General features: G+C 46.4%; 5 protein-coding genes and 1 long non-coding RNA gene across 14 annotated transcripts; 3 read left to right on the top strand and 3 right to left on the bottom strand.

The window, feature by feature from the left end:
* Window positions 1-12,593: 12,593 nt before the first annotated feature.
* Window positions 12,594-21,308, bottom strand: LOC119141862. Its single transcript, XR_005102065.1, has 3 exons — window positions 21,189-21,308; window positions 13,791-13,927; window positions 12,594-13,122 (listed from the first exon to the last, which is right to left on the bottom strand). It is a non-coding gene; the product is annotated as an uncharacterized LOC119141862 (long non-coding RNA).
* A 3,206-nt stretch (window positions 21,309-24,514) lies between these two features.
* On the top strand, window positions 24,515-37,081 carry SMU1 (SMU1 DNA replication regulator and spliceosomal factor). 2 transcript variants are annotated; one of them, XM_037372965.1, is made up of 12 exons: window positions 24,515-24,643; window positions 24,968-25,178; window positions 25,286-25,438; window positions 25,971-26,081; window positions 26,985-27,113; window positions 28,145-28,264; window positions 28,382-28,498; window positions 28,698-28,825; window positions 32,981-33,107; window positions 34,315-34,482; window positions 34,771-34,923; window positions 35,575-37,081. In XM_037372965.1, the coding sequence occupies exons 1-12, from the start codon at window positions 24,618-24,620 to the stop codon at window positions 35,671-35,673; spliced, it is 1,542 nt and encodes a 513-aa protein (XP_037228862.1). In that variant the 5' UTR covers window positions 24,515-24,617; the 3' UTR covers window positions 35,674-37,081. The 2 variants fall into 2 exon arrangements, with proteins under 2 accessions (XP_037228862.1, XP_037228861.1); XM_037372964.1 differs by having other exon boundaries at window positions 24,515-24,647.
* Window positions 37,082-43,683: 6,602 nt separating this feature from the next.
* DNAJA1 (DnaJ heat shock protein family (Hsp40) member A1) lies at window positions 43,684-52,037 on the bottom strand. 2 transcript variants are annotated; one of them, XM_037372966.1, is made up of 8 exons: window positions 51,784-52,037; window positions 51,461-51,638; window positions 50,229-50,333; window positions 49,904-50,131; window positions 48,381-48,495; window positions 46,398-46,513; window positions 45,710-45,810; window positions 43,684-44,959 (listed from the first exon to the last, which is right to left on the bottom strand). In XM_037372966.1, the coding sequence occupies exons 1-8, from the start codon at window positions 51,913-51,915 to the stop codon at window positions 44,741-44,743; spliced, it is 1,194 nt and encodes a 397-aa protein (XP_037228863.1). In that variant the 5' UTR covers window positions 51,916-52,037; the 3' UTR covers window positions 43,684-44,740. The 2 variants fall into 2 exon arrangements, with proteins under 2 accessions (XP_037228863.1, XP_037228864.1); XM_037372967.1 differs by lacking the exons at window positions 51,461-51,638; window positions 51,784-52,037 and adding an exon at window positions 50,955-51,018.
* Window positions 52,038-52,219: 182 nt separating this feature from the next.
* Window positions 52,220-65,225, top strand: APTX (aprataxin). 4 transcript variants are annotated; one of them, XM_037372831.1, is made up of 8 exons: window positions 52,220-52,363; window positions 53,505-53,641; window positions 54,604-54,650; window positions 57,108-57,443; window positions 60,019-60,078; window positions 62,883-63,109; window positions 63,962-64,065; window positions 64,369-65,225. In XM_037372831.1, the coding sequence occupies exons 2-8, from the start codon at window positions 53,512-53,514 to the stop codon at window positions 64,521-64,523; spliced, it is 1,059 nt and encodes a 352-aa protein (XP_037228728.1). In that variant the 5' UTR covers window positions 52,220-52,363; window positions 53,505-53,511; the 3' UTR covers window positions 64,524-65,225. The 4 variants fall into 4 exon arrangements, with proteins under 4 accessions (XP_037228728.1, XP_037228731.1, XP_037228730.1 ...); XM_037372834.1 differs by lacking the exon at window positions 52,220-52,363 and adding an exon at window positions 52,529-52,598; XM_037372833.1 differs by lacking the exon at window positions 52,220-52,363 and adding an exon at window positions 52,673-52,795.
* A 3,436-nt stretch (window positions 65,226-68,661) lies between these two features.
* ELP1 (elongator acetyltransferase complex subunit 1) lies at window positions 68,662-101,026 on the bottom strand. 2 transcript variants are annotated; one of them, XM_037372829.1, is made up of 36 exons: window positions 100,806-101,026; window positions 99,219-99,371; window positions 97,413-97,494; window positions 95,358-95,438; window positions 94,930-95,015; window positions 93,640-93,739; window positions 92,657-92,747; window positions 92,053-92,176; window positions 91,304-91,394; window positions 90,598-90,828; window positions 90,124-90,294; window positions 89,443-89,542; window positions 88,612-88,794; window positions 87,712-87,818; window positions 87,105-87,208; window positions 86,224-86,277; window positions 86,034-86,139; window positions 85,278-85,390; window positions 84,477-84,550; window positions 83,777-83,855; window positions 83,432-83,511; window positions 82,398-82,538; window positions 81,240-81,325; window positions 80,534-80,682; window positions 79,566-79,689; window positions 79,001-79,098; window positions 77,603-77,804; window positions 76,187-76,248; window positions 75,643-75,705; window positions 75,465-75,525; window positions 74,554-74,667; window positions 73,778-73,889; window positions 72,492-72,619; window positions 71,937-72,091; window positions 70,858-70,936; window positions 68,662-69,916 (listed from the first exon to the last, which is right to left on the bottom strand). In XM_037372829.1, the coding sequence occupies exons 1-36, from the start codon at window positions 100,953-100,955 to the stop codon at window positions 69,849-69,851; spliced, it is 4,002 nt and encodes a 1,333-aa protein (XP_037228726.1). In that variant the 5' UTR covers window positions 100,956-101,026; the 3' UTR covers window positions 68,662-69,848. The 2 variants fall into 2 exon arrangements, with proteins under 2 accessions (XP_037228726.1, XP_037228727.1); XM_037372830.1 differs by having other exon boundaries at window positions 90,124-90,189.
* Window positions 101,027-101,204: 178 nt separating this feature from the next.
* On the top strand, window positions 101,205-124,020 carry TBC1D2 (TBC1 domain family member 2). Of its 3 annotated transcripts, none has more exons than XM_037373895.1 (16): window positions 101,205-101,458; window positions 101,704-101,904; window positions 103,349-103,527; window positions 105,190-105,692; window positions 106,354-106,486; window positions 107,370-107,508; window positions 109,599-109,735; window positions 110,337-110,524; window positions 111,606-111,992; window positions 112,808-112,918; window positions 113,796-113,983; window positions 115,179-115,649; window positions 116,784-116,904; window positions 119,795-119,980; window positions 120,621-120,742; window positions 121,453-124,020. In XM_037373895.1, exons 4-16 carry the CDS (start codon window positions 105,285-105,287, stop codon window positions 121,652-121,654), a joined length of 2,793 nt encoding a protein of 930 aa, XP_037229792.1. In that variant the 5' UTR covers window positions 101,205-101,458; window positions 101,704-101,904; window positions 103,349-103,527; window positions 105,190-105,284; the 3' UTR covers window positions 121,655-124,020. The 3 variants fall into 3 exon arrangements, with proteins under 3 accessions (XP_037229792.1, XP_037229791.1, XP_037229793.1); XM_037373894.1 differs by having other exon boundaries at window positions 101,205-101,552; XM_037373896.1 differs by lacking the exon at window positions 101,704-101,904.
* Window positions 124,021-128,155: the final 4,135 nt, after the last annotated feature.

The raw sequence follows: 128,155 nt of genomic DNA, 5'->3' as shown, positions 1-128,155 counted from the left end.
AATTTCTTTGCCTTTCCAGCTGCATATGACTGGGGCAGATGTGTTCTTACAGAAGCAGCAGTGCTGAGCTCAGCCCAGGCACTGAGGTCTGCTTGCAGTTGATGCATCCACTCACTAAGCATCAACACCTGAGGACATATGCTTGAGACAAGGAAGTGCAAAGGCTATGTGAGGACATCAACAGCACAAGTCAGATGGGGTCTGGAGCTGAAACAAGTCCACGGATACAGTTGTCTGAGAGTGTCTGAGCCCATTTCAGGTAGAAAACACTGACTTTCCACCGATGGCTGTAAACTCACTTTTTCACCCAGCTGCTAAAAGTTTGCACCACATGTTTTCCAGGTCTGGCCGGTTTTCCAAAGCTTGTTCTAAGCAGGAGTCTGACTACAGAGCACAGAGCTGAGGGGATGGGTCAGGTGTCTCTGGAGCAATAGGAAAGGGAAGACTACAGCTTCCAACTCACCTGTACAAACCCCTGGGTGACCTAATGTGAATTCAGATTTACCTCAGCTTTGAGCAAAGGCATTGAGCAAAAGCTCTTCAGAGATCCTTCCCTGCCTAAACCATTCTAAAACACCATCATTCCCTTAGAAAACACAGCTGCTGAGGCAGCAGTTGGCTGTGGTTTGGTTACCTCTAACCTGCATGAACACTGCGGTTCCTCTCACCAGGAATCCTACAGAAACAAGGTCCCAGCATGTCTTGTTGATATAATAATATATGGGCAGATAACATGGACAGTATGAGTGGAAACTGGGATTACTCAGGGAGGCCCACCTAGCAGCCCTCCAAGCTGTGATCTCACTGAAATGAGAATTTTTGGTGGACAAGAAGCCGGTTGATTGCAGAGGTGGTGTGAAATCGGTGAGAATACAAACCTGTAATATGTAAAGGGCAGCTGAACATCAGTGTCAGGGATGGCATCGGCAAACTGCAGGGCTGTGCCCAGCTGATGCAGCACTCTGCCTGGGAGTTTGCCCTCTGCAAAAGTAGCTGCTTTGAAAATCAGCACATCTAAGAAACACTGCCACTGGCCTGCCATTGAAGCGTTTTGCTAAGAAGTGCTCTGTCCCACAGGTGCTACATTATAATGCAGCCCAAAGTCATGGTTAGACACATGGAGTTGATACATAATAAAACTTCACTGAGGACTGGAGTATTAGATTGGAGAAATATCCACAAAACCTCTTGGTCAGATGCACTCACAGCACCATGCTCCATCCTGGGTGACACTGGCATCTCAACAGGGTTTTGTCAGTGCTTGCAACCACACAGATGGTAAGAATCTCCATCCTTGGAGATGTTCAAATGCCATCTGGACATGGACCTTGGTGACTGGCTCTGTGTGGCCTTGCTGGAGCAGGGGGGTTGGACCAGATGACTCTGCGGAGGTCCCTTCCAACCTCAGCTGCTCTGTGGCCATGTGTGGTCCCCAGGAGAGCAAGGCTGCATGGAGCAGACGCACTCATAGCCTGGAGTTGTCCTGCAGGAGTGGTTCTGGGGACAGCACCCTGCAGAAACACAACACATTCAGCATCCTGGCACTTCATAAAGGTGTCTTAGTTGCTAGACAGCTTTTAGCCCTTGTCCTCCACCCCCTTCACCGCGCAGCACAGCGGGTGTTGCTTTCCCACGCCACAGCAGACGCCTGACCCTGTTGCTCAGATGTGTTTCCCATTGCACAGCTGCTGCTCCTTTTCTTTGGTACACTTAACACAGGTTTTTCCCAGCTTTTGAGGCTGCACACCTAATCGACTGCCAGCAAGTTATTTATAGTCCCGTACCCTCTGCTTTTGACCTGTTCCAAAACGTCCAAGGCCTCTACTCCTCTACCGTTATCACACTTATATTGCACATTAATAATGAGACACCTGGTACTGCCAGCCAGTTCACACACCAGGCAGCCAGGACAAGCTGGCAACAAGCATGACAGGCCAGGCCAGGGTCCTGGTGTGGTGAGCATCCACTGTTTTAGTGTACTGCTCCCCTTCTGGGAACCATTAAGATGCATTTGCTGCTTTTTGTTCCCTTATCAGGATGCTTTTTGTTTCCAATCCTGTTCTCTGCCTTCTGAACACTATGTTTAATGGCTTCAGTATAGCCTGCTTTACGCTGGTGTATATCTGAGACCATCTGTGGTTTTGGGGTGGTCTGGAAAGCAGTATGACCCCTGTAACGAGCTAATGCAGGCGCTGTCCATGGCTGCCTGCCCTGTGGCTGCTCCTGACACTTGCTCCTGCAGGTGATATGGAGAAATAGTGTGAAATAGGGACAGTGGACATCGATTGTGACTGTATATGTCTGCCCAGGAATGTGTGTATGGTGACTGGTCATGGGTGTGGTGTCTGGTCACATAGCCACACAGCTTTGAGGAGACAACTACCCTTCTTCCTCTAACAAAGGGGCTATTTATAAAAAGGATGAGAAAAGGATGAGAGACATTCCAATGTTCTCTAGAGGAAGAGAGTGCTAAGTCTCCTTGCTGGAGAAGATCAGATGGTCACAAGGACATGAATCACCTACAAACCTGCAAGACCACCACATTCCAGGCAAAGGACTGATAAGCTAATTAACATACGAAGCGAGAGGAAGTGGGTTTAGGTGACGAATATGTAGAATATGTATAGGCGTTCATTGAATATTCATTTGTATTATTGTATAATTGTGAGATGGTTGGTCACTTCGGGCATGCACGCTTGTGGAGGAGCGATCCCCGGTGCATCTGCGCGCAATAAACATACCTACTTTATAACTTTTGAGTTATAGAGTTTAATTCCGTACGTCACAGGTGCTCCTGTACCCATGCATTCTCCATCCATACTAGTCAATATTTTCATTGCAGTCCCTTACAGAAAAAGAAAACTGTGGCACAGTATTTCCATGAAGGTAAAACAAGTAAAGGCAAGGGAACAGCTGGCCACTTATCCAAACGGCAGTTTGGTGCTTGGGATCAACAAAGAGGCTGCAAACTGCTATTGCAGTCAGCCATGAGGCACAACACTGTCAAACAAATTTTGGTTTCTTCTATTTTTCTGCCTTTAAAAAAATAAAACAGAACCCAAAACAGCACAGGACCATTGCTTCAGTCCAATGAAGGGAACCGTGTTTCTGTTAGGTAACTGGATTTCCTCAAAACATTTTTGACCTAGTATCACCCGATGCTTTGGTAAGATTGATGCCTCATGCAAAAGAGATAGAGCTTAAAAAGTAGTTTGGTGACTTCTCAAAGAGTAGCTGTCAGAAAACCTTTATGAAGTTTGCAGATGGCAGAAACATGGTGGCATAGCAAATAATTGCTCTCTGTTACAGGAGGCTCTGGATCTAAATAAATCATTACGGTCTGGTGAAATTAACTTTAATAAATAAATTACAGGAACACAACTTGAGGCCAGTAATGCCAGATGTGAGATCTGCCTTGCAAAGGACTGTTATAGAGACTGAAGTGTATCTGTGCGTAACACCATGAGCTCTTTGTGCTGCAGTTAATAGGGATGATGCAACCTCCAGCTGTAAGCAAGTGGGTAATGGCATTACAGAGGGACCTTGCTTCTGCGCAGAGACCTGGTAGGAAAAGCACTCAGTTTCTGCCTGTCCTTCTAGGGGAACAAGGAAACATGCATATTCAAAGAGGCTGCAGAAATGAGCAAGCAGTGATACAGCAGGAAGATTACCTTGTGCCACACATCTGAGAGGGAGAGAGCGTCTCTGAGCCCTGTCCAGAGGCACAGCGCAGCAAAAGGGAAGGCTCTGTCAGTCCCCTCTGGCCTTCAGTCTTTCCATCAATAAAGTTTCTGCTTTGCTCCTTTTTATTTTTTCCCCCTGACACTAGGTATGTCACTGGGGAGGAGGCATTGTCAACTCTGCAGGTAATGTCGGTGGCTCTGTGTTGCGACAGAGACTATAAACTAGGGCTCAGGCTGCAGAGGCGGTTACTTGCAGGGGTCTGGAAGAACATCCCCTTCCCTGGCTAGCTGCATTTCCATTTTAAATCCTCACAATTGTTTTTACCAGAGATTAAAACACTGAGCAAGCTTGGCACAGCAGTGAGTTTAAATAACCAGCCTGTGCAGGATGCTTAAACGGCACAGAGTGGATGAGCAACGCCGCACACACCTGCGAGCTGGGACAGATCTGCACAGCTGAAGCCTCTGAGCAGACAATTTCACCTTGAAGGGCTGAAATGTTTAATTTGTAATCTTGTCTGCACCGGCTCTTGCCAGATCTCAACACTCAGGGCATCCCCTTCGTTTCTGGGTACACAGCATGAGCCCTGTGACTTCAGTGTGCCAGGGACAGTGACATGCAGAATCGAACTCTACAACTCGAGGAGAGTTATAAAGCAGGTATGTTTATTGCGGCGCCGGGTGCAAGGGGGATCGCTCCTCCTCACTTGCACACCGTTTCAACAAGCAGCTGGGTATTTGTTATACAAAGTCATGCATATACATAAGGTTTCCAAAAATTCAGAATCTCGTCCCTCTGCCACGTCTTCAAGATGTACTTTTCACCTTCTTGGGCAGTTACCTAAAGTTCCTGTTTACCTTTGCATACATTAGCAGTCTTTGTTGTTTAGTTTCAGTTATCTACTAGAGTTCTTTATACGTCATCCATTATCTAACTTTTGTTCAAGTATATAACATCTGCTAGCTAATGACTAGCCCTTCCTTATTGTCCACTCTAAACATGTCAAGCTAATACGTGCCCACTGGGCTGGTTTTAATCTACGTCAGCATGATCCCCGGGCAGGGAAACCACCCTTTTCTGGGTGGGGTCCATTTGAGTAGGAAGTCCCTGATCTCCTGCTACCACAATTATTTTACCCTAGTTTGTTTTCTTCTGTATTTTTACAAAATTCTTCTGTATTATTACAAAAATGTAAATATGGAGCCTTCTGACCAGGACATGCAGCAGTTAGCACATCCTGGTCAGAAGGCTCCTTATTTACATTTTTGTTGAGTTTATGTACATCAGTACTAACCGTCCCTTCTCAAAGTGCTAAGCGCTACGCTCCAACCCTTCTCCTTCGCTCTTTCTGGGGTGTTAATGTTTCTGTTATCTATGCAGCTTCTGTCTGCAGCAAGAGTTTTAGGTTTTTCATGGTTATTGACAGCTAGGTGAAAGCCTTGCACCCACCTGCCCAAGTACTGCCTGTCCATCTTCTCTTCTGCAGCCTGTCCAGCCAGTGATCCTATTTTCTCTTACCATTTATTTGTCAAGCCACAGACCTGCACAGTCCTGGGAGAGCAACCATGGCTGTAGCAAATTCCTTACCACCTGTCAGTGACAGAATAGACTCTCTGCAAGCATCAGGTGTGAAAGCCGCAGCGTGAGGTCAGCGAAAGTGGATGCAGACATCGTTTTTTAGCAAACCAGTTTGTCCTGAACCCTGAGCCAAAAGCAATGCAGCTTTTTCTCTGTCCCTGGGAGGAGGGGACTAGACCCCGGACCTCAGATGTTTTCCAGCAGAACATTTATGCATGGCTTTCAGCAGTCTGCCAGAGAAGTGCCACGTGGCCAGAGAGATGTTAAACAGAGCTGATCCCGAGGGGACCAGTGGTGAGGATGGGGGAATCTCGGCAGCCAAGTGCCACACAGCCCAGGAGAGGCAAGAAAGCAGATAAACCCCCAAAAATCCTGCCGGGAGGACAGGCCAGGACAGCTGCACGGTGCTGTGAGGAGATGCTGAAAGCCGCATGTGCCAGTAGTGAAACGGATCACAAAGCCAGAGGGAAGTCCAGTAGACAGCTGCCGAGGAGAGGAGCTGGGGTGGCTCAACACACAGAGGGAAGTGGGGATGGATGCCACCCTACCGCCCCAACCCCTCCAGTCTATTTCTTTTTTCCCTCCATCTGCCCCAGGGCTGCCTCCCCAGCCCCCACCGCCAGAGCTGATGTTAATGCTACACCGGCTGCCCGGGGCAAGGGGAGGAGGGCTGCAGGGCCCCATCCTGACCCAGCTGGAGCCAGAGGAGCTGGCTTGGTGCAGCTGTCAAGTCGACTGACTTCTCCTTATCTCTGTTGTGATTATTTCCTCCCCCCTGCTGCATTCCTGAAATAGCAACATTCGTTTTGGAAATTCCTCTCCAGAGTGTTTCAGGCTGGAAATCTAGGGGGATGCAGGAGCAGGATGGGGACAGAGGTTGCACTTGCCCTGGTCGTGTGTGGCAGGCTGCCTGTGTTTACTCACGTTGGACCCACTGAGGCAGCGGGGGGGAGGGGGGGGGAAGCAATGCCCCCAGTCCCGCAGCTGCTAAGGATGTGGATTACGTTGTCCCATCACTTACAGTCCCTCTGTGGTTCAGCACTGCTGCAGTGCTGGCACAGCAGAGCAGCTAGCTCACTCCCGTCGCCCCTGCCCCCCCAAATCCCAGCCTCTGCCCTGGCTTCAGCACTGTGCAAGCCAAAGGGGACAGCTTCCTATAGCAGAAGGACCACAGCTCAGCAGAAGGTATCTGGTAACAGCACTGCCAAGCCCTTTGGCATGTTTTGCTCTGATGGCCAAGATATTCTCTTTCCTGTTATTGCCCACTAAGACATCCACAGCTGTGCTGTTCAACAAAAGTCATGCAATAACAGATGAGTGTAAGCATGGGTATTTTGGAGGGCTGCTAGTCCTGAAGGGGCTCTTGGCCTGTACTTGAGCACTCTGAGTGGGGCGGACCTGTCTTAGGGCTGAAAACTGCCTCCTGGGAAGTAAAAAATCAAGAGAGGGAAAGGGGATGTGGCATGGTTGTACACTTTTCACCCGCACAGCTGCTTGGAATTCTGGCCCCCTCAAGAACCGCAAATCAAGTACACCAGGAACATCCTGACCCAAGAGGATTCAGTGAAGGAAAGGGTTGTTGGCACCGAACTGAGCAGCTATGCTCTTAACCTTAGCCTGGTGCCAGCAGTAACTTCTGACTAGAGAGCAGATCACTGTCACAGATCAGGGGTTCATTGGCCATGTTTCTGGGAGCAAAAGACACTCAAATGTGCTTATGCACAGGACAGAGCAATGCCACAGAATATACAAAACATCTCCTCACCTCTGAAACCCTGGGCAGGCTGAAGGAGTGACATCCAGGTCTGTCACTCTGTGCATGCAATGAGTGCACACTTGTTGCCAGCAGTCTATATGCAGGTGTCTATATGTCAGGCAGCCTGGAAACACTGCTGTCGGGACCCCCAAAATCTGCCTGCTACAAAGCTGTGCTGCTTCCAGTGGGCTGTGGGCTTTTTCTTCAGCCACAGAGGGACTTCATGCACCAGGAAGGTCCTTAAAGTAAGGGCAAGTTCTTTTAACTGCAGATAGGCTCCGTTGAGTGAGCAAGAGAAGGGAAACAGCCTCTGCAGGATGCCTGAAAAGCCAGGCAGAATAGCAGTGGATCAGAGGCTGAAAACTCTTGGTCATGCCCACATGCTCACCTGCCTAAATATTGCATTATGCTGTGGGTCTGGAGTAATGTCTGTGTGCATCTCACCCTGGATCTACCCTACCTGGCAAAACATCACCCTGAGGATCATGTATGCCTCTGCTCATGTATGCATTTGTGCAAGGTCCTAGTATACAAAAGGGCAGCAGAGACATCTTGCACTAGATTACAGGGCAGAGAATAAAGCTGCTGAGCTAGGGAGCTGCCATTTTCATGGCTCCAGGCAAATCTGGGTAGTCGTGGAGGGTCAAACCCCCACATAGGAGGGCCAGTCCTGTGAGTCAACACATGGAAGAAAAGCAGCACCCTGCACAACACCAAAATCCTGTGGCAGAGAAAGCCTGAGTTGGAACGTTTTTTGAGCAGCCTCCAGGAAATTAGCCTCGCTTCACTGCAGAGATTTACAAACATACGGCGAGAGAGCTGATGAGGTCCTGGGACTGCGACTATGCTGGGGAGAGGAGCTCAGGCTGTCCTGGCCCCAGGGGCAGGCTCCGCTGTTGTGTGGGGGTCAGGGGTCCACTGCATCTGATGGTGAAAGGAGGCTGCTTGCAGGTTACAGGAGTTCGAAGCAGTTTGGCCACAGCCATGGACACAGGGAAGTGTGAAACCAGCAGTTTGAGGGCAATGGTCTCTCACAAGGGAGGTGTCAGCACGTTCATAGCAGAGAGGGACAGGGACGACACAGCCAAGAAGGCTGGCACGGGGTGGGGGGCAGCAGTGCCTTGGGGGATGGACGGGGGACAGGTTTTTCCACCTCACACTTAATTTGGGCTGGTGCTAGCAATCCTGCGATGCACCTGGAGGAAGCACACGACCTTTCTCAAAGGAGTTTCATGTTTCAAGCCCAGCTCTCTCCTGGCAGACCAGTATTTACACAGCACTTACTGGTCGCAAAACAGAGCACTTAAAGAAACACTGGGGGACTTCCCTACATCTTCACAGCACCATTTGTCACCCAGACCTGCTGTCTAGGTGGGGACAATGAACTGGTAATCTGAATCTGTTCACAGTGTCTGTGAGTGTGAATACTTCAGCTCTCTCCCAATCCTCATTCCCACCCCGAAGAAAACATACTTTGCCACACATCTAAGACTTAAGCCTGCCTTGAATGCCAGAAAGGTTGGCTGTGCTCCTATGACTAGTGATGCTATGCCTTTTCCTGGCCCAGGCAGGGGGAATACCCTCTCCATTTCTTATTGGCGTGGCTTTGGCTCTTTTCACATCCTGAACAGACACCCAATCTCTCCCGGCACACAAACCCCACACAGTAACCTCTGAGGATACTCGCTGGGTGCACAGCCTGGGCAGGGAGGTCCAGCATGGGTAAGTACATGTTGTGGTGAAGTCCTGCCTTTCCAGCCTTTTTCCTGACCTTCCTGTTCCCTCATTATACGCAGATGCTCACAGGCCAGGGCTGTGTGGTGAACCGCCTGGGAACTTTTATGCCCTCTGACTCCCAAGGATGCAGAAGGTAGTTTGCATTGCTGCTGCTAATGGTAACTGCAGCTCCCTCCCCTGTGCAGGGCTTCAGCTGCAGTGGGTCACATACAGAGCATGTAGTAGTGCTTGGCAATCCTTCTTCACACTGGTGGCTCCTGGTCTTGAGTTGCAGCTGCAAAGGGAAGGACCATGCTTCAGCTCTCTTGTTGCTTTTTTCCATGGGTCTGAGCCAGCGTGTTCCTGGACACAGCATTTTGTAGGCTTGCACAGCCCCAGCCAGCACATGGCAAGAGCACGAGCAGGCATGCTTGGAGGAAGCTAAGAGGAGCTTGGAAGCTAAGAGGAGCTTCAGGCTAAGCAGAGCATGCGTCCTTCAGGTGGGCATGGGCAATCCGCATTCTGCAAAAGGGATCCCCATACTTAGGTGGCAAAAAACCTGATTTGATCCTCTCTGACGGATTTCCTACTGGCAGGGTAGCTCAGGCCTTACACACACTCCCCTCCTCTGCCCCAGCACTGCCTGTTTGTACGCCATGCCCGGAGCGAAGCCGGGGAGAGGCAGCTCCGGGCGCTCCCGGCCACCGCGGCAGGGAGATGCTGACTCACGCCTGCGGGTTGCCATGGAAGCCGCAGCCATCACGCCTGCAATGCCGTCATGCTCCCTCCTGCCAAGCCAGCCCCTCCAGTCCCGGAAAAAGCCGGCCGTGGCCGCACCACCGCCCGGGGGGCACGGCTCCAGCCCGCCGCCCGCCGCCCGGACCGCGGGAGGGGGCTCAGCCGGCACTGCTGCCCCCCAGGGCTGCGGGCGACCCCCTGCTGCGCCGCCGGCCCCGCAGCAGCTGGGCAGTGCAGGGGGGCAAACGGGGCAGGTCTGGGCGCCAGGACCCCCTCCCCCCCCACACCCCCCTCCTCTTTCGTCCCCAGCATGTTGTCCCGTAGGCGGGCTGGTTGTCCGGGGCGCAGCGCCAGCTCACCACCCGCCCCACCCCGTTCCAGGCACTCCTTGGCTCTCCATGCCGGTTTGTGCAAAGTGGGGAGCGAGGCGGTGACCCACAAATGCCTCGCGCTCCCCGTGTCAGGACTGCACCATCTGCACGTGTCAGCAACGGCACCAGCCTCGCTGGCTGCGTTACCCAACTCTTTCATTAGCACCGTTTCCTACGTGTCAGGGAATTCGCTCGCGTCCGGTGTTAACTAGTCCCTGTGCTCAGTCTCCATCTTTTTGAGCCGGTGGTCAATGGGTCGGTGGTCGCGATCCCCCCCCCCCCCCCTTCCGGAGTGACCTTTCCCCTGGTTTTGCTGAGCTCATCGCTCGTGATGAGCTTTCTAACAGCTCATGGATCTTGGGGAGCCGCTTCCTTTGTGAAATCCCTTTTCTTAAACAAAGGGATTTGCTGGTGCTTAACGAGGCGCTCGGCAGGACACACGACGTGCGTGTAACCTGAATTAACCCTGAACCACTCCCTCCCTCGCTCCAACCGTCTGAAAGTCAAAATGCTAACAATGAATTAAATTTTATTAATGATTTGATACCGCCCACACACACACACATCCTCGGGGGCTGCGGGTCCTTGCCGCATCCCCGTGCAGTCAGACAGCACGTAGCTGCCTCCCCCTCCCCAAGGACCCTTCCCCAAGGACACCCCCACTCCCCACCCCCAAGGACCCAGTCCCACCGGGCACATGTTTTCGTGGCCTGGTGTCTCGGTGCTGTCCCTGCACGCCCAGAGAGGAGGATGCCCATGGGGAGGTGGATGTACACATTTACTTTACTGTCCTCTGGGCAAAGGGTTGCCGCAGGGGAAATGCTGTTTGGATGCAAGAAGCTGCTTGCTTCCCTGCGGGAGGAGCGTGTCCAAGGACCAGACAGCTGGTAGGGTCTCTGGTCCTGGGCATACCCCAAACCCAATTTGAGAAGTCTCAGAACAACCAGACCTGATGTTGGGGTTGGCGTGCTTTGAGCAGGGGATGTGTTAAGAGCACTTCAGACCTCCCTTCTGATTTAAGTGTTCCTCTGATTTCCTGCTAGTATCAGCCAGGTGGTTAAGTCTTGCAGGAACTCTGAAGAATGTGTCCTGTGGATGATCCACATTCTCTACATTCAGGACCATAGTTTGCACAACACCCAGCTGAATCCCTCCCACTGCGGTGACTAAACGTGTAGGCCACTTGTGCCACCTCACTACTGCCAAGATGCAGGATACATCCCACTGAGTGACTGCTCTCTGGTGGCTGCTGAAGGTGCCAGTCACAACAAACCTACCAGGAGAGAGGGCCCCGTGAGGGGCCATGATTTAGCCTGATGGCCTTCCCCAGAGAGACAAATGAGAGACAACAGCTAATGTCAGATGACATAACGTTTCACCACCCTATGCAGATGTGGCCAAGAAAGAAAAGTGGCTCACAGTGGCTGCAAAAGCCCAACATGCAGGTCCCCCTGCTTTAGGCCCTGAGGTGGATTGTTAATACCAGATCTATTTTGTCTTGGCTGCCTCTGGCAAGAACCCATGAATGATCTGCAAAGGCGAGCGCGCAGGAAGAGGCAAAAGGCCACAAAATATACTGCCAGGGGATGAGGCTGTGCAAAGGCAATGTAAGTACCTCCCACAGACAATTCATCTCAGATGTGGTCCCAGGGTAGATTGAAATCCCCACCCCCCCTGGCTTCTGGAGGAGCTGTTTCCTGCATGAGAACACAGGAGATGGGCAGAGGCAGCACTGGGTGAAGCCCTGTCCACGTTTCTCTGCCCTGTTTCCAGAACGGTGGTCAATGGAAAGTGGTCTGGCCCCAGCAGGGTCTGGCCCTTCATCTTGGTGTGGCTCCCATTGGTGTGTCCCAGGCTGAACCTGCAGCACCCCCCACCCCTCTACCCCACCACAGGTCCACCTCATGCATCAGACATGTCTGGGGCCAGAGACCCAGCCCAGCCTCTCCACCCATCCTCCAGACCTGCTCAGCCACTGTGTAATGTCTCCCTGAACCAGCATTTCTTCCTGCCGCATCTCCTACACTCCTGCTGTGCCCATGTGCCAGCCACTCTGCTCCAACTCACCAGAGCTTTATTCCCTGCTGGGAAGCTGATTTCTCCCTGGCCTGCCCCTGGTTCAGCCTTAGTCTCAGGAATCCTGACCCAGTCCAGCTCTGGGCTCCCAGGGATGCCCGAGCAGATGGAGGCACTGGGTGTTGTAATTCATTACTCATGTTGATCATGCATTCCTGTTTGACTGGCATCCCCAAAAACAAATGCCCGTCTGTGTTCACATTTAAACACAGAAATGTTCTTCAGACCTGGTGTTAATAAAGGTTACCGATTAGTGTTTGGGGGAACAAGAGAAAAACTGAAGAGGAGAAAAGGAGAGGCGGTTCTTGAAAAAGCAAATCTTTCTGTAATAAAAATGCCTGGATAGCTCTTGAGTCTTCTTGGATCCAAGTCCAGAGAGGAGACAGATGTTGCTGATGCTCTGCTGTATTAGCTGTTGGACCAAAATTTGTGCCTGGACCTGATGAAACCGAAATCCTTCCCTTATATCTTCTCCAAAGTATTCCATCTATGGTAATGTGAATGCACTAGACAAATGAGTTCAAAGAAGAAAAATCCTCCCCATTCTGACATGTCTGGACTAGGAATAATTACCTACAGGAAAAACTTCAGACCAAGGTCCTTATTCTAAGACAAAGTACCGTATCTTCCATCCCCCCACTGGGGCTGCTTGTAAGTGAGAGCAAACACAGAAGTCAGAACAAAGGGAGAAATTTAATTACTTTGTTTGGGGAATTTTGGTTGGGAAAATAAAAAAGAAAGGAGTTCCTTTGCTAGCAGAGGCTAGGGCTTCTTTTGTGAGCAGCTTCCATGTGGTTGTTGGTTGCACATGAGTAAGTGATTATCCTGTTTCAAGTAACGTCCAGGAAACTCTGAAAAAGCACCAGACATAATGACATTGCAATGTCTTAACAAATCAAATTTCTAACCCCTGCTGTCAGAGTTACAGTATTGCTGGGACTACAATACAGAGTAAGGGCAGAGCTATAAAGATCCTCCTTTAGGGGAAATAAGTAACTTCTGCTAATATTTAACTATGTGGGCTGCTGTTGCACCAACAGCTCAGGGTGGAGACTGCTCCAGCATTTCAGCAACCCCTGTTCCACCAACGTGAGATGGTACGATAGTCAGAAATCCACCCAGCAGAAACCACAGTGATATCGGCAAAAGCAGCACTGGAAACATGGTGTGGCTGAGGATCCCAGGGCTCCAAGAAAACAATGCCTAGCAGAAGGGAAACAAAAGAACAAGCTGAAGACCAGCAGACAATGCCAAAACCCCTCCCATTTTGTCTCAGAAAGGAATAGGCTGTGTCACAAGACTCATTCTCGCCCTTGCCTTTGCAGCATGCCAGGTGTGATGGCCCCAGGAGGAAGCGGAAGGGACAGTGTTGCTGGCACCCTGCACCCCAGCGTGGCTCTCAGGGCTGCCCCATCCAGGCAACAAGTTATTTAGGCCATGTCAGCAAGCTGTATAGTGTTCACTACAGTGCCTAACACACAGCAAAACATCTTACTTGCTGTCTTCTGGCAGCATGTCTGCCCCCTTTGGTGTCCCTGCCAAAACACTTGGGTTTCTGCTGGTCTGAGAATCTGTGACCTCAGCAGGTCCACAGAGGCTTGCAATCTTTCTTGCACTCACCCATTTCTCCTTACTATAATGCATCACCTTGAAGTGCTTTTACATAGCAACACGAGAGCCTCCAGCACTACTCCACTGGGCTGGCCATGGTCCTCCTCATACAGCCCAGTAAGCAGTTTGCATTATTCACAGTAAGAATTACTTTTGGCCCATGTTCAAGCTCATGTTCACAGTTACTTCTGAGTCCTATTAAGCAGCTCCACCAGTCACTTCCCAGCTTGGACTGATGCTCAGGGTTATCCTTCCCTCACCTTTGTGCAGCAGGCACCACTGGCACTTGCTGGGTTTTGTGAGCATTCTGGTGATCCAGTCCTCCCATTTAGAGACATCCCTCTAGACTGGGGCTCTGCCTTTCACCATGTCACCCTCATAATAATTACATCCAGTACTGTAAAAAGAAAAAAGGATATTAGTTTACATGGAGATACATGTGTCTGTATTGATATAGTGAAAAAACATAAAACTGCTGCAGACAGAAACTGCATAGGTAACAGAAACATTAACACCTGAGAAAGAGGGGAGGGCTGAGCCACTTCGAGAAGGGACAGTTAGTACTGATGTATATAAGCTCAACAGAAATGTAAATAAGGAGCCTTCTGACCAGGACGTGTTAACTGCTAGAAGAAAACGAAGATAAAATAATTGTGGTAGTAGTAGATCAGTGACTTCCTACTCAAATGGTCCCCACCCCAAAAAGTGTGGATTCCCCTGCCCGAGATGATTAAAACCAGCCCAGTGGGCATGTATTAGCTTGACATGTTTAGAGGGGGCAATAAGGAAGGACTCATGGTTAGCTAGCAGATGTTTTAAGATTACAGAAACTAAATAACAAAGACTGCTAATGTATGCAAGAACTTCAGGTAACTGCCCAAGAAGGTGAAAAGTACATCTTGAAGAGGCGGCAGAGGGACGAGATTCTGAATTTTTGGAAACCTTATGTATATGCATGACTTTGTATAATAAATACCCAGCTGCTTGTTGAAACGGTGTGCAAGTGAGGAGGAGCGATCCCCCTTGCACCCGGCACCGCAATAAACATACCTGCTTTATAACTCTCCTCGAGTTGTAGAGTTCGATTCTGCAAGTCAGTATATATATACACATACATAAACATGCAAAATTCTTGTTTTCTAAAACTTAATCTTTTGTCTGCAGATATGTGTTGTTGCACTTCTGTTTTTTAATATTCCCTGGCAAAGGAAGACTTTTATTAAAAGAAATAAAAATAGAATTATTAAATCTACAAAAGACAAGAACAACAGGAGCCGGAGTTTTCTTCAGGGTCTTGCCTGTAGGCCCCTTGTGACACAATAATTTCCCTGACTAGTCAAATGTTGAGTAGCAGGGTTTGTCCCAAGACATAATGCTGTTGGCAATTTATGTAAGCAACTGAAAGGCAATGAGGTTAATTATTTGTGAAATGGTTACCATAATAATTTTTGTAACGTTTGCTATCATGCACCCTGAAGCCAGCCTGTATCTGAGCAATGTCATCACTGGATGCACGCTAGGTGGTTGGTTGGTTTTTTTTCTAGTTTGTTTTCATTTTTACCCCACAAAGGTGTCCACAGAATTTCTCCAGATGAGGGATGGTTGCTTATCTGGGTCTTTTTGTTGCACTCATAAAGGCTCCAGTAAAAGCAAAGCAAACTGATGCCTGAAGCTGAAATGTGCCTTGAAAGAAGTCATACGCCTGTCACAGGGAAGCACAGCCAGCATAGGTTATTTGTTGTAACGTTTTTCTTGATTTAGGCATGTAAATGAGAGCACAGCACTGCCCTCGGAGAACAGTCAAGCATCTCAGTTGTGGAGAGGCCTTCTCTGATTCCTGGGGCACAGTTTTGGAGCGTGGGGTGCTCTGTCATAGTGGAGCTTACAAGAGGAACATTAGGGTGGAGATGGTCCAAGCCCAGTTTTCCACACTCCCCATGGCCCTGTGGGGCAGGGCGGGAAGACAGGCTCCCTTTCACACATGTACCACTGCAGAGGTACAAACCTCTTCATTAAATGCCAGTAACAATTCTCTAGGAGCATCTTTGGATACTCTGCCAAGTCCATGGCATCTGTGTGTTAGACTAGCGCCAGGACCTGGCCAACAAGTCCAAAAGACCCAAGATGGTGAAGGGTCTGACGCTGGGTGGCAACCTGCCCTTTTGGTATAAGCCTGGAGAAAGCTCTTCTGGGGCAGCAGTTAAAGGAAAAAAGCTCTGCACAGAAGAAGGTTGTCACCACAACAGTGCTCGAGCTACAGCAAATTTGTTTTCAACACATTCTTGTTTAGAGGAATGAGAACAAAAGCGAGGCAAACCTGCAAGAACAGCAGAATCATGGGAAAATTTATGTTGGGAGGGACCTCTGGAGGTGCCCAGCTCAAAACCCCTGCCAGCAAGGACAGCTTCAAGGCCTTGCACAGCCATGCTGGGAAATCACAAAGGTCTCCGATAGGTCTCCTTTCCTCATACTGTGATCACCAGACCCACAATCAGCACTCATTGCATGGTGTGCCTCTGCAGATACCCTCAGCACAGGCAAATACTGCGGGTGTGTTTATTGCCACTGTTACGAGCACAGGAATCCACCACTTGAGCCACCACAATTTGGATACAGGGTGAAGGTCTCCATCTTTGGGGGGCATCCTAGATATGGCTGCACAAAGCCACAGCTGTCCTGACCTTGTGCTGTGGAGAGACCTGCTGCACGCTGGGGCTGGAGACCTTCAGAGGGCCCTGTTGGCTCCTGTGCTGCTAGGTCCTGTGCAGCCCTGCATGTAGTCCTGGGCTCAGCCCTGTCCCCCAGCCATTCTGTGCACAGACCGGTAAGAGCACAAGGTGGTGTGCACACACCGCCTGAAACACAGCGGGAGCTGCCCCGGGGTGCTCTCCTCTACTACCCTAGGGCCATCTCCAGCCCTTGCCACCCATGAGCAGAGCTGCTTCAGCACACTCAGCCCTGGACTGAATGTGGGGTATGAACTGGAGACCCCAGAGTGTCCACCACCAGCACTGCTGGGGGTCCAAAACCAGTCAGGTGAGGCAAGTTAGTCATAAACTGCAGTGACTGAAGGCGCTTTAGTAAATTACTCAAGCGCAAAACATGGTCTGTACTACATAATTGCAATGAAATCACTAAGCCATGCCTATAGCTTCTCACATTGCAACAAATAAAAGGAAACCCTGATTAGGTGCAAATACCTGCTAAACTGTCTTTGTTACAAGACATGGGTACAAGCTGACCCACCCTGGCAGCTGTGGTGTTCCTGTCTTGGCTTAGAGGGTATTTTGCAGGCAAAGCCAACTCACGAGTTTTCCTTTTTCTGAATGTCCAGTAGCTCTCTTTTCTCTCTTCGCCAGGAGGAGCTGGGCTTCCCCTCACTCAACTTGGCGTCCCGGCTATAAAAACAGGAAGGGGGGGGGGGGGGGGGGATAGGGGGGGGTTCCTAGCAAGTATTTCCAAGACTCTCAAACTTTGCTTCAGCCCCTGTGAGCTGTGTGCTTCTCAGTGACAGGGACAGGATACTTGGGCATCTTATCCACCCACTCTGCTGCATGCTGGTATTACAGATATTAATTAACCCCTCCCCAAACAACTCAAACACAGTTTTAATGGGAAAATTCTGCTTATCTCCAAAGTGTGCCTTGTCCACGCTGTAGTTTGTTATGGTCAGGCTACACGCAGAGCAGCTCCCACAGTGCCATCCCCCCTGCACAAGCCCAGCAGCAGTACTGGCTGCTGGAGTGCTCTGTCGCAGTGGCAATCCCTCCTGTTAGCCCAGCGCTCCCTTGCCAGCTGGGGGAAAAGCCTGGCAGGTTTTCCCCCTGCCCAGGCTCCCACAGACGGGTGGGAGGAGTTGTGGCAGTCCTGCACCCACTTAACCTGGTAGAAAGCACCCTCCTCCAGCAGGATGCTGCCTCATTCAAAGGGACAGCAGCTGGTGCCCTGCACTGCATGCCCAAGGGACGTCCAGAGGCAGAGACACGCCAAACGAAGGGCAGGCAGCTCGGACATTTTGAGGCACTGAAACTGCTTTTGTTCAGTGTGTTAGGGAGGAACGGCCTGAAGAGAGAGCTCTTGCTCAGGCTGCTGGTGCCTGAAATCCCCGCCACCTGGATGCTTTCCTGCCATACTGCACAGGAAAGTACAGTGGCGAGCATGTAACATCAAATCCCAGCCCTCCGAGTCCACAACCTGGGCACAGATGAGCCTCGCCACACTGTCTGAGGGTTTGTTTTGCTCCAGAGCCAAGCCTCAGTCACAGGCAAAGGTGTTTCACACTGGTGACAGAGAAATGAGACTACTGCTCAGCAGAAAGCAGACAGTGTCTTGCTGGTGCTGACGATTCCCTGGCAGGGATTGGGAGACTAGGGCTAGCCCTGAAGAAAGGCTGCCACCTGCCAAGCCATAAGCATCATTCCCTGACCCTTCCTTACTCCTGCTGCTCATGTTATCACATCTCACCTCATTTGTAAAAGCATCCAAGAGCCCAGCCCAAGATTGCCACTTGGAAATACAACACAGCCTGCAAGTTAAATATACTCATTCCTATTCAACGTCACCAGGAAGTGTCGTTATTCATGATTAGTCTCCAATTACAGAGAAATTCTTCTCACAGTTCTCCCCTGCCTGCAGTCCTTGAAAGGCAAATGCCTTGAATCAATTTTTACCTGTGAATAACAGCCCTTTCAGCCTAATTTCACTTTAACCTTGAAGCAGTTTTGACATGAGTCACACATTAAAATCATTCCAACAGGCTGCACAAGGTACCAGTTTCAAAAATAAATCCATAATGTGGTCTCCCCCTCCAAGATAATACAGCCTAAGTACCCCATGCCATGTTTTGCTTTCAGGAGGCTGCCTCTGCTCTGTATGCACCCAAATAAATGCCAGGCTGTCCTCATAACACAATTTGTTTAGGACTTCAACAGCCATGCAGGTGAGAAGCATAGTGGGCACCTCCATGAAAACTGTGCAGCTCTGCCTTTGGCTCTGTTGGTTTGATGCACCCCTGTGCCCTGCATGAGTGCATAGTTGCATGTGTGGCTTCTGCAGACACTCTGTGCTAATTGCATGCCGAAACACTATAGGGCTGGAACCCAAAAGCTGGCCTTGGTGGGAACTCCAGCAATGCCTGGCTATCTGCAAGTTGTGTTGGATCTCCCCTTGCTCCTCAGCTACTGCCCCTCACTGCACATGGCAGAAAATTGCCCTGCACAAGCCAGTGCTAGCATTACCTTTCCTGGCCTCCTCCTTCCAGCGTGCTCCTTCCCTAACCAGCCTTAGGTCAGCCATACTTCGTAGCCTGAGGAAGGTGCCAGTGCTTCCAAGATGCCCAAGCCAGAAGTCAGAGGGCTGAGATGAAGCTGGTAGGCAGTCTGTTAATAGACCTTTCACATGTGACTGCAGACCCCTTTGGATCCCAGGCACACAGGGGGAGCACCAGGCAAGCAGACACTCCCCACCACTAGCTGTTCACCTAAAACAGAGCTCAGGCCCCGCTGTGGCCAGATTTGGTCCTCATCCCTGCAGCAGTGGGCTAGGCTTGTTCTGAAAGAAGCTCAGGGACTACAGGTGGCCTGACACTGAATGTAGGTGCAGAAAATCTCCAACCACACTTAGGCCATCCTTTTACCTCTCAAAAGGTAGAGTGGCTCCAGCTCTAACCATACTCTGTGCAAGTCACCTCTTGCAGCAAGGCCACCTTCCAGGGAAAGAGCAGTTCCCATGACTCACCCTGGACACCCAGCCAAGAGAGGAGGAAGCCCCAGGCAGCTCTCAGGGTGCTTGCTGACCCATTGCACACACATCTGGTGGAAATTTCAACCCATCCCAAGAAAAGTTGAGAAAAAGCCCGTAGCTAATATCAACTGTGGGAGCATTCACTATGTTTTAGGAGGAAGGCCTGCTACCTGCTGTGATCTCAACAGTCTGGAGGAATGGGCCAGAAGCAACCTCATGAAGTTCAACACAGGAGAGGTGATCCTTCCTCACCACTTAGCGCCACTGAACACTCATCTACGCACTATATCCAGTTCAGGGCTACGTAGTACAAGGAAGACACCGACAAACGAGACAGTCCAGCAGTGACCATGAAAGTGATGGTGAGGCTGCAGCACAGGCTGTATGAAGAGAAGCTGAGGGAACTAGGCTTCCCCAGCCTGGAGAAGAGACAGCTGAGGGGTCCTCAAAGGAGTCATCCACTGCCTGAATGGTGGTTATGGAAAAAAACGAGCCAGACTCTTCTCAGAAGTAGAGAAGAACAGGACATGGGGCAACAGGTACATGCTGCAGGATGAGATATTCCAGCTGGGCATGAGAAAATTCCTTCACATGAGGGTGGTGGTGCATCTCACAGACCAGATCCCTGTCCTTGGAGGTGCACAGAACTGAACATAACAAGGCCCAGCACTGCCTGACCTAGCTTTGGACCAGGGAGTTAGACTACAGACCTCCAGAAATGCCTTCCTAACAAGACCTCCTGGTGATTCTGCATTACAGCGGGACAGAGGTAATATGGCTGGCTTTCCTTTACGGTTTTTCAGCTACTCACTACTCTGAAACATTCCTAGTGGCCAGGACAGATCTGAGACTGATCCAACAGATCTGTGCCTCTCCCTCACCATGCCTGGGCTGTTTTCTTCCTTGTGAAATTAGGGAGGGAGGATGTTTCTCCATGTGTTTCTTCATGATCTGGCAAAGCCTGAAACCTGTGTGTCCTAGCAGGTTTGCCTGGAAGAAAGGTCTGAAAATGCAGGGCTGAGCAGTCACTGCTGTACTGCATGATGCTGTGTACTTCCAGCCAGCCCAGGAAATGACACAGCCGCTGCAACTCAGACCTCCTAACACGGTTTTGGAGATCTTTTGTGCGACCTCTTCAAGGAGTATTTCTGCCTGTGGATCTACAGTTTTACTGATGCAGAGCAGTGACTGAGCAGCCAGAGGAATGAGACAAGAGAGGAAAATGACTGCAGGCATGTATTAAAGTATTCAGCTTGTCCAGCTGAAAGAGATTTCTGCCAAACAATTTTATAAGGAATGAGGCATTTTACAGGAAAAGCAGGGCCTCTCCTCTCATTTCCTTTCCCCTCTTCTCCATGAACTTCAAAGAAAAGAGGGGTCAAAACAGAGGCCAGGCAACTGGAACTGAGCTCCTGAGCCCTAGAGCCTAATTAGTCAAAGATACATTTCATTGGATATCTCAGAGACAGGCCTAAATTACCAATCCTCCCTGCCGTGCTGCCGAGGGTTGGATAAAGCCAGAATGTGGTCTGCTGTTCACAGGGCCCCAGCAGCACCAGGGCTTTTGAGGGGGGTCTTGGCCTCACTGGTGGCAAGGCTCTCCTAGCCCTCCTGGTCTTCTGTGGCCAGAGCTAAAACCCCCTTTCCAGGGCAGGGACTGTCCCCACCTCCTTGGTGCCTTTGCCCCAAGGCTGCTGGTGAAGGAGTTGTGCCAACTAAAACCTCCCAGTGCCACGTGGCTCTTGCCCCTAACTGCATCAGCTAAGGCTACCAAAGAGCCTTCAGCCATTTGCAACTGCCCTTGCAGCAGTTCTAGGCTGAGTTAAACCCCTCTCCTGCCTCCCCTCAGTCAGGTGAGCCGAGCCCAGCTCCTGCAAGGTCTGCCTCCAGGCTACATCCCCCGTGCCCCTTCTCACCTTGGAGCTGTTTGCTGGCCTCCTTCCAGCTTATTCACATCCCTCCCTTGACCTGCATCTCCTTGCCTGGCCCAGCATGCAGCCTGGCCTCACCAGCAATGAGAAACAAAGCCTGGTTTTGCACAAGTCTCTGGAACCACATGCCTATGTAAAGTCACACGTCTCCCTGCAAGATGTGGGTATTGGGGTGTTTTTTTTTTTCTTTTTCAGGAACCTAAAAAAGTATTCTCAAGAACAGAGACAGACATGACACAGCCTGTTTCCGCTATGCAGCCTTTCTTAAGATGCTGGCCTCTGAGGGGTGCATCTTATTTTGAAACTACAGAACATGCACTTCGACGGAAGGACTAATTTCCGGCCTTGTGGTCTAAAAGCTGAGAAAAGCAAAACTAGAGCTGAGTCCGCAGCTCATGAGCAGAGAAAGGACATCAACACCATAAGCTTATGTGGCCTCCTTGTGCCGCAGCTCAGCTCTGGAGTGTAGGAAACTATGTCTTGCAGCTTGTGAGGCAGCAGACAAGTCACATATGAAGCCAGACAGCTGTCTGGCAGAAAAAGTGAGGTCCTCAATGGTGTACAGCTACCTTAAGCTGCGGGCTGTGATTCTGCACCCCGGCCAGCGCCTGGATCCAGCAGCTCCCCAGCAGCTGCAGATGGGTGACTTGGTCAGTGTAAGGCATGGCTCACTCCTGGCTTGGTGCTCAAGCTGTTCTCCCAGCAAAGAAGGAAGAGAGCAGGAAAGATGCAGGAGGGTAGTGCAGAAAACCGACTACTTCTGAATCAGGAGGGATCTAGAAATTATTTTGTTTAAATTTCTGCCAGGAAAAAAGGTAAACTTCTTCCCTTAAAATTTTTAATTCCAAGGCACTTGCTCAGCTCACTTAAAGAGCAAGTCTGGGACTGACAAGTAGTGGGTTCAGCTCTTTTTTATGGCAGTTATCTGTGCTGCCTATCTGCAGCAAGAGTGTTTACCTCCCTTTGCATCCATTTCCCAGTGGAGCCAAAATATAAAATGGAAACACTTCCTTCTGTAATGTAATGCTCTGCCAGAGTTGGCATCCTGCAGGTGTTGGATGGAAGGACCTCTGGAGGTCTTCAGATGCAGGTCTACTGCCAGCACCAGATCATGCTGGCCACAGCTGTGTCTACTCACAAAGCCAAAGTCTGCTTCTTATGTGCTTGCGCAGCATGTAGTGCGTTGGGACTATTTTCTCGGATGAAGTTCATGGAGAGCTCTGACTCACCGCACAAGGAAGTTTAGCTGGAGTGTCCGTCTCCCTGTGCAGCTATCAGGGAAGGAAGGTCCGATGGGGTATACAGCACCAACATCTGTCCAGTCTGTTAGCATGTTCCTGTGCCAGTTTCACCTTTCAGAAAAATGCCACCCTGACGACTGTTATGGTTCAGGACCAGGCAGCCTGCCTATTTGGATTTTCCTGCTAGAAAAGCAGGCAGGAGGGCACCAACTGCATTTATTGACCTATTGAGCCAGATTCCTGCATGCTGCCAGCACAAAAATAGCAGCCCTCTCTGGATTTTATGTCTTTGCTTTGTTACAGTCTGGATCACACTTGTTTTCAAAACAACCTTCAACAGACATAAATACACCTGTCATCGGAAACAAATACGCCTGGAATGATTAACTGATACTTCCCGGCAGTAACCCCCATACCTCTGTAATAGCACTTAAAAAAATGAGCAGGGATCACAGAGGGGAAACAACAGCATGCAAGACATTAGCTATGTGCCTCACTCACTATTTTTTCAACTTTACACTAGTGGATTACTTTCTTAAGCACTCTGGGGACAGAGACAGCAAAGAACAGCTTTTGTTGGCAAAGGCAGGCAGTTTCTCACACATGGTTCTATTTTCCATGGCTCATCCAGCAAATTGTATGCTAAGCCTAAAAAAACAGCAAGGAACAAGTCCATCCAAGGGGGGGCTGAGTAGAGCAGATTTCACATCCCTGTGTGCTGGCAGTCTAGCAATGGTGTTGGGAACTTGACTAGGAGCTGGTGGGAAGCGTCCCATGCCAGGGAGACATGAGCAGCAAGATCCTCAGTGCTGCCCAGGGAGTGAAGAGCCCCGTTCCCGGCCAGGCCACCTAGGCCTACACGCAGCCAGGAGAGACACAGTCAGCATTATTAATCTTCCAGCATGAACTGAAACGTCAAGACTTTTGGTCTCGGCCAGAGTCCAGGCAGCACAGATGAACTGCCACAGCTACCCTTTGTGTGTTTAAAGGACAGCTGTCTCACGTCCCCCCTCACCACTGGAGGGCTCTGCCTGCTTCGTATTTTTCCAATTCTTAGTCCGTAATTAAGGCAGTCAAGACATCTATTAATTCCCTTACCAATGAAATATTACTTTATGCAGTGTCATTCTTTCACACACAACGACACTGTTGAAATACAGGGCTCACAATAGCTTAAGGCTTGCAAACAGAAGGTAAGATCCCTGGTTTGCATCTGCAAACCTGCTCGTGCAAAGCAGGCCAGGGAACTGTTCCACATCCATGCCGGGCCAGACCAGCAGTCCAACCTGTCTGTGCCACTGCAGGGAATCTCCTGAGATCCCGATGAGTGAAGGACAGTAGGTGGACTGCAGCTTTGTGGGAAGGCAGCTGGAAAACTCTTGAGGTCTGTATTCAGACTGTGAAATGCTCAAACGAGGGTTACGCTGGAGGCACAGACCATATTTCTAAGACACTAGAAGCTCTTCATAGACTGAAAAGCCAGCTTGCAGAGTCACTATGCAGGTTAACATACATTAGTGTGCTTGCCTTGACGTTACACTTACTGAGGTGGCTGCCCTGTTTCAAGTGCGGCTATTTTGAAGGACACAACATCCCCTCACTCCCTTTAGTTCCCATAACTAACACCCTCTCCTGAGAGAATACTGGTCCCAATCTTTTTGATGCTTTCTCCCTCAAGCGTTCTCTCAGCCTTCCTGGCCAGGCCAGCACTGTATTTGGTCATCAGTAATTCTCCTTCCATAAAGACTGTGTGAGGCTTGTGCTACGTCACGGGCCGTAAGACCAGCACCCGCTCCAGCCCACCCGCCTAACGGGCACAGGCAGGCTGCCGGGCCTCCAGCACTGCCGAGGCCGCGCTCCCCGCGCCCGCCGCTCCGGGGGCACCAGCTCGGCCCCGGTGGCTCCGGCCGCCCCCCAGCCTGCCCCGGCCCCCCAGGCCGAGCCCCAGGCCGCAGCGCCCCCCCGCGGTGAGGGCCCGCCACGGCCGCGGCGCCCCAGTCCGCACGCGCGCCACCCGCTCCCGCCCCGCGGCCCGCCACGTTCCGTACGCCTGGGCCGGGAGGGCGGGGCGGCCCCGAGCCATGTGGCGTGGACCGGAAGCGGAAGCGCGCAAGGTCGGAAGTCGTATTAGAGGAGGCGGCGGGTTCTCCCTGAGCGGTAGCGGCGGATCAAGATGTCGATCGAAATCGAGTCCTCCGAGTGTGTATGGCGGCGCCGGGGAGGGGTGCCGGCCCTGGCCCCGGCCCCGGTGTCGGTCCTGGTGGCGGGGTGGTGGCGGGAGAGGACGGGGAGGCCAGGCCGCCGCGGGGGCCGCTGCGGGGGCCGCTGCGGGGCGGTGCCGCCGTGGGGAAATGTCTGTCCCTGAGGTGTTCTGGGGATTGGGGGCCGTCGCGGGGTTGGCGGGAGGGCCCGCTTCTCCACGGCTGGGCGCCTGGGCGGGAGGAGGCTGCGGCAGCCGTGGAGGAGGACGGGGAGCGGTAACCGGTGGGGCTGGTGCCGTGACTGCCTGCGGTTCCCCTGCAGTGTGATCCGGCTAATCATGCAGTATCTGAAAGAGAACAGCCTCCACCGAGCCCTCGCTACCCTTCAGGAGGAAACCACTGTATCCCTCAACACTGTGGACAGTATTGAGAGCTTTGTGGCTGACATCAACAGTGGGCATTGGGACACAGTGCTGCAGGCCATACAGTCGCTGAAGCTGCCCGACAAGACTCTTATTGATCTCTACGAGCAAGTGAGTGAGGGCAGGCTGTGTATGGACTTTTCTGATCTGGCTGGAAGCTCCCGTCTGGGGTTTTCCACTTACCCTTGGCTAATGCAGATGCTTATCTCTTGATGCAGGTTGTGCTGGAGTTGATTGAGCTCCGGGAACTAGGTGCTGCCAGGTCTCTCCTGAGACAAACAGATCCCATGATCATGCTAAAACAAACACAGCCAGAGCGGTACATCCACCTCGAAAACCTTCTGGCCAGATCTTACTTTGATCCTCGTGAGGTATGTTACGCTCTTGCTAGAGACTTTGCAATGCCGCCTTGCATGGCCCCGAGCATTGGTCCAGGTTGCTAATGGCTTGTGGCATCTTTTCTTTTCCATACTGGGAGTGAGACTGCAGCTTCCCAGTTTGATGATTTTACAGGCTTTATGAAGGGTTTGGCAAATGATGTGTAACACTTGATGACAAGGCAGCAGAGTAGTGGTTTTGAAGTATACTTCAGGTGGAAATTTGGGGATTTATACGTGTATCCTGCCACAGGATCTGTGCCTTGCTTTTCCTGTCTTGTATGTGGAACAAAATGTGCGTTTTGTAAATTAAATTGCTGTTGTGTAATAACAAGGCGTTATTTCTGGTTAGGTCATTTTTAGTGAAAGCATATCCCAAATGTTTCAAGCGTTCATGTTTAAAGAGAAGGGCAATTTTGAAGGCCTGATAAAACATTGATCTGGAAGGGGCTTCAGTTCAGAGCAAAGAATGTTTTAATGGAAAATAGTTTAGAAGAATCACTTAATAAAAATAATTTCTCTCTAGGCATACCCAGATGGAAGTAGCAAAGAGAAGCGGAGAGCTGCTATTGCACAAGCTTTAGCGGGAGAAGTCAGCGTGGTACCTCCATCTCGTCTTATGGCGTTGTTGGGACAGGTAATCATTGAAAAATGTTTTAGTAGCTATGTCAGTTTCTGTAGATCTTCGCTGTGTGAAACTGATTATGATGTAGTTCATTCTCATGGTCTATAAAAGTAAAGATTAGGTATTGCACATTTACATGTGATATAGTTAAAAACTGTATTTTCTCCATGTGGCATGGACTTAGCCATTGCAGGAAAAGTCAGCACTCCAGCAGTAGATTTTTTCCCATAGAATAAATACTTGGTGCATAGAGAAGGTTATTTTCAAAATACCTGCTAATATACACTGTTTCCATTGTTGTACTTACAACATCTTTGGTTCTGAAAGTGTAGTCATTGATACTTTCTGCAGACAGTGTTTCCTGTATTTTGCTGGTTTATGGTTTACATCTTACTTTTAAAGCTTTTAAGTACGCCAAGTAAATACTCTTGGCGTAACAGGTATGTCCTGTGACTGAAGACAGCTCTCTGATGAAGGGGTTGTATAACATTCCGTCTTTTGATTGAAGTTCACTTATGCCTTCCAAGAAAGCTTAGATGTCATTTTTAGTTTTAATGTATACAGTTCTAAGCAAATAGACAGTAGGTCAGCTAGTTTAAATCAACACGCAACTGAACCCACACTATGTATGTGCTGTATACTGCATACTGAAGGTAGAATGAGTAGGGTGGGCCTGAGTCATTCTCACTTTCAGAAAACATTTGGGGATAATGTTTTATTCTGTTTATGGTGATGAGTTAGGAAGAGTAATCTGCTAAGTCTTGTTTCAAGTAACTGCAGTCTATTTGTCTCAAACTGTACAGTTAGTAAGGGTACAAGAAACTGTTGCTGTATTGTGTTAATTAGAAGCAAGTTTTGATGAGGAGGATGTATGTTAACTGATACCTAATGATAAGGCTTTCAACTCCTCAAAAGGCACTGAAATGGCAGCAGCATCAGGGCCTGCTTCCTCCTGGTATGACGATTGACTTGTTCAGAGGCAAAGCAGCTGTGAAAGATGTGGAAGAAGAAAAGTTCCCCACACAGCTGAGCAGACATATTAAGGTGATGTTGTGTTTGCTTTTGTGTATTGCTGCAGCTTCTGCAGCTTGTTCCTTCCTGTGCTTTATGTTGGGAGAGAAGAGTAAACCTTCTGAATCCTGTTCTCTTTTTTTATAAATAATTTCCCTCTCTTTCCTGGCCTCCAAAACCGCTTAAGTTTTGATCATGAACTACTGCATACCAGGTCTACTACTGTGATCAGTATCTCCTTTTAAAGGATTTTCTTGTACATCTTTCAAAAGAGAAAGAAAACTGTGCTGTAGTGACATAGTTGTCCTGCAGAACTCACAATTTGCAATAGGCAGTTTCCTTCTGCGAAAGCTTTTCAACTTCACCAAGCAGTTCTGTAGAGTGAGAAGTGTTAGTTAGTTCACTGGCTCTACCAGTTCCCACAATGAACAGAAGATAATGTTTTTCAGAAGTCGTAATTAGAACTTGTGAAATCAGTTTGTTGCGTTCAGTAGCAGCTTTGTAAAAATGCTTTATTAGAAAATATTTTGTCTAGCAGCACTGATCTTTGGATTTTTTAGTTGATTAGTGAAAACTTTTCTATACTTAGTTGTCATGGTCACTTGTATTTAAAAAAATTTAAATAAAAAATTATATATAAAAATAGCAGATATTGTCTGTGAAAATTTTAGTGGAGAAACATCATTCCAAGTGAAGCAACTTGTACTACTTCAGAATTTTCTGATGTCTGCTAGGTGTATATGTTGGATGCTGGAAAAGAGTTTGTTAACATACACAACTCACTGCAAAATACAACAGTCCCAACTGTTTCTGTAAGCATGGAATGTTTGATGTAATTTGCACAGATATTATCAGATCAAAAAGAGTGGGGTTTTCTTCTTGTTTTTGGAGTGCTAGTATGTAGGTATTGACAGGTATTTTTATATCTTAACATTAAATTTGTGAATGCAGATCTCTAGAAAGTACTGTATTTTTGCCACCAGAATGAGACTACAGTTTTGTTTTAATGAGTTGCTGCTTTAAAATTGCTTATTAGGCTTATTTTATGTTCTTCTATAAAACAGTTTGGGCAGAAGTCACATGTGGAATGCGCTCGCTTTTCCCCAGATGGACAGTATTTGGTTACTGGCTCTGTTGATGGTTTCATTGAAGTATGGAACTTCACTACTGGAAAGATTAGGAAGGTAAGTTGCATCTAATTTCACACAGATAGCTCATTGGCTGCAGCATCTGGTTTTATTCCTTGAGATTATTTGTTTGCATTTCTCATTTTGACTGGTGGATCTTTTGCTTTCATTTAGGATCTGAAGTACCAGGCACAAGATAATTTTATGATGATGGATGATGCAGTGCTGTGCATGTGCTTCAGCAGAGATACAGAAATGCTGGCAACTGGAGCACAAGACGGCAAGATCAAGGTACCGATCTTCTTGTACATTATGTTGCTAAAGGTGTTGACCAGAGTCACTTGTGATTGCAATAACGTTGCAATTCCATATAAAACTAAATTAAATTTAGCATGGCTCAGAAACAGATACATATTATCTCTGTTTTTTAAGACTCTGTGATCTCATAACAAAGTAACCACCTCTGTTTCATTCGCTGTTTCCTCTCCAGGTGTGGAAAATCCAGAGCGGTCAGTGTCTGAGAAGATTTGAACGAGCACACAGTAAAGGTGTTACATGCCTCAGTTTCTCTAAAGACAGCAGCCAAATCCTTAGTGCTTCTTTTGATCAGACAATCAGGTAAATAAACTGGGAATGTGAGCTACAGTGTAGGAGAAAACAAAGTTTTCATATTAAGCAGTTAAAGTTTTGAGTACAGGTTCATTTGATGTTGGATTCAATCTTTTTGCGTTGAGTTTTAATCCTAATAGGGGAGCGTGACTGCTGAGGGTTGGAAAGGAACAGTTTGAAAGTTTGGCCTTTTCACCTTGCTTAACTTGCATTATGCCAGGGCTAGAGGCCAAGTTCTTCTTCTGCTTTATTGTCATTTATGTTGATCTTGCACATTTTCTTTATGGGAGACTCCTAGCTTAACAGTAATCTCAATCTTCGAATAACATTTTTTATAATAAGCTTAGGGTAGAAAAGATCTGAGATAACAGTTTGATGTAAATTTTTTTTAAACAGGCTGATCATACTGACTAGCTTTAATAGATGACATGGTAGTTGGTTCCATCCAGTTTATTTTCCTTGTGAAGCACTGTCGTGCGCTGCTCTTGTACTATCTGAAGAAATCTTCTGAGAGCAGCTTTAAGTATTTTGGTGTGTCTTCTCTCTTTCCTCCTGATAGTTGCTGAAGAGCACAAAATTTCCCAAAGTTCCCAAAGTGCACTTGAGAAGTTCCTACAAGGGACCTCCAGGAGCTGAAATTCTGAATGTATATAAGGAAAAACAACTTTTTTTCCCCTTGAGAAAGAAACAGTGCTTGGACAATGCTGAGAGAGTTGGGTCAGGCAGGGGGTGAATCTCAACCCTTGAAGACTTTCTTAGACCACGAGTGACTTGGAAGTTGATGCTGCTTTGAGGAGAGCGGTGGAACAGAGATCTTCTGAGGTCTCTTCCAGCCTATGTTATTCTGTGGTTCTCTGACATGTACCGCTGTTCTTGGAATCTGTTAGAGAAAAATCATGTGTCCAGATGGTTTATACATTTACGCTGGCGAAAGAAAAAAATTTTCAGTGATGAAAAACAGCCATAGAAATAGGATCATTTTTCTCTTCAGTCCCTAAAGGTAATTCCAGTTTCTCCACGCTGTCTCTGCGTTCTGCCTTTGGGCATGGGAATTCTTTCCCTTTTTTATGTGAATCATCCCTTGCTCTGTAGCACCAGCACCATGTCGGGCTATGAGCTGTGGGTTTTTTTTTAAACCAATATGTAGTTCAATTTCCCAGTGTCTGTGGCATTCCTTTTGGGCAGTGAAACTGTTCAGGATGATGAAGACCCACAAGCTGAGATCTTGGCAACCCAGGAAGGGGAGTTGAGTCCTTCTACAGGCTTTGAGTTGCTTTGGAGCACAGTCCAGTTACCCTACCAACTTGCTGAACTACAGTTTTTAGCTCAGTTACAGTGGTTGGATAGGAGGTCTGTCTGTGAAAATCCAAGGAAGTACATCCATCTTAATGTGGATGGGCTAAACTGAACAAACTTCGCATTACCCGACACTTCCCATGTGCTAAGACTTACATGCGTACAGTTGCTGCAGCTTTTCTGGTGTGCAGATCATCTGTTGAGCAACAGCATGATAAAGCAATGGATTGCTGTGGGAGTATGAAGGTGGTTAGGCTTGCATCTGTGCTTTGAGAAAGCTCAAGTGTCTGGGCAACCTGTGTAAGGCAGACTAAACATAAATTATAAAGTATTTTAGAATGTACCTCTAGGGTGTTGCGACGGAGGGAAGACACAGTCACTCAATATGAGTGAGCAGCAGACTTCGTTTATTGTACCTTACAGTCACCTTTTATGCCTTCTTATAATTAGCTCATACATATTACAAAAGTTAAGCTCATTATTGGTTAGTTGCCTAAATACCAAGCCCGCCCCTTGTTTCTCTTCTGTAGTTTTCTGTTCCCACCTGCAACATTCTTTTCCCACCAAAATCTTCCTGTTACTGTGTAACAAGGACAGCCAAAGACAGTGTATTTTGCTTTACTTCAGATAAGCTGAGAGCGATGTGCATTTTTGTCCAGCCAGCTGGACTATGTCTATGTGACCCTTTTCAGCTAGCCAGTTATCCACACTAGGGGTCTTTAGTCTAGTAATCTTTACAAAGCACAACCAACCTTTTGGCTAGGGCAGCTTGCTCACAACCTTGTCCAGATGAGCTCTCAACTTCTCTGGGTGAAGACTGCACTGCTGCTCTTGGCACCTGTCCTAAGCCTGTGCAAGCCTCTTGGAGAAAATCCTGTTTGGATTTGGAAAGACATTTTGGTTTTGTGTTTTTTTTACTTTACAACCTGTGCCCTTTGCCTCAAGTCCTTTAGCTGTGTACCTCTGAGAAGAATCTGATTCCACTTACTCTGTAAAAGCTAGCTAGGTGATGATGTTAACCCAAGAGTTAGAAGTTTTTCAGGTATTTAGTAAAGATTGAGATAGCCTCTTTTTTATTATTATTTTTTTTTTTTAAATTAAGGATCATTGCAGGGTGAATAAAAGCAAGAATGAAAGTTCATTGTAACTTTCAATACTGGTTAATAGTGACAAAAATACTCAAATTCCGTTCTAATCTAAGCTACCAGATGAGTGGCAACCTTGTCAAACCCTTGTTCCTGCAGTTCTTAGCATCTGGAAAGCATTGCTTAACATTTGTGTAGTGCAGTAATGACGCTGCACCTATTTGGTGTCTTGTTAACTGAGTGGAATTTGCTTAGTGCTGGGCAGGTTTGGTTTCAGACAAAGCTCTTCTGTTGCTATGCAGACACATTGGTGCAGTTGAAAGCAGCTTAGATCAGTTCTGACTAGTTTAGTTGGTTTTCTTCTTTGGCGTTACTGTAACTTAATAATAACTTGTTTTGTTTAACTTTTTTGTCTACAAGGAAGACAGCAGTTAGATGCTCCTGAACTTTCACTTTTCTGGGGTGAACACACCTGGTCCTTTCAGCCTCTCCTTCTGCATCATGTGGTCCAGCCCTCTGGCCATCTGTGTCCAAAACTAGACACAGCCCTCTAGAAGGGGCTACACCTCTGCCAAGTAGGGAAGAACCTTGATCTGCAGACTGTGCCTCTACTAATGCATCTGGTGTGTGGCTGGGTTTCTGCAATGCCACAGCACACTGCTGGCTTTCACTTCATTCTCCCCAGGGCCTGCCATGTTCTTTAGTGCAGATCTCTGCAGCTGGTCAGCCCCCAGATGATTCTGATGCCTGAGATGGTTCTGCAATCTGTTCTCAATATCATGAGGTTTCTCTCAGTCCATCAGTCCAGTCCATCAAGGTTTCCAGCTTTCTAATCTGTCTTTTCAAAACTTGAGTTGCAGTATATGGGACTTACATTGGGAATCAGTTTGATCCACTGCTTGATAACTGTATGCTTTATGTTTAATTGAATGTAATATGTTTAATAGCTCTAGGCTCTTGCCTGTACTGTAGACCTCAGTGGTGCTGCTTTAGATGATAAAGAAGAAATGTGTGGATCTGTAGGCAGCTGCACAGTTGAATAGGCATTACAAAACATCTTAATGAGAAATGTTAATCTGTTTAAATTATGTTATATATGAACTATAGCATAAGCATTTTAATTGAAATTATGTAAGGTTGGATGTTGAATCAAGGACAGCAAGCTTCAAATGGAATAAGGAATTTCATTCTCAAGGCTGCAGACATGCTTGAAAACCCTATTTCGGTAGCCAGTAGATACTACAGTTTAAGGCTGATACAGATTAGCAGTATAATTTCCTTTTAGATGACTGAGCAAGCTCTTTGCAGAATTGCACAGTAAGAGGCAATGGCAGCAGCTTGTAAAAGAGAAAAAAATCTGGCTGAGTGTAAGAGAATTTTTCTTAAGTCATCTGGACAAGGCCTTAGTTAAGGCCCTGAGCCAGCTGACCTCAAAGTTTAAGAGTCTGTTGGACCAGAGACTTTCAAACTTAAATCTGTAATTTTTGGTTTTTTTCAGCTTCATAGTTTCCCCTTTCGTAGTCCTATCTTTTAATATATACAGTGTGTACTACATACAGGTACTTGAGGCTGAGGATTAATGGTATTTCCTTAAGCTTTTCAGAGTAACACATAATGCCTTTGATGGAAGGGGCTTGTGATAAAGACTTACAGCTTGTGGTTTTTTTAGCATTTTATTTTGTTGCCTGTCAAAGAGTATCACAGATTTAAAATACAGTGAAGCCAGGGGGTGTTTCAGACTACCTCGGTTGCTTACTCGTTTGTGACCTCTGTTGTGTGACAGGATTCATGGTTTAAAATCTGGGAAGACTTTAAAGGAATTCCGTGGACATTCTTCATTTGTTAATGAAGCTACTTTTACTCAGGATGGCCACTACATTATCAGTGCATCCTCTGATGGCACAGTGAAGGTAAGATAGCATTTACCCTTTGTAAATAACACATTCAGACTCATTCAATGTCTTTCTGCTTGTGAACTTTGCTGTAGATTGGTGTAAAGGAGAACTGATTAAGTTTCATATTTTGCTTACAGACTGCTGCAGAGCCTGTTTCTGCTGTATTGATGAAAGGAGAGCATCAGTGCAGTACTTACCTGCCTGCTCCTGCTTTATTCTAGAAACAGAATTGACTGTGACACCTCTTGTTCTAGAGTGTGGGAATTCCCTTGTCTGAAGCAATGGCTTTTCTTGCTTATGGTGTATGGCACCTGTCTGTTTACTGGTGCATAGGAGTGCCTCACCATGTAAATTGGGTAATACAGCATTAATGATACTGGTTGTAGAAGTGATAGGTTTGGCTTCTAGTCTTGGCAAAGAGTGGAATTACTCCATGTATAGTAGTTAAGAGGAATAAATCGTTGTATACAGGGCATTTCTGAGTACTAATAAATAAATTAATATAGAGACAGCTACATGAAGCAGGGGATCGATACAGGGCATTGATGCAGTGCATGGGGAGTGGGTAAACAGATCTGGTTTATATACGTGGCCTAGGAGAGAGTGATAGATTTTGCTCATATTAAATGGGGCGTTACTTCAAACTTGCACTCTTTGTTAGACTGCCCCAGTCATAGGGATAGCATAAGAATGTGGTATATTTCTATTGTACTAGTACATAAACAGCAAAAGTATTCCACAGAAGGTGAGTTACATTTAATTTTAAATATTAATCGGGCAGTTCCATTTGCTGTTTCTAACAGCTAGAACAGCCTAGTGTTAAGCCTGAAGCAGCTGTGAGCTAGAATGTCTCTCCCACTAATACCAGTGAGGCTTGCTTTTTCAGCAATTTTTCTTTTTTGGTGTCTGTCTTGTGTAAGGCAAATAGCATGTTGCAGAGGCTGCACATATATTCATAGATGCCAGCTAAAACCAGAAAGCCAGTCTGGACTCACCCCTCAGGGAATATGCTTAATGAAAGGGAGCCAGGCTGAATTTGGATAATGGAAATTCACTTTCAGTTCAATTATAGTGAAATTGTTCATGGTGTCCACATGTGAAAACAGATGTGATAAGTAATTTTTCCCTTCAGGAGCCTTAAAAAATCTGAATCCTGTTACTCTGAATCAGCTAATTTTTGTTTGATTTTTTTAAAGCTAATTGGTTTTATTTTTCATACTAGGTTTGGAATGTGAAGACAACAGAGTGCTCAAACACCTTCAAATCTCTTGGCAGTACTGCTGGGACAGACATTACAGTGAACAGTGTCATTCTGCTGCCTAAAAACCCAGAACACTTCGTTGTGTGCAACAGATCGAATACAGTTGTCATTATGAATATGCAAGGACAAGTATGTGATCTTACTGGTGTCCTTTCAAGTCTCTTTCTGTCATTTTAAGAGTTCCAAAAATGTAGTTAATAACATACCATTGGGTTAAACCTAATTTTTCCAGTTTACTTGCATGACAAACTATCATAAACCCAGGTTATAGAACAGCTTGATTGCAGAAAGCAATTGCAGCTATGGAGAGATGCTGTGTTCTAAACATAGTTAGTACTGCCTAAATATTTGCCCTGATCATAGTAATGATGTACTGCAGTTTAATCATGCCAAATATTTTGGGGGGTATCTTTACAGATTGTAAGAAGTTTTAGCTCTGGTAAGAGAGAAGGTGGTGACTTCGTCTGCTGTGCACTTTCACCTCGTGGTGAATGGATCTACTGTGTTGGTGAAGACTTCGTGCTCTATTGCTTTAGCACAGTGACTGGCAAGCTGGAGAGAACTCTGACTGTAAGTTCTTGGCTTTAAAACTCTGCAAAAGCTAAACACAAGGATGGTCTAATTGTTATTTACAGAGTCCATAAGGATAAGTCTCGTACCAAGGATTTTCACCTCTAGCAGCCATGATTGGTAATGAATGCATTCCAGAACACTTGGCTGTAGCATGTCTCTAGGTTTTTTTAGAACCATTTAAATTTTAAAAGTTATGAAGATGTTAACCTGCCATGCCAAGAGTGAATTGGTTCAAACTTACTTGAAATAGAGCATGTCTTGACCTGGGCTCCACCTGATGTAGAATCTGACCAATTTAAATCAGATTTAAAGCTGTCAAGCTTAAATTTGCCTTGGATTAAACTAAGGAGGAATAGCAGCTTGAATGTCCACATTTAATGGGGAATACTTAGATCTCATGGATTTCAGTGGATGTCAACCTTCACTGAACCTTCCCTTGCCTAGCAAAAAGCAACTGCTACATCACAAAAATTGTTTGCAACTGGAACTTAACATTGTGTGTGTGGGTACCTTCCTCTGCTTTTGCTGTATACACAAAGCATGCTGAACCTCAGTCCACCTTTCCCCGGGTTCTTGTTTGAAGAGGATATTTGGCTTGAATCTGCTAAAAGAAGAATCTCCTGATGCATCTTTCTGCTTATTCGCTAGGTTCATGAAAAAGATGTCATTGGCATTGCTCATCACCCCCACCAGAACCTGATTGCCACTTACAGTGAAGATGGCCTCCTCAAGCTCTGGAAGCCATAGCTTGATTTTACAAGGACTGAAGAAATGTGCCTGTTAGTTGCAGGTTATTGGTGTTTGTGCTTTAACAAGGTCTGAATGCACAGAGTGTGATATTTGCTCCATTTTCTGTTCAGGTTTCCAGAGAATGAAATTTTTACTACTTGATCTAAGGTTAGGTAGATTTATGCTTAAATATAGCATCAGTTAAATAGTTGTATTTTTTCCAGAGTTGCTGAAGCAACTTCAGTGACAGTTTTTTAACTGTCTCCTGAAATCTGTTCTCTTCCAACAGTAGTGTTTATAAAAGTTGAACAAGCTGGGAACTATACGCACTTACAAGTGGTTGCTGACTTCCTAGAATACAGTAAAATGCTTTTTTTGAGTGAATTAGCTGAAATGGGAAAGCTTTCTCTTTTCCATTGCTGAAACAAAATCAGAGTTTTCCTGGAATGCAGATGAGGCTTTTCTGTCCTCAGCTTGAAGGTAGAGTGTTTTCTAGTCCTGTTGGTTTTGCTGTGTTCAGATTTCACTGTAATTATTCCGGTATTTTATGTATGTATTAATATACATACATAATACATGTCACATAGCTTCCTCAGAATGAAACTATTCTTCCCCATCTCCTAGTACTTCCTGCTGTAAACCTGCCTAACATGGCAGTGAGATGTAGGGTGGTTTTTTGGGAGGCAGGTTGTTTGTTTAATTCCTAGTTTTTTTACTTCCTTAGATATGGCAATAAAGTTGTTTTTTAGGTAGCAAAGGGGGATTATTTTTTAGGTAGCAAAGAGGGATTATTTTTCCTGCCTGAAAAGACACAGGTGTTTCAGAAACATTTGACAGTAATACATCTGACAAGCTCCACTGGCAGGTAGTTAGTACTTTTGATACAGGAGAAGATCTTGACAATTTTTTTTTAATATTATTCACATTGCTTTCGGATTACACATAACTACTAATCCTCAATGTAAACTGTATCTTACGTTGTTCTTTAGAAGAAGAGTAGTTGTAGCAAATAGAACTGTCAGAATCCTGAATGTTTAAAGATTGAAATAAATTCTGCAGCTTAAAACTGAGAAAATCTGTCATTTCTTATGCTTTTTATTCAAGAGTTTGAGTTCCTTGCATCAAGTACTCAAAACAAAAACGCAAAATGTGCTATTACTTACAAACAGGCAATGGTAAAACTTAACTCTTGGGCTGCAGCTGTGATTTGTAAAATAGGTAGCAGGTGGCATAAAAGTACAATGGTAATCGTAAAAATGTTATTTTTTTTTTAAAATGTGTTGATCTTTTATAATGTAATCTAGGAAGACATGTTATCTCTGGAGAATCGGCCAGGTATTACACCACTGACCTGTATGTAGGACTTGAACAAGGCAACATCTAGTGCTGTAACTAATCATATTAAAGAGAACGTTATTCACCTGTGGGCCTTGCTTTATTCTTGAATTATTTTGCTTGAAGCTGTTGAGTTCTGTCATACATGGAGGAGTGCAGAACGCTTTGCTGGGGGGAGCGCCATGTAGTGAAAGTCTCATGGGTCAGTCAGTTCATGCTCCTGTTTCTGAACTGAGGATCAATGAGTTTCAGCCTTGCTTGGGCAGAATCCAGCTCCCTGTCTGTGTATTTTGCAGAATGTATGTGAAAGAGCTACTGCTATTGCAGCATAAAATGAGTGCCCTTAGGTTTTTGCAGTTACGCAAGTGGTGGATGTAAAGTCCTTTTTTTAATGTTAGTGGAACAGGTGCGTCTGTAGATGCAGGATATAGTCTTGCTCTGATATCACTACCTGCTTGCCGTCTGCAAGGGAAAATCAAACCCTCCCTTGAGTCCTAGACATAGACTGACCAACTGAAAACTGAAGACTTGATCTTAAAATGAAAAGATCCTTTGTGAATGTCTTTGTAAAGCAGCCAAATTCTCATGAGGTCTGAGGAGCCTAGGCATCTCCATGGGTGCCTGCCAGCCCCTATGAATCCATGATTCTGCATGTTGCTGAGGATTTTGAACCATGACCTCGGGTGAGGGGACCTGCCTCTGATTTATTTGCAGCTTGGTAACACCAGTGTTCAGTCTGTGATAAGAAGAGAAAGAAAATACGTTGTCGTGGTTTAACCCCAGCCAGCAACCAAGTACCAGACAGCCACTCGCTCACTCCCCCTCTCGCAGAGGGATGAGGAGGAGAATCAGAAAGGAATGTAAAACTCAAGAGCTGAGATAAGAACAATTTATTAGGTAAAGCAAAAGCCAGGCACCCAAGCAAAGCAGAGCAAGGAATCCATTCACCACTCCCATGGACAGGCAGGTGTTCGGCCATCCCCAGGGAAGCCGGGCTCCGTCACACATAACAGTTACTTGGGAAGACAAATGCCATAATGCTGGATGTCCCCCCCTTCCTGCTTCTTCCCCCAGTTTATATACTCAGCATGGCGTCACACGGTATGGAATATCCCTTTGGCTAGCTTGGGTCACCTGCCCTGGCTGTGTCCCCTCCCCATTTCCCGTGCCCCTCCAGCCCTCTCGCTGGCAGGGCCCAAGGAACTGAAAAGTCCTTGACTTAGTATAAACATCACCCAGCACCAACTCAAACCATCAGTGTGCTGTCAGCATTGTTCTCACATCAGAGCCAAAACACAGCACTGCACCAGCCACTAGGAAGAAAATGAACTCTATCCCTCTAAAATCCAGCTGAAACCAGGACAGAGATTTCTAGAAAAGGTGATGCTAAAGTCCGTTATAAATGCTCTTCAAGTACAGATTTTCTTCACTTTCTGTAGTGTCTACATGGGTTTTGAGGGGTCCTTCTTAAGCATGGTTGCTCCATCTCCAGTTCCTGTTGATGATGCAGGCTCCAGTGTGTTCACTGGATAGCTATAAATAAATCCTACAACCTTCTGTATTATGGTGACTTGTGAGAGACAGGGTGCGCAAACTTGGATCTGAAACCAGAGGGAAAAGCATAGGCTTTAGGTGAATCCTGAGGAGAAAGGTGGCTAAATGCTTTACTTCAGGGGCAGAGGAGGAATCAGATGGGGGAAATCCTTGGCTCCTGATGAAGCAAGATACAAGGAGATAGATGCTGCTGAACTTTTTTCATAACAATTTTACCAGGTGCTGCTTGCATTATGAAATGGGGTAATGAAGCACTCTTCAGTTTTTGTGTGTCCCTTAGCCTATAAAACTGCTCCTGGTGTAGAAACAACTGACACTGCCTCTGCTTTGTTGGGAAGGGAATGGCATTTGCTTGTCTTCCCAGCAGGCATGTGCTGCTGCCAACTAGTTAAGCCTTTCCTGTCTTCACAAATTAGAAGCTTTGTAAGCCAAATCAACAAAGAAGCATTCTTCCAAGTTTTTTTCACAGAACAACAGGATGTCTGAGGTTGGAAGGGTTGGAGGCTCCATCACCTCTGGGCAACCAGTGCCGGTGCTCAGTCACCCTCACAGTGAATAACTGTTTCCTGATGTTCAGAGGGAACCTCCTGTGTTTCAGTGTGTGCCCACTGCCTCTGGTCCAGTCACTGGGCATCACTGGAAAAAGCCTGGCTCCATCTTTTTGCATCATCACTTTGGGTATTTATACACCCCTTGAGCCTTCTGTTCTCCAGGCTGAACAGGCCCAGCTCTCAGCCTTTCCTCATAAAATAGATGTTCCAGTCCCTTCAGCCACTGGACTCTCTCCAGTATGTGCATGCCTCTTGTACTGGGGATCCCAAACCCAGTACTCCAGGTGTGGCCTCACCAGTGCTGAGTAGAGGAGAAAGATTACCTCTGTCAGCCTGCTGGCAACCAGGATACCATGAGCCTTCTTTCCAAAAACAGTACATTGCTGGCTCATGTTCCAATGTGCTGTCCACCAGGACACCCCAGGTTCCTTCCCTGCCCAGCTGCTTTTCAGCTGGGTAACTCCCAGCATGTACTGGTGCCTGGGATTATTCCTTGCACTTCCCATTGCTGAGCTTCAACAATGTTCCTGTCAGACCATTCCTCCAGCTTGCTGAGGCCCCTCTGGGTGGTAGCATGACTCTCTCTTGTATGAGGTACTTCTCCTAGTTTTGTGGTGTCTGCAGGCTCATGGAAGGTATATGCTGTCCTATCACCCAGATCATTACTTGAGATATTTAACAGGACTGCAGCCAGTACTGACCACTGGGATACACTGCTATTCACTGGCCTCCAACTAGACTTCGTTCCACTGATCACCACCCTCTGGGCCTGGCCATTCAGCCAGCTTTCAATCCACCTCAACCATCCCATACACCAAGCGCTTCTCTGTGAGTATCTTATGGGAGACTATGTCAAAGGCCCTACTGAACTCTAGGTAGACAATAGCCACTGCTTTCACCTCAGCTACCAGGCCAGTCATTCCATCATAAAAGTTTATCAGGTTGGTCAAGAATGACTTCCTCTTGGTGAAACTGTGCTGACTACTGTTGATGATGTTCTTGTTGATGTGTTTGGAAATGTTTTCCAGGTTTAGTTGTTCCATCACCCTCCTAGGGATTGAGGTCAGGCTGACAGGCGTTTAGTTCCCTGGACCTTCCTTGTATTTCTTGAAGACAGGAGTGACATTTGATTTCCACGTGTCTTTGGGCACTTTCCCCCATTACCATGATCAATCAAAGATTACCTGAGCGGCCTTGCAATGACATCTGCCAGCTGCCACAGCACTTGAGGGTACATCAGGGTCCATGGACTTAGGTATTATTTAAATATATCTATATCTATATATCTATATCTATATATCTATATCTATACCTAAGTATAACTTAGGTATATACAGGACTTAAGTCTTCCCTGACCTGATCCTCTTCCACCAAGGGTATATTTTCCTTGCTTCAGACTTTCCCCTTGGTCTCAGGGGCCTGAAGGCCAGTGTTGCTAGTGAGACTGAGGCGAAGAAGACATTCAGTACCTCAACCTTTTCTGTGTCCTATGTAATCAGGTGCCCCATCTCATTAAGCAATGAGCCCACATTTTCCCTAGCCTTTCCCACCTATGTATTTATGGAAGCACTTGTTGTCTTTGACATCCCTGGCCAGATACAACTCCAATTGAACTTCAGCTTTTATAACTTTACCTCTGGATGCTTGGACAACATCTTTGCGTTCCTCCCAACTTACCTATCCTTGCTTACGCTCTCTGCATGCTTCCTTCATGTGTTTGAAATAACCCAGCTGTTCCTCGTTCATCCACACAGACCTCCTGGCATCTCTTTGAGCACTATAATAGTGCCCATGTTACCTCGTAAGAGAACATGGAACCTGGCATTTATCTGTGGTTTGGGAAAAGGATGGCTTAAATCAAAACTTGCTTCTCCCAGTGTGACTTACTAATGATTTAAGCACCAATCAATCACAAATGGAAACAGGACCATGTCTTCCCGGATGAAGTTCCTAATGAAAAAGTTGTAGGACAAGTTGCTTGCTTGCTTGACCTTGTGTCACGCTGCAAGTTTAAAGCAGATTTGGGGTCACTGAGTTTACTCCCCTGGGTGGAGCAAACTTCTTGCATTACTGCCTGGTGGTGGGTACACAAAACAGAGGGAGAAGAGGACTGTTAGGGCTCCAGAGTCTTACAGGCAGAATCAAAAGCAGCAGGAGAAGCAAAGTAAGTGTTACCCAGCTCCATGCAGTGCTACAGGCTGGGGCAGAGCAGCTGGAAAGGGCCTGGTGGGAAAGGGCCTGGGGGTGCTGGGTGACGGCCGGCTGGGCAGGAGCCAGCAGTGTGCCCAGGGGGCCCAGGCGGCCAGCAGCACCCTGGCTGGTGTCCCCAGCAGTGTGGCCAGCAGGACCAGGGCAGTGACCGTCCCCCTGCACTGGGCACTGCTGAGGCCGCCCCTCGAACCCTGTGTTCAGGTCTGGGCCCCTCTCTGCAAGAGGGACGTAGAGGGGCTGCAGCGTGTCCAGAGACGGGCAGCGGGGCTGGGGAAGGGGCTGGGGCACAGGTCTTGTGGGGAGCCGCTGAGGGGGCTGGGGGTGTTTAGTCTGGAGGCTCAGGGGGGACCTTGCTGCTCTCTACAGCTGCCTGACAGGAGGCTGTGGGCAGGTGGGGGTTGGTCTCTTCTCCCAAGTAAGAAGCGGTAGGACAAGAGGAAAGGGCTGCAAGTTGCAGCAGGAGAGGTTGAGATTGGAGATTATGAAAACTTTCTTCACTGAAAGTGTGGTGAAGCATCTGAACAGGCTGCCCAGGGAGGTGGTGGAATCACCATCCCTGGAGGTGTTTTAAAAACATGTAGATGCGGTGCTTAGGGATGTGGTTTAGTGATGGGCTTGGCAGTGCTGGGCTAACAGCTGGACTCGATGATCTTGAAGGTCTTTTCCAACATAAATGATTCTGTAATTCCATGATTCTATGAAAGATGAAAGCAGGCTCTTAAGTGAGGCTGGAGTGGGCTTTCTCTGTTTCACAGCAAACCTGCTGAATAGTGGAACTGCTAGGTATCTAGGAAAACCCTAAGTTCTGCATGGCTGGCACACAGCAGAATGAATCACTGTAATAACAAGACTATGAGCTTAATGATATGAATTTGGTGTTGAAACTGAAGCACTGGAAGTAATTGCAAACATCAACCATCAGCTCAGGTTATGATAGGTTCGATTACTAGGCTGGTAGTTATGGAAACAGCTATTTTGTGCTACTGTTATCCTCAATTTCTGCAGCTTTCCATTCAGTTCATTCCCCAAAACAGGAAAATGTATCCCACATAAAGCAACAAGAAGTCAGAAAAAAATTGCCTTTTTCCAGTGCTGCAGAATATGATTTGCTGCTTGCTGTAGCTGTATGGTACTCAGAATATCATGGGAGAGCTAAAGTCTGGAAGAGGCCACCATAAATTGTACTCGGTGTCTTGCTTGAAGGTCTAAGAGCCAGCTCCTCCTTCTTGCTAGCTCTTGCCTTCACTTGCTAGTGCTTTTTGCTGAATGCTCTACTGCTGCATGTATTTCTTTGGGACATAGCTTTTTGTGTCAGTCACTAGCTCATTTCAAAACAGAATGATAAACTTGTCATGTTTCCTGATTCATTTGTAGTTAGCATCTTTCCCTGGGCTGTTCTGCCAAGGTTTCTGGAGGCTTTTAGTCAGCCTAGAAACTAGACCAGGCCCATCCTCTAGACCAGGCTGTGGCATCATCAAAGCATGAAGCAGAATTGGCCATCATAGTTGAGAGGAAGGTCAAGAACAGAAACATTACCTCAACTGTGCTGATGCAGTTGTGGATGTGGTGACTGGCTATGGAATGTTTTTTTATGTAATACATAGACATCTGAAGCAAAACCAGGTCCTGTCACCATCCTCAAGGCACTGCACTGAGCTTGGTTTGCCCTAGCTGTTTTGGTCAGTGGTTAAGGGAAAACAAACACGTGCCTACTGAACTGAAAACAAATGGCATATTTTAGCTGTTTTGTCTCAAGACAGTTGTGCAGGAGTTTCAGCCATAGCCAGAGGTAGCATTACTTTGTTACTCCCCCTGGGTCAGGTAAACTGTGCTACTGATAAAGCAAGGGGTTCTGCTGGTCACTTTTCTACAGCTCACTGATGAGCTCAAACAGAATTTACGAACACACTTTGCCTACAGGTGAGATGATGGGGCAAAAAAAAAAAAGGGGGGGGGAAAATCACCATTCTGTACCTGAAAGAGAATTACATTTGAGGTAAAAAAAACCCCCAGTGGTACCATCTGTCTTTATAAAATGAAACCTAACACACCTGAAAGAGCTAGAGATGTTTTCTAAGGAGACTTTCCACTTTTTCCAGGTTAGAACATGTATATTGTCACACAGCAGCTATTTCCAGGAAGAAAACCCAAGTTCTGTTTGTGACACTTTTGCTTCAAAACAGTATGAAAAGCATAAGCTCTGTTCCAAGCCAGGTGGTAGAACAAGACTAAACTAACACACTAGAGGTTAAATCTGGACCTGTCTTCTCAGCATATTTTCTGGAAGTTCTTTGCTAACATTTTTCTGTGAATAGCTGCCTAAAAAGAAGGGGGTGGTGTCTTTAAGCCAACATCTGGTCTAAGAAAAGAGGCAATGAACAATTTTGTAATTATATTGGAAATGCTTCATCTACAATAATTAGAACATTCATACAGCATTTTCAAGAGTCAGCTTAAAATAATGCACACAATATGTTAATTTCAGAACATTCTATATGCATCAATTGGTTGTATTCACTGTTTTTCTTCCTCTGCAGGTTCACATATGCCCACCAACAGGGCTGGTACTGCTTTCCATGACACACCACTGAGGGGTATCAGACTTCAGTAATCGAGGTGGAAATTAAGCTTCACACACCAGCAGGCTGACAGATTCCAAACCACATTCGATGAAGCCTGAAGGTTTTTACTCATGCACAGTAACAAAGGAAGCTCCTGCAGCAGCCAAGCAACACTGGCTCTATAGGCAGTATGGTGGCAGACAGCAGCCAAATAGCAGTCAGCAATGAACCAAAGCAAGCTTCACATCTAGCTCCAGGGTCAGGACTAAAGCTGGCAGAGGAAGGGACTATTTGACCTCAGGTGCAACAGCTTCAGAGAGCTTGTGGATCACGTGACTTTAATGGGCCTGTGAAGATCGACCACATTCCTTGTCAGCCTCCTGTACCATGTGGTTGCATTAGAGCCAGCTCCTATTTAACAAACACCAGTAGAAGCCTGAAACATTAACGTGTTATCCTAACTGGTACAAAACTTAACTATATCTTACCAAGAATTATAAGTACTTGTGCATACTTTGTTAACAGAGTATAAGATCTAGAATTCCTAAAAAGAGTATCACAGAATCTTAGTTTAAGCCTGGGCAATTGCACACATACAGGAATTACAAGGCTTGGAATTAAGGACAAGCAGGTAAGGAGTTTTCTTGACCAAGAGGCAGGGGTGAAGTGCAATCAAACTTCATTTGAGCTTGCATCCTGGAGCTTTATACAAATTGCAAAGTCAATTTAATTACTTTATTTCTTTATGCTTTTAGAAACAACTATGGCTGGATAGAACAACAAATAGCAGGAAGTGAGGGTGAACTGTTTGTAGTCCTTCACTCATCCACTAATGCATACAAAACAAGCTTCACAAGTTATTTACTGGCTCATTTACGATGTCTGACATTGAACACCACCTCTAGGGTGATGCTCGTCATCTTCATAGACTTCTCCATTATAGTGGTGTTTTCTTTTTTGAGATGGATCAAAGTCCACTAAATCCACTTGTTCCATTTCTTCCGTTTCTTCTATATCCTGCCTTGTAGGCAGAAGTTTTTCAAGTAAAGATAGCTTATCTGAGGACAGAAAACCACTCTCTGGGAAGTTCACCTGCAATCAACAAGAACTGGGGTTACTCAAGTCTGCCTGAATTGGCCCACTACAGGTCAAATACCTGCCAGGGTCAGCTTTATCATCACAGATTACGTAAACCCAGTGTTCTGAAGCTAAAACAACACCCTCCCCTCCCCCCCCCCCCGCCCTCCCAACACCCAAATCTGTCACTAAGCTATTTTTTAATGCCTGCAAGAAGTCAGCTACCAACTCTGGCAACTTCACCAAGTCTTATCCAACATTTATTCTGCCTCAGGCTTCCCTCTAAAATCACCCTAGAAGAGAAGTACAGGATATAACATTAGAGATAAACTCAGTCTCCTCTAAAACTGCAGCAGACAGAGCCTGCTGCCACAGGTCCCAGCATTAGCTTTTCTCCAGACAGAAAATTACCATTTTCCAGCCTACACCTTTGCTCCAGCACAGGGCAAGTTACTAATCCATCCCTCCTACAGAAGGATGGAAACTGAAGAAAACTGCCAAGCAAATGGAAATTTACAAGTTATCTGAAGAAATTCTTCTGGTACTTAATGTACTTTCAGCACAGAATGCTCCAGAAGTTTTCCCTCTTCTTCTGAACTGTAATTCTGTTTGGTGGGCTACATGCTCTCACCATTGTCAAAAATAAATACTAAGCCAGGACACCAGATAATCTGTATCTCTTCTGGATTGAGGTAATGCTTAGAGGTTAAATTTTGTAGATACTCAGTGCTGAACTGTGCCATGGAAGTAAGTTGATCCACTTACCCTGAATTCTATGATCAGACGTCCTTTTTCATATGGTCTGCGATAAATTGGCATACCTTCATTCAACACACACTTAATAGCCCCATGCTTGACAACCTGGCCTAAATAAAAAATAAAAGCACAAACAAAGAACACCAAAAAGCACCAAACCAAAAACCAGAAGAGATCCATGCAGGCAACAGAAGCAGCTTTATTTTTAAGTCCCTTCAACATTTATGTGACCACCTACACTGTGGTTAGCCAGCTACACCAATAAGTAGTAGTCTTAACAGGGGCTTACTGCCTGGTTAACTTCCAAGTAGGAAAGCAGGTTTCATGTTTACAGTAAGTTCTTGTAACCTTGTTATGCTTCCCAAAGGAAGCATACTTACAAATTTATTAAGTGCTCCATCAGTTCCAAGGCGGAAAAAGTGGTTTTCAGAGACCCATTGCCTTCAATTCTCATGAAGTATCCTCAGGATACAAGTATGTCCATGAGGTAAGGTCTGTTACTGTATCATGCAAAGAAAGTTACTGCTGACTGCTATCCAAAAATCCTGTTTTCTTTAAAGATTTGTACTGAAAAGATTAGGAAAGAAGGTTTGTACACATCCCTTGTACACCAAGGTGGGATGTTTCTGTTCCTTCAGGTTTCTGCTTACATTCAATGTATGCTTGGACTTCTACTAGAAAGCAAAATAAGACTTACCAGGATGGGAGGTAATTATAATAGTTCTATTATCCAGTGTTGTGATAGGCTTTTGAAAGCCACATAGTGCTTCAACCAGTTGAATATCCATAGACATAAGAAGGTCTTCATCTCGTCTAAGGCAGAACCAATCAAAAATAGTCACAGAGAGGAAGCAGCAGTGAAAGGATCATACCCAACTTCAGCATTTAACTTGGCAAGGGCAATAAAGCTGTAATTTTAATAGAAGCCCAGGCAATTAAAAGAATACTGAATATTGAGGCAGCACCTCAAGTCAGCAACTACAGCAATGACACTGATGCCCAGAGTTGTTATGATCAAGTCTAGCTATCCAGAGCCTAGAAGTGTTTACTGAAAAGAAGTAAATACAGTAAGGTTCACTTACATCCAGTTTCACTGCATTGTTCCTTCCCAATCTAGGAAAAAGTTCACTCAGCCTCCTAAACACTGCAACTGGGACAACCAAACCCTTTATGTAGGTTAATAGTTTAAGAACATCAGCTAGCTCTACATTATTCTATCACACTTGCTTTCTGAAGATCTGTTACTATGGAAGTTTGAACAGATGATGGCCACTCCGGGTTATGCCGGAAGTACCTTCTAGAAAGCACCAAGAAGCACCTGGAGGAGATAATGCCATTTTTTTAAATTGCCTATTCTGACTCCAGTATGGCAGTACTAGTGATATCCGTGTGCACTCCATGTTCAACGGGTACAAAACCCTCCAGACTATTCAAATAACTTCATGATTTCACTCATCCTGTTTTAAAGGTCTCTGGAAGGAGGCTTGCCTGAAAAGTTAATTTTAGACTCTGACAGAAGAGGAACATTCCGCTTGTTCCAGAGCATGACCTCAGCATAACCCCACAAGACCAGTAATATCAAGGATTATCTAAGGACACTAGAACTGAAGGTAGTGGGCAAAAGATGGACAAAAATAAGCCAGCAACAGGTAACCATACAAACAGTTTGGCTCAGATTGTCCCTTTGGCATAGCCTATTCAGTATCTGGTTTCACTAGAAGTTAAGAAAAAAAATAACCAGCTGAGTATGTTTATCTAAAGCAAACAGAAGTGATTCTTAACCTGTGAGCTCAGTGTTCTTTGGCACAGCATTCTGACACCACCGTCCAGAGCTCAGTACCATACATGACAATCAGGCAGACCACTTGCAGGTTTGCCAAGAACCTCTGGCTCACCATTCCTATTTACAAGTACAATGTCAGTGGCTGGTGTTGAGACAACTGCTTTCTCTAAATCCATTCATTCCATTACTACTGCTGTGAACAGCAGCAGTGAAGATACCAAGTGCAACACATTCTGCCAGATGACCAGCACTGCTTTTAATCAGACCAAAACATACTGGACAGACTCATTCCAGGAACAGTAACTCAAAACTAGGAGACTTGCAACACTAACTAGTACTGTCTGGTAACACTAAGTACTTTAGGTGTGGTCAATACCGCTTGAGTCACTTTTGCTTTCACAAGAAAGAACAGACAAGACTGATTACCCTGCCCAGTGCACTCAGGCAGGAAATGAAGCGAGGGAAACTACCTTTGGTCAGAGGGGTGCATGCTATATTCACCAAGTTTGTCGTAAGATCCCTGAGCAAAAGTGAACACACTAGAAGTCTTCTGTGTCTTGTGGGCAATGAACACATGTTAACTTTCTGAGCTAAATGATGGAATGCTATCCCAGAAAAATCAAGGAAATAATCACAAATATTGACATCTATTAAACAAAACCTCAGTGTTTCAAGAGCTCTTAAAATTCAAGATTTGTAAACTTAGCAACCATAACTGGTTTTGTTTGCTTTCCATCCCTTCCACTGCCAAGATTCACACATTATCTCAGCCACAGGTGATCTTTAGCCACATGATGCTATTCACTGATATCTCCAGTAGAAAAAAGGTGAGTGGTAACCAAGGAAGCACGTGGACAAGCATCTCATAAGTTAACACAACAGAATTACAGTTTTTACCTTGTAAATACAGAGTGGTCTTTTTGATCCAAGACAATAATTATATCCCCTGGCTCCAATCCTGGCTCTTGGTCCCCTTCACCATGGAAGGTTATTTTTTGACCATCCTTCATTCCTATCACAAAAAATAAACAAATATTTTTCACCGTTTTAAGTGAAACACAGCAATAAGAAATATTTTTGTAGGCACAAGCTGGTACTGGGAGAGCTGGATCTTTAAATTAGAAGATCAGGGCCTTCCCTTGAAGCATTCCTCATGTTTTTTTTTAATCTACTCACATGTCCAACAGATTTTAATGGTGTCAACCTGAACTATGTCTCAAGATCATTAAGCTTCACTCACTGTAGTGCAAAACAGCCACCTGCCGAAATAAAGTTCTTAAGGGAAATATTATCAAAACAGCTTCTGTTAAATGCACAAGTACTAAAATGAAAACAAATTCAGAGTACATTTTGAGAGTAAGTGACCAATCAGCTTTGCCAGTTTTATAAATGTATGTGGCAGAGCTACTTACGAAACATGATCTCTGTACCTGCCAAGTGCAAGCAGCACTCTCCCTAGGACTGTAACTGCCACGTAAGAAACCCATTTTGCCCATACAAAGGTCTTTACCATGAATTGTAGCTGCCTCATGCTAGCTCAGTCTGTTTTTCTGTAAGGAAGGGAAAAGAAACTTTTTTGTGACTTCACTATTTCAAATGTCAGCAATATATCCCTACTAGTCCTTGTATTTAATGTTACTGTAGGATTTTTCCTGTTAAAAATCCAGGCATTGCACAAGGTGTGCTTACACATAACAAGAATTGCAGGTGATTATCAGGTGCAAGACTGTAGAAGCCACGTGCTTATCAGTTTGCTCCACCTTGCAAGCTCCACTACTCCAGAAGACTTCTCCCACCAACTTTTGAGCAGCCTCCTCAACAGAACTGCATTTGTCACTCAAGACTGTTGCAGCCTCACATCACTGCAAGAGTTTGTGTAGAGTTCCATTTTGCCAAGCAAAGAGTACCTGCACTGAGCAGCACTGTCAGGGTTGCATAGCAAACAGAGTTCTAAGCATGAGGCTTAGCACTGTCTCTGCACCCTATTACTATAGCAGACCTGGTTCCCCTTCACACTGAAACACAGCAGAAGTGATCGGAGTCTGCAGGGTTTCCCCATTGGCAGGGAAAACTCTTTAGGCAAGCTTGGCCAGCAAGTGGTTGAGTTTTATTTTCATCATGCCAGCTACCTGATCAAGACTCATTTTTGAGCAATCTCCTAAGCACAACCTACTGCTTACAACGCAGCAACTTTCAGAATTCGTTTAGTTATGTACACAGGTATTAGAACATAGAAGTAATGAGACCTCCCTAAAACCAGGTTTCCTACTTTTTAAAGGCAGCAACAGGTGATTTTACCATACGTACATTCAGCAGTGTTACACACCAAATCAACACTACGCATTTATTAAACCATCTGGTTTAGTGCTGCAAAGTCAGTATATCCAAGTTCAATACTTCATCTTAGTAAGACACCTCACCTTTGTCAATGTGAACTTCCAGTATCTTCTTCTCTCTTACAATTTTTCTGCCAGTGCAGCTCTTACACCGGTCCTTGGGGCTGATACGCTCCCCATGCCCCTGACACTCCATACACACAGACTGGATTTGTTGCACCATTCCTGGCCCGATCTGGTGAATTCTGATCTGCATGCCTGTTCCCCTGCAATTAGGACAGCATTCTACTGCACCTTTCTTACCACCACGACCTGAAGAGAATAAAAGTTGGAGATGGATGGTTATGTGCTGCCAGAAAAAAACCCACCCCACAAGCTTCAGAAGGAACTTGTGTTCAATTTCAGTTACCTTCACATTTGTCACAGATAACATTCTTCTGCAGTGCAAGTTTCCTCGTTGCACCGTTGTACATATCTTCTAAACTTACTGACAACTGATGGACTACATTTTTGCCTGTAAAAGAGAATGTGTATTTACTCAAGTTTGAAAGCTTTGTCTCCAAATAACAGTAAGCTTCCCACATCACTATGCTCAAGTCACAATAAACCAAGTCTATGAGCTTTAATGTAGCTTTATCTTGTTTTGCTGTTATCAGTCAACAGCACCTTCGTACCTGATGTCAAAACGGTTCTAATGGTCTTGTCAAGACTCTTCCATAAAAGCACAAAAAACAGCAAACAAAATGCACAGAACTATAGACATTTAAGTTTTATGATGCAGGAATTCAGTTTTAACAAAGTGACTGAGCATGTCTCCTAAAAGGAAGTGGGCAATGCTGTCTAGAATTAGCAAAACAATTTTTTCCTCTTAGGAGGGGACTTTCTAGAAACTGACCTGAGCAACTGAAGTTTTACACTTCAGAATGAATTAGAACTTCAGCTACTGCAGGCTTAATTTTGTGAAGGACACCAAGTTCTGGCTTAATAGAAACACTTTGATATAACACTAACATTTTGATGCAAACCCATTGTTCTTCCTTTGTCACCAGGTCTACATTAAGAAGTGACAGGGTCAGCACTACTCTTACCCAGTTTAATTAACACTAGAATCTTTCCCAGAGTGATTAATCTAGACCTTAATTTCTGAGCAGCATTTTAGTGCAGCTTCCACTCAATTCCACTGGACAGCACAGGAAAATGGGCTGAATTCGATTTGGCTATCTTCCTTAGATATAGTTACCTGCAATTAAAGACCAAATTCACATTTAGACACTACGTAGGGTAGCCCAGTTCTAAAGTAATTTTAAGGTATGTCACTGCTCCATTTCCTATTCACCTTAATAGCAGCTAGGCTTACTCTGAGCCAAAGGCTTGCGAGACTCAAAATCTGTTTAGCTATTAATATGAGACAATACACAAGAGACCAGACTACTGCCGTACAAACCAAACGCTGTCCCCTGCTTGTTTCAGGTATTAGGAGCTAAAGATAATGTTTCCTCCGACTTTGAGTCCAATCCCATAACTTCATTTTAGCGCTACTTGAACTCTTACACCTACAGCATTGTCCTCGGAGACTTTAATCCCGTCTACCACAGCGATCATGCTGCACAACCCAGGAAAGCGTCAGAAGATGCACGTTACCTCGTCTCTCTCTCTGCATCCTCCCGCCACCGCCAAAGAACATATCGAATATGTCCATAGGTGACCCGAAACCACCACCAGAGCCACCCTCCTTGATGGCCTGCTCGCCTCCTTTGTCATACAGGTCCCTCTTCTTCGGGTCTGACAGTACTTCGTAAGCTTGGGAAATCTGCTTGAACTGCGGGAGACATACAGCGTGCCTCAGACACCCGGGCCTGGAGACCCCAAGCAGCCCCCCAGCGCGCCCGCGGCGCGCCAGGCCCCTCCCGCCAGCCCCTCGCCCTCCCCGCCAGCGCGGCCCCGACCCCCGGCCCGCCGCCCACCTTCTCGCCCTCATTGGGGTTCTTGTCAGGGTGGTACTTGAGCGCCAGTTTTCGGTAGGCTTTCTTTAGCTCCTCGGCGGAGGCGTTGGGCTTCACGCCCAGCACATCGTAGTAGGTAGTCTCCTTCACCATGGCGGAGGGCGACCCCTGAGCACCGAGCGGTCCCGCACCCCGCGGCGGCGGCTGCCCGCCCAGCGCCGATGGCGACTTTTCTGGAAAGTTCCGAGCGGGTCCCGCATCCGGGCGCTTTTTGAGTCGGCAGCGCCCCGCCCCGGACATTACGCCCCCACCGTCCGCCTCGCCCCCGGAGAGCAGGCAGCCAATAGAGGCGAGGAGGCGGAGAGCAGTTGGCCAATCAGAGCCGCACCTCGGCGGCATAGCTCGCCCGCCTCCGCCCCTCCCGGCGTGCACCGGCAGAACACGGCAGTGCGCAGGCACAGGGTAGTGGGCGCTAGGCGGCGAGCGGCGTCCGCCTGTCAGGGACGTGTGTGTGCGGGACAGGCCCTACCCCCAGCAGCTCTCGCCCTAGCGCTGCCGGCGCGTGGCCGTTTCTGGCAGGGAGGCACCGAACTGCGGCCCGGTACGCGGCAGCACCTATCCCGCCGCCTTTCTAGCCCTGCTCCGCGCCCCCCCCGCCGCGGGCCGGGTACCGCCGGGCCGGGGGTTACCGCGCAGGCCTGTCGGCGGTCCGGCTGGCCCCGCAAGGCGCGGGCTATAGGGCGCCTGCGCCGGGCCGCGCGGCGTGCCCGCCTGCTGGTCACACGGGGCCGCTCTGCAGCAGCTGATTGGCTGCGCCGCCCGGCGGCTGGCGCGCGGTAAGGGTGGGGGGCGGTGTTGCCACGGTGACGGGGCCCGGCTGCCCTTCTGGCCGGTGCCGCCGTGGGGGAGCGAGAGACGGCGGGGGCCGCGGGGGCTGCCCGGCGGCTGCGTGGTGCTGGTGCTCGTTCCTATGTGCCGGGCCCCCGCCCCGGTGGTAGGGCACCGGGGGTCAGCGGCGGCGCCCTGCGGCGAGGTGTGTCGGCCGCGGCGAGGGGGCCCGAGCCGGGCCGGGCAGGAGGTGCGGCCGGGGGGCCTGACCGCCCGTCGCGCCAATTGAGCGTGTGACGGTGCTGTGGTTCGCATAGAACGGAGGGTTGCTTCCCACCGGGACAGGTCCACCGCAAAGTCGGGAGGAGGAGCGCCTAGCGCCGAACACCAGGCAGGGGGGAGGCTGCGGGATCTTTGCTGCCCGGAGTCAAATTGGTTTAAACGTGAGGGCCCATTTTCGTATAATGGTCTGTCTGCAGACGGTCGCTGGATGTAGCTATCCCACTCTCTTGTCCTCTCTGTCTTCTACCGCTTTCTTTGTTTTGTAGGTAAGTTAATTTCCCAGATCAACTCTGATTCAGTGGGAAACAAATAACTTTTTTTGTGAGTAGGTTTTTCTGTCAGATGGAACTGCTGATCCAGTTTATTTTTTCCTATGTGATCTGTGGATGTGAGAATGTGTAGTGATGTAGAAGGAAGGAAAATAGGATTGCCCTTTCAACAGGAACTTGCTTTTAGGTTATGCTTGTATTAATACTGTGCCTTGCCTTCGATTTCATGAATGTGAGCCCGGTTAGCAGTAGTGACTTGGCTAATGAATGGGCTGTCAGCAGAATTCGTAGACCCTGTTCCCTAGGAGTGTGACCCATCAGGAAGCTGCATGTTAGTAACATACTGTTTGTTTTGCTGTATAGCACAGTGATGCGTGTGTGCTGGCTCGTGGGGAAAGAGAAATGCAGTCAGCGGCTGAAGCTGCCACACTTGGAAGCAGTGATAATTGGGCGTGGCCCAGAGACTGGGATAACGGATAAGAAGTGCTCACGGCAGCAAGGTAAAGTTTAGCTCAAATCCTGCTTTCTACATGCAGCAGCAACCAAACCTGTGAAGTATGTAAGATAAGCACTCGTACATTACTTACTACATACTCGTAAGATAAACTCGTGTTTATCAAGAAACATCATTCTTTTGTTTGGCTAAATTACATGAAGATAATGGACCAGTGTTTTGGCTTAATTCATAAGCCTGCTTTGGGCAGGGTCTAAGTGAGACGTTGCAGTTTTTCCTTGAAATCTAAGCAGGCTTTCCTTAGGCTTGACTTCTGCACTCACCAGTTTATGGTCTCCTTTCTCTGCATGGTCCATAGTGTTTTTTGATTCTTGAAGTCATCAAGCTTTTTTTATAAGCACTTAACGGAGACTGCTGGGTCCTAAAAATCGGACAAGACACCTAATGACTGGAAGTTCACCTTCATAAATTAAGGCATTGAACCTTAACATGAGTCCTCAAGCCCACAGTCAGGTTCCACTGCTTGCACTCTTTGTGAATGGCACTTCATCTCCCTAGGCTTCCACTAACTGATTTTTAGTATCATTTGTTATTTTACAGATGTGCCGGGAGAATATATCAAAATATCTGTGATCTCTAAAATACTCCCCTTCACACCTTCCCTGCCTTTTCTGCCCTCTGACACAGTTCTGCTCCATGCCTTGTCACAGAGGGCTGGTGAGGATAGAAGGACATGTAGAAGACTTCCACAGATTTCGTCTTTATTCTGAAGTAGTTTTGCTGATCTGTGATATGAAACACTCAGGTGTGACTCTATGGGTTGGTTCTGTTTTACCTGTGGTCCTGGAAGCGGGATGAAGCAGAAGTGTTCTTTGCATCTGTTCACAGAGATCAGAGTCAGAAGGTAGCAGATCTTAAAATACAGGAGCGTTTTTTGCAAGGGTGGCTTGGCAGAGTTCTGGCCTTTTTTTTTACACTGTTTTGTGACACTTTGTTCTTTCTTTCCAGTTCAGTTAAAAGCAGACTGTAACAAGGGGTATGTCACAGTTAAGCAGGTATGTTTTTAAATGGGTGTATGGTATTTCTGTTACTTATGGGGCTGGTTAGTGTACTGAAACTTCACAAATGTGGCAAAAGATGATTCTGATCGCCAGGTCTGAAGGGGCTGAAGCTGTTTCATGACCAAGGAGAGCAGAGCAAATGGACCTCAGAGGGAATCTGTCTGTCCTTTTTTCTTTTTTTTCGCGTGTACCTCAATGGAAAGACTATACTGTTCCTTCCAGATATCTTACCATCTCATCCAGACTTGCAGCATCAGGAAACACTGCTGTGAACCCTCAACCTGTTTTTCCAGGTGCTGCATTTGGGAGATTTTGGAGTTCTTTCTCTAAACTTGCTGATCTGCTTCCTGAGCCTTAAACTTCTAAAGCTGAGGCAGCCCTTCATTTAATGTCAAATTGATTCTTGTGTTAATGGGACTGGGCAGTTGTGGAAGGTTTTTGTTTTGGTGGCTGGTGGAGCCAAAGGTGTCATCATCTCTGGGAATGGATGGGATGTGAGACGGCACTGAAGGCATTCTCATGTTACTAACTGGATGGATGTAGGCCTGCTCTCATATACTTAGGAGGAGCAGTATCCCTGAGATAGTTCAAAGGAGAAGTTCTCTGACTTCAGGTGCTGAAGCATATATGTACACCTGCAGTATCGGCATGTGTGGACAACACATCAACGTGTTCTGTCTACTGAGGAGTAATGTTTTCTGTCAAAACACCTCCGGAGCTCAGTAAGCACAGGGACCTCACCAGTATCTGCTGAATCCGGCAAAGATTTCTCAGACAGTTTTTCACAGAAGCCAGCCTTAGCCACAATTTGAATACCATGTTACTGGAATCTCAGGGTGGGCAATACTTTCTGGTGGCAAGTGCTAGTATGGTTTTGCTGCCTGCTCTAGAGTTGCTTGGCAGGTGATACGTCTGCAACATATCACGGGGTTCCAGTGATCAGTTGTTTGTCAAACATATCGGCCCGGCGGATGTGCAGTGTAGCTGACTTGAGTGAAACCATGGAACTGTAGACTGAAAAGATCCTGGCTGGAATCAGGCAGGTGCTTCATTGTAGTGAATACCAATTGGTGAGAGGCACAGTCCCATCTTGTGAAGCAGGCAGGTATCACAGTGACAAAGCTAAAGAAACATTCTGTGACAGCGTTTATCAGTCACAGGGAAGAGCTTGTTTCTTAAAGCTTGTTCCGTGCATAAACATTAAACAAAAGCATTTTGCTGAGGTTCAAGACTCCTAATTTCCCTAGGGTCGCCCTCCTGATCAGGCAAAATCCATCTATCAAGCAGTCACTGTAGGTTGCCCTCACCACTTGTGTTATCAGTTATGTCTGAGACAGAGGAAAATTTATTGCTTTTCAGTTATCAGCTAAACTTCAGGTAACTTCTCGGACTTTAAAACACTGTTTTGAGGGGAAAATTATTTTAAGAGTTGCATAAAGCTGTAAACTGATGCAATGAGAGAAGCAGGTAAAAAATTCACCTTGCGGTCCTCATTTTCTGCTAGAACAGAATAATGGAGTTGGTTTTGTGGAAGTGTAAGATGCAAAGTGAAAATAAAAGCAGTGAAATACAGATAGGCTGGTATATACTTTGTATAAGCTGATATAGACAGAGAGGTTTAGCCTCTCTTGAAGGAACAGGCAAGTGTTGTCACTGTTTGAACAGTCTTCTGTGGCCTGGAGAAGGGTTATTGCATTTGGCTTGGGAAGGAAAAGACAGGAGCAAGTAGTGTACTCTTCTGGGGGCTCAGAGAGACTTTTTTCCTGATTTTTCTTTATTTTTTTAATTTTAATTTTTTTATTTTTGCCTACGCAGGAGGGAGTGTGTTGCAAGTGTTAGCAGTGGGCTACGCTTGGTGGGACAGTGGTTGTGAGCCTGAACTCCTTTCCCTCTTGAAATAAGCCAGAAGAGTATGCTTGCATATTTAAAGGCAGATTTGTGGGGCAGCAATTGGTAGAAACAGAAAACAGAATGTAGTAAAAAAAGAGAAAAAAGACAAAGTAAAATAATTTGAAAAAAGGAAACTTTCTGGGGATGATTGGACTGAAATAATTTGTTATCACTACTATTACTCTTCAGAAGTAATTGTTACTAAGGCCATTATTATTTAAACAGTTGTTTAATAGGTTGTTAATTTTTTTGAGCAAAGTGCAGCATAGGTCTTGCTGTAACTGTAGCCAGCTGCTACAGAACTGTCAGGTCCTTATGACACCGTGTCCCTGAGGTTCATGTGCTGACAGCTGTGATTGCAGGACTGGGCCATAGAGAGTTGTCTCCAGCGCTGTACTTTCTTGATCCTTTAGAGTGGGTTGGTGTGGGGAGGGGGTTCAGTGAACACAAAACACATTTCCAGGATGGTGATATTCCATTACTCCATAAGAATGGAGTGGTAGTTGGCGATTCCAGTTATAACACCATTTACTATTTTTTTCCTCTTTTTCTCCCTACCAGATAGGTGTCAACCCAACTAGCGTTGATCTTGTGAATATTGGCAAGGACGGAGAGGTAAAAATCAAGCCAGGCCAAGTTCTGCATATTGTGAATAAACTTTACCCCTACACAGTGCAATTTGCTGAAGAGTCAGGGAAAACTGTTACAGAAGCAGAAGAGAAAATACAAACTGACAAGACATCATGTGAGGACTCCTGCGATGATGATGATGATGATGTGGAACTTGTGCCCAGAAAAACAATGAAGATGGAGGTAGTGGATACACAGGGGAGTTCTGCAAATCCCAAGCGAAGCAGTACTGGTGTATCTCCACATGAAGGAGCTTCAAGCAAAAAGGCAAGTGTAAAGTTATTAGTACTTGAGGTGTTTGTCCTGGGGTTGTCTCCTCCATCAGGCTTTGGTCTGTTGCTTTTGTACTGCTGATGGGGAAGCGTCTCAGGTGAACACAAATCCTGGGAGTACTCAGAACATGTGAGCTGAGGTGCTCAGGCAAAGACTGCTCCTAACATCACCCAGGTCCTGAGAAAGTTACCTGGGACCCATTCTGACCTGAGCTGAGGGCGTTTGTATGTGTGTGTGTGAAGGGGCTTGCTTGTATCCAGTGAGGATTTAATATCTCGTTCCTTCCTGTACTTTCTGTCAGAAGAACAGTCCATGTGAGGTCAGCTTAGCTTAGTGGAATCACACAAGGGATGCTGTGCTGGCTCTTGAGATGAAATCTGCAGTGTTACAAATACAGCAGTAGTTATCTAAAGGCTTATGCATAGAGAATGGAACAACTTGACCTTTTTTTTTCAGTTGCATTACATTTTTCTCCTGCTTTGGTAATTTCTTATGGTAGAACCATGTTTACATGAATGAATGTTACCAACCAAAATCTTTTGAAAGGGAGTTTTTAGCCCTGCTGATGTGGACAAAATAAAAGACTGCTTAGTGCATCTGGAGCTATAATAATGCCGTTGTTGGAGGAGAAGGCACAGAAACGAAGACCCTCAGGACAAAATTTCAGTCCCAGATTGTGCTGGATTGAACACTTTCTTCATTTGTGAACTCATGCTAGTTATATTAGGGCCAGAATTGTGGTGGTATAAACAGGGAGACCAAGACAATTCACACTGTCTCTGTTGGCAGTATAATAATGTTTGGTCATTTTCCTCTATAAGAATATGATGGACATCATCGCTGATTATCATGATAGAATCATAGAATGGTTTGGGTTGGAAGGGACCTTAAAGATCATCTAGTTCCAACCCTTCTGCTGTGGGCAGGGACATCTTCCACTAGGTCAAGTTGCTCAAAGCCCCATCCAGCTTGAACACTTCCAGGGATGGGGCATCCACAACTTCTCTGGGCAACCTGTTCCAGTCTCTTACCAGCCTCAGTGAAGAATTTATTTCTTCTATCTAATCTAAATCTACTGTCTTTCAGTTTAAAGCCATTACACCTTGTCCTGTCGCTACAGGCCCTACTAAAAAGTCTGTCCTCATCTTTCTATAAGACCACTTTAGATATTGGAAGGTTGTTACAATGTCTCCCTGGAGCCTTCTCCAGGCTGAACAACCCCAACTCTCTCAGCTTGTCTTCATAGGAGAGGGGCTTCAGCCCGCTGACCATCTTTGTGCCCCTCCTCTGGGCTTCTCCAGCAGGTCCGTGTCCCTCTTATGTTGAGGGAGAGCTGAACGCCATACTGCAGGTGGGAGTCTCACCAGAGCTGAGGAGAGGGGGAGAATAATTTCCCTTGACCTGGTGGCCACACTTTGATGCAGCCCAGGATTCAGTTGGCTTTCTGGGCTGCAAATGCACATTGTCGGGCCATGTTGACCTTTTTGTCCACCAGCTCCCCCAAGTCCTTTTCCTCAGGGTTGCTCTCAATCCATTCTCTGCTCAGCCTGTATTTGTACCAGGGGTTGCCTCAACCCATGAGCAGCACCTTGCACTTGGTCTTGTTGAACTTCATGAGGTTTGCATGGACCCACCTCTTGAGAAAGCCTGTCAAGGTCCCTCTGCGTGGCATCCCTTCCCTCCAGTGTGTTGACGGCACCACTCAGCTTGGTGATGTTGGCAAACTTGCTGAGGGTGTGCTCAGTTCCAGTGTCCATGTCACCAACAAAGATGTTGAACAGCACCAATCCCAGTACAGACCCCTGGGGAATGCCACTTGTCGCCACTCTCCACTTGGACATTGAACTGTTGACCACAACACTTTCAGTGTGACCATCCAGCCAATTCCTTACCCACCAGGCAGTCCACCTGTCAGATCCACGTCTCCCCAGTTTAGAGATGATGACTGTAAAGTGATCTGAACAGATAAAACATTATCTCTTTTGAAAAAAGTGCACTTGAGGCACCTTCTACTAGGTAACCAAGGTAAGAGATACCTGCTTGTGTTGTCTTGATGTTCCTGTGCCTATCTTGTTTTCTGTACAAGCCACTCCTTGCACAGTGTCAAAAAATAAGTACATCTAAGAGTAGGGCCACACACCACAACCACTTCTTTCTTTTGTGCACAGCAGCGTGTGATGGGACAGTTAATGGAGATCCCTGTACTTCCTTTGGTACTTCCTATCCATGAAGCAGAGGATGTTTTAGTAAAATAATCTGTCACCAATAGTAATGAAGAACTGTGCCATAACGTGTGTGCACATCATTAAATTCAAACAGATCTACAGCCGCCTGTTGTTAAATTTATAACATTTGAAAAACTTAACTTTGAACTTCAACAGTGTCTTGTTAAAAGTTTTCAAAAGTAGCTTTGTGGGGCAGTTGGAGTAGGTGTGTTGGCATTTATAGAAAGGAAATAATTTAGCTGTTATTTTACTGTTGTATACTAATGAAAGTACTTAACTGAATGCTTTAAAGCATAATTGGATCCTTAATTATTTTATAAATTATTTTTTCTTCTGTGCTTTAGGAACATTTAGGACACTGGAGTCAGGGTCTGAAGAGCTCCATGCAAGATCCAAAAATGCAGGTGAGAGCTGTACACTTGTATTTTACTGTAGTTTCTGTCTAACAAAGTTAAATGAGCCTTCTGTCTTCCTTCTGCAGTTTAATGATCTAATTGACCAGTGGAGTACTGCATAAGGGCGGAATTGTACTTGCATCTCTCTGCAGTAGCAGTAGTTTGTGAGTCTCGACTATACTGATCTTGCAGAATGTCATTATCTTTAGCTCTCTACACTGTCAAATTTGGCCAACAGATTTGGAAAAGCTTGTTGGAAGAGCAGGCGAGTGGTGCAGTTGCTTTGTTTCCTCAGGGAAACCAAATGAGATAGGGGTGTGGTTTGAAGCTGAGCAAGTAGGGGAGGTTCCTGTTTTCTGGTGCCAGCACTGCCTTGTTTCCAAGCATGGTGCTGTTTCCTGGTTTCCAGCGAACTCTTAAATGCAACATTTCTGTGTTAGCTGACAGGATATGACCCCTGGCTCCTCCCCACCCAGTTTCTCTGTGCCAACAGAGGTCTCCGGAGTGGTTTCATTTAACCTTCTGCAAATGCATCAGATGCACCTCCCTCCCTCTGCTTCCCTGTGGCTGCATAATGGCTTTACTTCATCTCTTTTTTTTGTTGTTGTCTGCTGCCTGTTTTCAGGGAGGTCAGACTTAAGATGCAGAAATCTGAGAAATGGCTTTTGTGGCTGCAGTGTATATGCACTTTCTTTTTACTGTATTCTGGGAGAGTCTTGAAAGAATCTTCCCTATCCATGTATAGAACCTACTTTCTTTTTAAGTTACAGTAAATAGATAAACTCCTTCTCAAAACCAAGCTTTTTAGCTCAACTCCAAAACAGGGAGAATGGTCTCCATCAATACTTCAGTCTGACAGAGTAAGGCCTTGAAGCTTGGGTGCATTTTAGGTAGGGGTTTGGTTGGCTGACTGCTGCATGGCGGTGTTAATGTCAGAGATGTGTTCTTCCCTTTGTACTTCTCAGCAAGAGTATGTGTTTAGGAGAATGGATATCGCAGACATCTGTGATGCTTGGTTCTTGAAATCATGGGAAATTTCAGTTGGAAAAAACCTTTGGAGGTTCACCCCATCTGACCACTTGCACTCAGGCTGACAACCCCAGACTTTGTCTGTTTGAGTTGAGATAATCTCCAAGAGCAAAGATCCCACAGCCTCACTGGGCCCCTTCAGGTGGTAATCACCCTCAGGCTGAAAATAATTTCCTTGGTAACTAATCAGAAGGTCCCTATTTCTTGACTGATTTTTATTTCGTGGGGTTTGGTTTTTGGTGGTGTTTTTTTTTTTTTTAAAAAAAATTCAAGTCTAAAGTGTTGAACTGCATAGAGTTGTAGGAGAACTGGATGCCAATTCTCCTGGAACTGCCAGCAGTTTCAAATGAGGAATTTCAGTGTTACTATGGGGAGTGATAGAGCTATTGAAATACTTGCTTACTTTTTAAACATGACACTTAATCTTTATCCCTTAAATGGAATTTGATATAGCACTTACCAAGACAGTGCTTTCTTAACCCAAAAGAAAAAAAATATTTTAAAACTATTCTTTGAATGTTAGAACATAAATATCTGTCTATGACTTAGTGTTAGCTTTATTAGTTGTGGTTCTGAACTAAATACATAAACAATATATCTGTTGTCTTTCCTTTTTAATCAAGTATTAAATAAATTGCAATATTTCTTCTGAAAACACTTGATCCTGATTCCATTCCAACTGGCTGCATATGCAGACACTAATGCATGTCTATAAAAATACGACAGCAGCAACCAGTCTTGCTGCCGAAAGAAGGAGTCCTATGATTTTTGTGCTGATAAAATTTTAATCTTCCTTCCTGTAGAGCAGGACTGATCAGTTCTGCATATAAACATATGAGAATAATTAGCAAAGATGACAGACACATCATCCATCTCTCACTCATAGATGTGCTGCTAAGAGATCAGAGACACAGCACAGTTTCTGCTTCAGAACCTGACACATTTTCACTGCCAGGGCAGGTTGCCCCCCCCCCCGTTGTCCATGTGTTTTGCTGCTGTTTCTCTTATCAGCTGCATCAAATTGTTGCAGAAGGCAAAAAAAAAAAAAAACCAACAACAAAAAACCACCAAAAAAACCCAGGGGAAGTAGGGCATGATAGACAGGAATCTGTTTGCCTTTTTGTGGGTGATCTTACAAAGTAAGATAGCATGAACTGAAATAGCTTGGACTTGAAGGTTTTAATCTTTGTAATGCTGGCGGCAGTCTGCAGTGCTGAGGATGCTCTTTGTAGCACCTCTGAGATTTGTGTTGTGCTCCAGAACTCTGTGAAGGATGAGGCAGTCCAGTGCATTCCTAGGTGCTCTATATTGAGCACAGTGCCATGATTTTTGTTTCAGTGATCACAAAGCTTGAAGGTAGCCTGGTGGAAGTAGAGTTTCCTAGACCTCACTGGTATCTGAGTCCAGGTGATTTTTCCATCTGTAGCAATGGTTAACTTACTGCTATTACAAGAATAGAAACCTTTTTCCTTCAAGTATATGAAGAGGGGTGTGGAACATCTCTCCGTGGCTGCCTGGTGCATTGACAGGGGAGAGGGTACATATCCTGGACCAGCTTAGTTCCACCAGAAGCCTTACTTGAAGTGGAACGCTCTGCCTGCTTGATACTGCTCCCCATCTAAGTAATCTGTTCTGGCTCTTTTCCTGGCACTCCCAATTGCACTAGCAACACATACGTGGGATATGCACATGGGTAAGATCTCAAAATCCACTAAATGTAGTGCTTATAGGAATAATATATTTAACTTTTAATCACTAAATAATCTACTTACTTGTTTTGCAAGGTTTACAAAGATGAAAAGACTGTAGTCATCAAGGATAAATATCCCAAAGCACGTTACCACTGGCTTATCTTACCATGGGACCCCATTTCAAGCCTGAAGTCACTCACGAGGGACCACCTTGAACTCCTGGAACATATGCATACAGTTGGGCAGAAAATGATTGAACAGTGCCCTGCCAGAGAGAGTCTGGAGTTCAGACTGGGCTACCATGCTATACCCAGTATGAGGTAAGACTTAGATGAGTCATCTTGGGGGGAGCCTGCCCTGGTTATACAGATTTGGGGCTGAATCTGTAACGTGATCTGGCATTGCTGAAGAAGAACTAATCCTCCAGAACACTGCAAACAGTTTGGTCTCCAAGTCCTTTGGGTGCAGCTGTGTACTTGCTGTGTATGTGCTGATGAGCCACACGGGCATCTTGGGTCTGGTGGGAAATGCCTGTGGGATTCCCCTGGCAGAAGTCTGTCACTGGGGCTACTGTATGCCTGTGATTCAGTCCCAGCAAAAGAGACAGCACTGCCAATGCTAGTGCTAGGGCATCCCCCATCCCAGGGCACCAATCTGGGATCAGAGAGTGACTCTTAGGCCTATCAGGTCCTGCCAGATCCTGAGCAGGGATCTGAGTCTTGTGTGTAAGGCCAGCTCTTACAGCGTCCAGATGCCTGTGTGTATTGCAGTCTGTGTTCCCAAGTTGTTCAGTTCTTGAATGAAGCTTTGAGTCCCTGATCGAGTCCCATTCAGGTACTCTACAAAGTTTAAACCTTTGGTTTATTAAAACCCCTGTCTCTGCCTTTTTGGAAGGTAGCAGGGATTAGGCTGTAGTTAGGGGCCACTGGAATATGCAGGCTAGTGACCTTGGCTGTTTAAGTGACCTTGATGCTTGGCATGAGACAGTGCTTCCAGAACAGATCAGTTTTCTTCTGTAGCAGGACTATGAGTCAAACGTAAGGCAGACCCACAGTCCCAGCATCGGCTGGCAGTCCAGCCTTGCCTGAATTGTGTTTGCAATGGATACTACTGCAAAAAAACATCAAGCATTAACATTATTCTCTCTTATCTCCACAATATATTTGCTTCAGTCAGCTACATTTGCATGTAATCAGCCAGGATTTTGATTCTCCGGCCCTGAAAACCAAAAAGCACTGGAACAGTTTTACCACAGACTACTTCTTAAACTCTGAAGGTAATGATTAGAAAAGGTATTTCTCAACAGGTAATCCTGCTTGTGGGTTCTGGCTTTGGGCTTTTTTTCCAAACAAATGTGTAAGCTGTGAATTCTATTCTAGTAGGTGATAGGTTTTGTGTAATTTTAGATATTGGGGGAATAGCACTAAGTAGAAGTCAACGGAATTTTGTGACTGGTTTAAATTAGAATGCAGTGATGACATGCTGTGCATGCAAATCAGTGCACAGAGATTCTGCAGTGTCATGTGTTTCATGATGCCACATGGTCCCAGTACCTCTGATCTGTTTACTTTTTTTGCAGATGTGATAGAAATGGTAAGAAGCAAGGGAAAAGTGATGGTGAAAGATCATGCCTCTGAACTTCTCAAATTGCCCCTCAGATGCCACTGTTGCAAACAACAGCTGCCCACTATCCCACAGTTAAAGGAGCATCTCAGGAAACACTGGCCAAAATGACTTTGCAAAAAAACATCTTACAACCCATCTTCAGATTTCAAGGCTAAAACTAAGACCTGGAAATGCTAGTGGACATGTATGGTTTTTGTTAACTGGAATGATTATACTGTGGGAAAAAGTACCCTGGATGAGGCAGCATACTAACTTTGTAATAGCTTAGCCAAAAAACCCTTGTAACAACCCAACATAAAGTGACTTTCGAAATTCAAGGTGTGTTTGCAGCTTTGTGGTACGTGAACCAAACTCTGGAAGAAGTGTTTTGTTTGGGTGAAAGGATTTATTTTTATTCAGAAGCTGGAGGTGTTGAGCCTGAGGAAAGAGACAATGATTTAGAGGTCTTTCTCTTGATGTCTTCAGCCTATCACTGAAATTTCCTTTGAGTGATACGTTGCAGAGGCTGCTGTGGCTGACAGCAAAACTGTAGAAGGGGAATGTACTGAGGGAGTATGGGTAGGATCATCAGCTACAGTGTGCCACTTTGCTGTGCCACACCATGGCTTGAGATTTCAGTGCTGCTGAACTTCCCTGTAGCTACGGAACAGACACCTCCCCTCACCAGGGTGCCAGCACAGTCACTGCTCAGGCTTTAAGAGGGGCAGCCTCTGTCATGTACAAGGATTCTGATTTATATACAAAAATACATGTATAATACACAATGACCAGCTTTACTGCTCCCAGAGTAATAAACTATCAAGGCTTGCAGTTACTTGGCTGCATATGTTGAGGTTGGTACAGAAATTGTGTGGTTTAATGCTGCCCTGTTTCTCCACATTGGGGATTTTGGTGAGCCCCTGTCATTCAGTTGTTGTCAAGATGTGAAATCCCAGATAGGCAGCAAAGCAGGAGTAATAAAAATCTGTTTCATGGTCCAGAACTAGTTTGTAGGGTTCAGTTTCATTCGAAGCTCATCTTTGACTTGTTAAGCAAGATGTCCTCTGGTGAAATGACTTCAACAGGAAGAGCACACAGACCTTTTGTTATACAAGGAAAACACTGTTTGTAATTCTTGGTAATGTGTTCTGTGGGTAGCAGGCGTCCTCTTCTGTGCCCCCATAGAGCTGCATGTTGTTGCGTGCACTCTGATGGTAAATACTGACCTGTTGCTGCAGGAAAAGAACAAAGATGTTCCTGTAGTGGAGGGGGTGGACAGTGAGGGTGGGGGGTTGGCTGTGGCCTAATTCGAAACACCAGTTGCACTTTAGTTTTTCCTGATGTTAGTAAAATTATGCCTTAATTTAGAAAGTAAAATTAAACTAAAACCCCCACCCATAAAAATGACAATTGCTTTGTTTAGGGATTTGCTCTTGACCCAGGCAAACCAGGGCTTCACTTGGCCCCGAGGTGTAGTTACGCTAACGCTTAGCAACAGGAATTATTTTGGGCCAAGAGCAGTTGCAAATGCTAGAGAACTGTGGTTTTCCCCACACGGCAGACACAGGCCAGGCAGGAAAGCCAGGCTGCTTCACAGTTACATACGCTGTTTATGCCCCGTGGCCTGTCACATCTGCGTGGGGGTCATGTTCTTTAGTTAGTACCTCCCAGAGCAGGTGAAAGTGAAGCACAAACACTGCAAGTCACAGTTGTCACACACTTGCACGCGGAGCACTGGTTTCTGAGGGGCCACCATATGTATGATGTCATAAGTCAGCAGCATTGGCAGAACTGCTGCCATGAGTGCCCCAGGCGCGCATCTGTTGCTTGCATTGACCCTGGGAGGAGTGGTGGCAGGGCAGTGGTAGTAACAAGTGTGTCCAGCACTCACTGTATGAAGCCGTAGCTGCACAGGAAAGGTCTGCAAAACAGCCGCAGCGGCCACAAGCGGTTTGAAGCCTATAGGAGACAGCCACCTATCTATGACCAAGGGTAGCCTCAAGGCCATGAAGAAAACTAAAATGGTAGCTGTAGACATTGGCACAGGTTACTTCCAGTGTTGCTTTGCAGGGGATGCATGGCCTTACTACACTGCTTCATCTACAGGTGGGAAGCCCATACAGGAGACTGGGAACAATCAGAAAGAAACCTTTGTTGGTTTCTTTCTGTTCGCAGCATACCTTTTTAACACTCATCAGCCCAGTAAGACATGGCATACTGGTGGATTGGAACCATGTCTGAGATACTTTGGAGTGTGTCTTCTGGAGATGAAGACTCAGCCAGAGGACCATGCTGTTCTGGTGTCAGTGCCTCCCCTGTGTTCCATCACTGACAAGGAGAGAGATGCTGAGATGATGTTTGAAGGACTGCATGTGCCTGCCGTCCACATTGCCTACCAGTACTGTTTATCCATGTACTCTTAGGGAAAAATGTCAGCTCTTGTGGTGGAAAGTGGCCATGGTGCTTTGCATGTGGTTCCATCTATGAAGGTTAGATTATATGTAGCATCACTGGGAGAGGAGATTATGCTGGCTTGGACATCACAGGTTATCTCATGAATTTACTAAATGAGTCTGGAAACGTGTTCACAGCTCAACATCATATAAAAGAGAACTGTTGTTACACTTCTCTGGATCTCACACAGGACTTGAGTTTGCCTGTACAGAAACAAGTGGATTATGAGCTGCCAAGTGGACGTGTTGTCACTGTAGGCAAGGGGAAATTCCTTGGTGGTGAAGCGCTCCTCAAACCAGCTGACAGCAGCAAGGGCTTTTGCAGCTGATGCTCACCTGTCTCAAGAACTGTGATGCTGATGTCAACAAAAAAATGATGGGAAACACCCTGCTGTGCAGGGGCAGCACTATGATGGACAGCTTTGCTGACCACTTCCAGATGGAACTGGCCAGGATGTGACCCAGTGACCACCTCGTCATAGCCACATCTCCTCAAAGAAAGTCTTGTCTTGACTGGTGGGTCTGTTCTGGCCTCACTCCACTCTTTCCAGTAGCTCTGGGTTTACTGGAGTGAACATGGAAGAACATGGTCCTTCCCACATTTTTAAGTGCTTGTGAGTAAGACACTGGGTGCCTTAAAAATATCAGTGTCATCAGCGTGCCTGAATCAAATCAAGAGAACTGCCCTTCACCTTTTGCTGCAATTAAGAGATTTCTGCTAGAGCTGTGTTATTTTTGTGATACAGTGTGCCTGAAATAGTTTCTTTCTTTTGTAATTTGTATTTAATGAAGCTTGACAGCAGACAGGTGAGAGAATGAGGCTTCCATACAGCCATGTTTGTTCAGGCATTGGGAAATTTCTCAAGTGAACTCTGTATTTCTGCATTAATGGCTTACTTTAATTCCTGGTAACTGCATCTGTTTGTAAGAGCTTCCACAGAGCTCAGAAGAGCAAACTCAATGCGTCTGTAAAGACAGCAGCTAAGGCAGAACGTATTTCAAGATGGCACGCATCACCAAGAAAGTAAAAGAGCATCCCAGTAGAAATCAAGGGAAAGCAGACTCTTGGCCACTGCTGAAAAGAAGCTAAGGCTCAGCAACTGCAGGAGCAGGAGGCAGGACACCCCTGTGGAGGCTCACACACACTAGGTGATGCTTCCAGCTCCACTGCTGCTCAGTCAAAGTTCACTCAGGAGGGAGAAGGGTCGCGGAAGCCAATGGAGTTCAGTGATGAATTACCATATGCATGATTTAGAAGACTGGTCTTCTGCCTGAATGGCAGATTTAAAGTGATTGTACTGTGACAGAAAATCAGAAAAACCCATATACATACATTAAAGGAACTGCTGTGTTTAGGCACAGGCATGAAATCTCAGTAAGCTGGCAGTAGTTTTACCTTTTCTTGGGTCCTTTGAAGAGGGAATCTCTTTTTAGGCCATAGATCAGACTGCGTAAGACCTCAGCATTTCCTGGCATCAGGAAATTTAGCAATGTCAGGAATTAGCAGCGTCAGTGTCACATTTCAGTTGCAGGGCCAGAGCCTTCCATACCTTGGAGAAGACTGCAGACTCCATCATAACCACTTTCTTCAGGTCTGTTCAGACTATGTTCTGCTGCCATTCTGAAGACCCAGATCCACTAAAACACTCCTACCCTGTGCAGCTTTTCATGTGTTTTGCCATCCTGGGGCTTTACTCTTGGAGTATCTCTTTCCAGTGTAGTTATGGTGCTTGACAACAGGCTTAAGCCATACCCACACCGCTCAGAATATGCAACGTAACTCAGGACAGCTGGAAATAAACCCACTCCAATGCTTCATGCAACACCAACAACTACGTATACCGCTCTGCTACAACAACCCAAAGCCAGTACAGCACATACAGTGTGAGCCCACATGGCCATCCCAACATGATGGAGTTCCCGCATCACAACAACGAAGATCTGCAGCACCAGGCACACGCAGCGGTGAGCACACAGCCCACTGCTGTGTCATTGGACACCTCCAACAGACAGGAAGTGCCTTGCTTGTGCTGGCATTCTTCCACAGCACCTAACTGAAATGGCTTGCACTGAACACAGCAGCTGCCAGGTCAAAATTAACTAAGGGATGGTTTCCAGTGTCCCCTGCAGAGCTTGTCCCCTTCCTCTCCTCCCAGGACTGCTGCTGTTACTTCCAGAGTCAGGTTGCAGAAGTATTCTGGGGTAAAATCAAATTCTCAGGTATGAGGTTAGATCATTTCCACCTGAAACAGTTCTGCAGAAGCACATAGCATAATCACAGTACAGCTGCTTATCTGTCAGTGCCATACAGCAGCATTAGCTGATCTTTAAACTCAAATAATTTTCTGTGACACTTGACATCCCCCCACCCCGCTTTTATTCATATTTTCCTCTATGCAAGATCTTCCTGGTGCGAATGGGCACACTTCCAGGATAGTAAAAGGCTGTTGGTACTGCAGGGTTCACTCTGATCTAACAAAGTGATTCTGATGAGAATCTGCTATTACCAACACCCAGCTTCAATAGGGAAAACACAACTAACTTGTTTAGTAACTACAGCAATTTGCTGCTCATACAGTGATATCTCTAAACCAGGCTGAACAGCTTAAAATGTGACCTGCCATCACGGCAGTTACCACCCATGAGAGGGAGCGATGGCAGAGAAGATAGTCTATCCAGCAACACTGGTGGAGTTGCTTCGTCCAGAAGAGAGGGAACAGTGGTGGGAGATACTGGATTCAACCAGCAGCAGAGCTGCACATGCTGTTACTGCCCAGCCTCACTAACCACCTCTGCAGTGGGATATGAGTGGCTGTCCCCATTGGCATGTTGCCATACAAGTCACAGTCACAGCTGCATCAGGTGGAGGGCCCCTGAACGTGCACAGTCCTAGGAACAGTGTATCAGAAATGCCAGGACAGCAATGGTTTCTGTAAAGATGTAATGAAATAATATGAAAAGTTAAAGAGTTCAGAGTCCACTGGGGTTCCTTTGCTTCTATTTATTGGAGAAGATGCAGCTTCCATTGTAGATTTTTATTGAGTTTTGGTGGAATCAGTAATTCTGGATCTGCAAGGCGAACAAGACCAGTGTCATAACAGTGGGTAACAGCAATATGGTTTCTTTAGAAGCTGTCAACTACTTTGTTTGCTTTTCTTTACATCAAAGGACACCGAGAAGTCTGTGGCACAGCACTTCCCTTTAGTAACTGATGACCAGCCTGCACGGCAAAGTGACCCCAGCAGAACCACTTACAAAAATAAGTTTCTGGGGCAAATCAAGTCCCCCCTCTGTTAAGTGTTACCATTCAGAATGAGAAGGCAACCGTAAATGGCAGGAAGCAGAACTCTGTCAGGACTGGGACATCATACACAACAGCCAGCTGGTAGTGTTAAGTATCAGTAAGAGGCATGTAGTTTTCCTCGGAGCCAGCCCTGGCAAGTGGCAATAGGCAGGTCACATCTAGATGTTTTCTCCATGCAACTCCAGTACTAGTAGGGGAAGAGACTGTAGGACTAGTGGGGAAGAGGGAAGACAGAAGGGAGGTGTGACTAGCCCTTGCTGCACCTCTCAGTCCTAAGTTTGTATTAAGTGCAGGGACTTCAAGATGGCAAAGCACCACGACAGATGGTAGCCTGGCCTGGTCAAGAACCTGGCCTAGCTGCCAAAGCCAGACAGAAAAATTCGGTGGGTAAGTTACAAGCAGAATTATCTAACACACTCCCTAAGAAATCAGACTTCCAATTCCCTCACAACAGACAGGCAGTACACACACAGGAAGCCAGAAACACAATTCAGACCATATTGGCACAGGACTCCAGACCAAATAAAACCTTATTAAGAGGGCTGCTTACTTGCCACAGGGCAGTAGGATACAACACAAAAGCACGAAACTCCCACAACTGACCAAATGCTACAACTGTTGGCAGGTAGCAATGCTTGGGAAGCCTCAAAGCCCACTGACAGCATTGACATTTCACACCCACACCTAACTCAGAGCCTCAACTAACCTTGTACAATAGGAGTCATCATCCTTTTCTGCTGATAGGCAGCCATAATGCTGTTTGCAGTTGAATTGGGTCCCAGGACCTGTGTGAAGGAGCAATACCCATGTTACAACTTGCACAAAGCAAGGCTAAGAGCAGGGATACCTACAAAGAAAACTCTGCTGTTAGGTCTCCAAAATCAGAAGCAGCTGCCTGCAGGAGTGAAAACACTACACTGACCAGGAGTATGTGATCAAAGCCTGGTAATGTCTCAGAAAAGTTAGCACAGAGGCTGAAAGAGAGAACTACTTTCGGACAGCTTCTCAGGATGCAGAACCCTTACGGCAGCACCTACTTCTTCACAGTACAGTAAGTGTCATGACTCTGGACTACTTTCATTACAGTGCCAGCAACACTTGAAATTAGTCACAGCTGAGTCTGTGTGAGTCTCAGCTCCCTATCACATAGAACAGTTTTAATCTGTCCTTAGGGTCTTGCTTATCAGTAATTAGGGAGAAGATACTAGGGACTATCTTGTGTTCACCATGAACACTCAGAAATTTGTGTTATAAACAAAGACTTTTCCTTTGGAAGGGAACTAAGTGCAGTCATGATTTCCCTGTTCTACATTAAGCTGAAGCTTAGAAGGCTGACATAACCCTTCTTTTTGAAAAAAAAAAACAAACCTCGTTACGATATGCTGGTTCAGACTAAATTGACCAGTCTGGGTAGCTTGTTACTTCACAATACCAGGTTAGACAACCACTACTCCAATACGTAAAAGCTGTGCTAACACTTCAACCATCACACTTAAAATAGAAAACAAGTGTTCCTACGTTCTACAGATTGCTTAAGATACAGCTTACAAAAAGAAGTCACCACTAGGACAAGGTAACACAAGCCTTACGAGACCTCTACATGTCCAACGTGGCTTTCAGTACAAGGCACACAGCAGGCTACACCTGTTGTACATATCTAAAGTGTACTGACTTGGTCTGGCAAGCCAGGGAAGGATTCTGGACTCTTTGCTGGAGAACGCAAATTACTGCTGAATACTTGGTATTGTATAGCAAGTGTGATAGGTATTGCAGATGAACACAGACCTGGTTGACACAGCTCTGCTGCAGGTCTGGAGTCCAGATTTCTGGGATCGAGGTCTCTATCAACTGCAAAACGTCTTCCAGGGCTTGCTGCAGTGCCCCAGCTTGTTCATCGTAACCAAACAGCACAAGCTGCTTCAGAAGGATGTGTATGTCTCCTGCAGGAGGGAACAGAAGCACAAGCAATAGCAATTAAAACAGGTATGCTAAACAAACAGCTGTATTTCTCTGGTATCAGGGCACAGGAATGGGAGCAGTAAATTAGAACTGGTTCTGTCCCTACCCAGCCCCTACAGTGCCTGTGTCTAAATGTGAGATAAATCTGTCATGGCACTGACAAGGTCTCATTTCTCTGCTCCCAAACTTAAAATGTGGAGAGAACGCATTATTACATGTTCTTCCAGGCACAGAGGCAGATCAACTAAATCAAGGTCCAACACAGATGGTCTTATGAACCAGGCAGCTTCTCTCCCCAGCACACCCATTCAGAACAAGAGGGGGCACACTGCCTCAGCTGTCCTCACAAGCTGTGGAGCGGATTAAGATCAAGTGTCCTACCCTTCACAGTCTCAACAGCACGAACATTTTCTCCCAGGACTTCCAGAAGTGCCGTATCTTCAAAAGGACTCCCCTCCTTCAAGCTGTATCTCTTGCGCTCAGCTTTGCGCCGGTTCTTTGAGGATCGTCTGAAAAGGAGGATGCTTGATTATAACGCGCACAATAGGATTAGCTCTAACAGGGTAAATCTGAAGGAACATCAATGGTGTGCATGAAATTTGTTACTCAAGTCCTTACTCTCTCCAGTGAGAGAGGATTGCATATAACTCTATGTATCTTTGTTTTCAATGCTACTCAACCAATATCCTTTGTGGTCTGAAACCCAAGTCAGTAGTTGGTCTGTTTCTCTGCTATGAAGTAGACCGCTCTATGTTCCAGCAAGGTTAAGGCACTGCTCTAAGCTCAAAGTAGGGTAAATTGTTTGGCAGTAGTCACTATCAGGCAAAGCTGAGCTCCACCTAAAACAATTTGGTGCTAGGGTCTGTGTTGCCTGTGCACAGTTTAATTTCTGCTATCTCCACAAGCTGTGCACTAATAAGGCTCAGCTCCTGCCCACTATCACAGGAAAGCAACTGCTAATCATAGGCCAGTACTAGTTGCATAACGTCCCCAAACAATAAGCACACTCTGACACTGGTATGCTGAATACTATGGTCGCATTTTCTTCTTCTTTTCATCCGGGCCACAGAAAAAGCCCTAAAAAGTCCACACTTTTCGCACAACTGTATTTTTCCACATTTCAGCTATGGAATTCAGAAGTGATCCCACAGACTACACTGGCCTCTTAACACACTGCACCTCACACGCAGCTGACATTCTCAAGAGCACTCAAAAGCAACGCAGACGCCTGCTGGGGGAAAACATAGGTATGACATATAGTAGCAATCTCCACCCATTGAAGTGCAGAAGAACACCCCTCAAGGACAAAGAGCACAAGCCACATGCACAAGCTGTTAATGTTTGAGGAGCTCTGCCCATATTCTATGTCAAGCTTCCTATCGCCAGCTTCTCTGGCAACATGCCCAACACCCACAGAGCCAGCTCCTGCGCAAAGTCTGTGTTCTCAGCTCCTCTGCTGGGCACTCAGTTCCTGTTGCACTAGTAGCTTCTGGCATTTTCCGCTCTCTCCCTCCTGGTAAGAGTTAGAGTAACCACAGAACGCCTGTAATTAAAGCAGCTTCAAGGCATGCACAGCTGCAAGGAGAGGCATGCCAAGTATGAGCAAGCTGCACTCCCAAATGCTGATGCCAGGGCAGCCACTACCCAATTTGGAGGCAGATACCTACGCTGATATTCTTGAATTGCTGTGTGAATATTTGCTGTTCATGTCACTGGCTGTCACAACACTGCTGGTTTCAGAAAAAAGATCCAATTCTGGGCAATTTGGCGTTTCATAATCTGCAAAACATGTTAACAGCTGTCACAGTATGGAAAAAGGTCAGTTTTCCCAAGTTTCTCTCTGGGCAATCTCTGTAGCTTGTTGGAGAAGCAGCGTGGGCAGATTCATTTACCTGCTGGCATTTCACAGCCTTAGAAGCTCTCAACCCCGCTCAGCCAGCACACAAGAAGGAACAGTAACTGCGAGAAGAATGCTCCTCTGCCCTGGTGAGGATTGTGATATTAAACAGCACAATGAGAGGGATGACAATCTCAGTGCAGCAGATCTGGACCAGGACAAAGCATTCTGCTTTCAGAAAATGTCCCTGAGCCTGTGTGAGCTGGCAGGTGAATCTGCACAAAGGACACGCTGAGCACTGTCTGACCCAGCCAAGCTGGCACTGTGGAGACAATGCTGTGTCATTTTGAAGAGCTTTCAGGTGCATTTTGATACCATGAAAGCTGTGACACAGCTAGCACTGAAAATAAAGCTGTCTTTACAGAATAAGCAAGGTCAATCTCACATCCTAAATATGGTGTGAGGAAGGCATGAGAAGAATGCTGTTCTGCTGTTGTAGATACCACCTGAGCTAGAAGAGAGCACAGCTCCACCAGGGCAAATGGAAATCACAAACAAAAATCAGTTACTTATGCAGGAGAAAGTCATACGCATTTCAATACCAACCCTGCAGGCTCTCACAAGCCTTCTCCTTCAGCTCTCGGACCACTTGCAGACGAGTCTTATGGTGAAGAAATGCTGTTTTCTGAGAATCTAGGAAGATCATCTGACTTCTCTGAGCTGCTCAGTAAGAAAATCAGAATATGAACATTTGTGCAAAAGAACCAGAAAAGCGTATTTTTTACATAAGAAATTGGAAGGAGCACAGTCCTTCAACAAGCTCAGAAATCATCAGGTGCAAAGCACACAAAAGAACTCAAGTGGAAGGAAATTCAAACCTTGTAATACAGGAGCCCACTGAAAAAGATACACCTGGATGTGGACTGAATTAACCTGCCAGAGAAACATTTTCTAGAACAAGAGTCTGTTTCTGATACAGGAAGAACAAAAAGCTCTGTGGCCAAATCTCTTTACATTCATTAGGTCCAAACTACAGAAAAAAATCCCTCAACTCATAACGCCTACTGCCCATAGCATGAAAAGCGAAAGCAACCAATTGTAACCAACCATCCCTTCTGGACGGAAGGGATAATACAGCTATCAAATCATATTTTTCAAAAACTACTCCTGCTAGCCATTTTCTTAGCCCATAGCTTTCTGCCACATGTGCTCTGGAACACGGACTGTCCTGCTTCTTCATGGACATGCAGACACAGCCACTTTTGCAGTTTGTGACTGTGTGGTCTGAAGAAGCTCAAACAGGGCTTGACTAAGCTAAGAGTCCACGACACTGCAGGGCTTCAAGCTGCATCGAGCAGAGCCAAATGCAGTTAACTGGGCAGCATCAGTTAGGCAGAATCAAAGCATCCTTTCATACAGCTTCCAGTACTGGACAGCTGTGACTTCCTACAGACCCAGTAAAGACCTTCTTCAGCCTCTACAGCACCGAGAAGTCTCAGATTCTTGCACTGATTCACCTTCTAGAATAGCAGGTCTGAAGTTGGTCTCCAAGATATCCAGTCTACCATACTTGTGAATCTGGATCAGGGAAAGGAAACAAAGTACTGTTTAAGGATCTAACTCAGATCCTACCCCTCTGTTCATGCAGTCTAAGAAGTATTTCCACTCTGGTTCTTGTGCTTTGAAATGTCTTACCAGTCTTAAAGCCTCTTCCCAGAGAGCCCCTTCTAAGAGCTGGACAACAGCCTCCTCATAGTCCTAGAAGGAAATAGGCTAGCAGGTTAGCAATACACGTTCAGGTAGCACCTATTCAGATGCACATTTCTATGCAACAGTACCACAGTCAGGACACAGCACAGTACTATGCCAGGTACTCTGACGTGCTGACATAAAACCACCAAACAATGTTACTTCTCCCATGCTGATGGGAAATCCCTCTGGAACTTCACCTTCCTTACTTCAGCCCCATGCTCCATCTCTCCTAGACAAAAAAGCTTTTTAGACCAAAGCAGAGGCAGCTTCATGAGTGGCAAAACTCAGGGACACAGCATTCACCCCCACCCTGATCACTGCATCACCCAGACCTGCTCTGCCCTCCTGAAGAGAGACCATGGCACACTGTTTTTCTGTCAGCATGTGCGTAGTCACATGTGCCCCAGGAGAACAGAGAAAACACAGATAGTGCATCTCTCTGAGAGAGGATATTACTGGGGCACAGGCAGGAGGGTGACTACATTACCTGAGTGTACTGCTCCAGGAGTATGGCTGCCTCTGCATGCTTTCTCTGTTCAGCCAGTTTTCCTACAAGAAAAGGTGGAATTCAGCCTTTCAGAAGCATCTGGATTTTGTGCCACACAAAACTACAAAGTAGAAGAAAAACCCACTCACTGAAGCACTTTCTACCTGCTCACACACTTACTTAATCTGCCTGGTAAAAAGAAGGGCTGCCTTATGCCAAGAAATCAGTAACTTGCAACATCATCAGCCAGGTGCTTGTGAAATTGCTGTTGCTCATCCGTAAAGGCCAGCTGGAGAACATTCACCCCCCAGTCTAAGGCAGAAATAGTGAGAAGTCTCTTGAGTGGAGGGGGGCAGGATGTAAAAAGGAAACCTCTCTTCAAAGCTTCAGTGTATCGCAGCCTTGCTGTCTGCAAGGAGCACTTTGCCACCTGCTTGCTCTCTGTGGTATGGACAACCACTGAGTTTGTGGGATTCAGGGCTTCTAGTCTCCTTAAAGTCAGAACCAGCTTTGACAGTGGTTAGTATGTTACAATGCAATGTAAGACAGCAAGTGATACACAATATCAGAAAGAGAAAGCAAAGCAATCTCATCCAAGACAGCTTGTGTCTGCTCATTTTGCTAAATCACAGTTGTGATTTAAGATGGGCACCAGAAAAAGGCAGGACATGAAGGATCTAAATTGCATTAAGTGACAGAAAAAGAAAATACTGGACTATCCACAACTCTGGAAGACTACAGTCCCAGAGGCCATATTCCCACTGCGTAAATAAGCCCTTCAAAAACTCTGCCTCTGAGTAAAGAAGAAGTCAGGATGATGCTCCATTTCTCATGCTAAAATTTATGCCAGCTCCACTATACATCTCACAAATGCAGTCTGGTATGTCCTAGTGAGCACAAATTCTGAAAACAGCTACTTTTTTCTCCTGCTGGTCCTAGCTGCTAACAGGCTTTAAGCAGAAAAAAGTAAGACACAACTCTGAATTATCCAATAGCCTTTGAAGTCTGTGACTAGGCATAGTACTTATGTTAATATCTAGAGACCTCAGTCATGTCAGACACATAGAAGAGTCTCCATTCCCTGAGGTTAACCAAGGAGACAATTTGGAATAGCAGTTCAGCAACCAGCTGCAAGGAAAAAGTGCAAGAAACAGTCAGCATGGGGCAGCCAAGGCCACAGCTAGCTTGGCAACTCCTGGGTGCCTACCAGCTCAGCTCCAACATCTCTTGGTTCCATTGAGAAACAAACGTGTTGTGCAATTGTACAAACCCTTGGGAAACATGGGATCTTTGTTCTTCCTTTAAGAAAAATGCTGCTGAAGACTGAGGTTTTCACTAAATTTTATGGAAAATCAAATGAACCAAAATAACAGCAGCCAGTTTTGCCCTGCACGCTTTGATCTCCTGAAGGCCTACCTGCCATGCTTTGTGCCAGACTGGACACCTTATCCTTCGTGTAACCAAGCTGTGATGCCATGCACAGGGCTTGCTGCCAGCTGCCACTGTTCTGAAAAGCATCAAGTGCTTTTGCAAAGATGCCAGCACGAGCAAATATCAGTGCAGCCTGTTCATGTAGCTGCTTCTGAACCAAGTACTCCCCATATGCATCACTGATATCCTGCAAGAAAGTGACAAGAGAAACAAGAAATCAGCTGTAAAGCCAGTAGCAGTCCTCCATTAGCAAAAATTAAGTGCCCATCAACAAAAGTCTACTTCCTCCTCCCCCAAGGTACTCCAGCAAAAATGTTTCCACTTTTAACTTTGTGTCCAGCCAAGGGCTGATGATTAGCACATGGAGACATTTCACAGAGCTGAAGCAAGAGACACTGGGTGGTACCTATCTCCCCACACTAAAGGCTGGGTAAACTACATACTGCAGGAAACCAGTTCCTTCTTCCCCACTCACATGAATGGTTTTTCATTACACAGTTTCCCTGACCCAGCTTACTTCAGCAGTTAAATACTGGCACAAGGGACTATGCAAGTCCTGCAGCTCTCTAGGCACACAAGCTGCTGTGAATCAATACCCTGAACTTCATTACAATAGGCAAAGCTCACAATCTCTATCAAGAAGCGGCAGGTGGATTTGACTGGAAACAAAGACTCCCAATGAGCCAGTTGGGAACAGTCCTCCCCCATGGGGAGAGTCATTTCTGCTTTCACTGTGTTGCAAACAGATTGAGTTTCTGTATTTCTCCTCTTACTTCTTCATCTACTTTTTACAAAGGCTTGTGTCTTATTTACAATATCTAAATCAAATTACATTAAATGCATTCATTTACATTTTATCTCAGCCTTGAGCAAGCTAAAGTTCTTCATTAATACTGAAACCAGTAGGGGGACAGTATGTGCTAGGGAACAGCACATCTTAAAAGTGTGCCAAGCTCTCCAGCACTCTTCAGACTAGTTTAAAGCTAACAAAGTGTCCTCATACAACCTGCAAGTGCCAGACAGAAAGCTGGTATCACAAAGGTGAAGACAGGAAGAAAAGTGTTTCTGTGGTTAACAGGAGTTCTCCAGCACACCACAGGACAGTGCAGCAGAAAATGGACTCCCAGGTGTTCTGTGGGTCACAGGATCAAACGCCTAACAGCCACTCCTTTGATCACCAGACCTTGCAGGGTTAACGCTGAGAGTCATTCCAGCTATTATCTCAGAGGAGGGTCTCAGACAACGAAGGAATAGCAATGACCTGCAGAGCTTGAACACAACCAGCTGCTGTCTCATTCCCACACTCACTCAAGGTGTTGACGACATGCAAACACACACCTGAGACTAAAAGTGTGCACACTGCAGTGTCACATGCTTACAGACCTTGTACTCCTGCGTGCTGGAGGAGTACAGCTTCAAGGCTTCACAATACTGATTCTGATCCTTCACCAAGTTCAGAAGTTCGGAGAAGTGTTCAGGACCTGCAGAAATAATTTATTTTTCATAGCAATAAAAGAGAAAGCGCAAGTCTCTCAACAGTTCCCTGCCAGTCTGGGTTCACTGGATCAAGAAGCAACTAGAGGTGCTTGTGTGGAAGAGCACACAAGCACCTATTCTGCTATTGTAAAATCAAGGTATTCTCTTCCTTGGATTTGCTCCGGTTCTGCCAGCAATATTGACTGGGGACAAGTCACCTACCCCAGGAACAAAACAAAATTTATGCTTCGCAATCACAGAGCAGTACACATCCTTGCTCCTTTCTGCCCAAGCCAATGTACACTACAAAAAACACGTAACAAAAGTAAGTTAACCATCCGCTATCAGGAAGTAAGATGACCTTGTGCAATCCTTCTCTTTCTTCAGCTATTTCCCCCTAAAGGCTCTCCAAAACGGAAATGTTCCACTACAGAAATTCTCCTTAAAGATGCTGCATGTGCAGGACACCTACCACATCTGCTGAGGTGCCCAAGAGCTTTTTTGTATCTCTTCAAGTGCCTGTCTATTGTATATCGCTGATAATTGGTTTCCATTTTCCGGAGGGTATTTAAGAAGGGCAAATATTCTTTTGGGTCCTGCAAAGAATAATAAAAACTGGTTGAGCTAATCCAGTAAGATCCTTATTTGGCCCCTATCTTCACCAAGAGACAGTCCCATATTTGAAATTGTACAATAATACACTAAAAAAGCTTTTTATTTTTTTTTTTTAATGTAAGCCATCTCAAAGAATCAATTCTGTATATGTACTGTTGCCAGGAATAACTAACTTAAATTACCAGGATCTCACATAGACTTCAGCAGTATCTAAACACTGGTGACATTTAAAATGCAAGACTATGTATCATTACCAAATACTGTTTTCTATTAGCTATTATCATCTATAAATTTGCAGCTATAAAGCTGATCAATTTCCCCACAACAAAGGTCATAAGACCTGTTAACATTAATAGGGTGTTTTAACTGATGGACAGCAGGCTCTGCTGCAACATTAGGAAACTCTGAAGATCGTGAAGGGCATTTCCAGTCAGAGATTTCAAATTAAATCTGCTGGAAGATGCACACTATTATGGCCACCACCAATTGAACAATAACCAAAAGTGTACAGAACTGGGAATGCTAAGGCATGCAGTCACAACACTTCTGACTGCAGTCCCTCCCTTCACCAGAGCTGCTCTGCCGTGTTGCTCTAGAAGAGCTCTATTTCACCCTGAGCAGAAGTACTAATTTGCTAAAGAAATATTAATGGATGTAGAGACATGATCCCAGCATCATCCCAAGCACACACAGCACTTCTGAGCAACTGAATCCTGCCTGGGTAGAGAGCTGTGACTAATAAAACATGTGGGCTGATCTGCAGACTACAAAGAACCTTTGGGAAAGCAGAAAAATAGTTCCCTGGCTGGAACTATAAGCCAAGACCTTTTGAGACTTTTCTGCCACCATGATGACTAAGTCAAAGTCATATGTCCCCAAGGAATAATCATACAATTCATTGACATCCACAAGGAAAAGCAGGTACTTCAGTGCTTCTTCTGCACTCACAGCTTTGACATCTTGAGCAATGCTTTCTGTAACAAGATAAAGTGTACAATCAGCAGTGGAACCCTGCTCTGAGGGAGGACGTATTATCAAACACATCCTTGACACCAGATAGGGACCATCAAACTAAAGGCTTATGCAATCTTCCAAGAGGGGTTACTTTGCATTTCCTAGGCTACTTCAAGGACCAGCTCAAGCATAGTAACTTGTCACTTGTTGCATACTTAGCAAGTCAGAAATATCAGCACAGAGTAAAAGCAAAATTTGCCAGTTTAAGATATCAGGACCCAGAATGGGAACCTCCTATTCCATGCTGGGGAACCAGAGTTCTGACTGGAAAGAGAAAACAGCTCCAACTCTGGGCCATCTGCTGACACACCTAGATAAAAGGATGAGTTGAGGGCATGTACAGCAGTGTATCTTACAGCAGATATGTTGCTGCATTAACATACAGCTAGTTTCAAGCACATTTTTCTGACTCCATGAACAGCCACCTTTAAAATAGTTTTCAGGGTGAACCATGTTAACAATGAAAGCTCCTGCAAACCACCCCATTTTCAAAACTTTTGAGTTCCAGATACAAAACCTCGAAGATCATGAACCTTCTGGAGAGCAATTTCCAGTTCTGGAGGACTTTTTTTTACATGTGCTGTCAGTATTGATAAGCAGTATCTGAAGAAAAAAAACCAAAACAACAGCAAATGAAAAAGTGAGAAGGCAGAAACACTGCTCATTCCTATTTTAGCACAGTTTGTGCAAGTTCTAGCTTACATTTCATTAAAAAAAACCCCAAAACAAACAAAAAAACCCTACTCAGGTATGTCTATCTTTTTACAGAATGGCAGGAAAAATGGGAAGAGAACGGAATATACCACAAAGGTTTTCCCTACTCAACATGTCTTCCCAAACATGTCACAAGACTGGAGGTGTGTTCTCAGCAGAACGAGCTTCCTTACCATGCCAGCCAGCATAATGGAGAGAGAACACCTCTCTCTGAAAGCTCAGGTAGCTGGACACAGTTTTCCAATTGAAATTTGGCATGAAAATGGTCTTTTTATAAGATAAAAGCTTTCTAGATTATTTCCACTTTCATACATTGCACAGGTACTATTTCAAAACAGCTTTCCCAGCCAAGGGGATGCTTTGTTTTCCAAAATAGTTTGCTGAAAACTGTGCAAGTTTTCAGGGTTCAGCAGCAACACACTGTTGCCCCTCTATCCACTGTTTCACATACAAGCTGCCAATGGTTTAACACTGCTTCACTAACCACTATTATTATCCTGTTTTCCCACACTTTATCCTTGTCCGCTGTTGATTCATCCAAGGCAGATGGTTAATAAAAAAGTACTAATTCACAAATATGCAGAAGATTTACAGAAGTAATTCAGTCTCAAAATGGAACAGCTGAGAACTTTCTGAAAGACCAGCTGCTCCAAAAAGACAGCATCTCCTTGAGATGACAATCTTGCCCATGTCTCTCTGTCCCCTACACCACACAGATGGCTCCTAAATTGAGTGTATTTCTTAAACTCTCGTAAGCATCCTGCACCTACTAGTTTAATTCTTGTAGTAAAAAGTTGTGCTCATTGGATGTTGTGGTTTTCAGGACAGCATCCTCAGCAGAGGAAAGGTATGGTGGTGTAAGCTTTGTGGAGCACAGGCTCACGTCAGAGGCCCTGAAGCAAAATAACTGATGTTAAGGGCAGCTTCACCTTCTGCAATGAGAAAATAAGAAGATGCTCACTTTTGAGGGTCAATGTGTTCCATGGCAACTCTCATCACATCACAAATGAGGTTTATTTTTTTCTGATCAGGATGTTGGCGTGGTTGAGCATTACTGCTACCATTCAGAGATGGGTACATAGTCTTTGTGAAATCTTCTTCTCTAAATAAAAAGAGATGCCATGAATACCAGCATGGTCCATCACACAGCCCAGCACAAAGAAAAGAACATTAAGAAACACAAATATATGCAGAAAATAACTACTCAACAATGTAGCTCATATGTCATTCAGTACTGATACACAACCTGCCACACTACTAGGAAGTTCTCCAGTGTCTTGCGTCCACCCCAACTGATTCTCAGCCAAAACAGGCATTGAAAAGAACTGGTCAGAGCAACTACTTTAGCTGTACAAATAATCAGAAGACAAAACTTTTCAAGATACAGTTGTTCTACTTAATTCATTACTGAGATGCTGAGCTCACAGCACTTCTGAAAATTAAGCCATTTGCTTTTATTTCTAGACTAAGATTTAAGGTCAGGTCAAAATTTAGAAATAAAACAGAACAGCTAAGTGATAGCTCCAGTTCCTAAACAATTACTTACCTCATCAAGCTTGGGAAGTCCTGAAGCTACCAAGGCCATAAAGCCTCTTGTCACTCAACCTTTGAGAAAGAGGTCAGGGGACCTAAATTGGGAATCTAAGCAAGTACCTTAGCCTCAAGGCTTCAGATAAGCAGTGCTGTCTTGCTACTTTATGAGGGAACAATTTCTCTGTTCACATTTATCCCTGTACAGCAAACCAGAAGACAAGTAAAAGCAGTCAGATGATGTACTAATCCCTTGCTGGAAAGGTCTAATAGGTGCCTGCACGCTGGAATTCCCAACAAGACACACTGACAGTCTCTGAAACTACTGAGCTTACTTGAGTCTTGATGACCCAACATGCCAGTTTTCTGACTCCTTGCAAGCACGCTGAAGAGCTGCCAATATTTTGACAAAATAATGTACCACCACTGATTACACGTATGCTTCCATATACAGATTATACTCACTTCAGTTCTGTGAAAAACAAGTTGATATAGTTCACAGAATCTATTTGCTTGATAAAGGTTTCTGCATTTTCCAGAAATACCTGAAATGAACAGAAAGTACTACTACTGTTATTCTGAGTAAGTACATTAAGGACAAGAACTAATTCAAAGACCTTCTCTGAATGTACAAGATGAAGAGATGCTAAATATGATCTGTGTGCAGAGGATGCAGCACTGCAGAGCAGCCACCTCTGCTCAAAGCAGAACCGACAGCACCACCTACTCTTTTAAGCCCACTGTCCAATTTCAATGGATTCCAGGCTAGGTGGATATGGAAAATAACGCAACAAAAGTGGGCATACTTGCCTTGGGGTTGTGGTCATAGAGAAGATTGAGGTTGATTCGCAGCTTCCTCATACATTGAAAAGCTTCCTTGAACATAAGCCTGGAGGAATGAATCAAGTGGGACAGTTTACATAGTGATAGGTACAGTATTTGCAAACAAAGGCAACCGACTACAGGTAAGCACAGACCCCCTGGGAAGGGAATATCCTAGGCACTAAACTGTATAGATTGCCTTTCAGAAAAAATGTGCAAGCTCAGTCTTGTTCATTGCCAGCCTCTGCTGTGGGACAGTCCAGCATACCAGGTTGAGGAAGCAATACAGGCCATGCATTATTTTCTTCTCTTAAAACAGAGAACTAAATTTTAATCTAATGGACCAACTTGTGTTGCAGAAAACTTTAATGTAAATCGATTGAACAAATGAAATACAAAAACCAGCAAGCTTCAAGTGATTGAGATGTCTGGAAAATGGAGCAATTGAAGATTTCTCCCACCCACACAGTCTCAGCACACATAAACCCTTCAGCGGTGAAGTGAGGGGCAGCTTGGACTGCTGAAAGCTGGGCTTCTAGCTGGTAGCCCCAGAAACAGTTTCATTCACACTAACAAATTCCTTTGAGTTTAGCCTCCCCTTGTTCTCCAGCACAAAAGAACTAGCCCAGCCAGCCTCCAACAGCTCAGACTGAGGGAGGGAAGACCAGAATACACCAGCGACATTTACCTGTCTAGCCACTTCCGAATCTGGGCAAGAACCAGAGCTCGGTGGTGAATAGTCTCCAGATTTCCTCTTGGCATCTATAATGCAAGATTCACACAATTTTTTATTTGTAGTTACTCTGCCTACACTGAAGGCAAAATGAGGACTGGCCCATTTTCTAGGCCTGTCTGCTACTTGCACGTGCATGAGCCTATTTGCTCACTTCAAAGGACGTGCAATTTCAGCAACTGCGGAAAAATATCCAGAAATTCTCTCAGCTCAAAACCATTCCTTTCTCAGGAGGCTGGACTCCACTCAACCAGCAAGACCCAGAGCAATCTGATCAAGCTTTCAGAGCCCTGCTTTGAGGAAGATGTTGGGCTGCACACCTCCAGGAGGTGCCTTTCAAATGACAGCCTCCTCCATTCTGTGAATCTCTGTTGGTTCAGAAGAGGGAGCTCAGCACTTCACAAAAGCTTAGCTTTTACGCCAAGGCTAATGGAAGGCTGGTAGCAAATACAGCAAGTAGTAAGAGGTGAGTCTGAGATTCACTGTGAGAGGCCACAATATGTAGCACTACGCTACCTCAGCCATTAGGAATCTGAACAGCCCTTCCCTCTGTACACACCCAGCTGCCTGCGCTGAACCAACTCCCACAGGCACGCTCAAAATCCCTCCGCATCCACCCAGGCAGCTGGAGATTTGTGAGGTGCTGTGCTGCAGCAGTACAGGGAAGCAGCTTTGCAGCAGTACACACATTGCTTGCAGGTTGGCCAGCTGCCCACCAAGATGGCCCCCCTACATCCCCTGACAGCAGACACTGACCTGCAGTATGACCTTTGTGTCCTGGGGCACAACGGTGACGATACGCGAACCTCGCTCCACCTTGCACAGGGTCTCACTGTTGGGTGCAGCACTGCTCAGACCGGCCTGAAGGGCTGAAGACAGCATATTTATCAGCACACATGGCACGCCACAGCACAGTGCCCGAGTCAGGCTTTCCTATGTGGCCCTGAAAAGTCATACTGGACCAACCGAGTCAACAGCAGTGATCTTCAACAGTTCCAGAAAGGAAGAGGACCTCTTAGTGCTAAGCACTGCTGTACACAAAGTAGAGACATGGCCTCTGCACAACGAGATCACAAAAGGTCAACAGAGCAGATGAAAGAAGTGCTGAAAGGTGTGAGGGACTAGTAAGTTCTTATCCCGCCTTTCCCAGGGTCCTCATACCTCTCATAGCCAGATGCCACCAGAATCCCTTCTCTACCACACACCCTCAAACAGCACATGGCCCTTTCTGGTTTTGGATGTGGAGGGATGGGAGAGAATGCAGGGCTAAGCTACTGAAAACAGTGAAAAGACAACTACAGGACAAATCCTGCTCCCTGGAGGGAGCATGTGATACACAAAGTCAGTTCCCCATGCTCCTTGCTCTCTGACAGATTTCTGAAAACAGCTCTCTTCCTCCATCTCTTAAGTGACTCAATACAGCAGGTTTAGATGTGAAAAATGGGATCATCTTGTGGTTACAAGAAAATGGCCATGAGCTGCCAGCAGCAGGCAGCCAGAGCTGGCACTTACCTTTCACTGATGTGTTCTTCAAGCAGAAGCAATGACAGGTGTGGGAGTTGGTTGTCACCAACAAAAACTCATTGCATGTTGCAAATGAGGTGATGTTGGAAGCGACCTGTAGGAAAATGATGAAGTTTATCACAGTGGGACAGGAAAGTTGTCTTTGGCAGAGGAAAAGGAGGGGCAAAAACTTTGGTACCTCAACATCATTAACAAAAAACCGGCATCGATCTGTGAGGCCCAAGATCACCTCCTGTGAATAAAAAGGATGACAAGTATAAGCTATCAGAGTTCACAGCCTTCAACGTGTTTCACAACACTGACTAGCACTGGATTGAAGTACCTTATAATTAGGTACTCAGTATCTCACATGAATTACTTGGAGAAGCTGGACAAGAAGTCAAGCAACCTCTATACCAGCAGGGCTTTACTTAAGAGTCTTTACACACTTCTGGCTGGAAACCCAGCTTGGTCTACCCTGTAACAGAAACTGCACAGTAACAAAATAGAATCAGAAATTTAGTTTTCTATTCAGCAGTGTCTGGTCCAAGATACCAGACGAAAACCATAGTACAGAGCAGAGCAAAGCAACTCCATACTGCATTCACCTGGATGTATGCTGAAGGAAAGAAACCGTGAAACTACCAGAAAAATAGCTTGTCATTCCTTAAGCTGTTGTAACTACCAAGAAGCCATCACCAACAGGGAACATCAGAAGTAGGAGATCTGCAGTAACCCAATGCAAGCCATATTTGTTAATAGGGTAAGTTCAGATAAAACAGAGCAAAAAGCTACTTTAAAAGAAGACTAGGGCAGTGACTGCTGGAAATTTTAAATCTGAAATTTTTCACTCTTCAATGACATTCTTCATTGTATTCATAGAATGAGGAGATAGGGTGTTAACTGCAAGCCATCAGAAATGCTCTAGAAGACAAGGGAATATATGCTCTCAGCTCTGTATAGGGCCTTATGAAGAATGCCATTAAGAAGTATCATTGGACCCTGGGCAGAGGATCATTGTGCACAACTGATACAGAGAACAACAGAGTAGGGAATTTTATCTCTCACAGTCTTACTTACTTCATCACTGATCCTTGTGATAGAAGTCTGCATGCAAGGGTAGGGGAACCAAACCGCAGAGCCACTGCTAGTTTGCCAGGGCTGAAGGACTGGAACAGAAGCCTCTAAAGAGCAAAGAAGATCAAACCGTTTTCCAGCCAGTCAAAGATTCAGACATTACAACCACATGACATGTATTTCAAGAAAACTAGAGCTGGCAATAAGCTACGCTATCTGACAGAGAAGAGGAACGCTGACACAGAAGTCCAGGACATAGCAAACAAGAAGGTGGTAGCTTCTAGGGGCTCAGCAGCACATTTATTCCACTGTGGAACAAAAGAGAAGTGCTGAGGATGTGGCAGTCAGTCAGCACTTCTGAAATCACTAAACCAGTCATCATCTTTTCAAACCATAAAGCCTGAACTACCATTCTCAACAACATGAACAACTTCTTGACACAAATCACTAATTTTGGCCCATTTCTGGGAACAGAGGGAGCATGAAAAGCAGAACCAACTACCAGCAAGAGTCACCCGTATCCCTGAAAGACAAATCATCTCATTAAACCTTTTCAGAAATCTCCAATAACTACGTCTCAGACCAGGTACTTTAATAGGGCCCAGCTTACCCCACAGGTATTTCAGGATCTGTCCATCAGCCAGCTGGAGAGCTACAGTTTTGGTCACTGGACTGCAGCACAGGCTGATCACTTCTCCATGTACAGGCACAGACATCCTGAAGCAAGACACAGAAGACAGAGAACATCAGCCACAGGAGATACACTTTAAAACCTAGAGCCTGCATTTCTTGTGGCCAGATGGACGGATGCGCACCTCCAGCATGGAGGGATACCTTGCTCACATAAGGATTTTCTGCAGTCTTTTCACACCTAAGTCAGCTGATACTGGCACCACAGAACACCAGCAACTCCAACCAACAGTCATTTGCGTAACTGTGCTAGTCACTGCACACTTAAGACACACAGCAAAGCCCACACTTCTTTTGTTCTAATCTACAGTTCATATGCAAATCAGCCTGTCTTTGCTGTGTGAGTGCTACAGAAAGCAACTCTCAGGATCCCTTTGGGAAGCAGATTTCTGTATGCCAGCTGGCTTTCTTTTGTGATCTGGTTCTAGTTGAACTGATCCCACAAAGCCCAGCAGGTGAGAAGAAGATGGAGTAACAAGCACTACCAGTCCCCTTCTGGACATTGATAATGGTGGACAAAGGGTAGAATGGAGGAATGCAGTTCCCTTGAGCGCCTGGAATTCAGAGGAACAGAGACATCCTGTACTGACACAGGCAATGTAGCATATACTGTCTTGTCAGGCTGCATGTAGGCACTAGGATTACAGGCAGGTGCTGACCAGTTGGCAGGTTCGTGAGCTGTCTGATTCTCCTGCAGGAAGACAGCAATTTCCCCAACCCACAAACTCCAGGCTGCATGTCTACTGAGAGACATGAATTCCTTCTAGGCACTGTCCAGAGGGGTTGTCAGACTTCACCCACAACTGACTGATCTCTGTACCTTAAATTCAGGCACTCTTCTTTGGCTCCAGCCCCATGAGGCACTGCAGTCAGATGATGAAGGACAGACTGAGCAGTATGCTGACCCTGACCAACCACCAGGAAGCTGTCATCTGGCAGCCAGGTGAGAAATCGCAGTCCCAGAGGATTCATCACTTCGTTGTAGTCGCTGCCCACATCAACTCTGTCACAAAATAAAAGAGACTGGGAAGCAAATAAAATCTGATTTCAGTAGGCCACCTCATGGGAGAGGCAAAGGTGGTCTTAGGCACAGCCTGGCTCTTCAGACACACAGCCTGGCTAGGAGGGCTCCAGTGCACAAACACAGTCACCCAAAGCATGAATTCTGCCACAGGCTGGGCTGGTGACGAAGGATGAGACCCAGGGAGCACCATTTGTTTTTCCCAGGCAGTACTGCTCCCATGCCAACTGTGTATAGGAACAACTACAGAACAGGGTGGGGGTTTTTTATTTTGTTATTGTTCCTATGCCACACAAGCAACTCTGTCACTCAGTGTGCCATGATCATGGGCCTGGGCACTGCACAGCCATTCCTTTCGCTCTGGGAGGAGCACAAAATCCAACACCACAATGCCAAGAGCACCAGGCACAGTAAAGGCTATCAGGACCAAGACCTCATTCAAAGGCACTTCTCAAGATAAACTGCCCACTGTGTCGTCCAGTCCTTAGCACTAGTTGCAGCCACAGTGTCAGCACAATGAAACCCCTTTATCTGACAACCTCTTCAGAATCTTGAGACAACTGGTCAGAGGGGTGACCTCTAAAACATCCAGCCAGACACTACTGTTACAGTGTACTAGTTCTACATTACCTGTAGGTTTTATCCAGATATGGTGTTTCCATAGCTGTTTTAAATCCACTTCCACCCACAGCTCCAAATCTGACAGTGGGGTCATTCACTAAGCTCTGCCCTAGCAAACACAGAACAAAGCAGAGTTTAGAGATTCTGTCAAAAAAGCAGACCCCCCCGCCCGATCTTCATTCTTATAAAAAAGTAGATGTTACAGGAAACTCCTATGAAAGTCAGAAAACACCATCCCTACAACAGCCTCATCTCACAGCACACTGAGTATTACACTGTATACAGCACTGCTTTGGGAAGTGCTGGCTGCCTCACATACACTCTAGGCAGCTGCTCTCAGACATTTCCAGTGTTAATCAGTAACATGCCATCCAAACAGAGTACACAAGATACCACCTGCTGCACTTTACTCAAGCCAAAGCTGGGCTGGGGAATATTAGCAGCATAACCACATATGCTTATGCGCTGAATGCTGGCTTCTCACAAAGCCAACACGCCACCAAAATACTCCTCTGCTACCAAAACTACTGGAGATAAGAGAACTGAGCTTCAGCACATAGCTGAACCAGATACATCTCACTCCTGACTCCTAAAAGCTTAAGCGACCATCACCCTACTAGTCCCCCAGGGTATTGCTGTCAGGGACAGAAGGCTGGCTGCCTTTAGCAAGACAGTGCAACATGCTCTCACCATATCTGTACACAGAGATCTTGTTATCAGCATCCAGGACAGCCATGTCTCCACTACGTTTGGGATCTGTGTGAAATGCAACCTGATTAACAGCCTGTTGGAGCTGGAGCTCATAGGTACACATGGGTGGAGGCACCACAGCATGTCGGAATGCTGTGACAAGCACTTTATCTGTGGAATAAAAAGAGAAAAAACCCACCAGCTGTAACACAGTCCAAATGCCAGCGATGCTTTTGTTAGTAGGAAAAATTGAAAGTAGGAACAATGTCACAGGAAAATACAGTTGCCGTGCTTTTAGCAGTTAACTCCATTGAACCACCTCTGAAGCTTCCATCAATTACATGGTGTCCCTCATAATCAGCTTTGTAGATAAAAGAGCTAACAGAAGAACTACCAATAATCCCATCCAGACTGCATCCAAAGACTACGCCACCTCTTCTGACCCTACAGCTGTAAAGCAGTCTCACTGCTTACCTCCGTCTATGACAGCCACATTTGCCACATGCTGGCTGTTCTCCCCCATCCCATGGTCTGTGGTCCAATGCCAGTCATAGAAGAGGTAATGCCAACCCTGGCAGAGTAGATACAGTCTGTATGGGTTCTCTCGGTCCCACAGCAGCGACACCAACTGATTCTTCTCCAAGCTACCAAAATGTAGACTTTGCTTCAGGTACCAGTGATAGTTCCCTGTGGTCCACAGCTGAACTATAGAAAAACAAATGGTTACTACAGACTGCTACTTGACATCCATCTCAAACCCTCCCCACCACCACTGCTCTTCTAGGGATGGCTTAAGTGCAATGAAAATAATAATCCTAGCCTTCAGCACCCAATCTGTGTCATACAGCACCCAGCAAAGCCCAATAAGAAAACTTAACAACAGACTTAGTGCAAAAGTCGGTCCTAGAATTCTTTGAGCTCTCCTTGGGAAAAGGTACCCATGTTTTACCAGAGGCTCACACACCTTTAGCATCCCATTAATACCTCTTCCAGTTATCCAGTTATAGCAGCCTGGAAGATGCTTTGAGCTCAGGCTGAACTATCAATTCTTCCTGACCTGCACATGCATCTCAAAGCTGTAGGTAAGCCTCCCCATTGCCTCCTAACCTGCAGAGAATACCCACTGCCAACCACATCTGCAGGCAAGTGTAAGAGCCAGAGCCTCACACAGTGATCTCACCGTAACTGTTTGGGTTGGAGTTTTCCACCTTCAGGTCTTCCAGCCATATAGCCAGGATTGTAGAATCTGCATTCCAAAGCAGTTCATTAACCTGCAGAAACAAACACAGCTCTTAGTGATACTGTTGCTTCTGTGTAGGGTGGGTATGCTTGCAATTGATTTGCAAGACCATGAGTTGCTCCTTATTTTTAGTAATGTAAGGTGCATGAATTAATATACTAACATAGCCCTCATGTACTGCAAAGCTCCCACTTGAAGCAGAACCTGTCACAGTGGTTCCACACAGCTGAAGAGGTGATACAACTACAAAAATGACAGCAGTGTTCTCTTTGCTTTCCTTGGCGCTCAGGAAGCATCTGCCAAAAAGGCCTCTTGGCATCCAAACACAGAAACTGAAGTACACCCTAGCAGTATTTTCTCACTTCCCTTGTTTGGAATAATGTATTTCACCTTACTCTTGCACCAGCTGACATCCTGAACAGTGTTTTTTAAGCATTTGCCTTGTAGAAAGTATACCGAGACCAGAACAATCCCTCTGTATTGTCTCTGAATTAAGGGCCTGCAGAGAGCATTGCATATTCTCCAGAGGCTTCTTCACTGTTCTCTTTTCAGGTAATTTTTTTCCATTAGGACCAGCACTAAGGGTTAAGTTAAAAACTTCCTTCTAGAATCTGGAAAAGATCTAGTCCTCCTCCCCATTACACTCCAATTAAATAAGTTAATAATAAAAGCCCAGACACAGCACTTACTTTAACCTGCCCTTTCTGGAACGGGAGGGTGAACTCCCCATGAAGAAGTCCGTTCTTCTCAAAGAAAACCACATCATAGCTGTTGTTTTTTTCTTGTGTGGATGCTATCAGGTTTCCAGAGGGCCTTAAAAAAAGAGCCAAATGAAAAGTGATTGTTCACCTAATCACTAGCTGTCATTTTAAAAACACCAATCATCTTGCATTTTCTCCAGAGACATGAAGAAAAGGGCAGCACTGTTCAGACAAAGTCATAGGTCCAACACAGATATTTTCCAAGGCTCATGATATGGTCAGGTGAGCAAGTAAATGTCAGCACTGGGAAAGGGACCTGTAATATTCCTCTTTATACAGTTGAGTCCAAACCTGCTTGACAGTGAGATTTTGCAAAGAATCTATCCCTTCTTCCCACATGAAATGCAAGTACAAGGTTTCTCAGGGTGTAAAGGGCTACCCTTCTTCATGCTGGATCAGGAGGAAGCCTTCTGCGAGTTTTGGGAAAAATAAAGAAACATAGGAGAAATGAAATTGATGTTGACCAAAGACTGTGACCAGGGAATAAAAAGCGACACACTGTGGCCAGCATGCAGACTGCTTTGCTACTTACCTCCAGGACAATGCTTGTTCTAATCCTGAGACAGGCTCACTTGTTGACTGCAGCACAAGCTCTCTGTTCCATACTCGGACCTTCCGAGCACCTACAGGTTGAGAGAGCAATGAGACAAACATCTAAGAAAGCACTGGGAAGAGACTTTTCTAATTTTATGAGTAGGAGAGCAGATTTTGATGCACATGAATAAAAAGTTTTCTCTTGCACACCTTCGGGGTAAAAACTTAATTCTGTCTCAGGCACTTCTCCCACAGTAACTCTGTGACTCTAAAGGAACTTAGTAAGAATTTCAGTCTGGTGTGGCTCAGTCATAGCTGTTTTCCCCTCCAACTTTCACCACAGAAATGTGAAAATCAAGTGTAAGATCCTCTCTCATCTGAAGTACTGAAGGCAAAAACCCAAACTACTTAAGGGCAGTGCAGTCTCATGCAGGTCAATGTGTTGACCAATAAATTTAAAACTGTTAGGTAGTATTTATCATGGAAGTCACACAATTGCAGCCTTACAAGAAATGTATGTGCTCATCATCTCTTTGGCTTTAGGGCAAAACCTAGGGAAAAGTATTACCGGTACCTAAACTAAGATGTGCAAGGCCAGACTGCTAGGATGAGGCACAGTGGCTACGGCAACCGAAACAGATTCATCCATTTGGCACTGGGAGCCCATCAGAGACTGCTTAGGGTTTAAGCAGTGATTTAACACTGGTGAATGAAGAGTTCAGGTAGTAACTACCCAGTAGTAACCTCTCCTCGCTTCTCACTGGACTGAAAACCAAATGGCAAAGAAAGTGTTCAAAAGAATGTGCCTGTACAATGCCTCTGAGAACACCAAAACAGATACTAGAGCAGTTACCTAGCCGAACTCATCCTTGCTTCAAGTGGCCAAGAGACCATGAACACCAGCCAGTTCTTGCCTTGCCTAGTTTCTGCTTAAGAAGCCTCTGACACATATTGGCATTTCAAAGAAGTTTGGTCCCATACCTGTCTCTGGACAGACAGCACTCACTGCAACAAACTGCCCATCCCCTCTCCATGTCACCCGAAGCCTGCCGTCATCCCAGGATGAAGTAGGTGACACTTCCTAAAGTCACACAAAAGAAAGTTGCATCAAAGATTGGGAAGGCAACTGCTGGTTTTGTCTAAACAGACTGTATTGCTAAGCCAGCTTTTTTAAGAGCCTTGGCATGAAAGTAATCCATTAAAAAAATCTTAAGGCTGCAAAGTTAAAAATTCATTACTCAATGTTATTTTAGGAAATCCTACAATTAAAACTGTAAATCCAATCTGCTCCTCCTGCAAGTGCATATGACTGTCTTATTCACATGATCACACACTATCCTTCCCCTCCACCAGGGTCTCTGCTTATAAACCAGCTGTGCATAAACTGGACCCAAGGGTGAATCAGGGTTCATGACTGATGCCTGCAGTCACATCCCCTAGGAAGGAGAAAGGCATGCCATCCAGGCAGTCTGTATGGCAAGACAGAAGCTGGGATGAGAAGTAGTGATCTTCCAAGCAAACAGGTTCTTCACAGAACAACACAGGAAAAAAACAACTCAAAACAGAATGCACATAAAGAGGCAGTTGTTCAAAGAAAGGTTTAACTTTGTCAAACTAGGCACATTGTCCCAGATACAGCCTAGCCTCATCCCGTTCCTACTAACAGTAAAGCTGGAACAGGCCACATTTCATGTCTCTATATTCCAGCCTGCCAGGTTTCAGCAGGACAGTTTTAATTTGAAACTTAAAAGACAGTGGAGTGTTTTAGCTACCTGATAAAAGTGTTAGACAAAGGAGCGAAGAGCCAAAATGTGTATGTCCATGGAGCTGCCTCACATGACTGGCGATGCTCAGCAGCCCAAACCCCTCTATTCTTGCCTTTTGGGAGCTCAAACTACTACTAATTCTGCTCCTCTCAGCCAAACAGCATGGTATTTCTCTTGGTCATACGAACAGTTCAATACATAGCACACATTCAGCAAAATCTGTTCCACCAACTCTTAAATATGGCTTTACCTCTGCAAGCACTAGTGCTTGCAAATCTTTCTTTCAGCTCTGTACAAACAATCATAAGTACTCTCAGCTGCTGCTTGAATAAGGAGAAGGACAAACCCGCTGGATTTCAGATAACAGAAACAAACAGAAGAAGCTTATGAGGACAACTACCAGAAAGGTGCTGGCAAGCTGGAACCACAGGAATAACAGAAATTCCCTTTATACATGTTTTCCCAGAGACAGCATGGACCTAACATAAAAGAAGGAGTACAATACCGTCTGTTTGCGATGCGCTGCCTGTTTTCCCTCTGATCCATGAAACTGTGTTTCCTTTTTACCCCAGCCAAGAGCAACAAACTTTCCTGAAAAAGAAAAAATCATTGTAGTGGAAGATTTACAGCACTACCCTGTACCATGTAGTAAACACTACCACAGCTCCAAGACAGCCACAGCTTCCATTGATGTTTAATTCTGAAAACCTGCAGGAAATTCACATAGCCCAGGAAGTCCTCTAGTTCAGGAAACTTCCCTGAATTTACACTGACAAGTAAAATATTAGGGTTCCCCCATAGCTGCCCAGCAGCATTAGTCTAAAACGTCTCCTGGGCCCTAGTAAGTGCTCAGCTCCCTTTCTTTACTTTCTATGTGCTTACAACACACCAATGACATCAGTTTGAACAACTTCATTTCAGTGCACCTCTCACCTTCCCCAAACTCATCTTGGTGGATCTGCTTCTCAGTAATTGGTTCAAAATCCCTTGTCATCATGATGAGTGTTTGCTGACCTGCAGGGCAGATGTTAAATACAGCATTGGTAATGGTATCTCCAGCAAATAAAAACTTGATGTTCTCCTATTGTTGTGTCATGGACTTGAATATAGAAATATTTCTAATGGTTATATGATACTGAAGAGAACACATCCTTCAAAGCAGAAAATCTCAAACTGGAACAGAACACTTTCAAGTCTCTCTCTTCAAAAACATGCTTCCTGGCCTAACCTTAAAAAGTTCTTTCCACATTCAAAATAAGCACCTGGCACCGTTAAACATTTTCTCTCAAGATATGAAAGACAAGGTGATTGGGAGCAGCTGGCACGGGTTTATGAAGGGAAAATCGTGCCTGATGTCCTGATAGCCTTCCACAATGAGGTGACTGACTTGTGGACACGGGGAGACCACTGGATGTCATTTATCTTGATTCTAATATGGCTTTTGATACTGTCTGCCGTAACATCATCATAGACAACCTCATGAAGGACAGGATGGATAAGGTGACAGTGAAGTGGACTGAAATCCAGCTGAACTGCCAAGCTCGAAACCTTGCTATCAGTGGCAAAAATTCCAGCTTGAGGAATTCCATCAGTGGCATGCCCCTGGACACCAGAGCCAATGTTTAACATCTTCATTAATGACCTGGAGGATGGGACCCTCAGCAAGTTTGTAGATGACACAAAATTGGAAGGAGTAGCAAGTACACCAGAAGGTTGTGCTGCCGTCCACAGGGACCTTTTCATATAGGCAAAATGGGCTGTCAAGAACCTCATAAAGCTCAGCAAGGGAAAAAGCCGGGTCCTGCACCTGGAAAATAATAATCTCAGGCACTAGGACAGATTGGGAGCCAAGAGGCTGGAGAGCAGCTTGTCAAAAGAAGTGGCCTGTGTTTCTTGTGGGACACCAAGTTGAACATGAGCTAGAACTACACCCTTGCTGCACAGGTGGCCAACCGCATCCTGGGCTGCATTAGGAGTGTTGCCAGCAGGTTGAGGGAGGTGATCCTTCTCTGTTCAGTGCTGGTAAGATATATGTGCAATGGCAGCTCCAGTTTTGTGTTCCCCAGTACAAGACAGACAAGGACATAAGTCCAGCAAAGTGCCACACAGTTGATTAATGGCTGGGAGAATCAGTCACATGAGGGCAGGCTGAGAGAAGTCAGGCTGCTCTGGAGGGAACACTAAGGGGGAATCTCATCAGTGTGTATAAATCTCTTATGTGGAAGGTGGGGTACAGTGAAGGACAGAGCCAGACTGTTAGTGGTGCTAAGGACAGCACAAAAGGCAACGGGCACAAACTAAAATACAGCAAATTCCATTAAAACACAATAAACCAAATTTTTACTGTGAGGGTGGTCACAGACAGGAACAGCATGCCCACAGAGGTTGTGGGGTCTCCGTCCTTGAAGATACCCAAAACCTGACTGTGCATGGTTCCCAGCGACTTGATCTAGACTTGATCTAGACTTGATCAAAGAATCTGCTTTGAGCAACGGGGTTGCAATAAGTGATCTCCAGAGCTTCCTTTCAACCTCAAGCATTCTGTGATTCTGTTTTGCTTGAGGCTAACTTTATTTGCTAGGTGAGACACATCTGTAGCCGAGGTGAGCCTGTGACGTGTGTATTTCCTACAAAAGGATAAGAAGTAGGTTTTTTTACTAAGAAATCAAATGGGGATATAAAGCAGAAGCCTTTTATGTTTTAGAAGCAAGATTAAATATACTTCCTTGGAAGGTCTGAAAGACTAATTACGGTTCTGTAAAACCCAGGTTTTTGGGTCTGAATAGCTTCTGCCTGGACTACCAAAGCACCTCATGAATCATTAAATGGAAACTCACATATAGGATCAGGTGGGGTTTTTTCTCTAAGCCCGAGTCCAAATTTCATACCTTTGCATTTTGTCTCTTCTATGTTAAACTTAACTGTGTTTTACATTTTGGCCATAATTTGACTCCTAAAGGCAGAAAGTTTACAGGCTGTTGTTGATACCTGTTGCAAGCAAAACAAGCTCTTGGTCAGGACTCCAGCTCATGGTACTCAGACCACTGTCCACACTTCCAACGCATTCCACCTGCAAGACCAAAATCAGATCACAGAAGTGCAGAATACTAGTGCAGCACCATCCCAGCAGAAAAGCAATCAGTCACCAAGGCAGGGAAATCCCTTCCTGCTTAGAAAAGTCACAAGTCTTACTTTACCCTTTGTGTTAAACGAAACAAAACAAACATTTCTACTCAAAGATGGTTCCAGAATGTTTACGTATGACAGCCCAGGTAATCTAGAGATTAGGATTTTCCACGATACACAGTTTTAGTAAGAGCTCTGCTCTGCAGCTCTCAGTCTTATGTCAGTATGTATAAAGTTAACACTAGTATTGCTGAATCAGGTCTGTGGTTACATTGGTAAACATACTTAAATCACAAAACACAGACATAATAGTTCTTTCCTAGAGAATTCCAATGGGCAGGTAAGGGACACTATATCCATTAAAACTCTGACCAGCTTGCATGCGCTGAACTTGATAACTGTATATAGCTGCACTAACTTCAAAGTTCATGAAAAACTGGGCCAGTTTTACTGGGCCATTGTGAGTATATAAGCAATAGCAGTGAGCAGAGAACTTCTGTCATGCATTGTTACCCTGATTTGCGAAAGGCACGGAACAGAACAATTGTGATAAGACAGCCAGATGATACCATTCAAGGAATTAAGCTTCAGTGTCACAATCTTTACAGGTAAACAAAGTGGGACTGAGCACTGGTGGGCACAGTAACTGTCACTCACATGCAAAATGTTTCAAAACAAGCACAGTAACCTTCAAGACTTCTTTCTTGGTGCTCAGATTGCACCAGAAAAACTTTAAAATTGAGAAAGTAAGCCAAAAAGGCTTGAAATAAAGGATCTCAAGTTAAACCTCAACTCTGACCCAGAAAGACTGCAAGACAATTCTCAGGTACCACATCTTTTGTTAAACTCTATTCCCTTATGACAAGTTTTAAGTTGCAATACGGGATGCATTTTTCAGGTACAGCTGATTGTCTGTTTAAGTGGTATCTGCAAATGAAACCCAAACAAGAACAAAAACAGGTGAGCTGCAAATAACCACAATCTGACAGCTAACCCAGACAGACCACTACCATCTCATGCCTACCTACACCTGCACTGTTGGGCTGATGCAGATTTCAGAGGGTGCTGCTGTGGTATGCAAGAGTCTTGCTGAAGATTGTACACATCTGACACTGAGGAAGGAAGAGAAAGCAAGGATCTCAGTTCCTGCCATGTTTACTCAGCTAAGATATTTTGCTTTCCCTTTGGTGTTTTCTAGGGCTTTTTATTCCAAATGTTATTCAAATCACAACACACAACATTTTATCCTCTCTTCAGTTAAGGCATGTCAGCATGATGTTCTGTACTGACCGATAATAATAAACAAGGTAGCTACACTATGAGTTATGAATGGATTACTTTATTCTGTACCTAGTCTCAGCAATATCCTATTTCTGAAAGACTGTCTAGTGGAGCATGTGCTGCTGGGTGTATGCAACAGACCCCTGAGCAAACATACATTACTAGGGCTGTGGACAGAGAAGTCACCATTTCAGTTCTGGTTCTTTTACAGAGTGTGTATTTCGTCCTTAATCCTGCTCAAAGCTCCCACAAAAATCAGCTCATCTGTTCAGAAAAGGGAGACTAATCACAGCTATGTAATATACAACCATCCCCTGAAGAAATTAAAAAGTGTCATCCTTCCTTTTGAAATCCCTCAGTATTGTTGTGTCCTTCCTGCCATGTTACCTGCTTTGTGCTGAGATTGCACAGTAGGATGTCTCCAGCTGCTGTAGCAACACACACACACTCCTGCTCTGGAAGATCTTCAATACCCACGATGCAGCCACTTCCATCCTTGGGCATGAAACCCTCCGCAGTCAAGGAAACTTCTCTTGTCACCTTGACACAGAGAGGCCAATCACTTATTAAGTACATACCACTGGGATTTTTTCAGAAATGACAGAGTAACATCCATGAGTATATTTCACCGTACTGCAACTGCACAAAACATTACACAGCAGAAGTGACTATGCACATAGCACCAGGGAACAGACGATGTGCAAGTATGTATCTTCACTTTAGCACTGGAAACTGTGAAAGTCTTCTTACATTAAAGAGTGCTAGACAGACAATAAGAAAACTCAAATAAGGGAGCAAATAATAAATGGCAATAGTATGACCTCCAATTTGTCTTGCCATTGATCTTTCAACCCCTTTTTCAATACTTCTTCACACAGTGTCAACATTAAGAGGTAAATGGGTAGATGTCCCAGTACTTTTAAAGGGTCATTGAGACTTTACAGACGCAGCATAAAGAAATTAAAAGGAAAACCATTTGGATGTGCATTCAAGCACAGAACAACAAGAAAATTTTAGCTAAACTAGCTGTCTCTAGCTTAGCTGCATCAATGTTTTACACATCCAGTCATGTGGAAAAACCCCACAGTAATAAAGACCAGAAGTAATGCCCCCTGCCAAAACAGAAAAGGAAGCTGACATACTTAGCAACTTCAGATAGGCTTCAGAGGTTTGGTTTTTTTCTAATTCTAGAAAGATTTCAGTTGATATGACTTCACAAACAGACCACAATGGAATTTTCAGAAAACACTCTTTCTTAAAAATGAGATTCCAGGAAAGCCCAAAAGTTATTCTGTCAGCTAACTTCAGACCTGCACACACTGAAGGAGACGCCTCAAGAGTTGCATGGTGCTTCCAGAGAAGGCGCTGCAACAGTTCTAACAGGAATTCATGGCTCAACTGCACTTTTTTTCTTTAGCGATATGTTGGGGCTTTTTCCCTACAGCACGGTGTCAAAAGCTTCCTCACGTACTCTTCAGTAGCCCTTTGCCTGTTTGCTTCTATTTTGCGAGTTGTGTCTCCGTTTGCCAGATTAGGCTGAAGATCACCACAGGAATGACCCCCGTCAAACACGACCCCCCTCCTGGAGGCAGATTTAGCATTTTAAAAGCACAGCAAACTGCTTCAGCCACCCAGATCACCGCGCAGCCTCAGAGCCCGCTTCCCCGGCACCCTGAGGCAGCGACAGGCGCTGGAAGGAGCCGCAGGAGGCTCTAAAACCCCGCCACCACCGCTACGGACAGCGGGACGCACCCTCGGGCAGCCGCCACCCCCCGAGGCGGGCACCCACGGGCTCCCGCTAAGCGGGGCCCAAAGGCTTCACCCCAGCTTTGCAACGGGCGGAGCAAAGCCGCCCCAACAACACGTCTGCAGCGACGCGCCACAGCCGACAGGCACGGGCACGCTGCCCCGAAGCCACAGCCCTGACAGCGACAAGCGGGCACGGCCCCCGGTGCGCCCGGGGGCGGCTCTCACCGAGTCTCCGGCGGGGCCCAGCTCCAGCAGGCCGTACTGAGAGCCTACGAGCACCGCGCCGCGCTCGGCGCTGAGGCAGAAGCACTGAGGGGTGCCCAGCGAGGCGGCGGAGCGGCGCCCGCCAGTCCGCAGCAGCCGGAGGTTCCTCATAGCGGAAGGGTGCTGGGCAACGCCGCGCTGCTCACGGCGCCGCCATCTTCTCCACGGCCGGCGGGCGGGCTGGCGGCGCCAGGGCGCATGCGCGGGGCGGGCGCGGGGGCAGCCCGGCGGCGCGGGCTCGCTGCGCGGGGGGCGCATGCGCGGGGCCGGCGGAGCGCCGGGCGGGGGGCGGGGCTCCTGGGCGCGCCGGGCGGGGGGCGGGGCTCCTGGGCGCGCCGGGCGGGGCTTCTGGGCCCGGAGCTCCTGGGCCCGGCGGCCGCCATCTCCCGCGTTGTGCCGCGGGTTTGCGTCAAACACTCCTCAGCGGGTCCTGGAGGTATCAGAGCCTCCCTGGTGCGGGCTGGGGTCGGGAGGCACTGCTGCTGGCAGTGCTGTGCCCGGCAGTGCCGCCCGTGTTGGTGCAGATCGCTGTCGCCTGCTGCTCCCGCCAGGTCTGCTGGGCCCCTGCCCGAGCCGCTGGCAGGCCTGCTGTGTGTGCGGCGAGGGGCTGGCAGGTATCTACCCCTGTCAGATCCTCGTGGAGCAGGCGGTGTCCCGTGCTCCTCCTGCACCACCTTTGATGCTGGTCCTGCAGCCACCGTCCCCTTCGTGAGTCATGCAGCACGTGCTGGCTCTGGGGCTGCGTGGGGCTGCGGTGCTCCGGCTCCTTCACCGGCTCTCACTTCCCTGTGTGGCTGTGTGGGGCTGTGCCACTGCCGGGGTGTAAGGTAACACTGGGAGCGGGATGGTTGTTTTGCAGCTGTGCTGGTGTGGACCAGTTGAGGAACTCCACATGGGACTTCTGAGGTTCTTCCAGGGCAGCCTACACATAGACAGCCCAGTGCTGCCCTGATACCACCCTTTTTACCACACTTGGTCATCTCCCTCCAGCTGTAGCCGAGAGGGAGGAGAAGGCAGTTCAGGCTTCAGAGGAGAGGAGGACTTCTTCATGCATCCACAGGTATAGCCTTCACGCTTTCCACATTTGCCTAGTGGAGCTGATCCAGTGTAATGGCTGGCTGCTGTGTAAGGTGACTTTGGGTCAAACTGGTTTTGGCTACAGAAATGTGTAGTGTTTGTGTGCTGTAATCAGTTTCATGTGCACTGCAGTTTGGGAGCTTAGGCCAGTGGAAGGATGAGCCACTGGACATCCGTAAACTTTTGCTTCTTGCTGCTCCGGTACTACAGTTGGCTAAAGTTGGTGATAAAAACTCTGCAATGTTGGCTAAACTCAGAGGGGTTTCCCAAGACCAGCGGAATGGTCATACCATCAAGGCTGAACTACCACTGCACGCAGAGAAAGTCAAAGCCATATAGACACCTTATCCTGGGGACAGGGTGTAAGAAGTGCGTTCTCAGGCCAGCCCAGTGGCCACCAAGCCCAGCCCAGCAGGGCCTGGCAGCACCGGCAGGAGGAGAGGCAGCTGCCGGAGAGGGTGTGAGCCTGGCAGAGCTGTGTGCCCTGTCCCCCTGCGCTCCTGGAGACCTGTGCTGCTGGCTTAGGGCAGTCTCTGACACCCCTGTTCCTTGCAGTACCTCTTTCTGAGGCTTTTTCAAAGGTCAGTTTAGACCCTTTGGCCTGGCTTGATCCTACTGGCCACCAATCTCCTGCGGTGCCACCATTTTTACCGTGTGAGATGTGTTTGCCTTACCCCATTTGCCCCAGCTGACTGCAGAGACCCGTTTCTCGCACTTGGGATCTGGTGACCAGCGTGTCCACATCCGCTGCCCCAGTGTTTTTGCAGGCCTGGGGTGCACCCCTGCTAGCAGGTGGGCCCTTGCTGCTCCCCTCCAGCCCGTGAACTGCCCCTCTCTGGGCTTGCTTTCAGCGTGCCCCGTCAGTCTGATGAATCATTTCCTTGTCGTTACCCGGCTGAAACGGCCCTTTTCCTTTTCCTTTTCCTTTCTTCCCGCGTCGCTGCAGCCGCCGCCCCCCGCCCGGCACGGCTCCTGCCGCGGCCCCGTCCCGCCGCCCCCCGGGCAGCGCCGCGCCGCCGTGGGAGCTCGGTGCGGGGCCGCTGCAGCCCGTGCGGCCGCAGCAGGTAGCGGCTGTCGGGGCTGTGGGACCCGCGCACCACTCCCCCGCCGCAAGCCGTCCTCCGGCCACCGGCCCGGACGGCCCCCGCTGCCCGCCCGCCCCGGGCTGGGCGGTGCCAGGGTCCGGTCGCGGCGCGCCGGGCAGCGCTGCCCTGTGCCAGGCGCCGGCAGCGTTCGCCTGCGGGCTGGCGCTGCGCAGCTGGGCTGGGAGGCGGGGGAAGGGGGGGTGGGGGCGGCAGGGGGGCTCCTTCTGCCGCTCACACCAGCAGTCCGTAAAGGTTTCTGCGGGGTTCACCCTGATCTTCTCGTTTTATCGATGATTCAGCGTCAGAGGCTGCTTTCAGCTAAATAATCCGTGTTTCATGCAGTTCCCAGGCAGCAACTCAACCGAAAGAAACCTGAGGCAGAAGTCTCTCTTGCGTTGCTGTTGGATTTGTTTTGGAGGCTGTGGTTACCTGCTTGGCAGCGCCTGCAGCGGTAGCACTGTGCCAGCAGATGCCGGCAGGCTGTGACTTCCCAGGGGCATCTCTCTGCTTCTCTTAAGGAGGTGAGATCTCTTCTTTGAAATGCAAAGCTGACGTGACTCCATATAACTTTGTGCTTGAATCCAAAATGCTTATTTGATCCTGTTCACAGGATGTCCAAGGACCATCATACTAGCAAGAGGTAGAAGTGTGATGGAGTCTTCAGATGGTACAGGAGGACCTTATGTTACTACAGCCATAAAAGCCCAAGGGTTTTTTTAGGGAGACTTGAGACTGCATCTTCTTCCTCATGATGGTTCCTTGCGTCAAACAAAACTAGCCTGAAAGTGAAGCTTTTGGGTGTTTCAGAAGCTTAGCTGAGGCAGCACCTTCGTGAAGGGCGCTTGTTTCAGACACTTGTGAATGCGTTCAGCAGCAGGATCCATGGTGTCAGGGGGAGTGAACTAAAAGAAGTTCAGCAGCTTTCCAAAAAGAGTGAACATTCATCTACGGTTGTCTGAACAATAAATGTGATGGGGCTCAGCCAGCACTAGGATAGCCAAGATTCTTTCAGTCACGAGGCTGAGTCATTCCTAAGAGCATGAGCTTGGGCAACATCTCTGTGTGCTCCACTGTATTAATGTCCATAAACTTGTTGTCACACAGCTGGCTGTTGTGTTCAGTAGTTTAGTGTCTGCAGTTGGATTCCCACTAACTTAACACTGCAACAATTTATTTGCTTATGCACTTGCTTCAGATATGTTAGTGTCTGAACTGAAGCCTCTGGTAGTCTTTCCATTTATTGATTTTTAAACCATGTTTTTACTTAAGAAAAAATGCAAAAAATTATTTGCAGATTTTTTTTGAGTGTTCTTAGCTTTCTTTATACAAGGGCCATGGGTGTCTGCAGCTCTGAGCAAAAACTTGCTTCTGCCATGCGGTTAAGCACTTTAAAAAATACCCAGAAATGTGCCAGAATTGCCATTCTTGCATATGATCAAAATTCATCTGAATGTGGACCTGAGCAGCTGGCTATGGCTTTGAAGTTGGCCCCTTCTTTGGGAGGGAAGTTGGTCTAGAGATCTCCACAGATCCCTTCCAGCCTTATTTTTCTCTTGGGAACCCAGCAGGTTACTTTGGCCACTGAGCAACCAGATCTCTTTTGCAAGGATCACAGAATTACCTTCTCTGGTGCATAATCCATCATATGAGGCCTACTGGACGGAGACCTAACAGGGCATGCAGATTTTTTAACAGCAGTCCTCAAGTAACACAAATGATTTATGAGGATCTGCATAAGGTTGGGTTTTTCTCCAGGCACCATGGTTTAAAATATTAGCTGAACACTGAGCGGAAATGCCAGCATACACTTACCTGAGATCCCTTGACCCCAAGTATGTACCCCCAGCTGAGCTTGTTATCTTGCCATGTTTTCTGCAGCTTTTACTTAACACTGTTGTCTGTGGCTTCAGATGTCCTGGATATGATATTGATTTGGTATGCCCATAGACTGTACTTATTTTTCACCCAAGAGGTTGTGGTACTGCTTCTTGACTGCTAGTCCAGGCTAATTTTAGGGATGGAAAAGGGAAAAAACATACATAGAGGTCATCTGAGCCAAGGAAGGCAGGGAGCAGTGACCAAAGATACAAGTCAGAGACCTTAGCTGGGGGGTTTGAAAGCTTTGGAATGTTTTGTTCCATATGCCAGATGTGAACTTATTCCTTCTTTTTAATTTGCTGCAGGTTCTGTAATGATGGTATAGTCAGGATCTGCTGTTACTTATTTACCTAGAGAATTTCCCATTTCAATCCGGTTCTGAGTGTATTTCCTGAAAGAGATGAAAAAAGGACCAGAAAGCAGAGCTTGTCCCCTTGCTGCTCCAGGTAATTTAGTGGAGTCAAATCTGGACAATAACAGCAGCAATGGAGCCTCAGCAAAAGAGAAAGACGTGCTTTCCTCTTCCCAAGAACTGGAAAATGCGCAGCTGAAGCCCCGCAAAGAAACATCCAGAAAAAAACTTTGTGGCTATTTGAACAAACTGGGCATCAAGGGACCAATCAAAACCTGGAAGTCTCGCTGGTTCTTTTATGATGAAACCAAATGTCATTTGCTATACTACAGAACTGCACAGGACATCAACCCTTTGGGGTCCATTGATCTCTCCAGCGCCAGCTTTGACTGCAAGATGGAAAATGGGGAAGGGGTTTTTGAGATCAGAACACCAAGCAGAGTTTTTACTTTGAAGGTAAGGGGCAGCATCTTCTTTTGGGGGCTGTTATGAAACATTCCCAATCAGGACAGACACATCTCTGCTAAGATACTTTTTAGCTTGAGTTTCACTTTAGTCCTCCCGGTCTGGACTGTTACCATTTGGACCTAAATTACTTGCACTGTTCTGACAAAACTGAGACTCCATTACCTGTGAGATGGTTGTTGTTTTAACAGAATAGGAGTAAAAGCTGAACTGGGTGTTACATTAAAATCATTGAGGAGTCCTTCAGTCCATATGTAAATTGCTAAACAGAAATGAGCTTCTCTGTCTAAAAAGGTTGCTCCAGCAGGAACCTTTGCTAGATTTTTATCTCTGTGAAAATTGCTATTAAAAAGCCTTGTGCGTGACTCCTGGCTAAAATGATTGTGACATTTCTGCTTAGCCTTGGAACATAGTAAACAAAGAAATGTTTAAAATGAGGTCAGCGATCCACTAAGGTTCTGTTACTAAGGCCGTGCTGAAGATTTACTCAGTCCTCTCAAATCAGTGTTAGGACCAGAGGATATAGCATAGGATTGACACAGCTGGCCTTTATTTCTGCTGACTTGTGCAGCGAAGTGGTGGTCCCCCCTTCAGGACGTGTCTCATGCTGGTGAGATTACTCCCCTCCCCTTCCTGTTTTGTGTTATGTCAGGCAATCAGCAAACAGGCAATGATGTACTGGCTGCAGCAGCTCCAAATGAGGCGTTGGGAATTTTGCAGCACTCAGAACAGATTTCCTGTGGGCAGCTCCCAACTTGTGAATGAACCTCTGGCTGGCAGAACAAGTAGGTGTTGCGTATATCAGTCTTTCTTCTGCTTTCAGCCCCCCAGTGATGAATGGTAAGTGGGAAGAGGTTTTGGCCAGGTTTTTAAATGCAGGTGCCAACTATCAATGGTTGGTCAATGTCTGGAGCTTCTGGCTTTATTATGGGTGAACATGAATGGGCTGTCTCCTAATGCACAGCAAGTGGTTGGAGATGCTCAGGTATCTTGTGATCATGAATTCTCTTGATTTTCCTCATGCATGTGAAGTGAGCACATTTGGTATATCCCCTTCCTCTTGCGAGGTCTGTGAAATTTAGAGCAAGCAACTTTTTTTTCAGTGGTGGTAGGATGAAGACGTGCATTCCTACCAGTGGATCAGGGGAGGGCACAAGCAGGGTGTCCACCTGTTTAGTTATGACTAGATGCACATTTTGTTTGAAGCAAATAACCCACTAGTAAGTGTCTGATCTAAAAGGTTCTGGGTGCCTTGGCATTTTGCTACAGCAGGCAGTACAGGTAGCAAACTGTGTTTGTGGAGTGTAATCTACACATTAAAGCTGTGAAACATGTTTGGAATGGGGAAAAGAACAGCACCAGCTCCCTTCCTTATCCTTTTAGGCAGTTTATGTTTTGATTGTTTACAGTTAGTTACTGTCATATACAAATGGTTGAAGTCACTTGATTGCCCTTGAATAGATGACTCTATTTGCACATGGAACCTTCCGTAATTTGACCTAAAACTAAGGAAACATGCTGTGCTGTCCTTGTTACAACTGGCCACTTGAACATGGAACGTATACCTGTAATAAAATGTTGTGACTCTCAAGTTACATGAAGGAGCTGAAGTCTAATGGAATTCTGTCTTGCTCACTTGTTTCTGTGTCCTGGTTTGTTTTTACACAGATGCTGACAATGATGACTTTCTGCCTCTGGTGAAAACGCCAACAGAAACAGTGGGTTTAAAGGCAGCGTCTTTGCCTGCACCCCAAACATCTACTGCTTTGCAGAACATCTCCCTTAAGCACCCTTGGACAGAGATACAGTAAGTGCGTGAGGAGAGCTGCAGTGCGGTTGCCATGCTGGCCTGCCACTTTGTGCCTTCCTTGCCTGTCATGTATTTTGTGAAATGGGACTCTTGCCTAGGAGGAGGAACTATGAAGCCGCTTTTTGAAGGATATTCCAGGTGAAAGTAAAATTCCTGCCAGAGGGTCTTTTACATCCACCTGTTCCAATGCATTTCACATCACCTAGCTCTCTTGGCAAAGATCCTAGTGGCAGACCTAGGGCTTGGTTAAAATTTCTTCAGTGTAGGTAGTGATTTGCATCCCTACCCAATGCATCTGCATGTTGCTCTTGGAAAGGCACATGGGCAGGTTGAGCTGTACTCTGTAGGCTAGTGACAGAAGGTCAGTAGCACTTCCCAGTGGTTTCAAAGGACCTTGAATGTAGTGCACTCTCGAAAGCAGGAACTCCAAGCAAAAGGCCTATAGCCTGTAATACGGCCCAACACCGCACAGTTTGTTACTCCTTGCTGAGTTCGTAGTATGTGAGTATTCCCACTGTGCCCGATATCTGCAGTTGCAATGTGTAGCTTGATCAGGGCTACAAGTTACAAGCCTCAGGCAGTTACAGTTGCACAAAGACAACCCCATCAATATCTCCTTAAGTGTGTCCTAGTCACTTATTAACATATAACCAAAAATGTGTAAGTTGCAACAGAGTGTGGTAGGTAGCTTGACACTTGCCAGATGTTTCCAGTGGGGAGGTTGGCTATAGTTTTTTACTACTACTCTTGTCACTACAATCTTACGCTGATAGGAAGAAAGATCCCCCATGGGACCAAAGAGGATCAGAGTCAGCGGTACTATTTTGCAGGCTATGCATTCTCTCTGCCTCACTTTATTAAAAATAATATGGTAATATTTCCTCCCCACTCCCCAGCCTTGCTTTTGCTAGCTTGAATAACAATTGCTTCTTTTCAGCTTCAAACTGTATTGCTCCCCTTGTTCTGTGAACATTTGTTCAGGCTCTGTCACTGTCAGGCTGGGTCTTAGTGAGAGTATCCTGTCTGATTTCAGCCAGGTTCTGCTTGGCTCCTCTGCTGCTGTCTCAGAGGAAAACCAGAGTGCAGCATGGGGTAGAGAAAAGCAGAAAAGTTACACTGGGTGAGTGCCAACTGCAGACTACAGGGTATGAAGATCTGCTGATCTTATATGCCAATATGTTCTCTGAGGTCAGAAATGTCTGATCTTCTGCTGTGAAGCCTTAAAGAAGCAAGGCAAAAGGAGAACAATATCTAAATGCCAACTTCATTTACAGTTAGGAAGGTGCTGACACTGAGTCTTTTGTGGACCTCAAAACAAGAGGCTTGTTTTCTTTTAGGTGATGGAAAACACAGGAAGAGAAAGGAAAAGACATGTATAGAGTGGCAACTGTCTCACTTTCTTGTGTAGGTTTTACAGAAAATACTTGTGCATTTGTGGTTCTGCATGATGCTGTATAGTCATCTCTTAGTGCTCCTGATAATATTCAACAGCAGGAGTTGTGACAAACTGGTTCTAGGTCTGACTTCAGTTTTGTTCCTGAATCTTGTACTGCATCGAAGTCTGTTGAGTTTGTAATGGCAAGATTATTAAATGGGGTTTGGAGCACAGGACCTGTGGCTGCTTCGGATGCGATCACTGTGGCAGTTTTGGCTGTGCTGGAGTAGCTGAGCTTTTCTTGGCACCTAAGGATTTCTGCTGTGTGCTAAGGAAAGGGAGAGAAGGAGGAAGGGAAGGAGAGAAGGAGAGAGGGAAGGAAAGGAGGGATGTGTTGGTCTGCTGTTACCTTTAATCCCTCTGTCCAGCCTGCTTTGTACGTAACAGGGCTCAGGCATGTGGGGAAAGATCTACATTGCTATGCTGGTACTGATTTTGTGGCACCTTCCTGATTTACACCAGTTACAGCCTGGTTTCCCTCAGATCCACCAGTGCTGTGAACAGTTAATTTTTTGAGTGCATGAAGGAGATACGTTTTGGGAAGAGGGGTGGGATATGAGGAGAACTGAGGCAGGGAATAGTTTGAATATGCACTGACTGCAGTGATCATGACTTCTGTTCGCTAGGCTGTCTTTATCTCTTCTTGTTTCAGAAACACTGTCTACAATATCTGTGGCTCCAAGCAGCTCTGGGGGAACAATGGACATGTCTTCAACTTCAGTGAATTCCAGGAGCATCCTGAGAACCTGGATGAAGAACAAGAAGCAGAGATGGAGGCAGGGTGTGCAGGTGCCTGTTTCTTGGCTGTGTGAGCTGGTCTGAGTATGAGGGCTTCTAGCAGGGAGTCAGACTTATCAGGAAAGGCAGGAAGAGGGTGACCAGTTGTTATGGGACGTGAAAACTCTGTCACATTGTCTCAGTTCCCTTCCTGTGTTGTTGGCATAAGACTGACTCCTTTGGCTCTGCTTCAGGCTGCATTTGTCTGTCTCCTACCTCTGGAACCTTCTGCAGAGCCAAAAATACGATCCATGGTGCCAGTCCATACAGGTATTTCTTTGAGATAGATGTTAAATTGCTGCACGGTCACAGGCTAAACTCAGCAGCTCCACTCCATGACTGGGAAGTTACCTGTTCATGGTGGTAACTTGCATTTGCTGTGTGCAGGATAGATGGGCAGTGGTGGGTTAACAGGTACCATCATGGCTTTATTCTGGGGTACCTATGGCTGATCCCTATGGTCTGCTTCAGCCTTGTGGATCCCAGCAGGCTGATTTTCCTTGTCCTGTGTGTCAGTCTTCTCTACTGAAATGTTCTGAGTCCTGCCACAGTAAGACTCAGGAGTCCATAGTAGCAACCCAGTTCTGTGTAAATTAATCCTATTTCCCTTCAGTTAAGGAGGGGACCCCGCAGGATGGGAGGATGGAGCCCAGGCTGAACTGGGTTAGGAAAGCCAGGTGGATGAACAGTGGCTTCCCAGGCTTGCACGAAGAACTGTCTAGGGAGAGGAACCCAATGGATAAAGTGAGTGTCCTGCAACAACAAATCCTGACACTTACAGAGGAAGTCAAGTCACAGAAGGTGAGTGTGGCAGAGAGTCTGCTGTTGCTAAGGTCAGGGCCCTGAGACTGGTCACAGTGACTGCCTTATATTTTGGTGTTAGTCTGAGAAGTACTCGGCAGACACTCACTGGGGACCAGCTGGAGCTGCTGGTGTTGCCCGTTTGTATGTGCCTGATTGTGCCCCGCACAAGGGAGAATGAGTTGTCCTTCAGTCATCAGAAGTGCAGCTAGCAAATGGGCTAGAAAAGAGGTAAAACAAATCCAAGTGTGCTCTGCAGGTGTCTTGCTTGTGCATCTGTATTAGTCAAAGTACGAAGTGGAGTCCTGAATAAGTACCGTGACACCGGCAGGAACTGCCAGGTTGAGTTATACTGTTAACAGCAGGTCATTCTTTTCAAACAGTGATCCCCCATTAAGAGGTGATTTGACTGTAGAAGTCAATGCATGGGTCACGGCAAGGGCTGTCTCTCCTGGATGGTACTGTTCTTCTTGAAAGGCATAGAACAATGCCAGGCTTTCCACTAATGATGCTGATAGCTCTTCCAGCAGAAGAGGCAGGAGAGCCAGGTCCCAGTGTGGGCAGTCATTTGCATCCTTGATTGGCTTCCTTAAATGGCTGAGATGGCAGAGCCTGAATCAGCATCATGTTGCTGGGGTAAGCTTCATGTGGGATGGAGAGAGGGAGGACTCTACTATCTTCTGGTACTAGAGACAGATGCAGACTGCATTATTTCCCTCCCTCCCATTTCACCACAGGGCTAGACCAGATCTCCATTTTCTCTGGTCTATGGTGGGCCTCCCAAGAATGATGACTGTAGAAAAGCCAGAATTCAGACTGTGTGAGCAGCAGGTTGTCTGTTAGCAATCCACCTTGAGTCATGTCACCTGTGGCCTGCTGCAGAGATCTTCCGCGCTCAGCCCTGAAAGCAGAACTTCTCTATTTGGGGAGGCACTGTGATTTCAAGGTTGCTGCATTTGGTTTTGCTTCTAAAGGAGTCAGTTTTAAGATCCTGAGGACTTTTCACTGTTCACCCATTACTGGTTGGATCTGTGCTGTCTGGGCAGCACTGTGATGTGATGGCTTTGCATTCCCTTTTCAGGAGCTGGTTAAACTTCTCCATAAAGCTCTGGAGGCAGCCCAGCAGGAGAAGCGAGTATCTAACATGTATCTCACTGCAGCAGAAGATAAGGACAGGCTGGAGCTGGTGCGTCACAAAGTGAGACAAATTGCAGATCTCACCAGTCGACTGGAAGCTCTTGAGCAAGAAAAGAAGGAGCTGGAGCAGATACTGGCTCTGAGAGACAGCCACATCCAGGAACTCAAGGAGCATGTGCAGCTTCTAATGGAGAAGAACCATGCCAAACAGGAAGTCATCATGGCCTTGACAGAGCAGATGGCCAGAGAGCTCTCTGACTCATTGCAAGAAGCCAACACTATCACTGCAGAGACATTGTATAAGCAGCAGGAGGAGATTGAGCACCTCAAGGTTTGTGGGACTGCACAGGTCATTTGGAGGCTTCCATTTCTGTGCCCTCTGGTTTGGTGGGAGGGTGTTCTCTGTGGGAAGCACAGAATATACTTCTGCTAGTTGCTCCATCTGCCTCCAAACTAGAGGCAGGCTGGAAGGGCCTCTCCTGATAGCAGTAAGGCACTTAAAAGCATCTGGGTCAGTTTCAGCTTCATCTCAGCTTGTTTGACTTGGTGTCACCATTCAGTGCCTGCCTCTTTCTTTGCTCTTCTTTTGTTTCACAGGTGCAGTCTCATTTGCTGCCTTCACTACCTTTGCTCCTCTGTGTTTCCCTCTTGCAAACAGTTTCCCAATACACCCTGGTTCTTTCAAATCCAGCCTGTTGTGTGCCACTATATGCACAGTTATAATGACCAGTTAGTGTGGGATGGAGAACTGTCAAAAGAGCCACTTACTGCATTGTGGGAGAGTGCTTGTTTTTGCTGCTGCCCATGGGGCTGAGATTTGTGTCAGTTTTTTTAAAAATAGAACAAAACATGTATTTTCTTCATTTTGTTTAGGTGCTTCTCTAGCTTTATGTCACCTTGATGACTATTTTCAAAGCATGTACAGGCAGCGCACTTAGCTTTTTCAAGTGTCTTGTCTACATATGACACTCCTATTTAATGTTGTGCCTTGATTTCCTTGGTAGGAAATATTTGTCCTGGGCAGTCTTGTCTTCTCCCCAGAGCATAAAATTATTGAAATATTTTCTTGCCCTGAGTTCCTGAACTCGGAGAGGACTCCAAGCCCCTCAGAAATTCTCCTTGTGTGTCTGTTTTGCTTTGTGGCAGGATGATATTGATGCATACAAAACCCAGAACCAATTTCTCAACTCAGAGATTCACCAAGTTACTCGACTCTGGACAAGCGTTGCTGAGAATGAAAAAGCCCTTCTGATGAAGGTAAGGCAAAATTACTTTTTTTCCTTGGTGAGAACTGTTACTAATTTCTTTCCAAAGTCAGCACTGGGATGGATCTTGGTCCAAAATGCACCAGGAAAAAGCCTTCTTCCCAATGTGTTTTTTTAGTTTTTAAGATCTTTTTTTCTGCTTTGTTTTGGTCCCAAATTAGATACGATCGTTTTCATTCTTCAATAAAAGCAAAATACTTGCAAACCTCAGTCTTAAGAGTGCTGAAACTTAACCCAGATTTCTGCACTTCAGCTATGCTTTTGGATACAAATGAAAAAACAACACTGTGTAGGGAATCAGAACATTTTCTTGAGAGCTGGCAGACTAAGCCCTGGCTTCACCTAGTCTTGATTTCTCTACCAGGCTTGGCACTGCCAGGTGGCAGCACCCTCAGTCCTGCAGCTAGATCAGGGTTCTTATGTTTTCTTAAGCTCTGTTTTTATTTCTAGCCTTGTAAGTGTGCATAACCTGGTTACTTTCAGAGCTGTGTAATCCTACCTTCTTGTCCTGAACTGCTTCCCCAGGCTGGTGGTGTGTGCTAGCATTTGTTTTGTGGGTTTTCCCTGGATTTTACTTCCCTGGGTTTTAAGGTGTGGTCTGCCTAAGGTGAGTGATGGTGTAGTATGTCTCCCACTCAATAAGCAACTTCTGTTGCATGCTAGCTACTGCAGCTTGTGCTTGTTCATAGACCACAGTGACTCATTCATGGCTACAATTCTACTGACTATAGAAGACTTCTGGATGTGTTTTCTGGGGCTTTGCTGTTCTGGAGTCTTCACCTTATGTGTAGACCAGGTCAGTAGAGAGCAGTGGCAACACAGGAAGAACCATCAATGAGCCAGCCCGTTCCTTCTTGTTTCCCCATCAGTGTGCCTGCCTGCAAGCACGAAACTGCCAGATGGAGAGCAAATACCTGACAGTCTTGCGGAAGCTGCAGGAGGCTGTGCCTGGGCTGCCTAGCTCCCATGCTGAGTTGGTGAGGAACCTCATCCAGGAAGCACTCCAGTGGGATGTGAAGGAAGAAGCAGAAGAAGGTTTTAATCTGAATCCTGTAAGGTGAGAGGCAAGAGCATGGGAATATTCACACCCTTGTAGGAGTCTGGCCATGGAGGGGAACGTGCAGGCAAGAAAGATCTGGGGACATTTCTATAGCAGGGACTCAGAGCCATAACTTAGGAGTGGAGGCTGGTTTAGGTTGGTGGTGTGGAGACCACGAGTATCTGTTAGCAGCGTATCACTGTAGGAAGGGGAAGTTGAAGACAGTACAGGTAAAGTTTTCTTGACAGTGGCAGACAGTATGACAAGTGACCTATAGCCATGATGTGCCTGGGAAGTAAACAATGGACATGAGGATAAATTCCTTCTGTAGGAGAGGATGTCACCTGGGAGGCAGGGGATCTCCATCCTTTGGGGTTTTCTAGTCCCAGCCACACAAAGCCACTGTTGCCCTGTTCTGGTGCTGGGGAAAATCCTGCCAGTGAAGGGTAGCTGGACTGGAGACCTCCAGAGAGCCTTGCCATGAGTGCTGCTGGTGTTGTTGCGTTTGTGTTTATGCTTTCCTGGCCAGTCAGTGCCCCCGTTCTGTAGCAGTTCTATTTCATCTGGTTGGTCAGATTCACAGGTTCTCTGGGTGGCTTTGGAGATGAGACCCCAAGGCCACGCTTGGTTTTTCTGTCAAGAATATAATGTTAACTTACAAGTATCCCAGCCTGTGGACTGATGGTGCACAAACCCTCAATGAGCTGTACTGTCAGTGCTCCTCATGTCTTCCAGTCAGTAGGAGATTTGTGTTGTGTACAGGGGAGACATCAGAAGGGACTGCGGATCTCTGTTCTTTGGTCTGATGCCCCAAAGGCTTTGCAGTCCCTTCCTACAGAACTACCTCACACTAGGACATGTTAGGGAGAAGGTACACAAGTTGCGCTAGCTACTCCCTTGGGGGCAGGGGAGCAGGTGAGGTGAGAGTGGTCTGATGAGGTTGGGCTGTAGCTCAGAGCAAAGTTACACTCGAGTAATGTGTGTGTATGCCATTGCTGCAGACTCTTCTCTGTCTTCAAGGCTCTGAGACAGTGGGCATGGCAGGCTTTCCCATGCAGCTACCAGACAGGTGAAGGAGGACTACCTGTGGTCTGGCGTGGGTGACAGGGACCTGGCAGCAGGCTGTAGTTGGTATGGCCCCAGGCAGTGAATGACGCTTGACACTGGTACCAGCACTTTCCTTTGAACTAACTTCTGCCTTGTGTCCTTCCAGTGAGTATGATGAGTATGGGTTTATGACTGTACCAGACTATGAAGTTGAGGACTGGAAGCTTCTGGCCAAAATCCAGGCCCTGGAGATAAAGTCCAACAATCTGCGGAGCCAGGAAGTAGTGGAGAAGCCCCTCCGTGACAAGTGGAACAGTGTTGGAGAGCTGAGCCCCTCTGCAGAGCTGAAGAGCCTGATCCGAAGTGGCATTCCAGTGGAGCATCGGCAACGGGTCTGGAGATGGATTGTCAGCCGGCACTGCAGTCATCTGCCTGACCACTACCAGCGGCTGTTACGGCAGAGCAAGAGCACCGAGCACCCTGCCTGCCGCCAGATTGAGCTTGACCTGCCCCGCACACTGACCAACAACAAATATTTTTCCTCTCCCACTTCCCAGCTCATCCCCAAGCTCCGGAGGGTTTTGCTGGCATTCTCCTGGCACAATCCTGCCATTGGATACTGCCAGGGACTGAACAGGTGAGGAACCAGGTATACTGCTTCTTCATGGGATAGCGCTGAGAAGGTGTAGACACATACTCTAGGCTTTGTCTCAAGTAGCCCCAGACTCCTGCCCCTCTAGAGTTCTTTCCTGGCTCTAGGTATTTTTTTGTGGAATTCTGCATGTGGTGTCTTTTTTCACCCCATGTCGTTGCTGGGATCAAGCAAGCAACAGGATGCACTTGCTCGGCATCTCCATAGTTACAGAATAGTAAGGAGCAGCTACAGGAGGCAGAGTGAGGCACTCCCAGAATAACAGCATGAGGCTGGGGCTGAATTTCTAAGTCTTAATGTGCTCAGCAGAAGAACACCCTCATGATTCTACTTTTTGCTGAGAAGAGTTGGAGGACATGTTGGGAAGTGTTAAGAGTTGAGAGAATTGCAGCAAATGACATGAGAAGAGGCTGAGGAAACTGGGGTCATTCTGTCTGGAGAAGGTTCAGGGAATCTAAAAGCTGCTTTTCCTTCCCAAAGAAGACTTATAAGAAAGATAAAACCAGACTTCTTAGAACTGTGTCGTCAAGTAAAAGAGGCAGTGGGTGCTAGCTGCAAGAAGGAAATTTCCAGTTGGACCTTTTCACATGAGGAAAGCTTATGTAAGCTATTCCTGTTTTTCTTTGGATGGTCTTCAGAAAGACATTTGCCACTCTAGAGAGCCCTTAATATTAGGTATCATCTTTCCAGTCTGGCTGAAAGGGGGTAAGTCAGAGCTGAAGGGGGTAAGGGCTGTAGAAGAATGCATGGGAAGGTGAGTTATGTCACATAATATAGACTATCTCTGAGCGAGCTCTTGTATTGAAATAGCCAAAATCAGCACACTGCTAACTTTAGCAGATCTATAGAACAACCCATTAGCGAGGAGCCTGTCTTTGTCACACCTGTGTGCTTGATGCTTCCTGTTTGCTGGTGGAGGCACATGGGAAAGAAAATCACAGGCCCATGGTTCCTTCAGGAACATGCAGAACAGATGACTTGCTTCTCTGACCAACTGTTCTGCCACATTTGATCTGTTGGACACTCATGGAGTTACGGACATTTCAAGAGAAGTCTTGGATTCTCCAGTTCTTGTGCTGGCCTATGTTTCATTGCCTCAACATGTCTTGTCCATCACAGATTGGCAGCTGTTGCCCTACTGGTCCTGGAAGATGAGGAATTTGCTTTCTGGTGCCTGGTCCATATTGTGGAGAACATAATGCCAGCAGACTACTACAGTGACACACTGATAACATCACAGGTGAGCTGAGTACCCTCACATCTCTTTGGACCCTGATACAGTGATTTACAGTAAAAGTTTAAAAGAAAGCAAGCAGCTTGCAGTGTGTTTGCTTTCTCACAGGACAGTGATACCACCACTTTGCAATCCTTTCCGTTGCAGAAGTGTTGTAGACTTGAGGGTATGAAACTGTACACACAGGAGCAGCAAAACTGATCCGCAGTGCTAGGAAACAGGGGAGCACTCCAGAGTAATCACTGCGGTCAGGTTAGTCAGAAGGAAAGTGCCCATTAACTGCACAGTTACTTATTTTAAGGAGGGCCTAGTAGAGGTGAAGCAGCAAACTCCAACACCTGTAGAACCAAATATGAAGAAGGCACCATTCTACAGCCCTTCAAATGTTTCTTTGGAAACTGCACCCTGTCTTTTCAGTGCCACATGCAGATGGAAGAAAATACAGAGATGTTTACATGCAGTGTGCTTGCCTCAGTTTGTGATCAAATACAGTGTGTGTTGTGGCTTTGCAGTTCTCTGCAGATCAGAAAAACTTCTGACCATTTGATGTAAAATGTTGCTCTGTGAGTAATATACCCTCCTGGTTCAAAGTTACTACATTTCAAGGTTTTCAGGATGTGTTGTCTTATATTAGAAATACTTCATCCTCCCAGGCAAACACAGAGCCAAAATAAATCTCATTTAGTTCAATGGAATAGTAATCGTGCCCATATGACCCAGTCTGTGAGCAGTGCCCAGTCTGGTGAGCCTGGCCATGAGTTTTTGTCATTCTTTAACCCCAGCCAGCAACTTAAGTACCATGAAGCCGCTTGCTCACTCCCCTCCCCCCTGGTGGGATGGGGAGGGGAATCGGTGGGGAAAAGAGGGTGAAACTCATGGGTTGACATAAGAAGAGTTTAGTAATTGAAATGAAATAATCAGGACAAGAATAGTAATGAAAAAGAGAGAGCAAGAGAGAGAGAGGAATAAAACCCAAGGGAAAAAAACCCCAAGTGATGCACAGTACAATTGCTCACCATGTGCTGACCAATGCCCAGCCAGTCCCCCAGCAGTGATGGGCAGCTCCCAGCCAGCACCCCACATCATACTGAGCATGATGTTCTATGGTATGGCATATCCCTCTGGCTAGCTGGGGTCAACTGTGCTGGCCCTGCTCCCTCCCAGCTTCTTGTGCACCCACTCACTGGCAGGGCATGGGAAACTGAAAAGTCCTTGATTTGGAGTAAGCACTACTTAGCAACAACTAAAACGTCGGCGTGTTAGCAACATTATTCTCATCCTAAATCTGGAACAGCACTGTACCAGCTACCAAGAAGAAAACTAACTCTATCCCAGCCAAAGCTAGGACACCCTCGTGTCTTTATTGTGTGTGGTCCTTCCAGGGAGAAGGGTGTTGTATCTGTGGGCCCACAATACATGAGGCTACAAGCATCAGTAGCTGAGAGGGGCTACACTGAATTGGTTGACTTGTGTGCTGGTGGAGAGGTCAACCCACAGACTGGGGAAGCAGCCAAATCACTGTGCAAATTGCAAAATGCCTATCCAGAGCAGGTAGTGTTAGCTGTGAGATTTTATAGGCAGTGCTCAATACTTGAAAAATAGTGATTGACAGGGTAAACATGGGAGTCTGAAGACACAGAGGCTCCCCTACATTCCGTGAGAAAAGACTGTTAGCTGAGGGAGCCTTTTTTAGAAAGACTTTCTGACCTTGTGGTTGATCTCTGGAAGTCTAGGCAAGACCCACATAAAAAGGAAGGCCTAGGGTGATGCTTTGTGGGTTGGTTTGATAAAGTGAAAGCTCTGAGTTGGCTGCAAAACTTAAGGTTTAGATCAGGGGTCCTCAAACTGTTTAACCAGGGGGCCGGCGCGGATGCAGTGGCAGGCAGCCATCTGCGGCTGCTTGGTTTCCCACCCCCAAACCCCGGCAGGGGGGGGTGGGGGGTCTGTAAATACCAGGGGCTGAATTGAGGACCTTGGGGGGGCTGTATCTGGCCTGCGGGCAGTAGTTTGAGGACCCCTGTTTTAGTTCTTGCAGATTTTAAAGACCAAGCATATCACCTCATCTGATTTATACCACTGGGCCACAGCTAAGTAAGCTGACACAGTTTGGGCAGTAGTGTGATAGTATCATAGAATCGTTGAGGTTGGAAAAGACTTTTGAGGTTATCAAGTCCAGCTGTTAACTCAGCACTGCCAAGTCCATCACTAAACCACATACCTAACCCGGCCGTCACCCAGCACCCCCAGGCCCTTTCCCACCAGGCCCTTTCCAGCCACTCTGCCCCAGCCTGTAGCGCTGCGTGGAGCTGGTATGACCATGATATAGCTTAGGGGAAGACCTAACCATGATCTTGCTCCTTAGCACTTCCCCTCCTAAAGCCTTGGCTTTCCTGAGATGATGCCTTAATAAACCTGGTCAAGGATGTCACCAACTGCATTTCTGTGTCTCATGCAACTAGGAGCAGAGCACAGACAGTACTCTGACCACAAAGAGAAGCTGTGTGAGAAGATCAGGTCCTGCTTGCAAGTCAGAGAGATTCTAGGTGTTTATTTTGCTGGGCCACTGCAGTCATTCAGACCTGGGCAGCTTTTCATCCCGGTCATTTGACTGGATGCTTGTGACACCACAGAAAATCCTAGTAAGATTGATGCAGGAAGAGGTAGCAGCATTTTCCCTCTTGGCTTTGAGGCTGGAAAGGAATATGATCCTCTGAGATGTATCTTGACCCTGTTTCAGCTCCACACCTTGCACTGGGTACAGTGTCCACATACAGAGCTCAGTAATTTTGAAGAGCTGGGAAGAGTCAGCCACTGTCCTGTTGCACCATTTCTTCTCCTCCAACAACAGTACTACTCTTGACCAGGACTTCATTGTTTTCTTTTTTGTCGACTTTAGGTAGATCAGAGAGTCTTCAAAGACTTCCTGTCGGAGAAGCTGCCTCGCCTCATGGCTCATTTTGAGCAGTATCATATTGATGTCTCACTCATCACCTTCAACTGGTTTCTGGTGGTCTTTGTGGACAGCCTGGTCAGCGACATCCTCCTGCGAGTGTGGGATGCCTTCCTGTATGAGGGAACTAAGGTGCGACTCAGTCTAGGTCTTCCTCCCATCTGCGCCACCTCTGTGATGTGACGGCAGGGCCATGAACATACACACGTATTGAAGAGATGAAGGGTTGAGCCTCTTGTCCCATCCTGCCTGTTTGTTGGCAGGACTGATGCCTCCCAGCCTCTGGGTTGTCTGCGTACTTGCTGCCGGTAGGCAGATTTTGTCCCTGATGCTGTGCGCAGTATCCCTGGCACTTTTTAGCAGGTAGTCCTGCTATGGAACAGCTGTCTGACAGGCTGTGGTGTTTTCTGCTCTGTGACCTGGACGCAGCTGAGAGTATGACCGATACAGGGCGCAGAAGATAGGCAGAGAGTTAGTATCTGAAAATGTGAGACTTGCCTTGATCCTGTGCATAGGAAGAACTGGAAAACCTTTGTGAAATCCCTGTGGGGTCCTTTTGGAGGATCTGGTATGCTCTGGGGTTGTAAATCAGCTTGCAGATGGTTATTCTCTTGGGACTAGCTCTGTGCTTCTTTAGGCCTGCCCTAACACAGCCTGTTGAGAGGAGGAGAAGCCCAGTGTCCAGCCTGTACTGCAGTGCTGTGTGCCCCACCCCATGTTTTATTCCAGAAGAGCCTGGTCCCTCAACTGCCTATACCTTTCAACCCTCCAGGTGATTTTCCGCTACGCTCTTGCTATTTTTAAATACAATGAGGAAGAAATCCTAAGAATTCATGACAGTGTGGAGATCTACCAGTACCTACGCTTTTTCACAAGAATGATCATGGATGGCAGGTAAGACTGTGGGTTGTAGGCAGCCTTCCATTCTGGGCTTGTACTTGCTTGCCTGTTAGGTCAGCCTGAAAAGAGTTGTGACCAGTCTGTTAAAAGAGATGCACGCATGTTGGCAGGTCTGTGGGACACAGATTGGTTTGTTATGTTTTTACTTTCCCTTCGTGGTGTTACTTAAAGTCTTTTTGGCTCGGGCAAAGGCATTCTACAGCAGAGCAAGTCACAAAGTCTGGGCCAGCCTCCTCTTTGCAGCAGCTGAAACTTGTGTTGCCACTTCCTGGGTTTCTCTCAGCTGTAGTTGGAGTGTTTGGCAGCACAGCACTACTGAGAACTTCTAATGGCAACATGTATCTGAGAGGAAGATCTCTGTCATCAGAAGAGCATAACTTTTAATACCCCGCGGGTATTGCTCCCCCAGGGGCCATAAGAATCGGCATGTGATCCACCGGCACGTGATCCACCCTTTCCCGACTGGTGGCTGCACGCTGGTACCTTAAAAGGTGGTGTAGTGTAAGGCTGTTTGAAGTGTGTGGGTTGGTGTTTATGTGAGAAGGAATTACCTATGATTCCTCTGCTGCTTGGTGACTTCAGAGCTCAGAGAGCTGAAATCTGAGGCCCTACTGTTTGCCTACACCGGGATGCACTTGCTGTATCTGTTGCCATCTGTTACCAGCCAGTAAATTGGTTCACCAGACCTGTCTTTGCCATTGTAGGAAGCTGATGAACATTGCCTTCAATGACTTAAACCCTTTCCCCATGAAACTGCTGAGGAACCGGCGGTCAGTGCACAGAGAAGAGCTGGAAACAGAACTGTGTGAGCTGGAACAGATCAAGGCAGCCTATGTAAAAGAGAGAGCAGAGCAGAGGCCTCAGGACCTGCAGGAGGTTGCCAGTGAAGAGGAAGAAGAGATTTAATGAAAACAGAGTTCCTCGTCACTTTCTTCTGCCTTGCAGGTCTTCAACAGCAACTGTCTTTAAGAGATGGAGCAGAGGGGGAGAGGTGGTCACAGCAGGAGTTCATCTGCCCCACACAGCAAAGATGTATGTACAAGACCATTTGGGGACCAAGCCAGACTTTGTAATGGATTGAAGGGTGTCAAAGGAGTTTTATCCTCTTCTGTGTTTCTCCCTGTTAAGGCCTCCCCGTGCTGTGCGGTTCAGGATAACAGCTGAAGGTCCATAGGAAATCTCAGTTTTGGTACCATGACAGAAGTTGACATGGTGCCAAAGACCCAGCTAGGCAGAGCTTTTCTACCTTTTCTGATGGGGGCTTGAAAGACACCTTTATCTATAAGTAAAATTACTGTAAATAATGAACTGAGAGCACTCCCTCATTCCTAAAGATTCTGAATTGGTCAGAAAGAAAACCTGCTCTTTGAAGGCATGGTGCCACCAGTGGCTAGGCTGCTAGAAGAATATGAGTGTAACACTGTAGTCACTGAGTCACGACAGTGTCTCCAGATGAGTGCTGGGCCTGAGGAAGTCCTGGGAGCTGGATGACATCTTCCCATGAGACTCAGGCTGGGACAAGTGAAATGGGTTGTGGGAGAGCAGAGTTGCTTCTCCAGTTTAGTTTGGTTCCCGTGGAAGTCCATGGGAGCACAAGATATGTCTCCCTACCTGTCTGGGAAATACTGGGAGCTGCCTCTCCTCTGTTTAGCTTTGACCAGAGCCATCTATTGGGTTGGCCTGGCCCTGGCAACACAGTGCCTTCCAGGGGTGAGTTTGCTCCATAGAGGAGCTCTCGTCTTGGTGTGCAACCAACTGCAGCCTGTGTGCAGGCAGGGCCTAATGTTATGGAGACTTTGATGACTGGGGACATCTGGGTCTTCTGATTGCCTCACACTTGGCCAGGATGAGTGTGTGGCCATCTCTCTCTGCCTCACAGTTATGCTCCTCCTGTGCTGGGTTTCTCTGTTGATATCCCTGTTTCTGTCTCCTGTTCATAGTGGGAGGGAGGAGGACTTTTCTTTAGGAGTGTCTAATACTGAAAGTGTTTGACCCATGGAGTGTGGCACTGTGGAGGTGAACCTGCAAACCACTTGGACTGGGTTACAAAAGATGCCTTGATATTCTTTAGAAAAAATACTAATTTCCCCTGAACCAAGGAGCTAGCCTCCATGGGTCTAGCAGACAGAGATGCCCTGCCTACCTTTGGGAATGGGGCCTGACAGCCTTCTCCCCTGCCTCCTGCCAGGCTCTCCCGTCCCCTGGGCTGTATGCCCTGCCTGTGCAGCTCAGTCCTCCACAGGCACAGGATGAGGCCAGTGCTTTAGATAAATACAACTGCTTTTCCCTAACATGGTGCCAGATCCTGCTGCCCGGCTTTGCTGCTGAGCAGTGCTTTATTCCAGCTGTACCCACAGCGCTGGCACTGACAGCATGCAGCAGACCCTGCTGTAAGCGGGACTCTGCTCTGTGGGTTGAGACTGACCTTGAACCCAAACCCATTTGTCCAGTGGATGATGCCACCTTTAAACATCTTGTGGTACAAAGTCATTAGTGCTTGCATAGGAAGGGAAAAGAAGCATTCATAGCCCGTACTGTTCTCAGCCAGGTGGGCTGTAGCCAAGGTCAAAGACTCTAGTGGAAACAGCACCAACCTCTGTTCACCTGAGACATGTGGTCTGCCTCAACTCTGCCTTAGGTGCAACTGGACAGATCACCCAGTTTCAGAGGACTGTAAAAGTCTGAGTTTGGAGAGAGCTGTGGAGGCCAACCACACAGTATGGAAGTAGTCAAAGTGGGCGTGAGGTTTTGGAAAAGAGTGGATAGATGGGCAAGAGTGAGGTAGATCCACTGGTTGTCACTGACAGCTGAACACATTCCAAGTGTGGGATGACAAGAAGATGTTACTGGAGTCTTACCTCAAAAAAATGCACTGGCTTTAAAATAATGCCACCTAGCTGGAGAAGCTCAAAAGACAGAAGGTTTTTCCTTACAGATGATACCACTAACCTAATTTACTCATACTGTTATGTGCATGGGTGCACACAATACAGATTTTTACTTACTGTTATGGACTTTCGGAAGGCATTATCTTTTAAATCATGACCATAGAAATTAGGAGTATACTTACAATTGTATTTTTCTTAGAGCCTTTTGAAACAGCTTAAAAGTCTTTTCTTCCATCCTGCCCTTACATTTTTTTAAAAAGTAATTTTAAATGTGCATTACGGGACCAAACCATAGCCTGATATATGTCTACAGTATATAAATAAACATTGGTTTATGTTGTATATAATGAACCATTAAAAAAAAAAAATTTCTGAGGAAGAGGACCAAGGTGTTATCCTTAGTGGGAAATTCTGAAAATAATTTTTAATTGAAATCTGAAGGGGGGGACATCTCAGGATTGTTAGAAATTTCTGTCCTGTTTTGTCTTTAGCAGCTCTTTGTTTTGCTCCACATGTGTATTCACTGAGGGCCATTTCCTCTGGTCATGCTGCCAACCAGTCATCTGCGGTCATTCTGTACTAAAATGTGGTGGATGCAGGAATATCTGCACCTTGCAGCCAAGCTAGCATGTCCTCATGGGCCCTACTCCCCTTCCTCTCTACAAAATTCAGGGCTACTGAAAAGCGCTGAGCTGATGTCACAAGATGCCAGCTGGGCCCAGAGGTTAGCATAGCCTTATGCCAGTCCCTCAGGCCTCTGCAAGACCTGCAGCGAGTATCGTCAGTGCTGGGGGTGTTTTGGACAGAAGTTACCCTTGTGTGAATTGCATAGAGATAATTTGTGGTGCCATGGCCAACAGCTGTGGTTGGAAAACAGTTTGACCTGGTTGTACAGCCCAGTAGGTCCCTCTGTCTGTGCTGGCACCTGTGGATAAAACAGGTGTCTTTCCACCCCAGAGTCAGCCTTTGCTGAATTTTGCTGTATGCATAACATTACTTGTTAAATTTAGCCTTCTGTCTCTGCATTAATATAACCTTGGGATACCAGCTCCAACCCTAAAAAGGACGGTCTCTATTTCCTGCCCCCCAAGAATGTGTAATTAACCTGTAATTACCTTTCTGCAGGACTTTGGAGCCACCAAGCATTTATATGGTTTTGAGAGGACAAGTTGGTGGGGGGTGGCCAAGCACACAGAAAGCCGCTGCTGGCTTCGTAAGTCCCTGAGCTCCAAAGAGGCAGAGGCTAGGAGGAGTCCCTTCTTCCCCCCTTTTTGGCTCTGAGTGGTATTGGGCTGGAAGGATCTTTGGTCTGAGCCACCATTACCTCTGCATGCTGTGGCTAAGCCCTTGCATGCAAGAGCTTACTACTGCACAGCATTGACACTTGATCCACCCCTGCACCCTGGCACGTGGCCCCGGAAAAGGCGTTCCTGGGGAGGTTGTTTCTGTGTTGGGTTAATGTTTATCCCAAGCTTGAGCTTCTCATGCAGGGTGAAGGAGAGAGCTAAGGGACAAGGCACTGCCCATGAGCGGGAAGCAACAGCACCCTGCAGCAGGAGTTACCTTGCAGTTCTGAGTTTCTGTTCCAGCTCGAAGGCTGGGCAACCTCCTGCCACCATTGCAGACACCAGACTTGGGGCTGGCTCTCTTCCCATTTAAGGGCTCAATTTGGTGGCCTGAACCAAAACGTGGACTTCTCCAGCCATTTCTCAGTCCTAAGAGCTCCTCTACAGAACATTCACTCTGTTTGGCCTAGGGACATGACAGGTGCACGAAGACAAACCACTTTCCCACAGCAGAGCCATGGCACTGAAGCTGTTGTAATTTACTGCCCTCAGGAGGAATTTAACCCCTTCCTCAAGTTCAGTGAGAGGCTGTGGGCCACACTGAGATGCTACATCGTGACCATGTGTCCCCACTGTGCTTGCTGCTCTGCTCCAGGAGCTCTCCAGGGATGAAAAGAGCTCACCAGGTCAGTCAGTGGAAGGAGGAGGTACCGCTAACCGTGGCGAGCACATTTAGGGTGAGGGGTCCCCTGTCCCGCTGCAGCCTGATGCTTGCCGTAGGTGCATGGTCCACTGCCATTGAGACAAAGTCCCCATTTCTTCCTGTTGCTAACTGACGGCTTCCTGCCAAGTGCGAAATCTGATTTTCAGATTCCAGCTGGTGGATCCGTATTTGCTCTGGTTTTAAGCTTACTTTTCATGATACAGAATCTCTTTGGCACATTCTGGTGTCAAGTTAGTAGGAAGCTTTGAGACTTCAGGCAACATTCAAGGTAGTAAAATTAAATTTCAAAGAAGTCCCTTGGGAAAAAATCAGGAGTCAGCCCAACATCACAGCCCCCTGCTAAAAATAATGCCTTTATTTTTTTTCTTTTATAAAGTGATTCTGTTAGTACAGAAGTATTGGTTATGGAGGCATTTTGCAGGGAGGAAATGTTCCAAAAGGAAATTAAAACCAACTGATATTTTTTGCTTCATATTCCAATAATTTAACATTTTTCAATGTGATAAAGGCTCTTGCACATGGAGGGGGAATGCTGATGCCACAGACTCTGAAAAGACTTCCAGTTTTGACACTGCCACCACAATGGTGTTTTAATCAGCCCCTGAAGCTGGTGGATGTTGCGTGGGCTCAGCATCCACCCTACCTCTCCCTGCCAGCTGCCTCCATACACGTGGCGCAGTCAGTGATACTGGACTTTGCAGGGCTGGAACTAATAACACCAGGAGAGGTAGGAACTATGGAAGTTCTTGTTAAATATGATGCTAATAGGGTATAACTAATTAGCAGCTTCCTCCATGTGGCTCCATCCAAACCTACCATGGGCATGTCAGGCCCCTTGTCCTCAGCAGGCTGGGATGAAGCAGAAAGCTGTTTTCATTCTGTCTCATCTCATCTGCTGCTGCCACTGCTCCCTGCAAGGCAGGATCCTGCTCCCTGGGAGCTGCCCCAGCTAGGTGGGAGGTGCTTTGCCCATAGCTGCAGATGTCATGAGTGCGTCCACGCTGATGTAGCTCATACAACAGCAGAGCAGTCACAACAGGTGCCGGCTCTGCTCTTCCCAGTGGCTTGCTGCAGGCTGCAGTGCTGCACGCAGTTTCTGCCTAGCAGTGGGCCAGTGGTGGTGTTTGTTTGTGCTGCTGTCAGGCTCTCCTATGTAATAAACTCTGCTCGTCAGCAGTGGTACCTTTCCCCTTTTCATTAATTTGCACAGGCTGGGGAGAGATGTCCAGAGGTGACGCTAACCTGCCTCTGGCCAGATTTCTGGCAGTTCAGGATGTGGAATGACAGAGAGTTACAGGGCATGTTGCTCCAACTTCTGCTATTGGATCCCAACAGAAAGCACCAGCGGTGTTTTCTTTGAGGCTGCTGGGGGCCTTTTGTACAGCAGGACAAGTGTTGTGCGGGGATGCTCTTTGCCACAAGCAACCTCCGTGGACATAGGCTGTCAGCAGCAGTTGGTCATCCAGGTCTGTGGTGTTGGATGACCTGTTGAGAAGTCCCAGGAAAGGAGACAGAGAGTAGATTTCAGCCTAGTCACCAAAGATGCCCCAGTATAGGCACCAGTCCCAGTCACCCAGTCTTAGATTGCAAAGGGGAATGGGCAGCAAACCCATCCACTTTGTCAGCACCTAAAACAGCTCCGAGGAACGGCACTTGTGCAGGGCTGGCATAGTTGGGTGCCTGCAGTGGACAGGGCTGCATGCAGCCGAAGTGTTTCCCACCAATAACCTCAGACAAAGACATCTTTGTCCCCCTCGTCAGTCCTGCATACAACCTTCTACAGCTCAATCAGGGCTGGAGCACAGTGTGTGTGAAAGAAAGCACTGGAGATCATCTGCGCATTGGTACCCAGCCTGTCTTGTACCTCTCCATGGTGAAGATGTAAGCATGTGCTGCAAGGGTCCTGAGGGATTCCAGAAGTCATTTTGGTTCCTGTAGGCAGGGTGGGTCCAGGACAGCTGCTGCACAAGCAGCCACAATTCATGTCCACAGCTGGATTGCTTCCTGCACTCCATCCATGGGCAGTGCTTCTCAAGAGCTATGTCTCATGCTCTTCAGTTGTCCAAGCCTGGCACCTGGCAGCCAGGCATGGAGGTCACTCCTGGGGCCTTCTGGTTGTTTCTGGAATTCTGCTCAGCTCCCTCAAAGGATTTGGTGGGACTGCCTTTGTGAAGGGCCTGCTTTTCCTTTCCCCAAAGGTCTTCAGCTGCCCTGAGGGACCAGCCGACTCCTGTCTCACCATCACAGAATCAAAGCAGAAACACCTGAACTGCAGCATCCCACTTGTGGAGGGCACCCAGTCTCACAGTCTTGTCAAACCCACTGGCTCAGCCCTGAGCTGCCGCTGCTGCCTGGAGACTCGTGGGACCAAAGCGTGGAGATGAGCCAGGTGTCTCAGGCTCTGCTCACACAGGACCAGAGTGGTATTAACTGAGCCGGTGACCTGGCCAAGGAAACATCCTCTGCCCTTTGATCTTGGGCATTGCTATCTACTTGCCAAGTGCCTCAT

The sequence above is a fragment of the Falco rusticolus genome, chromosome Z, assembly GCF_015220075.1.
Source record: "Falco rusticolus isolate bFalRus1 chromosome Z, bFalRus1.pri, whole genome shotgun sequence".
NCBI lineage: Eukaryota > Metazoa > Chordata > Aves > Falconiformes > Falconidae > Falco > Falco rusticolus.
The sequence above is the reverse complement of the archived record's forward strand: the minus strand, read 5'-3'. Positions and strand labels throughout refer to the sequence as shown.

Excerpts from the sequence above, each read along its gene's own strand:
- SMU1 (XM_037372964.1), top strand. The coding sequence starts at position 24,526 with ATGTGGCGTGGACCGGAAGCGGAAGCGCGCAAGGTCGGAAGTCGTATT. Across the intron at positions 28,499-28,697 it reads CACAAGACGGCAAGATCAAG|GTGTGGAAAATCCAGAGCGG; the intron begins GTACCGATCTTC and ends TTTCCTCTCCAG. Across the intron at positions 34,483-34,770 it reads TTATGAATATGCAAGGACAA|ATTGTAAGAAGTTTTAGCTC; the intron begins GTATGTGATCTT and ends GTATCTTTACAG.
- DNAJA1 (XM_037372966.1), bottom strand. The coding sequence starts at position 51,915 with ATGGTGAAGGAGACTACCTACTACGATGTGCTGGGCGTGAAGCCCAAC. Across the intron at positions 50,334-51,460 it reads GATGCAGAGAGAGAGACGAG|GCAAAAATGTAGTCCATCAG; the intron begins GTAACGTGCATC and ends TCTCTTTTACAG. Across the intron at positions 46,514-48,380 it reads GACCACTCTGTATTTACAAG|ACGAGATGAAGACCTTCTTA; the intron begins GTAAAAACTGTA and ends GTTCTGCCTTAG.
- APTX (XM_037372831.1), top strand. The coding sequence starts at position 53,512 with ATGCGTGTGTGCTGGCTCGTGGGGAAAGAGAAATGCAGTCAGCGGCTG. Across the intron at positions 53,642-54,603 it reads GAAGTGCTCACGGCAGCAAG|TTCAGTTAAAAGCAGACTGT; the intron begins GTAAAGTTTAGC and ends CTTTCTTTCCAG. Across the intron at positions 64,066-64,368 it reads CTACTTCTTAAACTCTGAAG|ATGTGATAGAAATGGTAAGA; the intron begins GTAATGATTAGA and ends CTTTTTTTGCAG.
- ELP1 (XM_037372829.1), bottom strand. The coding sequence starts at position 100,955 with ATGAGGAACCTCCGGCTGCTGCGGACTGGCGGGCGCCGCTCCGCCGCC. Across the intron at positions 97,495-99,218 it reads GCAATCTCAGCACAAAGCAG|GTGGAATGCGTTGGAAGTGT; the intron begins GTAACATGGCAG and ends TTGGTCTTGCAG. Across the intron at positions 93,740-94,929 it reads CAGCGCATCGCAAACAGACG|GAAGTGTCACCTACTTCATC; the intron begins GTATTGTACTCC and ends GTGTGACTTTAG.
- TBC1D2 (XM_037373896.1), top strand. The coding sequence starts at position 105,285 with ATGAAAAAAGGACCAGAAAGCAGAGCTTGTCCCCTTGCTGCTCCAGGT. Across the intron at positions 109,736-110,336 it reads GATGGAGGCAGGGTGTGCAG|TTAAGGAGGGGACCCCGCAG; the intron begins GTGCCTGTTTCT and ends ATTTCCCTTCAG. Across the intron at positions 116,905-119,794 it reads ACACACTGATAACATCACAG|GTAGATCAGAGAGTCTTCAA; the intron begins GTGAGCTGAGTA and ends TGTCGACTTTAG.